General features: G+C 44.0%; 8 protein-coding genes across 15 annotated transcripts; 2 read left to right on the top strand and 6 right to left on the bottom strand.

Annotated features, from left to right (window-relative positions):
- Window positions 1-1707: 1707 nt before the first annotated feature.
- napab (N-ethylmaleimide-sensitive factor attachment protein, alpha b) lies at window positions 1708-9698 on the bottom strand. The gene is made up of 11 exons (XM_072695560.1): window positions 9521-9698; window positions 7703-7782; window positions 7441-7557; window positions 7232-7278; window positions 6268-6345; window positions 6015-6070; window positions 5165-5249; window positions 3814-3918; window positions 3644-3712; window positions 3438-3488; window positions 1708-3215 (listed from the first exon to the last, which is right to left on the bottom strand). The coding sequence occupies exons 1-11, from the start codon at window positions 9616-9618 to the stop codon at window positions 3114-3116; spliced, it is 888 nt and encodes a 295-aa protein (XP_072551661.1). The 5' UTR covers window positions 9619-9698; the 3' UTR covers window positions 1708-3113.
- Window positions 9699-14654: 4956 nt separating this feature from the next.
- ehd2b (EH-domain containing 2b) lies at window positions 14655-29433 on the bottom strand. Of its 2 annotated transcripts, none has more exons than XM_072694655.1 (7): window positions 29116-29433; window positions 25544-26011; window positions 24898-25074; window positions 22202-22317; window positions 18843-19255; window positions 17740-17904; window positions 14655-16278 (listed from the first exon to the last, which is right to left on the bottom strand). In XM_072694655.1, the coding sequence occupies exons 2-7, from the start codon at window positions 25762-25764 to the stop codon at window positions 15721-15723; spliced, it is 1650 nt and encodes a 549-aa protein (XP_072550756.1). In that variant the 5' UTR covers window positions 25765-26011; window positions 29116-29433; the 3' UTR covers window positions 14655-15720. The 2 variants fall into 2 exon arrangements, with proteins under 2 accessions (XP_072550756.1, XP_072550757.1); XM_072694656.1 differs by having other exon boundaries at window positions 22220-22317.
- A 1839-nt stretch (window positions 29434-31272) lies between these two features.
- Window positions 31273-48383, bottom strand: bicra (BRD4 interacting chromatin remodeling complex associated protein). Of its 3 annotated transcripts, XM_072694983.1 has the most exons (15): window positions 48346-48383; window positions 45907-45952; window positions 45736-45781; window positions 45138-45203; window positions 42809-44869; window positions 42311-42496; window positions 38834-39475; window positions 36794-37121; window positions 36611-36708; window positions 36357-36485; window positions 35679-35728; window positions 35397-35545; window positions 35162-35256; window positions 34965-35067; window positions 31273-34615 (listed from the first exon to the last, which is right to left on the bottom strand). In XM_072694983.1, exons 2-15 carry the CDS (start codon window positions 45945-45947, stop codon window positions 32913-32915), a joined length of 5697 nt encoding a protein of 1898 aa, XP_072551084.1. In that variant the 5' UTR covers window positions 45948-45952; window positions 48346-48383; the 3' UTR covers window positions 31273-32912. The 3 variants fall into 3 exon arrangements, with proteins under 3 accessions (XP_072551084.1, XP_072551086.1, XP_072551085.1); XM_072694985.1 differs by lacking the exon at window positions 42311-42496; XM_072694984.1 differs by lacking the exon at window positions 45138-45203.
- A 7229-nt stretch (window positions 48384-55612) lies between these two features.
- Window positions 55613-59319, top strand: psmd8 (proteasome 26S subunit, non-ATPase 8). The gene is made up of 7 exons (XM_072694943.1): window positions 55613-55756; window positions 56605-56677; window positions 56760-56862; window positions 57023-57188; window positions 57295-57395; window positions 58143-58254; window positions 58464-59319. Exons 1-7 carry the CDS (start codon window positions 55646-55648, stop codon window positions 58599-58601), a joined length of 804 nt encoding a protein of 267 aa, XP_072551044.1. The 5' UTR covers window positions 55613-55645; the 3' UTR covers window positions 58602-59319.
- A 22-nt stretch (window positions 59320-59341) lies between these two features.
- spred3 (sprouty related EVH1 domain containing 3) lies at window positions 59342-82192 on the top strand. 5 transcript variants are annotated; one of them, XM_072694941.1, is made up of 6 exons: window positions 59342-59419; window positions 78317-78482; window positions 78688-78856; window positions 79071-79132; window positions 80918-81082; window positions 81204-82192. In XM_072694941.1, the coding sequence occupies exons 2-6, from the start codon at window positions 78339-78341 to the stop codon at window positions 82185-82187; spliced, it is 1524 nt and encodes a 507-aa protein (XP_072551042.1). In that variant the 5' UTR covers window positions 59342-59419; window positions 78317-78338; the 3' UTR covers window positions 82188-82192. The 5 variants fall into 5 exon arrangements, with proteins under 5 accessions (XP_072551042.1, XP_072551040.1, XP_072551041.1 ...); XM_072694939.1 differs by lacking the exon at window positions 59342-59419 and adding an exon at window positions 70773-71202; XM_072694940.1 differs by lacking the exon at window positions 59342-59419 and adding an exon at window positions 71326-71621.
- A 5059-nt stretch (window positions 82193-87251) lies between these two features.
- dhx34 (DEAH (Asp-Glu-Ala-His) box polypeptide 34) lies at window positions 87252-100494 on the bottom strand. The gene is made up of 16 exons (XM_072695694.1): window positions 99461-100494; window positions 98005-98316; window positions 96756-97010; window positions 95241-95343; window positions 94780-94997; window positions 93751-93925; window positions 93341-93534; window positions 92338-92439; window positions 91953-92219; window positions 91575-91748; window positions 89897-90002; window positions 89641-89747; window positions 89240-89521; window positions 88128-88301; window positions 87741-87882; window positions 87252-87613 (listed from the first exon to the last, which is right to left on the bottom strand). Exons 1-16 carry the CDS (start codon window positions 100169-100171, stop codon window positions 87486-87488), a joined length of 3450 nt encoding a protein of 1149 aa, XP_072551795.1. The 5' UTR covers window positions 100172-100494; the 3' UTR covers window positions 87252-87485.
- Window positions 100495-101450: 956 nt separating this feature from the next.
- On the bottom strand, window positions 101451-106067 carry LOC140574778 (phospholipase A1 member A-like). Its single transcript, XM_072694743.1, has 9 exons — window positions 105687-106067; window positions 104060-104168; window positions 103735-103836; window positions 102974-103081; window positions 102300-102467; window positions 102112-102204; window positions 101908-102019; window positions 101643-101825; window positions 101451-101529 (listed from the first exon to the last, which is right to left on the bottom strand). The coding sequence occupies exons 1-9, from the start codon at window positions 106065-106067 to the stop codon at window positions 101451-101453; spliced, it is 1335 nt and encodes a 444-aa protein (XP_072550844.1).
- A 2063-nt stretch (window positions 106068-108130) lies between these two features.
- Window positions 108131-129669, bottom strand: st14a (ST14 transmembrane serine protease matriptase a). The gene is made up of 19 exons (XM_072695651.1): window positions 129308-129669; window positions 122366-122525; window positions 121656-121786; window positions 121483-121553; window positions 120744-120910; window positions 120558-120587; window positions 120185-120419; window positions 118336-118478; window positions 117847-117950; window positions 117636-117739; window positions 116972-117105; window positions 116758-116862; window positions 115414-115521; window positions 114422-114538; window positions 114143-114259; window positions 113811-113994; window positions 112327-112595; window positions 111417-111553; window positions 108131-109712 (listed from the first exon to the last, which is right to left on the bottom strand). Exons 1-19 carry the CDS (start codon window positions 129350-129352, stop codon window positions 109554-109556), a joined length of 2520 nt encoding a protein of 839 aa, XP_072551752.1. The 5' UTR covers window positions 129353-129669; the 3' UTR covers window positions 108131-109553.
- Window positions 129670-131664: the final 1995 nt, after the last annotated feature.

Here is a 131664-nt window from a genome sequence, read left to right as displayed (position 1 = left end):
TCATCACTCACTGTTCTCTCCACCTCTCTCTCTTCCTCCACCTCTCTCTCCACCTGTCTCTCCCCTTCCTCCTTCTCTCTCCTCTTCAGTTCAGTCTTCTTTCTCTCCATCTCTCTTTTTCTCATCCAGCTCTTTCTCCATCTCCTTCTTTCTCTCCTCCATCTTTCTCTCCATCTCTCTCTTTCTCTCCTCCATCTCCTTCTTCACCTTTTCCCGTCCTTCCTCCTCTCTCTTCCTCTCTCTCTCTCTCTCTCCTGCTCTCCTCCTCTCTCCTCACTTTCTCCAGCTCTTCATCCTCCCTCCAATTCTCCTCCTCTCTCTCCATCTTCTCTCTCTCTTCCCTCATCCGTCTCTCCATGTCTCCTCCTCTCTTCTGAAGATCAGCTCTTCCTCCTCCCTCTCCATTCCTCTCAGACGCTCCTGCAGCTCCTCCTCCATCTCTCTCTCTCTCTCCATCATCTGTCTCTCCATCCTTTCTCTTTCTCCCTCTGTTTTTTCTCTCAGGGTCATCTCTCTCTTCTCTGCCGCCTTCCTCACCATCTCCATCTCTCTCTCCATCTTTCTGAACGTCTCTTCCAGTTTCTCCAGCTTCTTCTGCTCGTCTTCCTCCGTTCTGGAGCTCCGTCACTCTCCTCTGGAGGTCCTTCAGCTTCTTCGTCCAAGCTCCTCCTGGTGTTCTCCAGTGGATCTGGACTCGCCACTTCCATGAAGGAGCGGAAGGAGGCTTTAAGATGGTCGATGAGATGGACCTTCTGACCTTCTGCTCTCTCTCTCTGCTCCTCTTTCCTCTGAAGCTGTCTGTGTCCCACCGTCTGGAGCTCAGTCGCTCTCCTCTGGAGGTCCTCCAGCTTCCTCTTGATGTCATCCAAGTTCCTCCTGGTGTTCTCCAGAGGTGTCATTGTGTCCTGCAGAGTGTCTCTCACACACTTCTGCTGAAACCCCCTTCTAGCGGTCCTCTGAAGAACCTGCTCTCTCAGCTCCTTCCGCTGAAGTTCTCTCTCCAGCTTTTTCAGCCTCTCCAGCTCCTTACTCCTCTCACTGTCTCGCTCCATGACCATCCGCAGCCTCCACCGGACCAGTTCCACCTCCTTCTGCCTCTCCCTCTCCTGCTGCCTCATCCTCCTCTCCTCCTGGATGAGCCTGTTCTTTCTGTTCAGCTCCCTCTCCTTCTCCTTCATCTTCCTCTCTGCCTCCTGTATCTCTCTCTGGAGCTGCTGGAGTCTGTCCTCCTCTCTCCACCTCTGCAGCAAAATTATAATCATCTCTTTTTAAAAACTCTTTACACGAACACGATATTGTGAGCTTTTAGCTTTTAATTTGGCGTAATGAAGTAAATAATTAAAGTTTAATAGTATGATAAGGATCTAGTTCAGGGTTAAAATTCTAGCTCTGTAAGTTTGTCTTGAGACTTGTCTTCCAAATGTGCTCTATAGACCCCTGTGGACCCCTGAGCTCTCGGCCTTTGTTTTCATCCATTACTTTACTTTTCTACTTGAAGTCGTTCTGAAACCAGTACTTTTACACTTTTACTGGAGTAAAAAGCTTCAGTTGATACTTCAGTTTCTATAGAAGTCTTTTAAACCCTAGTATCTCCACTCACTTCTACCTGAGGAATGAGCGTCAATACTTTTGACACCTTTGCTAGAAGGATTGGTTCTGGGACCAGGAGAGTGGGACACTTCTGTGGTGAGAAGGAATGAGAGCAGATTTTGACGTTAGTGTAGTTTATTAGAGTATTTTACATTTGGAAGACTTCCTTTCAGTCAACACAAAAATATCATACTCTCTGTCCAATCATAGTTTAAGCAACTGTAACTCCAGAGAGTTTAAAAATCACACCAGGAGAAGAACCGGGAGAGAAATTCCAACTGTGTCGAACCCATGACAGAAAAACAGAGGGGTGGAAAAGCATTCCCAATAAAATGAGGTGAAAATCCCACAGAACTGCACATCTGCAGCTGAACACATTCATTTCAACAGGAAAACAAACCTTCACACGACCCTGATTCTATTAGAATGATTTCAAACTCACTGAAAAGGAGATCAATTAGATTTAATTGCAGTGGTTAAATTATAAGCTTTTAAAATACTGAAACAGATCAAATGGAAAATCCACTGAAATGAGGCAATCAGGCTCCATTTTTTATGCAAAACCATTACTGTTACCATTTATTTTAGAATACTTTATATAATAACTAGAATAACTTTATTCAAACACAAAACTCTCAAGCAGCCAGTCAGCATCAAATTACTGAAACATCTGAATGAACGTTTTTAAATTTGGTAAAGAAAGCAGGAGAGTGTATGCGACGCTGCCTTCTGGGTCTACGCACTGCTGTTCATTACTACAGGGGTAGACAGTCATAGTCCCTTAATAAACAGACCTAACGACATTCAAAAGATGCAGTCTGTAGGTTTCTGAGTGTATAAACACTGAGGTTAGGTAGATCAAAAAGGTCGATTAAAATATTCACACATCATTTATTTCATTGCTTCTGCAGATTTTTCCAAACTAACAGAAACAAGCATTTTTACATCAATTGTCTAAAAAAATAAAGGAGAAAGAATCTTGCATTGAGGAAACAAAAAGGAAGAAATTACAAATATGCAGCGAAACGTCATTACACAGACTTTATATTGGTATATCTGATAAAAATGGCATCCATAATGTTGAGATTGTAGCAGTATGGAAAAGGGTTTACTAATATAAACAGAAAAGGTGCAGAGTAATAAAAGCGCTCAACACAAAGCATGAAACCACAGCAATTACGCTCCTCAAGCAAGGTGTGCACAGCACTCCACATCATTCAGTTGTAAGGCACTCGTCTCTTGCTCCTGTCTAAACCACAGCTCTTTCATTATGTAGTGTTCTTCGGAGGGGGAATATAGGCCTGTGTCCACGCCTGAGCTGAGTTAAGACGGAGGCAACTTGGGTTGAGAAAAAGCTCGTAGGCACAAAGTCACTCAGCTGCTTGATAAGAGGATAAAAAGGCAAAAGAAGAGCTCATATCAACCATGATGGTCATGAAACTGAGACTGAGTGAGACTGAAGAATGAGAAAGGGGAAGGAAAGCACTGGGGAGAAGGCCAGGAGTTGAAGGAGGAGAAAAGCGTTAACGAAGGTCACTCTCATCATCTTGTATGGTTTTCTTGATGCGAAGCAGCATGGTGGTGAGCCACTGATCCAGCCGTGAAATTGTGTCGTATTCTTTCACCTGGGAGAGAGTTCGTGTTCGAGAGAGACAATTAAATCATTAAGGTTTAGTGAAACGTTTCTTTACTGTTCGCTCTGTAGTACACACATATGCAGGCACTACTTTTCCTTCAACAGTTAGAAAATCTGTCCTCTGCATTTAACCCCTCTGTGCCATCAACTCAAATACACAACCAAAGATCAAATTAAACATTAAATAAAATTAAAAAGAAGTCTTACGTACAGAATCAGTATATGCGTCAACATTCTGTTCCTCATAAGCATCTAAAAGTTTCTGTTAAAAGAACAAAATGGAAAATGTTTACATTAACATTAAATAAAAAGTGTAATAAAGTGAAATAAACAGTAACACAAAGGCATCACTACATCATGCTATGCCCCAGGGCACACAGATTACTGAAGGGTGTAATATGATGCTAGAAAGCTCACCTTGACTAATTTGCATTCACGTGAGTCTGAAAAGGCTGGAAACATTTCCTCATATTTCTGTAGAGCCAGCTATTGTGGGACAAGGACAACAAATGACAAGCCATGAAGTAAGAAGAATGCAAATGGCTGCTGAGCCAATAAGAAAAGGACTTGTGGCTTTAAATGTGTACCTTGGCATTAAGCATATCAATACAGAAATGGCAGAGAGCTGCCTTGAAGAAATAATCCTTAGCACTGTACTTCAGCAGAGTGCTGTCCATTGCATGTGTTCCGACCTACAAAGAGAGAGAAGCACTGTAAGAGCAGAACTAGCTCTGATGTGTAAAAACTGTAAAAGGCTCCAGTTCCCCACATCAGCATAACTGAATTTACACAATGAACAGAAGCAGAGTAAAGAAAACAGGCTCTGGAGCTGTGAACAATACTAATGATGCCTAATAAACATGGAACTGGGTTCTGTGGTGTTCCTTTAACCATGCTCAATTTTAACAGCTCTTTTAAAAATCCATTTTCCACACAGTTGATCTTATTCCCTGGAGTCCAAGTTCTAACCTAGTTAAAAAAAAGTCTTTCACATCATAAACAGTTCTAGTCATGGCCAATGTTACCATTACAAATTCTTTGGTTTTCGAGTGTTTATTATTATTATTATTATTTATTTATTTATTTGCACTGAAACACAAAAAAAGCAGAGATAAAAAGTCTGATCCACTCCAGAAATGGCAGCTTAACATTTGGTAGAACAGACCTTCATACCAATAACTCAATCAATCAGACGGGCAAGGCATCCAGTGCCAGAAGCAGCAAAACAACCCAAAAGCTTCTATTTAGGTCTCATCTGTCCACAGGAAGTTCTCCCAGAAGGATTGTAAATTCCTCAGATTCTTTTTCATGTCTCTGGGTCAACAGTGTGGTCCTTCTGGATCTCCTACCAAAGCCCAGTTCATCCAGAAGAAGAACTCGCACTGTTGTACTTTGTGTCTGCAGGGCAGCTTGATTCTGGAAGCTGACGGAGGTTCTTTTGCCACCATTCCAACAATCCTTGGCTTTAATCTTCCTTCAGTGTCCATACTTTCCCACAGTTGTGGTTCTCACATCCTCGGACAGTTCTCTGCTCTCCTCTCTTTCCTCCATGCTCAGTGCGGTACACAGACACACAGACTGAGGCAGCTTTCCTCCATTAAACTGGTGGAAGGAGGGATTTCTATACTGCAGCACCTGTTACTCTCCACTCATACAGAGTAAAGAAGCACCACACCACTGACCCCCACTTCTCTCCCACAGTTCTGACAAGGAGCCAATCATTTAGTCCAGTCCAGTTCTGGAGTTCTGTGTGGATCAGATCTGATTTGTTGTGTTTTTCCAATGTAAACAAAAAAAAAACAAAAAAAAAAAAGCGTCCGGAACCACAACAATGTTCTTGGAGAAGTGGTTCTTTTTCTGAAAGAAGTTCAAGGAAGCCAATATTCTCACCCATGAATGCACATTGCTCTAATTTATGCAGTATATGACGTCACTCACCTGTTCATATATCTCGATTGCCTTTGGATACTGCTCCAGCTGAGCAGCATATGAGGCAACCTTAAGTAGGCACTTGTTGGCTGAGCTGTAGAAGGAAGAAGTGACAGATGCAGTGGTTAAACCCATTGTAAATCAGCACTCTCTGCACTACAAAAACAGCATAAAAAAGAGGTGCTTCCTACAAGATCACACATCATATTTAAATGACCATCACTTTTATGAACAAATCCCAACAGCATGATCATGGTATGTGACTAAGGGCATTTTCACATCTGCAGTTTGTTAATCCGGTTAAATCGGACCCGGTTCGTTTTCAGCCTCAGTGTGATTCGCTTGGGCAGGTGTGAATACAGTAATCACACACTGATGCAGACCAAAACAACTGAGACCCTTAGAAAGCTGTGATCTCAGTCGGGACCCAAGCGAACTCTGGAGCGGTTCATTAGTGTTGAGAATGTGATCGGACCTTAATCGGACCCAGCCATCAGGTGTATTTCTCAAGTTTGAGCTAATCGGCTCCAGCAGCCAGGTGTTATCCTGGTACACGGTCAAGACAATTGAAGTTACTACAGCTGAACACAGAACTCTGCACTAGTCCAGAGCACAGGACCTTCTTTACTTTCTAGCTCCGCCCCAGACAGTGGTCTGTCTGACCACTAAGAAGAGAACATTATGATTTTTAACAATTTTTTTTTTGGCGTAAAAACAAACCAAATCAAATCAGGAGGGCTCTGAATTTACAAGCTCCTTAACTGATTCAGACCAGAGCGAACCAGCTACAGGTGTGAAGACGTCCTAACAGGGCTCAGCAATGTAGCTTATAGCCATCAGTGAAGAATGACTTGCTAACCTGGTGGACTCTTCCCCTTTGTAGTAATCCGCTGCTTGCTCATAGTGAGCTATGGCCTAGGAAAGATAAGTGCATTAAGGCATGGCTATAACATTTCCCATTAACATACTAAATTAATTTGATCAGATTAATTATCCAATCTTTCAATTCAAGCTTTCATTCCACTCAAAATTTTAATTTTTGTATGTTTTTCAGATCAGAAAGAAAGATGATGACAGAGCAAAACAGAGGTGTCCCTAAAACAATGTCTTACCTTATCAATGTCAACTAGCTCAGTCTCATAGACCTCAGCGATGGTGATGTGATGCTTTGCTGCAATGGTGAAACGACCCTACAGTACAAGACAGACACTCAAAGAAGCTGCGATGGAAGTTTTGGTGACATAAAAGCTTTGGCCACATCGAAGCCACATTAGGCCAAAGTTACAAAATACTGCTGTTCAAGAGCAAAGACACATGTAACGCAACCATCTAGTGCCCCCTAGTGGTGTCTATTACTACATACAAAGAACCAGAAACCAGTCCTTCAGAGGGGGGGTTAAAAACACAGTACAGTTTAAACTGGTTATTCTGTATATTATTGAACTCGTAAGGATAACATGACTAATCAATTAAACCCAAATTCCACTCAACCCTCTCAGTGAATAAGTGTTAAATAGGAAGCATTTTCAAAGACTATTTTTACTCAGAGGAAGAAAGAATAGTGTCAATATGGGAGGCAGGTTTAGCTAACTCAAACACCGAACCATCGGAGCACCTCAAACAGCTTCTATAATTGCTTATTAATCATAATCAATGTAATCAACTGTTCTATTAATCACGATACTGATTTTAGTTCATATCGTCCAGCACTAATGGGAGGCTCACATAACAGACAGTTACACTGGTATAAATAGTATTACAGCAGTGAATGGTGTTTTAAATATTAGAAACTGGACTGTTACACCATTATAACAGAGAGGATCACAACAAATCAAATCAGAGTATTTCTGAATGCTCTATAGGAATAAAACTAGTATCTACAAGTTGCCAGAACTTTGTATTGTGCCAATAGTCCACAATTTAACATTTTAAATAATCCACAGGTTAAAACAGTAAAGACAATATAAAGGCAATTACATACAATCAGAAACACAACTTAGTTCATCACTGCATAATGGAAGGAACTAAGCAATAGGAGCAGAAGTGGCCTGGAATAAAGTCAGGTCAAAGACTCACCATATCTGTGTAAATCTCGATGGCCCTATTCAAGCAGTTTATAGCCTCTGCAGGAAAAACAGAAAGCAGGTGACTTACAGTACAGTACACTCTCTTATTCCTGCACAGAACCATGCTTTAATTTAAAGCACCAGCATTTTAAGAATACGGCTGGTAACGGAATAACCAAATAATATAAACAAGACAATTCTATCAGACTAAACTCAAACCTTGAGGGTCAGCTTTTTTAAAGGCATTTCCAGCATCGATGAAGTTGGTTGCAGCATCATGTTTGCTCTGCATCTGCAGGTGCAGGAGCGCTGCCTGGGAGAAGGCATTTCCGGCAGCTAGAAGACAGAAACTCTGCATGAATTTAATACTACAGGTAAATATTTCAGAATCATCATGGGCAGCTCCTAACTGAGAAACAGTGCATGCCATATTGGTAGGCAGGGTGCAGTGAGTCAAGTCCATACCAACTGTAGCCCTTACCACTCCAATTCTTTGCCATCTTGAACATGTTCGCTGCTCTCGCGTACATTTCACAGGCATCTTCCATCTTTGAAGAACCCCTGAATAAGCCAAGAAAAACATGAGTTTGGTCGTCTCAGCGTTACCCTGGTGGATAAAAAGTAGACTCAAGAATGCTAAACTTGATTAAACTTTATTAAACCACAGAGCACTAAAGCGCACTTCGAGCCACACTAATGCTTTAAACAAGCTACTGCATAAGCATTAATTCCATATTTCACTTCTAAATCACAATTACTGAGTATTACAGCTGCATTGCTATTATACATTAAGTGTATTCAAAATGTACTTAAACAGAAGTTAAATGTATTTACACTCGTTTTTACTTTGTCTCTTACCAAAACAGCACACTTCTACGGACAATTGCTAATGTATAAATATATGTGAATATATTGTCCTTCACTTTTTAGTATGCCACAAATATACTTTTTAAATATAGATTTTGATCATTGACATCTGAAGTGTGCTTAACTACCACAGTTTTTAATACACTAAAATGTAACTAAAAGTACACTTTAAAGTAAAGCTGGGCAATATGGAAAAAATGCATATCACGATATTTAAAGACATTTTTTACAATATACCACATTTATCACAATATTTTGTCATGTAGACAAAATGCACCAACAGCGTAAAATAAAAACCAATGAAATACTGCTCCATACTGAGTACCGTGATTTTGACTTAAAATATGCTTCACTCTATTGAATTAAATTAGGCTGATTAACCTCTTTGTAATGAATCGTGCAGTTAATCAGCGCTCTTTAAGCACTGACTTTATTCCCAACACACTTATAAAAACATAATAATAATAATATAATAACAACATGCATCACAATGCGCTAAAATACTGTCACACTGCCCAGCTCTACTTTATAGTAGTTTATTTATAAGACAAATACCAATGATTTTAGTTTGATCTAAGTTTACTTGTAGTCATTTAATAAAAGTATTATATTAATGTAAATCAACACTAGATCAAACACACTCAATCTAGATCAAACACTAGAATCTTCACTAGAAACATCAGCTGCTACAACTTCACAGCAAGAAAGTACCTATAGGTTAAAATATCAATAGTTAAGTCACTATTTATAATATTTATACACAATAGTTAAGTTGCGAAGTGACTGGAAGTTATTTATATAATAATAATACTACTACTACTACTACTAATACTAATAATAATAATAATACTAATATTAATACAGTGAGTGTAAGCCTGTGGTGAAGTTCCGCCAGCGGGCTGCATACAGCTGATCAGCTGACCGGCCGTGTTTACAGCTTGGCCACTAGTCCCTAACGGTCAGAGGACAAACTCACATAACCCGTGAATTAATGAGCTAATTAGAGCTTTAAATGCGTGTCTATTAAATATTATCATCATTAATAATCCACTGAGCGGCTACAGTGCGGACTCTCTGGCTCTGGTAAGGGTTCGCGGAGCGTGCAGGACCAGCTAGCTGCACTTCTCCAGGGACAGCTTCTCAGCTCTCAGCTAAATAAAAGTGTGAGAGGTGTCCCTGAACTCCAGCCCCTCCAACACCCTACACACCCCGAGATCCCCCCATAAACAAGCCGGACCTGCAGCACCAGCTTCAGTCTGACAGGCTTCCTAAGAGTCCAACGCTGAGCCACCTAGCCCTAGCATTAGCCCTAGCCCTAGCCCTAGCATTAGCACTAGCATTAGCATTAGCACTGGCGCTAGCCGCGGAGCAGTTCCCTAGCCAGCCAGCGTCAGCTCCCGTCCTCCACTGAGCTCGTTTAAGGCCTGCTCACCCAAACAACGAGCCGAAGAAAGACTGCGAGGATTTGACCTTCTTTTCGGCTTCTGCCATGAGAGCCATAGCCTCCTTCTCTTTGCCGGAGGTGTCCATTTCTTCTGCAAAGCTTCGCTGAAGTGGTCAGAAGCCTCCGCCGCTCTCAGCCACATCAACACAGCACTGCCTGCATTAGCAAGATGGCCACCCCGGCATTGCTTTCCAAAATAAAAGTCCCTGAGAAACCCCCCGAGCGGTCAGAACATCCTCCTTTAGCCTTTAAAACAGAAGAGTAGAGAATGGTACAGATACATTTAACATTCAACATATTCAACTTCATTTTAATAGACACATAAGAGCTCTGGACTCTTTTATTTATTTATTTTTTCACAGTGTGTCCACACACTATATGGACAAAAGTATGGGGACACTTGCTTATCCAATGCTTTTTCCAAAATCAAGAATGTTTAAATAGGGTTTAATAATGTATTTGTTGAAGTAACTCTCTGTAAGTCTCTGTGTCCAGGAATATGTCAGTAATAATTCAGGTTTACGTTTATTTTTTCAACCAGGCATCTTTGTTCATTAAAAAAAGAAAATATTTTAGTTTTAGTAATTTCAGTTACTTTTTTTCATGATGAGTCTTAGTGCTTGTTTCTTAATCTTCTATATACTTTCCATGTTGTTGTGTTTTGTTCATATACGTGTTTGTGTTTATGTTGGTGTTAAAATATACAGACTGAATTTGACTAGTATTTTAAAGCTGTAGTCTTGATTTTTAAAAATAGTCCAGAGGGCAGGTTTGACCCGTGAGGACGGGAGGATGCTGTACGGTAATTTGGCAATAGGAACAGCAGCGTGGGGCGTAATGCATTCTGGGATAGTCCACACAAGTCACGTCCCGATGCAGGAACATATCTGGGCGTTCGGGCTGTGCTTGGCTAGATGTGAGTTTCTGAATGGAACAGAACTTGAGCTGCAGCTGATGACGTTTCACAAGAACACAGGAACCCAAGAACAGACAAGAACGCAGACTGAGAATCGGCCCAGGACTAGACCGAAAGCAGCTTCATGCAAGAATTGGAGTTTAGCTCCTGGGCTCCCCCTACAGTCAGCAAGTGTAATTTAAGCCACTCCTAAAGGACACGCTTTACATGTGCATTTCTGGACATGCTAAGAAATAGAAAACCAGCACTGAAGGTAGAGCAGCATGTGGACTGAGGCGGTACAGTAATACTACAGAGAGTAGCAACAGACACGCTATTCTCCCTGTTACAGTCAGTGGAGCATCACAATGGGCAGTGGGCAGTGGTGGCTCAGCGGTTAGAGCGCCGGGATATCGATAACAGGGTTGTGGGTTCGATTCCCGGGCTCGGCAAGCTGCCACTGTTGGGCCCTTGAGCAAGGCCCTTTACCCTCTCTGCTCCCCGGGCGCTGGAGTTGGCTGCCCACCGCTCTGGGTGTGTGTGTGTACTCACTGCCCCTAACACGTGTGTGTGTGTGAGTGTGTTCACTACCAGATGGGTTAAATGCGGAGGACACATTTCGCTGTACAGTGTACACTGTACAGTGACGAATACGTGCACCTTTTATCCTTTATCCAATGAATTTAAAGCTGCTGTTTAAAGGTAAAATGCTACACAGTGTGTATGTGTACAAGAGTTTAGAACTCTGATTACAAACCTATGTCTGCTAAGACTGTCAGACACAAGAACAGTTTTTACCCTCACGCCATCACCATCCTCAACAGCTGATCACCATCATCAGCTACAGGCCGTAGATACTACTGATAAACTCTTATCCTACAGTCACTGCATTACTGCACCATCACTCATTTCATGTGTTCACTGCTGTGTAACACAATATTGAATCTGTATAGAGCTGCATACTGCTGTTCTGTAAATCACACTGTATAGAAATATCCTGGTATAGTCTGTGTATACTGTGTATACTACTGCTCTCTGTGTATTGTGTATTGTCTGTAAATTATATGTAGAGTAGCTGTATATTGTTCATACTAGAGAGACGCTAACAGCTGGAAACTAATTCCTTGTGTGTGTGTGAACATACCTGGCCAATAAACCTGAAACCTGAAAGGATCAAGAACAAAACTCTTATAATAATGTAATGAACTAAAGACTAAATGTAATCTACAGAACGTCACAAAAAGCCACAGTGGGCAGCATGTAGTTTAGAACGAGAAAGTAAAAAGTATCAGCAGAGATCTGCATTTAGAAAACTGTCAGGTTCTCCCTAAACTATCAGATGAAGCCGAGTAATCGCCATGTAAGTGTTATGCCATTGTTTTCTGACCCACCAGGGGGCACCATTCACAGCATGAATCCAGGATCCCTGGGTTAACTTATGTGGGTTGTTGAGTTTCCATGAGGAATTCCCCATGTAGGCGCAGTGACGTATATGGAGACCCCTGTGTGGATGGGTCTGTGAGGGTATCCTAGCGTGGAGGCTGTGGTCATGGCCTGAGGTCCTAGGGCAGGCGCATGGTTTCCTGGCTACTCTGTTGCTAGGACAAACATTACCTCATGTTCAGCCACCTAATGTAACGTTCATCTCCCCTTTAAGAATTCCAAAAATACGTGGGCTGAGCGCACCAGGCAGGATTCCATTTGACTGAGTTTCATGTGAAGTCTTCTCCCAGAGGAACGTCGCATATGTGTGAAATCCTGGTTGGGAAATGTTCAGATTTCAGTGGTTATTTAGAGAAGTGCTTCTCAGCTCCAGTCAGAGGGACCCAGAACCCTGTTCAGCTTCCAGTTCTTCCTGCCCAAACACACCTGAACACGTCAGGGGATGGTGGAAACTGGCCAGAGGATCTCAGTGCCTGAAGCAGAGAACCTCTGAATCACTGTGCTAGCTAACGGTTCTGATGTTCCTGCCAGTGTGTGCATAAAGTAAAGTGCTGATATTGGCTGAGCTGATCAAACCAATGTTAATACAGTCATTTAAACATTAAAACTGATCAATATAACTCTCTGATGTTGTGTTTTGCACTCTTTTTAGGTTGGCCTATGTGTCTGGCTCTTTGTCCAGTGTTTGTACACACACACACACACACACACACACACACACACACACACACACACACAGGAGTGCAGGCCTGGGGATTACAACAGCTTAGGAAAAAATTCCAAATAGGGAGATGTTAACTCCTTTCTCAAAGATATAATGTTTAAGGAGTGTGCTCGGGCCTTAGGAAACTTAGCGGACCTTAGGAAAAGAGATATTAATAACCTCTCAGCCCAGCCCACCACATTCTTCACATGTGAGTCACTCCTGCGACGAGTGAGCGGAGAGGAACGGGTGGTTTGCCTGTTTCTCATTTGTGTTTCTTTCCATGAAAGAGTGCAGGAGAAGGGGAAGGGAAGGCAAACGTTCCCTTCAGGACATCTCACATGCACACACCGAGCATGTGAGGATTTGAGGCTTTTAGGCAGTTTAAGAAAATGGGGGACATCACATAGTCATTATGGAAGCTGTGAGAAGAGTTAACATAGCTTTGAAAAGGACCAGTGTTAGAGAGCTTGCAGAAGTGGGGGGAGCCAGCAGTGGTTGCACTGGAAAATGGAAAATGGTGGTATGGGGTTTTGGCAGGGATGACTGTGACTCACTGTTTATCGGGTCTGTCACTATGAAACCAACTGCACGGCATATGTGAGGAGGGGAATAACCCTTGTGTGCTTTATGTGCAAGCTGTTGTGCCAGGCCTCCTTATATTCTGGTTTGGAAATGCCTAAAGTCCCATTTAAACACAGATCTGATTGTCTGTGTAAATTATAGATCAGGACACTCAGTTAAAAATCACCTATTTTGCAAAGTTATATAAGTAAATATAAGTAACACGATACGTTTTTTCCTTTTTTATTTGGCCAACATATGAACTATAATAGATGAACAGTTTGTGAAAGGTTCGGCTAAAAGCAGAGAGAGTGCAAATATTACATCTGGCCTCGTAGAAGGGGTTAACTGTTAGGGTGAACTAGCAGAGGGGAGGTTTGGTAAAATGATCACAGCACATTTCCGTCAATACGATCTAATGTTTGTGAAACAGATGTCCCGACCCGATCCAGTGACTTGGGATCAAGGGCAAACCAGGCTTTTAATGGATCGTGTATTTGCTTTTACGGTTCTGAGCCACTTCCCATCCTTACGTTAGCTGAAGCAGAGCGCCATCTGGTGTCCTCTAGGCATCATTAATAGACGTGATCCTCAGCTGCTGCAGACGAACCTCTCTCAAGTTTTTGGAAAGCTACCCCAGACAGAGTTCACCTGTGACATTATTTCAGTGAGGAAAACTAAACTGAGCTTTATTTAAACTGATAAGAGAGGTGATGTTACCAGCTAGCAGCCAAAACTACTAAGCTAAAGCTAAAGTTAATGCTAACTCTCCATTCCACCGTTTCCTCACCAAGTTCAACCCATGCTTCAGACGGGCATCATACTCGGCCTACTCACTGGGCGAGGGGTGGAGGAGAGAACAAGGAGCGACTTGTGATTCCTTATCTGACCAACTTCACTTCAGCTAATACAGTAATACAGTATAGCTGTGAGTTCTTCACATGCTTTAAAAGTATACTAATATTAAATATACTAAGATCATGTAAAGATGTACAGGCTTTAAAAATAAAAATAAAAATAACATTATTATATTTATTACTAAATGTGTGTATTCTAGTATTAAAACGTAAAACAAAACACTACAAAACAAATGTAGAGTAATACACATTCTGGAGTGACTGAATTGCTCCTCCCTCCCCCTAATAAATATATAAATAACAGCATACTTTCCCAACCCCAACCACAGAATGACCACACCCCCTAAACCAGCACTGCATTTTCCTTACCTTCTTTAAATGCGAGTATGGAACCCTTTCGCCTTATCGTGTTATTGATAATTGCTTGCAGTAGCTCTTCTATTCTTCTCAGTTTGAAAGACATTTGTTTACTCGATGCGTCCGTACATGGTTTTACATGTATTCATTATCTTGTGTAATTGATGTATTTATGTGCTGCTGTTGTGAAAACGATGCCATTCTGTTCCAGTGTGACGAAGAAATGAAAACAGAGATGACACCACCACTGGGACAGAGCAACAGAAGAGGCTCTGGAGTCTGAAGTCTGTAATTAATAAACACTTGTGATGAAAACGTTTTATTTGGTGTTATACTGAGGGTTAACATTAAAGCTGTGTGTAGTAGTCAGTGAGATCCTCGTCATCAAAATCTTCGACATTGAATCTAAATGTACATACGTGGAACATTCATTCATAGTATGTGATGAGCTCGTTCGATATAAAAAAAAACTGTACGTAGAAATGAACAAAAAGAAAAATCACAAAAGTACAGAGAGATTTTTTTCATTTTAAAGAGCAGGAGGTCATGCATGGAAGGACAAAGATTTCATAAACGGTACAAACTACCTTAAAACAGACACCTAAGAACCACCCTTTCAAATACTTGCCTATATTTCACATTATGCTATTCAGTACTTTTTTATATTTAAACACATTAAAATGATTTCCTCTATGATTTCCTGCAGTTGGCTGGTGTATACATGTGTGCATGTTCCAGCTCTTCATTTGTAAGCTCTTATTTGTTAATCGAATGAGCCTTTGCTCATTTACATTTTATAATGCAAGAGGCACACAGGGGGAAGAAAGCAGGTGGAGATGCATAGCGGCAGTGAGGCGCGAGCTGCAGCTCTGAAGGGGTGGAACAGTGTAGACTCCCTAGACAGATCTTCCCTGTCTCAATGCATATCTGCATGCCTGCATTCAGACACGAAGGCTGGCCTGTCTCTCCTGTCAACTGATCATTTCTCATGCTTGTAGAAACGGTCACAAGCTTTCACTGATCAAGATTCCAGACCAGCACTGTGCCGGCATGACCAACAGAGCAAAGGTGTGTGTGTGTGTGTGTGTGTGTGTGTGTGTGTGTGTGTGTGTGTAAACATCTTGTTAATTGGACAATCTTAAAAACTCAAAGAGTGAACTTGCCCAGAGTAACGGCTGCACCTGCTCAGAGCTGCTCTGGGATCTTGGCTGATTAATGCTGTAGGATTGAGTGTGACAGTGGGAGACAGTAAAAACAGGAGAGTTGAGAAGATCGTCTGTCTCAGTGTGTGTTAGGTCACATTTCCTCTCAGTATATGCATTCTGACAAGAAGGCCATCTAGTAGCCCCTCATGGGCAGCTCGTATTGTCTAGGCATCAGATCCTTTCTGTCTGCGCTTAGAGGGAGGCACCAGGCGAGCGGGTAACTCAGGCGGCAGGCCATGGCCCTCGAGCTTCACCTCAATCAGGTGGCTGGCCAGGGCGAACTCCTCATCATCCAGCATGCCATCCCGGTCCACGTCGGACAGCTTCCAGATCCGGCCCAGCACAGAGTTGGGCAGCCGTGTGCTGACCATCCAGTCTTTGGCCTTGGGTCCACTCAGCTTGCCTTCGCTGGGGGCTAGGTTGTAGAAAATCTCGTCATACTTTGGCTTATCTTTAGTCACGACCCAATCTTCTTCGGTCTCGCCGATCTCGCCATCTTCCTCCACTTTCTCGCCGAAAGGGTCGCCTTCCACAAAGGGCCCGGCACGGGTCCCTAGGAAGGCCCCACCTTGGACTCCGGGTTGAACGCCTGCCTCCAGCTCCTCCTGCCTGAGGAGAGGCATCAGCTTGGCGATGTCGGAGGACAGCAGCTCATCCAGCATAGCCATCATGTTTGGTTTTAGGGGCTTGAACTTGGTGAAGTCATGACCCACGAGCTGCTCCTAAACAACAACAGAAGTTTGAACACTTTTTTAACATTTAAAGGAACATTTCGGCCGGTAGGGCTAAGAGGAGGCTGGGTAGTTTGAGGTCTATCAGGAAATTTCATTTCCTCTAATGTAGTAAGGATCAGAAATAAGAAACACTGGAAAACAAATGAAACCCCATTTCTTCTTTAATATACCATCCCCAAATGTCTGTTTTCAAATGTAGTACCTGCTCTAGCTAGGACCAGTACACACTCCTGATGCAGTTTGTTATTTTCTGCAGTCTAATAATAAAGAAAGCAACCTGACTGCCTTTAAGACTCTAGGCTAGTGGGTGGAGCTACTTAGATGGAGGATGTATAATTATATTGAGATGGCTGTGACAAGGGAAGCAAACCCAAATCTGTACTGTATATTGAATGGCCTAATTTCTGACCTGGCAGCTCTCAAAAATACTGACAAAGTTGTGTTATTTTGCAGTTTTTAGGTTGGTAGACATCAGATCATCAATGTTTGATGCAAAAGCTCTGAAAAAGAGACATCTTCATCATCTGTCCCCTTCAGTGGCGGAGAGGTAGGGTAATAAACGTATTCCTCAATGGTAGACGTTGATTGTTTACATTATGTCTCCTGCGTCCTGATCCTATAAATAGTCACTGTATATTACTTTTATGAATTGTTGTGCTCACGCTATCAGCCATGGGTGTCCGGTTAATTGCACAACCCTGTATCTGCACCCACATTTCTGACAGAACTCATCAGCAAACACAAAAAACCCATTACTCTGACCATCGCTGCCATGACTATATTCAGTTATACTACACCATGATTATTATATTATGAGGTGGTTGGTGTGGCGCAACAGATGAAATCACTAGCTGCCATGAGCTATTACACCATGCGGGAGACCAGGGTTCGATTCCCAGTCTGGGTGACTATGCTGCGCTACACCAATAGGAATCCTTAGGCAAAACTCCTAACACTGCATTGGCCCACCTCTGTAACACGAGTGACCTTGTACGTCGCTCTGGATAAGATGTTGCAAATGTAAATGATTATAAATATGCTGCACACCTGAGCAGTTCAGTAGTTTAGGTGGTTTGGTGACCTTAATCAATAATCTATAATCAGTTCTGATCAGAGAAGGATGGGTCGGGTCCTCCCTGTGAGTCTTGGTTCCTCCCAAAGTTTCTTTCTCCAGCTCTGAGGGAGGTTCTCCTGCATGGTGGTGTTTGGCTGCTCACTGCGGGTCTTAGGTTTTTTTATGTTATTGATTTTTTTGTCTTTTACTAATTACTGATTGTGTAAAACTGCTTTGTGACAACAGTTATATAAAGCTACACAGCTAAATTTGAGTTTAAGAGTTAAGTGTTTAAGTGTGTGTTAGTGTGTTAGCGCTACAGATGGAGGATCAGCACATTTCGGCTTAGTGTCTGTTTGTAAGAGCAGCACTAAAGGCTTTCAGCTTGCACCGACCTGCATCTTGGCGCAGTCAGGGAAATCTCCAGGGGAAATGTGATGTTGCAGCTGGATCTTGGAGAAGATGACGGGCAGCTGGTAGATCAGGTTCTTCTTTTTGTTGTCCTTCCTGAAGACAGATGGCATCTCCTGCTTCAGATAACTGATGATGTGAGCATGGACCTGTGAAGAAAGCAGGCTGTGAAATGTTTGGCTTGGACATGAAAAATCCCATTTATAATCGGGGATATGGAATTTGATTTTAAGCCAGAATATTTTAGCAAGGGTCTTTCCCTATTCCTCATCAGACGTCGCTGTTAACCTGGAAATTTCCACTGTGTGCTTTGGGGCCAGAAAGGCAGATTTGTCTAGGCATCAGTTTCTGCAGTCCGATATGAGCTAACAGTGTGAACGTCACACAGATCTGACAGCATGCCGCACTGCATAATCTAACCCCCTGCAGAGGACAGTATGTACATGATAAACACACGTCTGCATTAGAACTGCAGTAAAAGTCTTGTCCACAGACTTTAAAGAAAAGTAGAGCAACATTAGGTGAGTGTAGCGCTGAGAACCAGTTATGATTTTGAAATATCTAGAACCAGAGTTGCTGAAAAAGTGGATGGTCACAGTTCTGCTCTAGTGTTTCAGCCCAGGCTGCTTTTTAAATGATGTTCACAACAGTGCAGCCAATCAGAATAGCTCACTTACATACACCAGCCTGAAAAGCCCAGTAACTGCCCCTCACAGTAACTATAATAGTGTCGTTAACATGCTTAACATAAAACCTCAAAATGTCAGAAGTAAATCTCAGTTTTTACACCAATCAGCCATAACATTAGCACCACTGATAGGTGAGGTTAAAACACTGGATCTATTGGGCAGCAAGTAAACAGTGATGGTGATGAAGGTGTAGAAGCAGGACAAATGGACAAGCATAAGAATCTGAGAATGCAGAGGTCTTGATAAGTCCATGCCTCCAGTGGTCAGATCTGTTGTGGCGTCACAAGGGGGATCTACTCAATATTAGGCAGGTGGTGTTAATGTTTTGGCTTAGTTTTAAACACTACAGCAATCAAAAATCATGTGTGTCAATCATACTGTGACTCAAAAGAGCTTACCCTCACAAGACGAGCTCTTTTCACCAGGTCATTCAGCTTGCGGAGAGCTGCGTTGCGTGGTAGGTTCTGAATGTCTGCAAAGAGGTCTTCCTCTTCCAGCTCAAACAGCTTTCTGTTATCTGGAACCATGAGGGGCTCGGACCAGAACGATCCGATGTACACCCTCAGAACCTCGGGGGTGCCAAAAACCTTCCCCAGAGACCACATGAGTGCGCCATACACACGCATCAGCTGCTGCGTTCCAACCATGTCGGCCTTGTTGAGCACCACACGCAGTTTGTCCTCATTGCCCCTCAGAGCACCTATGGCCTCCGAAAACTCATCAGAAATCTCCAGCTTGTGAGCATCAAACAGGAGAATGATCCTGTCCACACGTTCAGCAAACCAACGCAGGACGGCCGGGAAGTCGTAGCCTATCAGAAGAGGGTTGCAGGAGGAAAAAGAGAACTGCAGTGAGTGAAGGCTCTGCCAGATTGTGTCCAGATCATTTATAGGTTGGGAGACACCTTACTGTAAACCACACTACACTACGAACTAGTATCTACCGCTGTGTTCAAATGTTTGGGAACCCCTGGCCAAATCACATACAGTATATGTCCAAATGTTTGTGGACACCCCTTGTAATGAATGCATTTGGCTACTTTACGATAGCCATTGCTGACACAGATGTGCAAATGCACACACACAGCTTGTCTAGTCCCTGTAGAGAAGAAGTACTGCCAATAGAATAGGACTATCTGGAGCAGATCAACATCATGACCCTATTGGCTCCATGCTGCCTAATAATGCCAGGCGTGGGCTAGAGGGGTATAAAGCCCCCCAGTATTGAGGAGCTGTGGAGCAGTGGAAGAACTGTGTTCTCTGGAATGATAGTGGAGCTCCATCCGGTACTTATGGGATGAGTTGGGGAGATGATGGGATGATGAGGTGGGGTGGTGATCATCACCCAACATCCTGACCTCACTAATGCTCTTGTTGCTGAATGCAATCAAATCCTTGCAGCAATGCTTCTTTTCTGGACAGTACAGACAGTTACTCCTACAAAAGCAGGATCAACTCTTAATACCCTTGATGTCAGAAAAAACAATGAATGATCAGGTGTCCCAATACTTTTGTCCATATAGTGTATTTAGTTAAAATTTTTTCAACAACATTCTGCATATAGTGCTGCATCCTTATTTTATATTTGATTAACTTTGTATGACTGATTACGTAATAAGTGCTGCTCGTAACATCTGAAAAAGTGCTGAAATGTGCAAAAGTTTGGACATCCTACTAGTTTTAAAGATTCTAACTCATTAATATTGGCTGCTCATATGCTGGCCAGAAAGGCAAAGCAAAAACCCCATATAATAGCAAAGACCAGCAGGAAGGTTTACCTGACAGAGGAGTGATAGTGCACTGTTCTACTGTGCGGCTTTGCTCACACACAGTTATCTACATATCTACAGAGCCCACAGAGGTAAAGCTTATCTGTGACCTCATCACAAAAGTATGCAAAACGACACATAAATACGCCAGAGGCATCTTCAAAACACATGCTGTGGTCTGGTTATGATAAATGGACATATTAGCAGTATTTGAGAAAAAGAACCGCTCTCCAGCTGATCTATTATGCGATGGGGTTGTGTGGCAGCCAGTGGCACAGAACACTCTGCACAGGCTCACAGAACAATTGATTCCTCTAAATTTCAGCAAATTCCAATAATATCCAGCAAATGTGAGACAGAAACTGAACACCACAAAGTCTGTGGCAGATTTGAAACTTGCTCTGCAGAAAGATGCCCAAGAATATCCCAGGATTAGACGCGTTCTGCAGGGAATACAAACACTCTGAGATGCAATAATCATTTACACGCTCTGATCTTAGTAGGATGCTCTTTATTTTGCATACAGCTGTATCATTGCTCACTCCACCTCTGTCCAGCCCTACCTGCTACATTCCTTCGTTCCCTCTCCCTAACTGTCACACTGTGATGCGTCACTCCTCCACCCTGTGTGTCAGATGTAATGCAGCTGTTTTCAGATCAAAATATGTAACACAAAGCAGATCTGAATAGCTGAACAGATGCAGATCTGAATAGCTGGAATTGTTTGAGGTTTTGAAGAATCTGGTTACGGGTTTTACTCTGCAGTACATCTGCTGTGCATTTATTCGTAGCGATTTGAGAAAGGTCATTACTGGAGTCTTTTTTAGATCTGTCTTAAGACCTATCTAGAATATATACAATATACAGGGTAATTACTCTGCTAATTTATTAGGATACACTGTCTAGGATCATGCAGAAAATCAGTGATGTTAGACAATGAGTGAAAGAGTGAGACAAGCGTCCAGAGGCAGTATTTTTCTACTCATGTTGTTTTTCTAAACACAGATTTTATGGAATTCACCTAAACTGAAGAGGTGGTCAAAGACAAAACACTGTACTTGACGAAATGACAAAATTCTGTTAAAGCAAAACTCTGAATAAGCTGAATCATGCTGACACTCCACTGGCTGTATCAGGGAGAACAACGTCTCTAGCGTTGCTACTCCGGGCTCGGAGCTCTGCTAACTGCACTATGGAGCTCTGGTGAAGCGAGCAGGACGGCGCTCTGCAGAGCTGCTGTGTAACGCTGCGTAACCCATAGAGTCATATTAGTGTAAAATCCTGTAGTATTACTCTACTGCCTCAGCCCACATGCTGCTCTACCTTCTGTAGCTCTCAGCTTGTCCAGAAAAGCATGTGGACAGTCTGTCCTGTAGGGGTGGCTTAAAGCAGGATTTACTCGTCTTGACTGTAGGGGGAGCCCAGGAGCAGGAACCCCACTGTTCCACAGTGTTGCTTTAATGACACCTGTGATTACAGGTATGAACAGCTGAGGTAGTTGGTCACCTGATAGTCGCTCACCAAATGAAATTACATTAACTGTGATGACTTAGTGCTTCACTGTTGTCACTTATAATAAGGTCTGCATAATTAAATGCTTGAGGTGTCACTGAAGTCATTCGGGGCGGACTGATGTGAAATGAACTGCGAGAAACATACCCAGACAGAACCGTTCAGATATCTGAATATTGTCTGGCTACACCACACACTGATATTACACAAAAGCACTGTGGAATCCATTAAATTAAATCCATTAAATTATTTGTTATTTTATTATTGTCGACGGTTGTCTTCCTGTTATTGTAGGTGCTGTTCCACTCATACCACCTCATGACAGAAGGCCCAAAACCACACAAAGTGCTGCGGTGGTTTGCTGTGTAGTCGTGCAGGAGAGAGGATTAGCAGGGTGCAGGTGACTGAGGAGAATGGGTGGAATTATTGCGGGATGAGTGTCTTCATCGTCCCCTGATGCCCCACCCCTCTCCTCACCTTTAGTGCTGGCCTCACCTCGGCTCACTCTCTGCTTGGCTCCAGACAGGATGCCAGGAGTGTCGATGATACTGATGCTCTCCAGAACCTGGTTGGGAAGCTGTGCACACTGAAATCTAACAAGAAGAGAATACAGAGAGACCCGTTATTATACAGTGCTGAATCCTACACCCTACTTACTGAACACATATTAGAGACTGGCTGAACACTAGCTTTCCTCTGAGTGGTCCTAAGATGCTTCACCTTTCCTTCCTTAAAGAGAATTTCACTGAATTTCCACATTTCTGCAGATTTCAGTCGCAAATGTATAAACATCATATTGATAAGTGGTTGGAGGTGAAATGCTGAAGTCCAGAGAAACCTGCCAAGTCAGAATCGTTCACAGTGGTAAAACCAGACATCTGAAGAGTTGAAGGCCTCTTAAAGCAACATCGCAGACAGAGCTCATATGCAGTGATCATGGATATCCTCATGTCTGAGATGCTGCTTTGTGATAGTTTTGAGATGAAGCTCTAAAATGTATTATTAAAATCCTTGCAGGGTGTCGTGTAGTACAATGATACTGTGTCTCAGATTTTAATAAATTCAATAAATAGACAAAAGCTCAACACTATGATCCCAGAGTTCGAATCCCAGGTTGTGCTGCATGCCATCAGCAGCCGGAGTCAGAGTGAGCACAACTGGCCTTGCTCTCTCAGGGGTGGGCTCCTACAGCACTCCTAGTGTGAGGCAGGTCAGTACAGGTTAGCTGTTAGACTGGAGCTGGGGAGCCTGGCTTTCCTCTGATTGCACTGCTGTTCGAAAACAAGCTTCACATTTTCATGTGTCTTAGGAGACGTGCTGGTCTTCACCCTCCTGGTGTTGGGGGCATTGATGGTTATATGAAGAGGTCACATGAACAGGGATTGAGATAGACATCTCCACCCCGCCCCTAACACTGCACACCACCACTGCAAAGAAATCTGAGTCATTACATTTCTCTACAATTAACCATTTCACATCAAACCACGACGGGATTACCGGATCTCAGTGACTACATTATGCAGAAATTTGGAGAAATTGCTGGCGTGGCCCTTAACCGTGGACTTTAACTGCAGGAGAAGCAGCAGTTTAAGAAAGCCGCCAGAACAGTTGCACTCTGGAGAACTTTGGAAAGAATCTGAACTACGCAGAAGTTTCCAGCGCTCCTGTATCACAACTGTGTGAGGTGATCTAATGTGCAGACCGTGGGCTGCACCCCTCCCAGCTCTATTGTGTAGAAGTGGTGCTTCCAAAAGCGCAGGGGCTTCCTGAAGGAAAATGACTAGCGCTGCCAGAATTAAACAATATGGCCCTCTAATGATCAGACGCTTAGAACAACACAGCTACTTCCTGCAGTAAATGGGTATAACGAGTCAAACAATTCCCATAGCAGGAAGTCACAGAAGCAACGTTCTCAAAACACACTCAAAAAACACGCCCTCAGAGAACAGGAAAGACCCTGATTCCAGGAGATTACTATCAGTGGGTCGTGCCACCCCAGAAGCATTAGACAACTACACTGCATGAAGTGATGATGGAACCTTAAACATTAGCAGTGAGCTGAAGCTCACAGAAGCTCCTCGTTTTGGAGGTTGCTACAGTTCAGGGTTCTTCAGATAGTCTCTTCAGTGCAGACCTCAGTAGAGACTTCACTCTCCAGCAAATTACTGCTATTAAGTTGGGGCTCAGAACAGGGTAAACAACCTTTTTTTCCATGAGAGCTTTCAGACTTGACTTCATCGTGCCCTCCTCCCTATGGATCAGACACTATGGCTCAGATCCTTCCTAAAGCCATGCATCCAGCTTGTTCTGTTCTGCACAGGCTCTCACCTCATGTGATATCTCTCCCCTTCTCCATTTTTCCACAAACAAGGAGAGTCCCTCCTCCCTCAGAACTTTGGCACGGACACTTGAAATTCCATAGAGTGAAAAATGACGCACTGTTTTTTCTCTCTCTGACTCCTCACCCCACTCGCCTCACACAAACACACTTCAGCCGACACAGGCCGTATCGGGTTCCTCCTGTATTGCACTTACCTCATCCTGGGGGTGTCCCGGTATATCTATCTAATGGTGCTTCTCCTTTAAATCTTACAACCTATTTTTTTAACCACTACTACACTAATCCTCTACTTCCTGACATGGGAATTCTGGCCTAATACAGATATCTTGTATTTAACACATGTAGCACATCTCAAGACACTGTTCATGAAGATCTTCACATGTAAACTCAATCGGTTCAGTACAGGTGTCTTAAATCTTCACGTATTTGCAGAGGCAGATACATAAACATGGGTAAAATTTTAATGATAGGACTACAGGTGCTATCTATGCAGGTGGACACCCCTTCTGGTGAATGCACTGAGCTGTGGAGCAGTGGAACTGTGTTCTCTAGAATGATGGGGATGAGGTGGGGTGGTGATCATCCAACATTCTAGCCTCATTCTCACTATTGTTGCTGAATGCAAGCAAGTGCTCACAGCAATGCTCCTCCAAAATCTAGTATTGTCCTTCCCAGGACAGTAGAGACAGTTTTAATACCCTTGCTTTTGGAAGAAAGAGTGAATGAGCAGGTGTCCCAATACTTTTGTCCATATAATGTACTTCAGCACAGCTAAAAAAAAGACCATGAATTCTATAATAATCCCTAATATTGAACATTATGAATTCTGTACCTGTTGAGGAAGGTGTTTCCGAAGGGGTTGAGCTTGCGGAAGGGCTTGTTGGGGTCCACTATGAGAGCATTTCCTGGGATCAGCCCTTCCACTTCACCATGCATGATCGCAGTAAAGCAATCTGTAGTAGGCTCTGGTCCTATGCGGCTTCCAGGCACATCCTGCTCCAGCAGGTACCTGAGAAAACAGGCAAAGTAAGGGTTAAGGGTCACAACACAGGATATACACACATCAGCCATAACATTAGCACCACATAACAGCTGAAGTACACTGGGTCAGAACATCTCCAAAACATAAGGCAGGTCTTGTGGGGTGTTCCTGGTATGCAATGGTCAGTACCTACAAAAAAAGCTCCAAGGAAGGACAACCTAAGGATCACTGATGCTAACGGAGGCCCCGCCCACCTCACAACTGACAGGACTTAAGGGATCTGTTGCTAGCGTTAGTGTTGGCGCCAGATACCACAGCAGGACACCCTCCTTCCTGTGGAGTCCGTGCCTCGACAAACCAGAGCTGTTAGGGCGGCACAAGGGGGACCTACTGACTATTAGTATTAGTAGGTGGTGCTAATGCTATATTTACAGTCAAAAATCCAACACATTCAGAATAGCTAGCGTTATCTTTCCAGAACAAATACAGGCCTTACTTGATGAAGGTGGTCTTTCCTGTGGAGTACTGACCAACCACTAGCACCATAGGTTTGTTGTCAAAGTCAGCTTCCTCCAGACTTGGGGAGTGGAAGTCCTGGAAGCCGTAGTACTCCTCAATGGGCAGAAGCTTCTTTCGATAGAGTGACTTCAGGCCCTCCGTGACCGTCCTGATCACCTCAGGGGCCTTCTTGACATTTTTCCGCCCCCAGCGAGACATTGTGCCGAGACTCAGGTGGTCTGCTTCTCTCCTGTAATTTATGGGTCTGTTTTGAACCCTGGCTCGATGTGTTTCTGCTTCCTCAGAGAGGGCGATGTAGGCTTGTCTCTTTTTCCTGTATTTACCAAAGTTGCTCACGTAGGTCTGCCTCCCAGCTTTCGTATAAAAGAAGACTGTATGTTGAGCAACTCGGCCTTACAGTCTTTTTTTCTCCCTTCAGGGCAGATCTTCTCAGTCTGTTACTCGTCTGTAGAGAAGAAAAGAGTGGGCTTGTCACAGTGCTGGTGTTTTTATGATGAGGCTGTTTGCACATTTACTAAATGGCTTTAGACGTTGTGTTATTTTGTAGGGTCTCACAGACAGTGTTACCGCTAGTCCTCTCACCGGGCCCTCCTGTTCTACATTACTGCATAAACAGACAGAGCTAGCACAGTCTCTCTCTCCTCAGTGCAGTTACTGAAACATGCTCTGAATAGTGGACATCCATTCATTTCCCAGGACGACCTCCGCACACACTCTGCACACAGCATTATTTAAGAGACAAAAATAGAACGTCTCTAATGTTCAGAGAATGTCAGCTGGGTGTTTACAGGAGGTGCTACATCATACGCTGTCAGGACACTGCTCAGTTACGTTTTTGTCCCCTAAGGTACGAGCAAAGTGATCTGTCTCCAGAGGCTCGTAATGAGCTTTAACAGTAAACTACATCCACCTCTACTCAGAGAAATCTTCTTTAGATTGAAACTTTTTCAAATAGACAAAATAAATGCCAGTCTGTATGGAGACAACGCAAGTAAACAATAACAGCACCAATAATAACAATAATAATTACAGCACCAACAATAACAGCACCAATAATAACAATAATAATAACAACAACTGCAAAAGAATACAGTACAACTATGTTCCCTAACTAAACATGTGGGACAGAATTTGTACAGTACAGTTTTATATGTTTTTTAGTAAAGAAACGTGCAGTGAAGAAATGCTGTGACGATGGTGAATCACCATTGTTGTAGAAATTGTTGTAGTCTGGGAAACTGGAGCCAGTTTTTCACCGGATTGCAGTTTTTTATTATTTTCAAGCTTATTTAAGTTTAAAGTTTAAGGTAGTGTACTGGATCATTTGCCAAATTACAGTACAGTACTGAAAAAGTACAGAACTGTGCTTCTGAACTCGTGCGAAGGCAGGCGTCTCTGTCCTTCAGTACATCTGGGGTTAAATGATGACGCTCCCATAATCATTTCCCCCTGGATATGAACTATCCTCTAGCCCAGTGCTAAAGCAGAGAGCATTGTCTGTGCTTGCCTGGAAAATGTTGCTGTTCAGTTTGGAAACACACACACACACCACACACACACACACACACACGCATACACACACACACTCAAACCTCATACGTAGCTCATTTCCGTATATTGAAAAGAGTGAGATGTGTTTTCCAGTACTGCTCTGCGGTGGAACGTGGAATGGGTAAACAATGGCCAGAGCACTCCAGCTAGACAGTGATCTACTGTACACACTATTCCTCACGCTGGGAGGAGAACTGCACCAGGATCACTCTCCCACTGGGTTAGAACTTTCTTTGTAGAAAGGCTGTAAGCGGGGCTCTGAGTGGCTCAGCAGTCTAATGCCTTGCCACTACAGCTCCGGGGGTCACGAGTTCAAATCCTGAGCCAGGCCGCTTTGCCATCAGCAGCCGGAGTCAGAGAGAGCACAGTTGGCCGTGCTCTCTCCCATCATCACTCTTAAAGCGATGTTGGCCAGCACAGGCATCTGTTAGCTGGTGTGCTGGAGCTGGACACCCGCTGCTGTCCTCCAAACGTGTCGGCTGCCCGGCAGTGCCACCTTGGCGGCAGTTAGAAAAAGGGCGGTGGCTGACGTTACATGTATCGGAGGAGGACTCCTAATGTCGGGAGCACTGCTGGTGTTAGGAGGAGCTACGAACGGCTGGGTTAATGGGCAGAACCAGATTTGGAGAAAAAGGGAATAATTTGGGGGAAATAAGAAAGTCTGTAACCCTTTCTGTATCTCCCTCTCTCTCACTCTCTCTCTCTCTCTCTCTCTCTCTCTCACTGTAGGAGCTAAAAAAAGTGACAGTGTTCCTTTTAAAAACACGACTCTGTCCAGCTTTTCCAGCATGCTGTTTATGTTTGATGTAAGACGAATATCTCACTAAAGCTGAACGAAGAAATGTTGATTAATAAAATATTACAGACAGTTTACAAATTTCCTAAAGCTGCTGAAAGAGAGGAAACACAGCAGGATCTCAGTACTGAACGTATGTTTGGAGTAATTTCAACAAAAGATCACACTTCTGTTATAAACTGTGTCGATAAGAAGAACTGATTTAACCAGACTTAGTATTATATTTTAGGTTTAGACTGAGGTTAGTTCAGGCAGTCTTTACTGAAGGATTCACTGTAAGAATGAAGATCAGTTATCAGCTTAGATTAGTATTACACTCTATTGTGGTGAATTAATGTACGCCACTACTGCCTTCATTTAACATTTTTTGTATATATATATATATATGCATGTATCTTCAAATGGATATCTTGTAGCATTTCAAATTATTTACATAGCATTAACTGGTTCTGCTGATATCTGCAGACACTCTGATAATGCTTCATGTAAATTCTGCTGCTGGTCTCTCTAACAGTCTGACACAGACCTGATAGACTCCTGTACTTTTATATAGGAAGGTTTATTTTCACTGTTTGTTAAGAACAGATTTTCTCTTCAAAACACTTCAAACTTTTTCGTTTAGTGAAGCAGACATTTTAGACAAATGCCTCCACATGAGAAAAGAGGCCTCTGAACGAGGACTTTGCATACGGACGGCTCAGATCAGGCAGATCAGTGGAATCTGCCGTTTTCAAGTAAGACTAACGAGTTGCGCAGGAGCTGGAAAATGCCTTGTGGCATCATTCATCACAGTTGCAACACAGCCAGTCATGGTGGAAGAAATGAGCCCTGTGCACAGTACAGATCCCCAAGCCTGTGTGGAGCCACAGAGTGTGTGTGTGTGTGTGTGTGTGTGTGTGAGACTAGAGGAAAGAGCAACATGGCTTTGCCTATCCACACAGACTACAACGGCCGCCTTGTGATTATGCTCCCTGCTCTCAATGCAGGCAGCTTGTGACCATTTTGTCCTTCTTTGGTCTCCAGCTGTCTCTCGTGACTTTCATCAACTGTTACAGTGTTGCATAAGAAGGACCTCCAGAGTGGAGGAGCTGTAGAGAAAGTGGTGGAGAAGCCAGAAATACTACAGCGCTGCTAGATCTGTAAGGACAGGGTGGACCTTCAGAGAGAAAAGAGCATCAGCAGGGCAGTAATGATGTTCTTACCTGGTGTGAGAGCGGTCACCTCACACACACCCAAACATCAGCAGCTTTTGAGCAGCAAGAATAGAAACCTTCTGCAGGAGCTCAGCTCTGTCCCACTTGTTGATACTTGAAGCTTGACCCCCAGAAGCAATTTGTACATATAAGGCTGCACCGCTGCACTGGAGGAAAAAAAGAGAAAGCCCTCTGCCTTCCTCAGACCAGCTTCTGCACGAGCTCCCGGTGTGTCCCTCAAGCTGCAAACGCTCACAGCACTGCAACTCTCCTCTCACTGCCTTTCCCTCCCTGCCTCCTCTCTCTCTCTCTCTCTCTCTCTAGCTCTCTCTCTCTCTCACTTCAGGGACTGACACACACTTTAGGGCTAGTCCTGCACAGCTGAGTTTTTTTTAAGGTGAGACTTCTGGGCATGCCTGGGTGGTGGGTGGAACAGGGTGGAGACAGATGATGAGTGAAAGGAGCCCAAATGGAGAAAGTCAGTAAGACTCAGTGAGGGGGATCCGTCCAGTTTCTCGCGACTGGGTTAGTAAGACACGTCTCAAACACGGGCTCGAGGACGTGAGGGAGGTCAGTCAGGGTGTGTTTGATGTGTAACACTCTGTTCCAGATGATCCGGCCAGCTCAGAGGCTCAGAGCTGTTCACAGGGGTGGTGAAAGGAGCCGGCCAGCAGAAGAGTCTCCTGCCTGTGTAACGCTCCCCACAGAGGGCTCCGAGTGTGCTGCCTGAGGCCTGAGAAATGAGCACACAGGCTCTGGGCTGTTATCTTCATGGCAGAGTGATACCTGCAGTGCTGCACAGCGAAAAAAACAGTTTGGAATGACCACACCGACCAGCCACTTCATTAAAACCACCTCCTGGTTTCTACACTGACCATACAGGAGCCCTCTGCAGTTTCTGTAACTCCAGACTGTGTCCCTCTGTTCCTCTCTGCTCAGGGAAAAGTCAGAGACTGAAGTTCTGATCTGATGATGCACAGTTTGTGTTGGTCATTCTCTAGTCCTTCATCACTGCCCACAGGACGCTGCCCACAGGACACTGTTGGCAGCTTATTTCTGGTTGGTGGGCTATCTGAGTCCAGCAGTGACGTGGAGGTGTTTAAGCACTCCAGCAGCACTGCTGCGTCAGTAAACACACTCACTACTGAATGACTGTGGGTTTTAAGTTCGGCTAATAGAAGCTGCAGGAGCTGTGCTGGGGTGTTTCACATGTTCGGTTAGCCCTCGCTGTCTGAGCTTCAGGATAAAAACACTGGCTGTTTTTATAAAACGAACCACTGACCAATTCACTGGGCAGCACATCCCTAATACTGAACACTGGTCCTATGTATAATTAATTTCACAGGCCATTTTAATTAGTCAATAAAATACACAGTGAGCACTGGCGACATCACCACTACTGGGAGTGGGCTGGTGCGTTTCTCCACAATTAACCATTTCACACCAAAATCACCCTGCTGGACTGTTGATTTAAAAATTGCACTGATGGCATGGAGTTATGCGGACATGGAAAAATAAGTGATGAATTTTTTCCTTTAACACGGAAACAAGTAAATCAGACTTTGTATGTTCAGTGCTTTCTGCACTCCCGACTAAGGAGTGGCTTCTTTCACCTCTATCCACACCAAAACCCTTCACAACAGTGCTGCCTATTGCACAAACAGGCTCACAGAGCCAGAGCTTAGGGTGTGTTATGCGAGTTTGGCATGGTTTATACAAGCCAGCCATTATCAGTCCAGAGCGGCACATGATGCAGCCATGCTGGGGCAGGGGCAGTATTTCACAGAGAGGAGGACCCAAAATATATCTGGACTTTTGGCTGGAGTGGGCTGCCCAAGTGAGAAAGCCTTACTTTGTGAAATACCCCCCCCTCCGCCCCAGCTAACTGTACATGCACTTTTTCCTTTACTTCTGAGCTGGGCCCAGAGCTGGGCCCAGAGCTGGGCCCAGAGCTGGGCCCAGAGCTGGGCCCACCCCCGTACCCACCCCCCGTACCCACCCTCTTTCACACTGCCTGACCTCAGGCATGTCTTCTTTTAGCTAAAAGTCACCACCTAGTGGTCAGGAAGGGAAGTGCAAGGGACTTCTTATAACGGACACCCAAATGAAAAGGTCCTCAGCCCTCACGGCATGTTTGGAAATGGCAACACACAGGCAAAAAGGTGATTCTTTCATAAAAGAAGCAAGGTTTAATTTACAGTTTTACTAAATGTACAGTTCTTTTTAAAAAGTGTCATTATACACAATAAATACAATACAAAATTAATTTGTAGTACTATACTTCAAATTCTTACAGTTCTATTTTTTCCTTTACATTATTATTGTTCATTTTCCAGGTCATTGCTTAAGCTGTGTTTGCTTTTGAATTGTCCAAAAGGGTTTCGAAGGAGTCTTAAGTGTGTGTACGAAAGAAAATAAATAGGAATAAATTAGGAGGGTGACTTCAGGGCCTCAAATGTCTGAGATCGAGCTTAGAGCTAGCAAACAGCTCACAGACAGAAAATACTGACTGAAACAGGCGTTTCTCAGGTCCTAGGCTCGGAGATCCCACAAAATGGATTTTGCCTCTTTCTGCTCAGGTGTGGAGGGCTTGGGCTCCCCAAGACTAGGACTGAGAACCACGAAAATCATCAATTTCCATAAAATGTGTGATGAGCCCTGAGGCGCGCGCACACAGCAGCGCTCCTAGAGACGCCCCCTCCCACCAAGTTTACGGCCTGAAGTGATCTGATGTCTGACTAAGCTAAATAAGCTCTTTAGGTGCATCTGAGCGTTTCAGCCAGATGTGACGGATGTAAGTAACCCCTCCAGGAAGGTAGATCTTCGAGAACAACGATGGGTAACCCTGGATTTGCCTTCAAACCTTCTTGGAGGTCACACGTTAAAGTTGCTTGGGAAAACTTTCGAGGTAATTCTGAGGTTCTCATAGGAACCTCCCGCCCCCACCCCTAAACAAAACAAAAAAAATCCCTGCACAGGTGTGTTCTGTAAAATGTGCTCCAGATGGTGACACGATTTTAGGTCAACAGCTCTGTTACTTCCTTCAGTTTTGTGAATGTGTGTCAACATCACCGTTCAATAGACCAGAAATGAGAGGTTGCACAAAACTTGCTCCTATGGATGTTTTCCAACGCAAGTCTTGCTAAGGGAAACGTTACACAAACCTTTCGAGGCCAATTCAGTATATAGTCGTAATTCGCTCACTTTGTGCTGAAGAGGGATGATCAATTGTCGCTCTCTAGTGGACAAAAGATATCCAATCCCAAGATCAAAGAATTACACCGCAGGTAAGTCAGTCCATTTGATATGATAAAACACATCACCAAAGATAAACATACACTGAAGACAGAAAGCTAGGGTTATCACGTAAATTCATCAGGGACCATAAATCAGACCAATTATTATTATTATTGTTGTTTTTAAAGTACATAAATCAAATGGACAACTGCTTGACTCATCTTGCCTCACTATGTCATTAATAATGCATTTTTATAAGAAAAGAAAAAGTGAACCCCTGTCAACAATGCGCTGATTAGGAACTGGCCTGAAGCTTCCCACCCGAGAACACAAAAAAACAACAACAAAAAAAAAAAAAAAACACATGTAAAAGTGCACTTCATCCTTTCACAAAGTACACTTACAGGGCCATATGTAAACCAAGAGAATGTTATTCTTCAGTCTCCACCCATAGACAAACAAGGCAAACACAGCTGAACAGAGGAAAGAGACTCTCCATTTCACATCCCCCTTCCTCCAAGACCCCTTCCACCTTACAGTCATTCAGCGTCTATCCACTACAGGGGCTGTTATCTACTGTGCGTCTGTGACACCAGACTTCCATTCTGCCCTCTGCCCCCTACCTGTGGGTGCTGGGACATGGAAGATGAAGATGGAGATGAAGAGGAAGAGACAGAGTGTCTGTATGTGGACGATGATGAAGACGACGATGTGCCCTGGCGGTGGTGGGTTTGGTGCTGGTTCGTTAGGTTCGCGGCATGGACCCTGCCCATGGCTCCCCTGCCCGGCGGGCCCTGCTGCAGGTTCAGTATGCTGTCTATGGCACACTGCAGGTGTTCGTTGAGCGAGTCGTCCGGTGGGGGACTGCCGCTCGAGAAGCTGGCGTTGTCCATGTCTGGGGAGTCCGATTTACACCGCTTAGCAGGAAGTGACGATGAGTCTCTCGTGCAGGACGATTCTCCTGGAGACGGAGGGCCTGGTGCATGCTGGTCCATCTGAAATGTCCCCAGTGTCCGCTCTCTGTTTTTACTCACCAAGCCTTTTATCCTGCCCATGCGAGTCCCGCTGTCCCCCTCATCCTCTTTGTCAGAGAACTGCTGCTGCTGCTGTTGGTGGTGGTGGTGGTGATAAGCATTTTTGATGCCACGAAAGAACTCGTCCTCTACTGCCATCAGGCCTTGTGAGCCAGGGTCGGCGTGGGGGTGAGCGGGCCCGCTGCCACCCTGCCGCTCCAGCTTCACGCTGGCGATCACCGTCCGCTCTGGTTGAGGAGAAGAGGTGAGGGGCCCTGCGGGTGCCGGCTGTGGTATGGGCATTATATCACCGCCACCTGGTACTCCTGGTCGGTGACGAGGGCTGATGTTCTCGCGGTAGGTTTTGCGCAATGGGAGACGGCAGGTGGTCGCCTGAGGCGTCGTTGTGGAGGTAGGGTTCCGTTTGACCCCGCCCACTTCATGGTGCTCCAGAGTGCCGTTCATCTGGGCAGAAGAGGTGGAAGAGGAGGATGACGACCATGAGTGAGATCCAGAGGAAGTAGGGGCAGCGGAGGAGGAAGCTGTGCTGCTGGGGGTAGAGCTTGCATGTGTGGTCACTGCACTGAAAGTGGTGGAGGAAGTGGGGTTACAAGTGGGGGGTGGAGTCCTAATGACCGTTGCCGTTTGTGTTACAGGGGGTCTGGTTTTGGAGGGTGGCTCAGCGGTCTGTGGTTGCGGGGTGTGCTGGGTCTGTGAATGAACAGGGTCTAAGGCAGTGTTGTGAACCACTTTGCTGAACCCTGCCTCCTGCTTTATCTTCAGTTTCAAGCCAATTCGTTGTCGTGCCTCATAGGTCTTCATAGGAGGCTTGCTGGTCCGCTGCGGGAGTGCGTCGTCGTCATCGTCGGCAGAACGCGCGGAGGACGAGGAGCGGCCGAAAGAGCGCTCCGAGCTCTGTGCTGCGGGCTCGGCGTTGGGCCGCACCACTGGCACAGGCGTGGGGGAGCAGCTGGTGGACCAGGATACCAGCGCTCCCCCTCCTCCTTGTTTGATCACTAGCTTGGTAGGAGGGAAAGAAGGGGGAGAGGTGGCAGCTGTGGGAGCGGCAGTAGGGGCAGGTGTGGGGGCAGCAGTGGGAGTAGCAGTGACTGAGGGAGGAGCTGGAGACGGGGTGGCAGGTACAGGGGCCGCCGCTGGAGCGGATGGCCCTGTTCGGACAGAGCTCAGCTCCACTGCCGGAGGCCTCGCAGCACTGTCAGCACTTCTGCTCAGCAAACAGGAGTTTGCCACAAACTCTTCTGCAGAGAAAGATTGACATCGCAGGAATTAAAAGATCATCAGTAATTAAAAACACTCACAGTATTCTTCACTGAGGCTTTGAGGATTGCTCTCTCAGTCTGTGTTGATCGACGCCGGACATTTGCCATGCGAGCTGCTGCATGCCACTATACAAACATAAACCACCATGCCAATTTGGCCATATCCTTCACCAGTTCTTGAAGGCCAAAGCAGTGTATATTTAGCACTCCACTGAGACTCCCTTACATGCACTGATGATCTTAAATGGGTTAAGAAAGTCTGACACCAGCCCGCCTTCCCCTATATACTGAACTCTGAATTCTCATACACTATAAACCGGCTGTGTACCTGGTTTTTCTTTAGCCAGTATCCTGTCCTGGTTCAGCGCAATCTTCTCTTCCTGGATGAACATCCGATCAATCATCACCATCTCAGCAGAAGGGCCCAGCCTCTGTTTAGAGCAACCAACAAAAGAGCACCAGTAACACATCAGCACTAGGACAGTCTATAGTGGAACAGACGAGAAGCCTTGTGTGCGCTCATACCCTTGATTCTTCAAATAGTAGGTGACGGTATTTGTCCAGCATAGCTTGCGTTCGCTTCAGAAGTTGGCATGAGACGTTTTGAAACTCGTCATCCACTGGGCAGAGAGGCAGAGAGCAAGTGTTACACAAACAGTGCTAAATGCAAGGACACGACGCAGAACCAGTCAGCGAGCTCCCCAAGTGAACCGGTTAGCCTGATAATTCATAGACATTTAAACAGGTATAGGGCAGTTACCTCTGCGGTAGTCTTGAGAGGAGGGAGCCATGCCTTGGTACAGGTGATAGGGCAGCAGACGGTGCAAAGTGTCCTCAAAAGAACGGAAAGGTGAGCTGTAGTCTGGGTGCAATACAGAACCCTGAAGCTTCCTCAGCTGTTCCAGCATTCTACAAACACACAGACACACCCATGGCCATTAGCACATAATCCAGACAAGTGTTACTACTGTACTATATTTGTAAGACAAGGGGGGAAAACAAAAAGGCAGACAGCAATCTGCACCTTTAAAACAGTACTTACCGAGCCTCTTTGCTTGGCTCCATACTGAAAGGCCTTTTTAAAGCTGTAGTCTGTGGAAGATCATTCAAATAAAGGTTTTAATAAAAATACATACATTCACTGTCATTGTTGCACAAAAAACATTTGTCCTGTTTTTGTTTTTGGAAATCCAATTCCTATTGTATCAGAATTTCATGATGGAGCAATAGAAATGCTCCAAATTGACGGCATAGAATCAAATTTTATATTATATTTTTACTTTTATAAAAGCTGCCATTTTGACAACACAAGCTTTCAGGGTGACCGCAACAATACACATCTACTACACTGTAAAGACATGGTAAAACTGCAGTGGTGTAGTAGTGTATCCTACTGTATAGTTCTCCATGAGCCTCAAACCAATACGGACTGGTCCTGACCGACACATTTAAGAGACTGTAGGAAATGGCGTGCTCACTAGTACAGATTATAGGGTGTTAAGTGTGATCAAATTAAACAAGCAAGGCCACGAAGCCAGACAGCACCAGACCATCTTCTCAAAATCAAGAGCAACGAGGAAAGGCACACTTCTTTTAACCATATTAGCTCAGGAATTTAAGGGCTCACAGCTGGAGCACCATCATAAAATACTGTTGGATGCTCGAACAAACTGAAAAAGGAAAAGGTGAACGGTTACATCCCTACAGCAACAGAGCTTACCTGAGTTTGAACAGGAGCAGGAGGCTGTGGTGCAGGCATCTGCGAGAGTCCGCTGCTCAGAACCTGAATCTGTAACCCTGGTTTACCTAACGTGAGCCCTCCAACTCCACTTATGACCCCTGTCTTTGCCTGCAGTGGAAAGAATATTAAAGTACAAGAACATAAAACCACAATCATCTTTAAAAATAATGTTATTGAACGACATGTAATCATGCATCAACCAGCAAAAGTGTATGACTTGAAGACTTGAATACCTGAACAGCCTGGGCGAGGTTTGGGGGGGCTATTCCCTGGTTGACCGTAACCCCAGTAGGCCCTGGAGCTCCAGCAAGAACCTGTATGTCATTTGAACCTGCGGAGGAAACAAGAAAGCCGTTAAGGACAAGCAAACAAAAGGGAAGAGAAAATTCTTGCAAGGTGACAAGCCAAGAGCCTACCTGTAGCGGAGGACTTGACGAGCACGGATTTCTGCTGCAGGACAGATGGGACTGATCCACTGACCACAGGACCGGCTGACGACGTCACCACTTGTGCTGTAGGCTGCTCAGGTAGTTTGCTGAACTGACTTGTGCCTTGCGGCTGAGCTTGAGCTTGGGTCTGAGCCTGTGCCTGTGCCTGAGCTTGAGCTTGGGCCTGGGCTTGAGCATGAGCATGGGCTTGAGCTTGGGCCTGGGCTTGAGCATGGGCTTGGGCCTGGGCCTGGGCATGGGCTTGAGCTTGAGCCTGGGCCTGTTGTTTGGCCTGTAGCAGGATGTTCTGCTGAACCTGAATGAAACACAGAAGCACACTGGTCTCAGGCTTTGTATTCTCACATGAGGAAAGCTGACTGAGCAGCAGATATTCTCCTGTTCATACTCCTCTTAGTCAGGAATGACAGGACACAGCAGTGACTTGCTGACGTCAGAATGAGAGACAGCGGTCAGCGGTGTACATTCACATATTATAACAAACAAAGAGCTGCAACTCAAGACCGTTAACCGTTTAAAATAAACTGCTTCAAGAAAGAGCTGGACCTTGAAGAGCCCATTAGTCAGATAGGTCAATGTTCAGTTGAGCAGTGTGACCTTCCTATTACATCAAGTGGTTAATCATGATTATTATAATAATAATAATAATAATTCTTATTATAATAAAGACACCCAAGGACTCACTAACAAAAAGTCACACACAAAGTTGATTACTTATAGTGGTACACACCAACATCGAATCGTATACACGCTAGTCAGCGGACTCGTGCATGGGATCTAATGGGCCAGCAGTCTGACCATCATACTGGGCTTATACTGGTCATAGCCAGTATTAAAGGATTTTCAAACGACTGATGGAAGTGACTTTTTGATTTATAGACAACAACAAGCTCTGCATATAATATGTTGGGTTTCTCACAGTTATTAAACATCCTAACATCAAATCCATTTGCTTCTTCCTGGTCAGAGTAAGTCCAGAGCCTACCCAGAATTATGGAGACACAAAGCAGGAATACCCCCTGAAAAGGACGGTACCTGTTATTAGGTTAAATACAGTCATTTCACAGGTGCACATGCCACCCGGAAATGTCAAGCTGTTCAACTGATGGATTTGCATGGTATTGTGGGAATTGTGGAGTTTGCTATGGTAACTGTAGTCCACATTTTCCTTCCTTTAAGGGTCAAATACAACGACGACAAGAACTAAGAAATGCTATATACTGTGATCATACTGGTTGCAACCCTATACAGCTCAACATAGAACAAACTAACTAGCACATCGCTGTGGCTGTTGAGTAAGGTTACCCTCTAGAATGCAGAGCGCCATTTGCATTATTTTACCTTTCATTTAACATGCTTTAATGTTTGGATTAGTGCTGGGAAATGGGGACAATATTTGATCATACCGGGATAAATTCATTTTATTTTATGCTTTTATGAGTGCATTGTGCATGTTTCATCACAGTACTCAGTATGGGCGAGTATTTAGATGGCAGTTTTTTTTTTTTTAATTATGCTGTTGGTGCATTTGGTCTACGTGACGAAATATTGTGATAAATAAAAATCATTAACAAAAAATGTCTTTAAATATCGTGATGTACATTATTTCCATATCATCCAGCTCTAGTTTGGATACACCTCAGGCAGGACAGTGCTTATCAGCTTGATTTGGGCAGGGACAAACACCCGTAATAATTCTATTACTCTAACCCTATGAGTGAAACGCCTCCTATATGGCCAGTACTTGAGTGGAACTACTGATTGGAGTCCTGAAAGGTTTGACTCCCAGTGCTCACCCTCAAACACGAACCACACAAGAAATCCCCCCAAAAAAACCCACACATCTCCACGATACTACGTTCAACAATGAGCCGCTCACTTTACCGAACCAAAGAACGTGGGGAGCATCTCCGTACGCACTCTGGCCCTTAACTGGCAATTACCTGTGCACCAGATCCTACCTGCAATACGGGAAACTTTAGGTGCAGTAAGTTTTGACAAGAGGCTTACCTGGTGGAGCTTTTCCAACAGCTGCTTCTGTTGTGGCGAGGGCTGGGCGATGGCGGACATGGTTTGTAGCTGGGCATTAATCAGCTGTAAATGATGCTGCTGTTCGGCATTCAGACCCGGCACTGCGACCTGCTGTTTCAACACTGCCCCAGCGGGGGTGCTTACCGTCGGTGTTGCAAACTGAAAGGCGGGAGGTGCCTGCGGAGGCTTCGGGGAGCAAGAGGAGGAAGGTGGCTGCTCCTGTTGGAGAACCACAGGCTGGGGGATTGGCTGGGGCAGAACCTGGGGAAGCTGTACTTGGATCTGCTGAGGCTGTGGCTGAGCAGACTGTGCAGCTAGCTGAGGCGCCTGTGGAGAGCCCCCTATCTGATTGTGTATTATGAAGAGCGGAGGTAGAGAGGAAGGCGTGCATGCGCGAGTGGGTGTCTGGGACTGAGAAGGTGGCTGTGCCTGGGGCTGAGAGGGAGGTCGGGACTGTGGAGGAGGGTGAGGAGACTGGATCTGTTGGCCCAGTGTGAGAGGAGAAGCCTGTGAGGGTTGCGGGCTGTCGGACAAAGTCGGTGTCGCGCTGTTAGAGGGCCCGGACTGAGAGGGGGAGGCGCTTTGGATTTTTAGAGCCTGCTGATGCGCCACGGATGGAACCTGGAGATCAGGAGGCAAGACGTACAACAGGTTACTTGAGAACGTCATCACTGTGCTTTCAGTTCAATTTTTGGATTATTTTTTTTTTATTTACATCAAGGATTGCATGTCATTCTTTTTTTTAGGGGGTAGGGGGGGCTGCAGCAATATACAAAAATAAGCAGCAATAATCGGACAGCAAGCAGAAGTGACAGTCAACATTTTAAAAAGCTTGAAAACCAGCTACAAACCAGGCAAACAGAGAAAGAAAAATGTCTCCATTGCACAGAACATTTAACTGTACAAGAGACATTTTAAATAGGAAGTATGATTAAAAACAACAAGATCTTCACTGGGGAGGGAGGTGGGGGAATGTGGCGGTGGTGGGAGCGGGGGCGGGGTCACATTTTAGATCACAAAGATCGAACCATAAACCAAGAGGGACAAAGTTATCCACTGGAGGCAGCAAAGCAAGGAGAGAGGCTCTAAGCCTCAAACATGATCTTGAGGAAGGGGGGAGGTCGTCTTTTGAGGGGTAGGAAGTAGGGTTTCATTGGAGTAAAATAAAAAAAAAAAAAAGGAAAGCTTAAGCGTGTAAATGAAGATGAGTGAATTAGATGGATTACTATGGGAGGAGATGTGCACCCCACACTGACACCAAGCAGTGAAAGATTCAGCTGGACATTCACTCATTCACACTGACTGAAGTGTGTGTGTGTGTGTGTGTGTGTGTGTGTGTGTGTGTGTGTGTGTGTGTGTGTGTGTGTGTGTGTTTGGGGGGGGGGGGGGGTTCTCAATCTACCCTTATATCCTGTTTCATGCAAATTCTCCATGTTGGCAGATTGAGAACATAATCAAAGCATGCAGACTGGTTAGTATTACACACACACCAACATCCATATGACTGGAGGAGAGCTAACTAGCAGTCTGAATAAAAATAAATAAATAAATAAATCAATATTGAACTGGGTTATTGGGTTTTTGGGGGGTTCTGGTAAACAAACTCATGTATCATTTGTTAATTATGTCTTTAATCCATGTTCACACACAAACTGGGTTATCCTTTGAAAGATCTGCCACAACTTCAATAAATTAAAAAATATGATCATGAATTATAAACTCTTACATGTACACTTTGGACAAAAGTATTGGGACATGTGCTCATTCACAGATTCTTCTGAAATTAAGGGGATTTAAGAGTTGACCCTGCTTCTGTTGGAGTAACTGTCTCTACTGTCCAGAGAAGAAGACTTTCTACTAGATTCTGGAGAATCTTTGCTGTGAGAATTTGATTGCATTCAGCTGTTAATGAGATCAGGATGTTGGATGATCAGCACTCCATCCCATCCCCAGCTCCTCCTAAAAGTAAAGCTTTAAACCCCTCTAGCCCAAAATCATTAGGTAAGCGCAGCAGAAATCCAATATTTATCTGCTGAGCCCAATACAGAAACATCTAGAATACTGAGACTACCTGGAGTAGCACAACTTAATTAATATATTTTAATATAAATTAATATATTTTAAACAAGTGCAGTGCAATATTTATATACCATAAAATTCTGATTTGATATTAGTCCAGCGTCTGATCTTTTTTATGTGTCCTACCAGAACCAACTGCGGTTTGGGCATCGTAGTTCGGTGCTTACAGTCAGATGGAGACAACGTGGTAAGCAGGAAGCTATAGACAAAGTGTCCACAATGTGGATGAAGACTGACGAACGCAGGGTGGAACCAAGTTTCACCCAGAAAACTGAAGCTGTTGACCATTAGCAGTCTGGATCAGTACGGCACTGAGGGAATTACAGTGGATTTATAAGGACAGCTATGGAGAGTAAGAAAACGGATATATCAGAGTGTGTATATTCAGTACTCCACATCTAACAAGGCTACTTTAATTTTAAACTCAGATTTTATGAATATGATGGTATGTTTTCATAGTTTTCCTAAGATATGAATGTAAAATAGAAAATGGCATCATCAATATACTGAATCGTAATATCTGTATCGTGATTCGCATCGTGTCAACAGGTTCTTGCCAATATACAGCCCTCTCTAATTATTCTAATTTATATTTATTTCTAATTATATTATATATCTTATATATCTCTAACTCATTGTTCTGTGTACAAGTGAAACCACTGAAAATAAAGTAAGTACTTTAGTTTCCATTATATTTCAACCCAAAGTTGTGGTGGACTGGACGAGGACAGTGCGTCAGCGTGTGTATGTATTTGCTTTGCCCTCCACTGTACCGAAGTCCAAACCGTGGTGAGAACCTAACTGTGTATACCGCTACACCCCTTTTATCTTCCACAATATAACTGCATCCAAAAAAATCATAATGATTGAGCACATCTTTATAAATCTTTTCCTGAGTGTTTGAGAGAATTTCAAATACCTGTGAAAGCGGCTCATTCACTCCGCAGGTGTTCTAACATAATTTGCAGGTCAAACATGAGTTAATTTGCCAAAATGTAAAATCCTGTGTATCAAAGAATAGGGGAGGCTCCAACAAGCACAAACCAGGTGAAAAAGCACGCTATATACGAAAAGATAAACGCCCCAGCAGCGTCGTCGTCCTCCCACTTAACCCAAGTAACCCAAAGGGCATGAGCACAGATGTGAGGAGAGGCAACGAAACTGAAGATGATGAAAACAATGCCAGCATGCAGGAGGGGGACACAGCGACTGAAAGGGGACTTGATGTTGAGCAGAAAGGCGTGGCAGATAGGAAGGTCAAGTGTGTGCGAGTGTGGGAGGGTAGGGTACAGCTCGGCTAGGAGACAGGGTGTTCCGGTATGTAACGGTGCCAGCAACAAGTGGGTGGGGCTTAGTGTGGAGCACAAGCTCATCTACCTTGTTAACCAATGCTGCCATGTGAGCGGGGCCGAGGGAGGGGCTCGGACTCTGCCCCGGGCGAGTTTCGGCTAACGGGTTGTCATGGCCTGTAGGGGCGGGACCAGAGCTGCCGCCGCTGACGATAACAGACGCAGGTACGCCCACAGAGGCAGGTGGGTCTTTCCCTGCTTGGTGCTGCTGGTCCTGACACGAGCACATTTGTCAGTTCAGGGAAGGAGGGAGGGAGGGAGGGAGGGAGAGGTACAACAGTAATCCAAACTGGAACACGTTCAGCAGGGCTCTACATCGTAAAAAGAATGGTCACACAGACCCAAAGCAGGACAGAGCTTCCTGCACTGGATGCACCATTCTGCATTATCTGACCCCTGGACATGGCCCTGATCAAAGGTCCGTTTGGGGATTTCATGCTCCAAACATTGTTAGTTTCCCAGCTAATGAACAAAGTTTACACGCCGCACAAAAAATGAAAATAAATAAATAGAGAAACACACTGACCTGCTGCAGGAACATCTGCATGGGCTCCTGGCCGAGGATCATGCTGGAGCCTGGCTGCGTGAACAACACCTTTCCTGGACTGTGCTGGGCCTGGTGGCCCAAACCCACAGTGGTCACGGAGGGCGCAGATGTAACCACCACACAAGATGGAGCTGTAGAAGAGGGAGCCGAGGCAGGTGCTGAAACGGATGGAGCCGTCTGTACAGTCAGGATGGAGGTTTGGGGTTGGGTTTGGGGTTGAGCAGCTTGCTCAGTTGAGCTACCCAGCACGGTGATGCTCTCTCCCGGCTGGCACTGTGCCATGGCTGCTGCGCCAGTGCTGCTGTTGGTGGGAATGCCGGTAGTCTGCTGTTGAAGGGTTGGCTGCAAACTGACCGCTGGGCTCAGTCCCTCGATTGACAGGGAATTCTGTATAGGCATGCCCTGTATAACCGTCTGAACGTGTCCTGTGACTGGATGCGCTTGATTCTGAGTCTGGGCTAGGGAGACGGGCATCTGGAACAGCGTGGGATGGCCCATCTGACCAGACTGGAGCTGGATGGGCCCAGAAAGAATGTGGGCAGCACCCGGATGACCCTGTGAGGCCAAAACCTGGCCAAGATTGATGTTCTGATTGGCTGTTAAAATTTGATTGGCAGCAATTATCTGTCCACTTGGTCCCGAACTGGTGATAATGTGACCCCCAGGGTGCTGAGTCAAGATCTGACCGCCAGCCTGAAGCCCTGGGAGAAGAAACTGATGGTTCTGACCTTGTAGGACAGCCTGAGAAGGAATGACAATGCTGCCCTGTTGATTTAGCAGGTGAACACTAAGGGGTTTGCCTGATGCAGGAGCACCCTGTTGCTTAAACAGAGCTTGGGGAAATTGCGCCCCCTGCGTGGTGGCCTGTGTACTCAACACAACATTTGAACCTGGCTTGCCAGTCAGGAAGGCTACGTTCTGAGCAGCAGATACTGGAACTTGCTGCACTCCAATGGTCTTATTGGCCTCGTTCTGCAACGCATGTTGGGCTGGAAGTTGCTGCTGTGGCTGTGGCTGCTGTTTAAAGAGTTTGGGTTGTATGGTGCCACCTTGTGGAGGTTTGGGCTGTATCGGAGTTGGTGTTCGCTGGATGATGACATTCGGCATAATTTGGCTCTGGGTCTGAGGTTGGGTTTGAGGTCCGAGCCCTGCGCTTAGAGCAGCACTACTGAATCCCACTATGCCACTCGGGGTGGCCATTGTGGTACCACTGCTGTTGGCATTTGTGGTGCTGACACAAACAGCCGGGCCATTCAAAGAAGGGGACCCTAGAGTGGCCTTGCCTCCCTGAATCAAAAGCCCCCCTCCAGAGCTCAGCACAGAACCTCCGAGACCAGCCTGGGCTCCAGCACTTGCAGCATCGGGCCCAGGTTGGTGCAGCTGATAGCTACCCATGGTTTTAGTCAGGATCTGCTGCCCAGATGGGTTGATGGTCATTACAGTGGGTTGTCCCACGACTTGAATCTGTCCAATGCCCAAATGTCCTGACTGGCTTCCATTGGGTAAAGCCTGAAGGCTTGAAATGGGTTGAAGGGTCACATTTCCAAGTCCGACTTGCTGCATGAACGGCTGGACACTGATGGCCTTGTTCATAACCTGTTGCTGAATCTGCAGGCCGGGGTGAGCCAGGACGGAGCCCAGCATGTCCGTGGGCGCGGTGGAAGGAGTGGTAGTGGAACCTTGGCCGGGAAAGATCTGTGCAGCTCCTCCAATGCCCACCCCAGGCAAACTACTGGCATCAGGCAATGGTTGGACCACCTGTGTCAGATTGGTTAGCCCAAAAGAGCTAAGATCGAGCTCGGCTTCCGCTTCTTGAAGGCTCTGTTCTGTGATGTTGGCTTCCGCCAGACTCTGCTGCAGAATGTCACATGGTTCGTGATTCGAGTCAACACCATTGCTTCCGCCATCTCCGCCTCCTCCTGGTGAGCCTCCAAGGATGTCATCGTCCTCCAGGAAGTCCAAATCGACGCTGACTCGGGGCAGCCCAGATGGCTCGCTCGTCGATAGCTGAGCCTGTGGCTGGACTTCAGGAACATGTCCCTAGAGGAGACAGAAAAGCCAAGGTTTGCATGTGGACACTGGATCACGCAATTGGGGTGGGATGGTTGGGGGGGCAGGAAACAAATGGTAGGGATGGCTATGAGATGGTAGGCCTACACCGTACCAGAGGCCCAGACAGCTTTATTGATTCACCTCTGATGGTCGCTGGTATGCTTGTATCTGATTTGATGGGCGGGACCGGAGAATGCATGCTACATAAAAGGGATGGAGACGAGAGGGTGGGGGGGTAATGGGGGAAATTACTCACCCCAGCGCTGGAGAAGAACGAGCTGGACGGGTCACTCGAGCCATCCAAAAGGTCGTCAGTGTCCAGCTACAGACAGACATACCCCGGATAGGATAGACAAACCGCCACGCCACAGACAAGGAGACACAAGGGGCAGGGAGTAGATGCAGAAGGGCAAAGGACCAAAGGTGGAAAGGCAAAGGAAGAGCAAAGTGAAGATAGTGTCCAGACCCACCAGAACACAAAAAGCACAGCACAAAGTACATGCGCAAGTGAGCAACGGAACAGTTAAGTAGGTCAAACAGGAGTCAAAAGACAGGAAACATTAGATTAGTACGCCGTTTTTGTGATTTAACAAAAGAGGGAAAATGAGGGGTGAAATTAAGAGGTGCTGTCTTAGTGTACAGAAGAGGCCCATAAGCAGAACAAACGATTTAAGAGACAGAAGCGACCTCCTGGAGAGGGGCTGGGTGAGCGGGAACTTTTAGGCTAGCGGGTCATTCAAGTGTCCGTGTTGACGATGTGTGCGCGAGATGACCAAGGGCTGCTTTTTCAAAAGGGGTGTTTCTATCTTAAGTCACGACCGTTTATGACACCTGCCAAAACATGTAGTACTCACTTGTGTTTCTGATCCATGAAGAAAGTCATTGAGAGCTTGTGGGTCACTGCAAAATAAAGCAGAATCATTCAGATGGGTCAGATCAATGAATACCACTGAATTTATATCCAACAGTCCATAATTGACCAATTTTCTAGTTTTTGCAGGCTGTGAGAAGAACCAGAAACTTACCAAATTACATCTAGCAAGCACCTGCCATCTTCATCATCCATGTCAACTGAAAAGCCACAGAAATGATTAGCAAACATTTTTTAACAGTTTGAGCAATTTCAAACACCACGTTACTCTTTATAAACATTATAAGCCACATGAATATGATTAATAACGCAACCACTGTTAGAGTGGAACCCTGTGCTATTTTGCTCTTACCATAAAGCAACAGATAAAAAGTTATAATAATACCCAGGTTTACCAGGTCAGCCCAAAGGCATTCAGCATTGCAAGCCTTGAAATAAAACTAAAAAAATGTTTTAAATCAATTATTAAAAATCAATCATACAGTCCCTCTACGTGTAGGTTGCCTCTTTTGCACTGTATTGTGCCACGGTTGCAACAGGATTCCTACAGAAAACAGGAGCCGGAAACGGGGTTCTCTTCAGAAGTGCGGCTCTGGAGCTAAAGCTGGAAGGACTGCATGAATATTTGAGCCGATTTACATTTTTAACTTTAGCTAAATTTAACAAAGTGAACGAAGGAGAAAACATTTAATTCCTCTTAAAAACCATTACATTTTTAATAACACATTATTTTACTGGGTTAACGAATGTTAATAGTATTAGATATGTCCAACAAAGTCTCGCACGCCTTACGAGTCGAGGCTGCCTTAAAAAAAAAAAAAACACACACACAGCTGACACTGAGCTAAATACCTACGGTGAGGATTTAAGACCAGGCTAAATAAATAAATAAATAAATAAATCTATGCAAAATCGTCCGAGTCCTCCGTAATAAGAAGCCGTCTTCAACAACTCCTTAGACCAAAACACCCTACAAAGCAGACCAGAGACTAGCTCTGCACAGCTGATGTAATTAGGATATCTACTGAATACTGAGGATTTCTCAGCAATCATAACAAAACTCTTAAACTCTTAATGCTGTGCAAATTATACACACACACACACACACACACACACACACACACACACACACACACACTTCTTCGTAAGTATTTTTTGGGCAACAAAAGACATTCCTATATGTTTAGGGCTGGTATCCAGATATAGGACTATAACTAACAAAAGTTCAGCCGGTCTCACACACACACACACACACACACACACACACACATATATGGAAGCCCGTTCCCACCACTTCACTTTCTCCTGAAAGTTTCACAAAATAATGGCACAGCAGTCAGATCTCATAATAACGAGATAGCATCTCAACATAGTGAGATAATGATAATAATAATGAAAAACAAACAATTCTCTAAACAATAACAATAATAATAATAATGATAATAATAATAATAATAATAATGGCTTAGTTGTAGGGTGAGTGTCAGGAACGAGCTCCGGACAGGCCCTGCTCTCCCTGTAGGAGCTCCATTATCTGAGCCGCGGTTCGGAGGGGAGGGCAGGTCGGAGCCGGGCTGGAGGGAACGCGCGGTTTCCCACCATCTCTCCAAACCTCACCCCTCACCCCTCACCTGCACTTCAGCTCCAGCACAGGAGCCCGGAGGAGCCCGGAGGAGCCCGGGGTGAACTTACTGAGGCTTCAACACCGAGCGGAACACTTTAATTAGGAAGTTCCGACTCCCGGGTCACTGTGCAGTCTCCCGGCTCCTCCACCCCGTCCCATCCTCCAGTGTGTACAAAAGTGAACCCCTTAAAAACACACACACCAGTACCAGTACCAGCAGTACCACCAGCACCAGCAGCTGAGGGCAGGACAAGGCCAGCTCAGGGACAGTCCTCCACGCACCTAACAGCATCCCACCGGAGAGCACCGGGACCTGAGCGGAGGACACGGCGGCTCTGGACCTCCGGGACACGGCGGCTCCACTTTAGCTTCGCGCTAGCACAACTTCATCGCTCCGGGCCCGGTTCGGCGCCGCGCAGCCGCTTCCAGCCGGGAAGCCGAGGTCCGGAGGACTGCGCGGGTTCGGCTAAACGCGTCGAGCGCGTATTTCGCTCCGTGTGCGCGAGCCCCCCGACCCCCGCTCTGCAGCAGCTCCGGTTAGCAGTAGCCAGCTAGCCGACTAGCAGCAGCTCCGCGTTAACAGGTTCAGACGCAGCGCAAATAAACCTGACAAGAACCGCATCTCGCCCCCGAGCGCGAGCGCGAGCGCTGCACGGCCGGTCCGCGAGGACAGCACGGAACACGGAGGGCAAAGCCCGAGGGTTAGGCGAGCCCGCGCGAGCTGCTGCGTAGCCTGGTATCTTTATCCTAGCGGAGCTGCGACCTGAGTTAGTGTTGGGATAGTCTGGAGCAGGGGGGTATGCTTGGGAATTCGCTGTAAAATCCACACGTTCGCCGCCTCATGCAAGACCTCGGCCGTGCGGGGGTGGTAGGGCTGCGCTTCGGGGTCGGGCTGCAGCATGCAGAGGGTGCAGCTTTGCAGTAGTTATTGAGATTTATAGAGAAAATCCTACATTGTAACAAACTCACCCGAGACGGTAGAGGTGCAGGCAGCGCGGGGTCTCCGGAACGGCCCTGCACGGGCTCCCAGGCAGGACCCAAGCACAGAGCGCACAAGCAGGAAACGGAGGGCCGCGGCGTTCGCCTGCTTCATAAACCGATCACCTGTAAACCAGCAGCAGCAGCAGCAGCAGCAGCCTGCCCAGCTCCCCCAACACTGCCGCCTCTAACAGCCTCACTCTCCTACTGTGGTCTAAATAATGCGTGCCTTCTTCTTTTTTATTATTATTTTTACTTTATTTATTTGTGACTTTACTCGAATCCTTTAATGTGGAACTTTTATGGAGAAACCTCGTAAAACCGTGCTGTATTTATCATGACGAAACACCTCTTTTATTTTTTTGCATTTCCTTGCGATTTTGTTACGTTAGTTGTAATAACCTTTATCATTTTTATCATTTTTTTCTATTTAGTTTTTATTTTTTATTTCTTTTTTCCCGTAACATTTGTGTGGATTTAAATAATACTACGTTTTAAACATATTATTATTATTATTATTATTATTATTATTATTATTATTGTTGTTATTATTATTATTATACAAACAAACAGCCTTTCCTAACATTTTTCCACTCTTATGCTGAAAGGGTGCTTATTATGTATGTAAACATTTTTAACATGTTTAATTATAAATCCACAGCTCTAATATCTCAATCTAATTTCAAGCTTTTGTGTTTTGAGAGATATAAAACAAAAAGTCGATAACATGTCAGTGCCTTTGAACAATAAAGGTAATAAAACCCAGAACATATTGAATGTTATTGTTGGTAAATGAGTCCTGGTGGTCAGTGCTGTGTGTGAGGGTGCAGGGTTCTGGGGGGTCAGTGCTGTGTGTGAGGGTGCAGGGTTCTTGGTTCTGGGTGGTCAGTGCTGTGTGTGAGGGTGCAGGGTTCTGGGGGGTCAGTGCTGTGTGTGAGGGTGCAGGGTTCTTGGTTCTGGGTGGTCAGTGCTGTGTGTGAGGGTGCAGGGTTCTTGGTTCTGGGGGGTCAGTGCTGTGTGTGAGGGTGCAGGGTTCTTGGTTCTGGGTGGTCAGTGCTGTGTGTGAGGGTGCAGGGTTCTTGGTTCTGGGTGGTCAGTGCTGTGTGTGAGGGTGCAGGGTTCTTGGTTCTGGGGGGTCAGTGCTGTGTGTGAGGGTGCAGGGTTCTTGGTTCTGGGTGGTCAGTGCTGTGTGTGAGGGTGCAGGGTTCTTGGTTCTGGGTGGTCAGTGCTGTGTGTGAGGGTGCAGGGTTCTTGGTTCTGGGGGGTCAGTGCTGTGTGTGAGGGTGCAGGGTTCTTGGTTCTGGGGGGTCAGTGCTGTGTGTGAGGGTGCAGGGTTCTTGGTTCTGGGTGGTCAGTGCTGTGTGTGAGGGTGCAGGGTTCTTGGTTCTGGGGGGTCAGTGCTGTGTGTGAGGGTGCAGGGTTCTTGGTTCTGGGGGGTCAGTGCTGTGTGTGAGGGTGCAGGGTTCTTGGTTCTGGGTGGTCAGTGCTGTGTGTGAGGGTGCAGGGTTCTTGGTTCTGGGGGGTCAGTGCTGTGTGTGAGGGTGCAGGGTTCTTGGTTCTGGGTGGTCAGTGCTGTGTGTGAGGGTGCAGGGTTCTTGGTTCTGGGTGGTCAGTGCTGTGTGTGAGGGTGCAGGGTTCTTGGTTCTGGGTGGTCAGTGCTGTGTGTGAGGGTGCAGGGTTCTTGGTTCTGGGTGGTCAGTGCTGTGTGTGAGGGTGCAGGGTTCTTGGTTCTGGGGGGTCAGTGCTGTGTGTGAGGGTGCAGGGTTCAGGCGCGCGCGGGTGACTGACTCAGAATAACCGACAGGCGTTTGCGCTCACTGCTCCGGTCTGGGTCCGGATCCCTTTATGCCACAGATGTGTATTTTGGATGAAACACTGCGGACTGTGATTGGGTCTCTTTTTGAACCTCACGGGCTGAGAGGTGGATCAGACCGAGCGGTTTATGGCTTGATTGGCTTCTTTTAGTCTCCATTTTAACAAACAAGAGCGAGCCCGGCCTGACGGGGCGCGAGGGACGGGGGTTTAAAGGGGGCGTGTCTTGTCCTTTTGTTTATGCCCTGTGATAGGTCGAGTTTGAAGTTGTGTACAGTTTGGGTGTGGCTTCGAAGAGTTTATTTTGGCACAAGGCTTCAAAAAATGCAACACATCAGTGATGGAGCTTTCTAGTGATTCGGATCAGTCGACTCACCGATAAGAGTCGACTCTTTCAGCTCCCGAGCGGTGGCTGATTCAGTAGAACTGCTGGTTTCAGTTCTGAATAAAACCTTCTTCTCCTTCCTAATGAACTAAATAAGACACGATTTCATTCGTTTATTTAAATAATCACAGAATTAGAAAGACACTACAGTGAGAGGAAAGCAGCAAAGGCAAAAGAGCCATGGTTCTGTGTAGCTAGAACAGTGACAGGGGCTAAGAGGGTTCTTGCTGGGATTACAGTCAGACTGCTGAGGTACGATGGGGGGCATGTGAAGACTTCACCCAGAGGTCACCCAGACTCCACACATCTGCACATGTGATTTCCATCCTCCAGCACTCCTGACCCAGCGTGTTCCTCGAGTTAACGAGTTAAATCGGGAGTGCCAGGTGAACACAGGGCCTGAGGATGACCTTCTCTGGATTAACCCTCAGAGACTCACTGTTACACAAGCCTGGTCCTGGAGTACTCCCTGCACACTCACTCAGCTCAGGGAGGGGTTGTTAGTGGGTTTGAGCTGGATTTCCCAAAAGCTTCTGATTTGTAAATGACCAAGTGAGCATCACACTGTCTGTACCAGGTAATCCTATGCTGCCTTCGAGTTCTGCTCAGAAACGGAGCTTAATGTACTAAACAAAGACCAAACACCTGTCACTGATTACTGCTCATAATTACTCTCCACTGCTCTGTACCTCGGAGCAGTAACGCGTGAGAGAGGTGTGGTGTTCGTAGGCGGTGCACGTACAATGTACCCAGAGGGTGAGCAGTGGGTGAGCAGAGGGTGAGCAGTGGGTGAGCAGAGGGTGAGCAGAGGGTGAGCAGTGGGTGAGCAGAGGGTGAGCAGTGGGTGAACAGAGGGTGAGCAGAGGGTGAGCAGTGGGTGAGCAGAGGGTGAGCAGTGGGTGAGCAGTGGGTGAGCAGAGGGTGAGCAGAGGGTGAGCAGTGGGTGAGCAGAGGGTGAGCAGTGGGTGAGCAGAGGGTGAGCAGTGGGTGAACAGTGGGTGAACAGTGGGTGAACAGAGGGTGAGCAGAGGGTGAGCAGTGGATGAACAGTGGGTGAACAGTGGGTGAACAGAGGGTGAGCAGAGGGTGAGCAGTGGGTGAGCAGTGGGTGAGCAGAGGGTGAGCAGAGGGTGAGCAGTGGGTGAGCAGAGGGTGAGCAGTGGGTGAACAGTGGGTGAACAGTGGGTGAACAGAGGGTGAGCAGAGGGTGAGCAGTGGGTGAGCAGTGGGTGAGCAGAGGGTGAGCAGTGGTTACTTCTAATAAGAAACACCAGCAGCATGTAGTCTCCTTATCAGGTTTAAGTGTGGATGAAGGTAAAGCCATTTAAAAGATTTTAGACTGTAGTGTTGCCAAAATACAAAAGGTCTACCATACAGGCACGCCCCCAAATCAGAGAGTCTGGGTTTCCCTCTAGGTAGTAAATACAGCTTTGTGGTGGTGTTCATGAGGCACGTTCTTCTCATAAATGCAGTATTTCTTCATGACTTGAAGGAAATGGGGGACCAAGCCTGCCAAAAAAAAAACAAAAACAAAACAAATGAATAATTAATAAAAGTAAAAATAAAAATACAAAAACTCTAATTATTTTATCTATGTTTTGTCATATTAATTTATTTATGGTTTTATGACCTATATTAATTAATTGTTATTTTTATATTTTTTTCTTTGTTTCTGCTTTTAATATTCTTCTTTTTTTTTTGGCAGACTTGGTTTTCCATAGGACCAGGACTGGGAAACGCTGATTTAAACACTCTATTTATGCCAACTTTGGACTAAATGTCTAAAGACTAAAACTACATCTCCCAACAGTCCACACTCTCAGCTGCATCTACATATCTGCATGGTTACGTCATCAGGCAACCCCAGGTGAGATAGGAAAGGAAGGTTCCTTTAGCCGTTCAGAAACAGCCTTGAGTTTAACAGCGCTCCCAAGTTGAACACCCAGCTGGTCTTCTAGTGACACCTTCATTCTGTGCTCTGTCTACCAAATAAATGCACTTTAGGACAAATGTTTTGGGATAACAAGTATTGGGACACCTGCTCATTCATATGTATTCTGAAATCAGGGATATTAAAAAGAGTTGATCTTGTTTTTGTTTGAGTAACTGTCTCTACTGTGCAGAGAAGGTCTTCTACTAGATCCCCAACTCATCCCAAAAGTACTGGATGGAGCTCCTCCACCATCATTCCAGAGAACACAGTTCCTCCACTGCTCCACAGCTCCTCAATGCTGGGGGGCTTTATACCCCTCTAGCCCACGCCTGGCAGGTGCTGATCTGCTCCAGAGAGTCCTATTCTATTGGCAGTACTTCTTCTCTACTGCTGTGTGAGTGCAACCTGTTCCTGAATCTTTTTGAAAGCTTTTGTAAAAAAGGCCACCGTAAGTGTTCAGTGTTTCCAGGTTTTAGCCGTGTTCATACTGTGGCTCCATTTACTGTATTAATTCTATGGCTGGCTGAATGAACCCTGAGCTGGGTGGAGAGTTCCTGAATATATGTCATCAGTCTTCAGGCCTAGAAATCATCATGTGTACAGAAATGAACTTCCCTCTGAAACCCTGGAGTCCCTGAGTCTGACCATTTACTGGTCCAGGAGCCATGTTTGGAAATAGAGACTAAGCAGCACCTGTATTTGGGTAGAACTTTGAAGGCTGTTGAGTCTTGCAGAACCAGAATGATCACTGATCTTCAGGTGGACACAACACGCTAGTTTTACTTGTATTGCTTTCAGTATTTCTGTCATATTTATTAATACAGATGTGTTATTGTTGCTGTGTGGAGAACCTTGCACCACCACTGTCACCTTACAGCACCAGGTAATGATCCGGCTCTGTTCGATCTGAATCAGATGTTTCAGGACAGTTTTTTTTTCATAATGAATAAACTTAGTCCAGAATTACTTACATTTCAATTCAATTCAATTCAATTCAGCGTTATTGTGATTATACTGATACAGGGTTTTACAGTACAAACAAACACTGCCGAACAGATAGGAAATAAGAAATAAGATAAGATAATCTTTTATTAGTCCAGTGGGGAAATTCAGTGTCACAGCAGCAAAGGAGTAGCAAGACACTCAGTTACAAAAAATAGATGAATTAGCAAAATATATACACTATATAATACAATTACCATATAATAAAAGTCTTAAACTCTGCAGAACAATATTATTTACAGATTATTTAGATATTATTGCACACTGACCCTTAAAAGTACATTGGAATGTTACACTGAAGGAGCTCTATTTCCTATACGTGGGTAGAGCTTAAGGTGTGTGTGTGTGTGTGTGTGTGTGTGGGGGGTATATATAATAATATATAATTCTATAATAGTGCAGGACAATAGACAGAACACGAGACAGAGCGCAGAGACAAACATATATAAATACGTTCAGGTGTGTGAATGAAGGCTGGGTGATTTAGGCCCGGACTCAGTTCCTACTGTAGAGCAGGTCAGGAGTGTGAGCTGAGGCAGATCGGTCAGCAGCTCCTACATTAACAGATGAGCACAGTGCAGGGATTAGGAGCAGCTCCAGTTCAGTCCAGACCTCTTATCTCCTGTAAAAGTTGTTTGTCAGTTGATTTTGGAGACCAGAAATAATCATCAAGTATCAAAAGAACAGAACATGTATCTATTGATCCATGTATTCATTCATTTATCTAATCAAACACTGGTTCATGATCAGAACATGCTGATCAGTCCACCGCTGAGGGCTGACAGCTGTTTACAGAGAGCTGAGGGTTGTGTGGCGTGACCGTCATTAACACAGGAGGGATGACCCTAAGCTGAGGTCAGCTCCACCACAGATGCGAGAGGTGAGGAGACCGGTCACTGGGTGAGCTAGGAATGAATGGGCGCTAAAGCTCAACATGGCGTCTGTTTACGGGTAAAGCCCCGCCCTTCAACAAAAAGGGCCAATCAGCTTGCAGGTAGCGCCGCGAGCGGAGGAGGCTCTACACTATTGCGGCGCGGGGGGGGGAAGCCCGCCCTGAGTTTGGAGATCTGCGCAAGCGCAGTAGCCAGAACACGCGAAAGCCCCAGCTCGTATTGAGCAGTGCTGCTTTACTCATCAGCCTGTCAGGGGCTTCATCTGAGCTTCAAGCGGTAACCTGACCCTCAGTTTCCAGTGGTTTGATGGCCCCGAGTGAACAGACCTTCCTTTAGGGACGAGCTCTGGTTCTTTATCAACACATATATATATATATATATATATATATATATATATATATATATATATATATCCCCTTACTCTCAGTTAATTGGGTTAATATTTTGGATAAATAAAAGTGCAGCAACTACTTTATCATGAAATCTATATAAGATAAGATAAGATAGTCCTTTGTTAGTCCCGCAGTGGGGAAATTCAGTGTCACAGCAGAAAAGGATAGCAGGACACTCAGTTACAAAAATTTAGATAAATCATTTACACTATAAACACAATATAAATAAGAATTAAAAAATCAATAAACAATATTATTTACAGCAAAAGACTCTTAAACAGCAAAAGACTCATGTATATAGCTATGTATCCCCATTCTGAAATAGTATAGATATTTGTTTGTGTTATTATTATTATGTTATGTCTATTATTATTATTATATATATTATAATATATATTATATTATATATACATTATGTTATATTATATATTGAACATTTCTGACTCAAACAGAACATTTCGATATTAATAATGATGTAATATTACTTTGTCATCCAGGAATATTTCATATTCATAAGTCAAGCTCATTTAAATTTTCTGTTTTGATAAAAGTCCCTTTCTCCTTCTGTAGATACCATATCAAAACTTATGAACAGTAACGTACTAAATTCATTCATTATATTTAAAAAAAAAAAAAAACAAAGAAGCCACCACTCTCAGTTAAGAGAGAGAGAGGGTCTAAGTCGTTATTTGAGGCGGTTTTCGGGCTGTTCTCGTTATCATGAGATGCTTAGAGAGGACTTTTATTCCCGGCTGTTTGTGAACGAGCGGCGCCGTCTGTCGGTGTCGATGACTTGTATCCATAGCAACAGCATTTCACGACAGCTACAGGCCGTATTCGCGTCCACCGGTGTCGTACGTTTTGCAGAATCACCATGGCGTCTGTGCTGAAGGAGACCGCGGGGCTGTACGAGACTCTGAAAGCCGAGTGGAATAAGAAGAACCCCAGCCTCAACAAGTGCGGAGAGATCCTCAGCAAACTCAAGGTGCTGCGTATAGGGTTGTGTCCAACGGCCGCCGGGAGTCTGCCTGAGGACTGGAGGAGCGGAGTGAGCGGGCTAGCGTTAGCGGGCTAGCGTTAGCGTTAGCGGGTTAGCGGGCTAGCTAGCTCCCCCACTACAGCCGACTGTCAGGCAGCCCCGCTGTTTATCAGCCGCCAGCACAGCTTATATTAAGAGACTTACTCAGATGCAATAATGGTGCTACTGTGTGTGTTTTACTACCATGCTGAGGAAGAGGAGGAGGAGGAGGAGGAGGAGGAGGTCTTAGCAGTTGGGCTAGCAGTTGGGCTAGCTGTTGGGCTAGCTGTTGGGCTAGCAGTTGGGCTAGCTGTTGGGCTAGCAGTTGGGCTAGCTGGGTGATTTGCTGATCTTCAGATCACTCAGATCTTTCCGTCCTGCTGGATTCTGTGTGAAATGTGACTCAGAACCGAGTCGTCCGATAAACCCATCGATCAGTACACTGTGTTTCTCTGCGGTTATTAATACACCATCTGCCCCATGTGCAGCTCTCTGAAGCTCAGCTGAGCTCGGAAACTCATTCCTGCCCCTTAAACTAAAGTCCCGCACCTAATTAGTCCTTTCATCATCAGGAGAATCACTTCCTCATTATTTCTTGATAGTTTGACATGCTGAGACTTTATTCTGAGGTGCTGTGTTATTGTCTTTGTTGTCATTATTTTGACATAATTTTTCAATATTTGGAGATGCTCATTATTTTGCAATAGTTGTATTTTTCTGGTGATACTAAGTCATTATTTTTAGATGATTCATCAGAGGTTTCCTTGTTATTTTGATTTGCAAAATCTTAAGATATCGTAATCGTTGATTTTCAGATTTCTCTCTTGGAACTCAATTTCTTACCAACCACTGGGACCAAACTCACCAAACAGCAGCTTATCTTAGCCCGTGAGTATGCTTGTAAACATTGTGAGTTGATATTCAGAATGATTACAGATGCATTTGTACATCTGACTGTTTTGTTTTGCAGGAGATGTGCTGGAGATTGGGGCCTTGTGGAGCATCCTGAAGAAAGACATCCCCTCCTTTGAACGATACATGGCTCAGCTGAAGTGTTACTACTTTGATTACAAGTAATACTGTCATGTCAAATCCCTTACCATTAAAATCTGCATTTGTAAATTAGTGGAACTAATTTAGAGTTTCTTGTTGGTTCATAACTCTTCTTCTCGTCTTTTTTGTTTGTTTGTTTGTTTGTTTGTTTGTTTTTTAAAACAATATAACCTTAAACAGGGATGAGTTACCAGAGTCGGCCTACATGCATCAGCTACTGGGTCTAAACCTGCTGTTCCTGCTGTCCCAGAACAGAGTGTCTGAGTTTCACACAGAACTGGAGAGACTCAGCGCTAAAGACATCCAGACCAACGTCTACATTAGACACCCGGTTTCATTAGAGCAGGTGAGGGGGACGTGTCAGTACATAGATTATTGTGGTCAGGTTCTGCGATTGCTCAAATAAACTCTATGGTCTGTGATTGATTGTATCTGTGTTTTTTTTACTCCAGTATCTGATGGAAGGAAGTTACAACAAGGTCTTTCTTGCAAAAGGAAATATCCCTGCTGAGAGCTACACTTTCTTCATAGACATTCTTCTTGATACAATCCGGTAAGATTTTTATTTTAATTTTTTGCGGTACTACAAACATTCTCATGTCAAGTTGGGTATTTGTAGGCTTAATCTAAACAAAATATATATAATAATATACAAAAGTTTACGACTTTGGTTTTTGAGCTCCAGTCCTGGGACTGCACTGTCCTACAGTTTGTGCTATCTCCTGCACCAGCACACCTGATCCAGATTATCATGTAGATATCTGCAAGCTAGGTCTGGTGTGTTGGGGATAGAAGAGTACCTGAAACTGGAAGTGGCTTCCCAGGACTGGAGTTAAAACCCACTGATCCTTTAACACACAGCATTACATTTAGGCTACTTTGGCTTTGGCTCTCCAGTGCACAAACTAAAGATGCAGATTTATTTTTATTTTATTTACACCAGACATGGCTTCATCAACTTTGTTTGGGAAAGGGGGACACAGTGTGTGTGTGGGTGGGTTTTTTTTGTTGTTTTTTTCCCCTTCCTTTCCCCACAGCTCCCAACAAACCTGAAATAATACTAATGGAATAATAATTATAGTAATAATTGATCAGATGTTTTCTAGCAAAAAAGCACCAAAAATATGCAGAGAACATAGTTCCAATATCTTTAATAGGAACAGTGCTGCAGAAGCAGGGGGATTGCATACACTTTAATATAATTGGCAAATTGTGTGGTTAATCAAATTGTACATGTATTTATAAAATGTCAGTAGATGTTTCTATATTCATCATAGGTCTTTAACTTTTCCTTTTTTAGTGATGAGATTGCAGGATGCATAGAGAAGGCATACGAGCAGATCCAGTTCAACGAGGCCACCAGGGTGCTTTTCTTCTCCTCACCGAAAAAGATGACAGAATATGCCAAGAAAGTAAGCACACAGGATATTTCCTCATGAATCTGCCCTCATACTGTGGATGGATTACGGGGTTCATCAGATTGACCAATTTACTAGTGTTTAACTTAAGTAATGTTTAAGTAAATGACAGTAAAGTGGCTCAAGGTGTTTTATTTGTAAACGCTGCTTGTGTAAGTGTAACAGGGGGACTTCACAGTGACCCTTGTGTTGTCTCCCTGTAGAGAGGCTGGACGCAGAGCCCTGATGGTTACTACTCCTTCAGCTCCCAGCAACAGCGGACAGAGGAAGTGACCATCCCCTCCACAGAGCTGGCCAAGCAAGTCATTGAATATGCAAGACAGCTTGAGATGATTGTGTAGTCCAGCGACCGATGAGCCCCATTCCCCACCCCTCAACACACACACATTCTTTTTATGTACACACAATAATCCATTTGGGCTGCTGCCACATATACACACACCCCTCCCCGAGTGAAATTTAGACGGTGGTGCTCACACACAGACGAGGCTTTCTTTTCCACAGTGTATGGTTGTCAAAACTGTTGTCATTTATTATACACTCGTGCCTGCATGACCTGTGGAGGGACGTTTTGGTTGGCCTGTGAGTGTGAGGCTGAGCTGAATGATGTACAATGCAACATTTTCAATAAAGGCAGAGATTTATCAGCGAGAATCGAGTACAGTAACGACACGTCTGGGTTGACGGCTCATTGTCTACATGCTGGCGTCTGTTTTGGTTTGAGGACTTTTGTTTCACTATATTGATCAGTGAAAGTAAATCTGAAGGGAGCATGGTTCTGATTAATGTTTGCAAGTTTGGATTTTGTCAGAAGCCAAAAACTCATTGACCTGTTTGTTGGAGTGTTTGCAGAATTACTGCACTTTCAGATGCCCCTGCCTCGTATCCTAGCAACTAAAAAGAGGGTTGCTGTGAAAGTTGCGGGTGTTTTTTAATTGGTCATTTTTTGCACCCATTAATGAACTGAACTCCAGTTAATAAAAATGCAGCTGTTTAGTTCTGCAAGTGTCACAAACATTTGTGATAATTCCTAAGAATAAATGTTCTTTTTTGACCCTACACAGGTTTGTTTGTTTGTTTTTTCCTCTGAAATCCAGGAATCGCTGTGCCATCACAAGGAACAAGCTCAGCTCATTTCATGCAGGGAGTTTATTTAGAGGTAAATATTATATCTGGGTTTATTCTTCCCAGAATGAAGTAACTTTCAAAGGCAAAGATCTCTTGCTTCATTCTCTTGCTTCATTCTCTTGCTTCATTCGACAAGCGAGGGAGGCTGCCAGTGCTGCTGTTGTTACCCAGGGTGGTTCACACAGGTGGTTCTGTTTCACATGGAGCCTGAGCAAGAAAAGGACAGTAAGCTCTGTGATCACAGCAGAGCTCAGTGGTGGAAAGGAAAGGAGCTGGCTGTGTTTTGGATCTTCTCTGTACACACATTCTCAATTCGTAGTTTTTAGTTCTGTAGAACTAGTTCAGAATCTGACTCCTGATTGATGTAAATTGACTTATTGTAGTAAAATGGTACAGAAATGTTCAATTAATGATTTTGCTTTTAGTCATTAGTTTGGCATGTAACAGTTCAGTAGAACAGACGCCCCTTCCCTTTCCAAAAACAACAGTGTCCGCAAAGTATCCTGTTTCTGTCACTGGATAAATACTTGAGTAATGGATCTTCAGCTCTCCATTATTGCACTTATAGAATATTTTTCATTTCACTTCACAAATGCGATCATTAGTCATTGCTAATGTACTACCATGTTCAGATTACAGCAGGGCTGGCCAGGGTATGACTTAGAGGACATTTACTTTGGCCTACCACTCAAGCATTAAGTATATATATTTTTCTTTTTATTTTAAACTTAAAGGCAAACGTATTGGGACACACCTGCTCATTCATGGTTTTGTCAGAAATCAAGGGTATTATAAGAGCTGATCCTGCTTCTGTTGGAGTAACTGTCTCTACTGTCTAGAGAAGAAGACTTTCTACTAGATTGTGGAGGAGCATTGTTGTGAGAATTTGATTGCATTCAAACATAAGTGAGGACAGGAAATTGGATGACTACCACCATACCTCATCATCCCCAACTCCACACCTCATCCCAAAAGTACTGGATGGAGCTCCACCACCATCATTCCAGAGAACACAGCTCTTCCACTGCTCCACAGCTCACAGCTTTATACCCCTCTAGCTCACCCCTGGCATTAGGCAGCATGGAGCCATTAGGGTCATGATAATATATTCCAGAAAGTGCTATTCTATTGGCAGTACTTCTCTACAGAGGTTAGACAAGCTGTGTCTAGGACTGTGCAGGACTGCTGAGAAATTGAACCCCAGTCTGCAATGGGCTGGTGATGGTGGTGGTGTTATCCACTATATGAACATTTTACTTTGTTCTCCCAAAACAAGAACTTTGGACACCCCTACATCACAGCAAATCACGGTATGAATGGAGCTCACCAGCGTCTGATGTTCCTGGGAAGTAAAGCGCTGCCTCTGTGAGGGCACCGGGCCTTGCGGGTACACGCCAGATCAGTGGTGAAGGGATGCCAGTGATGGCCAGGACGTGATGAATGCCCAGGAGATGGAGGAGGAGCAGGAGGTGGTGTGTCTTTCTCGGTTCTGACCTGTATTACCTCTGCTTCTGCAGTCATGCTCTTTGTAGTCTCGGCAGCATGATTTCTCTTGGCCTTCGTCTGGGAGCTCAGAGCAGTAAGGATGCTGGTTGTATCTTCAGCTTTGTCTGGCACATCTTCAGATGGTGTTACTCTATTAACGATGTCAGATGCAGTCGAGGAACAGGTAGAAATCAGCACACCCTCAGTTGTACAGTCTTCAGAGACTTTGCTGTCAGGTGTTGTTGAAGGTTTTGCAGATGGGGGTGATTGAACTGCAGAAAACTTGTGAGCTTCGTTTAATTCGGGCTCAAGCGAGTGTTTTAGCTCTGGAAATGATCCTAAATTTGATTTGTGAAGTTGCTGCACATCATTCATCCTCCTGCTTAACTCATCAGTAAGCTGGTCTGGACATTTTGGTGTCTGCTTCTCTGCATCTTTGCTGGTCTCTGTCTGAGTGTTCTTGCACGCTTCCTCCTCGCTCTCCACATGATCAGCAGAGGGTGTAACGTCACCTTCCATCTTTGCTTCTGCTTTGGATTTACTCTTCTGTCTTTTGAGTTTCAGACTCGTCCTTGATGTGAATGAACTGCCAGGAGATGAGCATGAGGAACATGCCAGAGTGCTTCTGCTGGTGGTGCTGATGCTGTTAAATGCCTGACTGGTTGAAACATGCTTGGGGGAAGCGGGCTGTTTAGCAGTGCTGCCTGTACTGCTTGTGGAGTGAACAGGGATGTGACCCTTTGGTAAGAGCTGAGGTCCCTTATGGGATTCCAGCTCTGACGTTGGTAGAACCAGTGAATTTGCAGCGGTGGTTTTGTGCCTTGCAGCTACTGCTGATGTTTCTGGAGTTTTGTAGACAGGTGCCGGTGTGGAGAGACCATTGCCATTTTGAGGTTGTGTTTGATCTTTAACCTTCTTCCTAGCTTTAGCCGGGGTCGGTTTAGTGTCGCTTTTGTTCAGTACTATCTTTATTGGCGTGGTGCTGGGTTTTAGAGTTGGGGCACCTGACTGAACATGCTCTGACTCAGTAGACTCCTTATTATCAGCTTTGCTCATCTTGGCTTTCTGAGCAGTTTGCTTTGCCTTTCCCTCATGGCATGCAGGGCTAACATTCGGAGGGGTGCCCCTGATGGTCTTCTCACAGGGAGGACCATTCAGGACTCTCTGCATCTCTGACTGCATTTGTGTGTCAGACAGAGCTTCTTGTTTCTTGACACATTCAATTCTGTGAAGAAACCCATCAGAGGGATTACATACATGTACATCACACACACACACCCTTTAAAAATGTCTTGAAGTTTTGGAAGGGTTAATAATATATTAAGGGTTATAATATATTGGTTGGAAATTAAGAGTCAGTTGTGATCAGTTCAATTGTTGGTGTTTTTTTACCTGCCAGTGAGCTGCCACACCATGTGGGATACCAGGGTTCGATTCCTGGTCTGGGTGACTATGCTGTGCTACACCAATAAGAGTCCTTGGGCAAGACTCCTAACACTACATTGACCCACCTCTATAATACGAGTAACCTTGTAAGTCAGCTAAATGCCATAAATTTTAATGTATTTTGGTTTAAAATTGAAAGCCAGTTGTGATCACTTCAAATATCTTTTCTTTCACAGCTTTTTCATTCATATTTGGGAAACACACAACTTCACCAATGACGTCAGCAAATGATCACTTATAATAACTTTAATAACTTAAGAAATTAAGATAAAGAAAAGGGTAGCGATGGCATGAGACACAGTATGATAACCATTGCGGAAATGATCACAATTCACAGTATTGCATTATTCTTCCTCTTGTTGTTGTTGTTCTCCTCTGTATTTTTATTATTGACTGATACTTAATAATTAAAAAGCAAATGTACATGGTATGATAACCATCAATTTTTATACCATGCTATACCTAAAACCGGTACACCACTGCAAACGTATTTCACTCTGCTGCCAAAACTACAGACCTCTGAATTCACACAGAAAACCACCCACCTGGAGTCAGTTTGAGTAGGGCTGTTGAGGGGCAACTGGTGCGCATTCACAGAATCTCGAGTTGCTGTTCCTTTCAACGGGGTCTTGGTCTCTTTTGGGGTGTGCTCTGTGTTTTCCAACAGCTGAACTGTCCCAGACAGGGCAGGCTTCTGATATGCTTCCTTTGGTGCAGCTGAGGTTTTCTTGCACAAAGACAAAAGGGGAGGTGTAGGTGGTCTGTACACAGACTGTGGGCTTGCATTAGGAGGACTCTTCAGAAGTGAAGTTGTAAACGAAGAGGAAGCAACAGATGCTGAGGTTTGGTGTGAAGATCTTGGCTTGTTATTGCTTCCAGTATGCTCACAGACTTCTTCTGAGGGAACACTGAACAGTTGCGGGTGGCAGGTCTTTAAGATATTAGAAATTGATGCTGCAGCACAGAGAGGCTGTGGGAGCACACTGTTTTTGACAGGACTGCACACTGATGACTTGGCTGGTTGTAAGGGGCCAAATGTAGACTGGTCCACAACAGGTGAAAACTCAGGGATGCCCGTGGATTTAAAAAGGAGAGAAGATCTTAACCTTACGGTTTTACTCTCAGTGTCTGTCTTTGTCTCTGCCATCTCCTGTCTCCCCTGCTCTCCATTCTCCCTCCCTGGTAAACTTTTCCTCTGCTGCTTGTGCTCAGACTGAGAACTGCCCATCCTACCGCTGCAACTCTGCCCTAAATATAAACAAAACACAAACCGCTGTTAGCAATCAACCCAGCAGAAATGTCATATTCTGAATGGATCACTGTAAATTCCCTTATGACTCAAGTTATAGAACTAAATTTGGAACCACATATCTCTGTATATACACCAGTGACGTGCAGTAGATATTTAAATAATATAAACTACATGATAAATGGTATTTAAGTTAGGTAGTTTCAGTATTAGAGACCAGAGGCGGAGCCAGACTCGCCTACTTATTTGGTAGACCCGCCCCCTTTTCCCAGACTGAGCCGCAGTGTCTCAGACCGTCTTCACTGAGCTTCCAGTGCAGAAGCAGATTAGCAGATTTCCCCCTGGACTCCCAGTCTGTCCGGTAAGTGGACGCTCCAACAGTAGAAGTGCAGCTCATGTACGTTCCTCTACAGCTCAGCTCCTCCATGTACTGAACAGAGAGGATAAATATTGGACCCATTTACAGAACCGTCTAGCTAACTATGTGACCTGAGTAGCAGCCCTCACCGTTAACATATGGAATCTACTTTCAGAATATAAAGTGTGTCAGAGCTGCACAGGAAACAACAATTAAGTTGTTGTACATCTAGTATTATTTAATACTGCTGTGAGATGCTGTAACTTGTTAAATGCATGCGTTCTGTGCCTTACTGTCATAAACTCCATTGTTTTGCTAGTCAGAATGAGATTGGATGCTGAGATTGAAGCACTGACAGGGAGGTAAGGGAGTTGAGCTAGTATAAGCTTGTACACCGAACTACTCACTATATTATTATACATGTATACTTAACAAACAAATGATTCATTAAAAATATGTATTGCACAACACAATATCATAAAAACAGGTCAGCGTAGTTTATCTGTTGACCGGTTGCAAATGCAAATGTCAGATTTATGGTATGTATGGTTAGTCAGATTACTGGTGAGGGATATACAGAAATATGGGCTGGCAGATGGTTTGATTTCATGCTCTCTTGGAAGAGTATTTTTATTATTTTAAGTTTAAAACTAAAGTAGTTTACAAACACATAGCATTGCTGCTGTATTTTGTTGATTTTGATACACTTACAGTAGTTTTAACCTAAATCTAACTAAATCTAATATGAACTGGTGTTGCTGAGGCCAGACCTGGTTTTAAAGGTCTCACGGTGGGTAGACGCTCCAGAGGGTCCTATTCTATTGGCAGTACTTATCTACAGGGACTAGACAAGCTGTGTGTGTGTGTGTGTGTGTGTGTGTGTGCATCAGTGTCAGCAGCAATGGGTGCAGCTGAAAGTAGCTGAATGCGTTCATTAGAAGGGGTGTCCATAAATATTTGGACACATAGCTGGCGAGCTAGCTAGTGTTCTGATTTGTAACGTATTTTTTTATTTCAGACCATTATTATAAAGCTAAAACAACAATAATGAAGTGAAAAATATTTATTTTTAATTATTTTGATGTTTAAAAAACTTATAATACACATAGCTAACCTCGCAAGCTCAGTTTAGCATAGCTAATGGCTAATGCTAAGGCTAATGCTAGCTACTTAGCTAACTGGCGGTAATTGTAAGCGGGTAGCAGCACTCACCTCACCTCGCAGAAGAACTCACTTATATATATAAATAAATATTTAACTCGACATTTTTACATTTTACTAGACGCAGGGTGTTTTTCGCTGATGGTGGGATGAGCTCGTTGTTTATTAGCCGCGGAAATTCGAATAAAAACACCTCCTGTCAGCAGAGTTACCGGTTATAATGACTACACTGCTGCCAGCTTACCCCATTATAACCCAGTACCTATATATCTCATTATAACCCAGTACCTATATACCCCATTATAACCCAGTACCTATATATCTCATTATAACCCAGTAGCTATATACCCCATTATAACCCAGTACCTATATATCTCATTATAACCCAGTAGCTATATATCCCATTATAACCCAGTAGCTATATATCTCATTATAACCCAGTACCTATATATCTCATTATAACCCAGTACCTATATACCCCATTATAACCCAGTACCTATATATCTCATTATAACCCAGTAGCTATATATCTCATTATAACCCAGTACCTATATACCCCATTATAACCCAGTACCTATATATCTCATTATAACCCAGTAGCTATATATCTCATTATAACCCAGTAGCTATATACCCCATTATAACCCAGTACCTATATATCTCATTATAACCCAGTACCTGTATATCTCATTATAACCCAGTACCTATATATCTCATTATAACCCAGTACCTATATATCTCATTATAACCCAGTAGCTATATATCTCATTATAACCCAGTACCTATATATCTCATTATAACCCAGTACCTATATACCCCATTATAACCCAGTACCTATATATCTCATTATAACCCAGTAGCTATATATCTCATTATAACCCAGTAGCTATATACCCCATTATAACCCAGTACCTATATACCCCATTATAACCCAGTACCTATATATCTCATTATAACCCAGTACCTATATACCCCATTATAACCCAGTACCTATATACCCCATTATAACCCAGTACCTATATACCCCATTATAACCCAGTACCTATATACCCCATTATAACCCAGTACCTATATACCCCATTATAACCCAGTAGCTATATATCTCATTATAACCCAGTAGCTATATACCCCATTATAACCCAGTACCTATATACCCCATTATAACCCAGTACCTATATACCCCATTATAACCCAGTACCTATATACCCCATTATAACCCAGTAGCTATATATCTCATTATAACCCAGTAGCTATATACCCCATTATAACCCAGTACCTATATACCCCATTATAACCCAGTACCTATATATCTCATTATAACCCAGTAGCTATATATCTCATTATAACCCAGTACCTATATACCCCATTATAACCCAGTACCTATATACCCCATTATAACCCAGTACCTATATACCCCATTATAACCCAGTACCTATATATCTCATTATAACCCATTAGCTATATACCTCATTATAACCCAGTACCTATATATCTCATTATAACCCAGTACCTATATATCTCATTATAACCCATTAGCTATATACCCCATTATAACCCAGTACCTATATATCTCATTATAACCCAGTAGCTATATATCTCATTATAACCCAGTAGCTATATATCCTATTATAACCCAGTAGCTATATATCTCATTATAACCCAGTAGCTATATATCTCATTATAACCCAGTAGCTATATATCTCATTATAACCCAGTAGCTATATATCTCATTATAACCCAGTAGCTATATACCCCATTATAACCCAGTACCTATATACCCCATTATAACCCAGTACCTATATATCTCATTATAACCCATTAGCTATATACCTCATTATAACCCAGTACCTATATATCTCATTATAACCCAGTAGCTATATATCTCATTATAACCCAGTACCTATATACCCCATTATAACCCAGTACCTATATACCCCATTATAACCCAGTACCTATATACCCCATTATAACCCAGTAGCTATATATCTCATTATAACCCAGTAGCTATATATCTCATTATAACCCAGTAGCTATATACCCCATTATAACCCAGTACCTATATACCCCATTATAACCCAGTACCTATATACCCCATTATAACCCAGTACCTATATATCTCATTATAACCCAGTAGCTATATATCTCATTATAACCCAGTAGCTATATATCCCATTAGCTATATACCTCATTATAACCCAGTAGCTATATATCTCATTATAACCCAGTAGCTATATATCTCATTATAACCCAGTACCTATATATCTCATTATAACCCAGTAGCTATATATCTCATTATAACCCAGTAGCTATATATCTCATTATAACCCAGTAGCTATATATCTCATTATAACCCAGTAGCTATATATCTCATTATAACCCAGTAGCTATATATCCCATTAGCTATATACCTCATTATAACCCAGTAGCTATATATTTCATTATAACCCAGTAGCTATATATCTCATTATAACCCAGTACCTATATATCTCATTATAACCCAGTAGCTATATATCTCATTATAACCCAGTAGCTATATATCTCATTATAACCCAGTAGCTATATATCTCATTATAACCCAGTAGCTATATATCTCATTATAACCCAGTACCTATATATCTCATTATAACCCAGTAGCTATATATCCCATTATAACCTAGTAGCTATATATCTCATTATAACCCAGTAGCTATATATCTCATTATAACCCAGTAGCTATATATCTCATTATAACCCAGTACCTATATATCTCATTATAACCCAGTAGCTATATATCTCATTATAACCCAGTACCTATATATCTCATTATAACCCATTAGCTATATATCTCATTATAACCCAGTACCTATATATCTCATTATAACCCAGTAGCTATATATCCCATTATAACCCAGTACCTATATATCTCATTATAACCCAGTAGCTATATATCTCATTATAACCCAGTAGCTATATATCTCATTATAACCCAGTACCTATATATCTCATTATAACCCAGTAGCTATATATCTCATTATAACCCAGTAGCTATATATCTCATTATAACCCAGTAGCTATATATCCCATTATAACCCAGTAGCTATATATCTCATTATAACCCAGTACCTATATACCCCATTATAACCCAGTAGCTATATATCTCATTATAACCCAGTAGCTATATATCTCATTATAACCCAGTACCTATATATCTCATTATAACCCAGTAGCTATATATCCTATTATAACCCAGTAGCTATATATCTCATTATAACCCAGTAGCTATATATCTCATTATAACCCAGTAGCTATATATCTCATTATAACCCAGTAGCTATATATCTCATTATAACCCAGTAGCTATATATCTCATTATAACCCAGTAGCTATATATCTCATTATAACCCAGTAGCTATATATCTCATTATAACCCAGTAGCTATATACCCCATTATAACCCAGTAGCTATATATCTCATTATAACCCAGTAGCTATATATCTCATTATAACCCAGTAGCTATATACCCCATTATAACCCAGTACCTATATATCTCATTATAACCCAGTACCTGTATATCTCATTATAACCCAGTACCTATATATCTCATTATAACCCAGTAGCTATATATCTCATTATAACCCAGTAGCTATATATCTCATTATAACCCAGTAGCTATATATCTCATTATAACCCAGTAGCTATATATCTCATTATAACCCAGTAGCTATATATCTCATTATAACCCAGTACCTATATATCTCATTATAACCCAGTAGCTATATATCTCATTATAACCCAGTAGCTATATATCTCATTATAACCCAGTAGCTATATACCCCATTATAACCCAGTACCTATATATCTCATTATAACCCAGTACCTGTATATCTCATTATAACCCAGTACCTATATATCTCATTATAACCCAGTACCTATATATCTCATTATAACCCAGTAGCTATATATCTCATTATAACCCAGTACCTATATATCTCATTATAACCCAGTACCTATATACCCCATTATAACCCAGTACCTATATATCTCATTATAACCCATTAGCTATATATCTCATTATAACCCAGTACCTATATATCTCATTATAACCCAGTACCTGTATATCTCATTATAACCCAGTACCTATATATCTCATTATAACCCAGTAGCTATATATCTCATTATAACCCAGTACCTATATATCTCATTATAACCCAGTACCTGTATATCTCATTATAACCCAGTACCTATATATCTCATTATAACCCAGTACCTGTATATCTCATTATAACCCAGTACCTATATATCTCATTATAACCCAGTACCTATATATCTCATTATAACCCAGTAGCTATATATCTCATTATAACCCAGTAGCTATATATCTCATTATAACCCAGTAGCTATATATCCCATTATAACCCAGTAGCTATATATCTCATTATAACCCAGTAGCTATATATCTCATTATAACCCAGTAGCTATATATCTCATTATAACCTGTGTGTTAAGGTGTTTATGAACTACACCTCGATCAGCCTTAACATTACACCTGACAGGTGAGGTGAAACACACTGATTACCCTCCACATGTAGATCATCTGCAGTGGCTGGGTGGGTTTATTAACCAGTCAGTTTTGATGGCGATGAAAAAATAAACTGTGATGTGCTCGACGACTGGGTCAGAACATCTCCAAAACAGTAGCTAGCTAGTCAGGTCTGGTGGGGTGTTCCCGGTACGCAGTGGTCAGTACCTAGCTACCAAAAGAACTGCAATACAGGCCAGTGTGATGCTCCTGGAGGTCCCAGCTCAGGACGTGGCCACGGGATCTGTTGCTAATGCCATGCCTCGACGGGTCAGCTCTGTTGTGGAGGCAGGTGGTATTAATGTTATGGCTGACTGGTGTATATTACTGAAAAGGCTTTTTTGTTTTGACTCGTAACCATTTCTGGTGATAAATAAATACATATGCTTGGACAGTTTTAGAGGCTTCTGTAAAGGTTCTGATCCAGTAGTGTTAGATATATTACACAGGCCTGTGGTCGCGGCTGATGGAATACAATATCAAATGTCAAATATTCTCTCTTTTAAAATAATAAAGTGGTGAAAACTCGTGTCCAGGCTAATCACCAGGTGTGTTGTTCAGTGTGGGGGCCGCTGTGCTGTGCGGCGGCTGTTTATCAATGGCAGGCTGTTCGCTGTGACTCGCAGTGAACATGAATGGGGAGCGGAGATGAATGGAGGAGGCAGCAAACCGGCAACCCGCCACTGGAGCTGTCCGGGGTGCTGAACGGCCCCTCCGCGCGGCTCTATAGGCGCTCTATAGGCGGCGGGCCTTCTCTGCCTGTACTCACACTGGAATGGTTCGCATCTTTACCTAGAACCTGTGTGCGTGTGTGTGTGTGTGTGTGTGTGTGTGTGTGTGTGTCCAGCGTTTCCTCACGAACGGTGAAAGCCCTGCCCACTGCCAGCGTTCCTCGCGGCTGGAGCGGAGACGCGCCCGGTCTCTAATCCGCCCGGTTGGATGATGGGATTATCAGAAGCGCGAGGCGAGGCGAGCCCGAGCGCGCGGGGCTGAAGGGAGCGCGGCAGGTGGAGTAAGGAAGTGGGGAAGAAAAGCGAGGAGGAAGTGATTGAGAGAGAGAGAGAGGGAGGAGGGAGGAGGTGGGGGGCGGGGTGGGGGGCTGTGAGGGAGGGAGGGAGGGAGGGAGGATGCTGCTGCCGCTGCTGCCAGCGGAAAATGGCCGCTGCAACCTCGAGCCCATCCTGATGATACAGCGACTCGCCAGAAAGCTGGACGGGAAGAAAGACAAGACAATGAGAGCAGCGAGCGGAGCGCGCGACTCACACAGACAGTGAGAGTGGGAGAGAGAGAGAGTGTGTGTGTGTGTGTGAGTGTGTGTGTGCGGGGGTGCGCGCGCGCGCGCGCATGTGTGTGTATACGTATGTGTGTGTTTGAGTGAGTGAGCGAGCGCGCGCGCGCGCGTGCGTGTGCGTGCGTGCGTGCGTGCGTGCGTGTGTGTGTGTGTGTGTGTGTGTGTGTGTGTGTGTTCTGGCGAGAAGGGAAATATAAAAAAAGAAGCCTGGAGACCGGGGGGCAGCCAGCTCCGAGCGGCCAGCAGCACCGAGCCATGGAGGGCGAGTAAGTCCTTACGTTTGCTTCATATGTGTGTGTGTGTGTGTGTGTGTGAGTGTGTGTGAGTGAGTGTGTGAGAGTGTGTGAGTGTGTGTGAGTGTGTGTGAGTGAGTGTGTGTGTTTGGGTGGTCAGGCTGTGGAAGGGGGTCGTGCGCTGCCTCTAATGGACGGACTGACTGTAGGACTGCAGGCGAGCACCGAAGGCTCCTACAACTGATCCACTAGCTGCTGTAGAAAAGCACCATTACGAGCTGTTAGCTATCAACAGTGTGCAGCCCGCTCCGCCCGCTCCACCCGCTCCACCCGCTCCGCCTGCCCGCCTGCCCGAGAAGGACACGGAGCGGAACCACCATCAGACTGATCCGACACCAGCGCAGCTCGCGCGCGGATCTTCATCAATGCCGTATCAAAGACGAAGAGGCTGTGTCAGTGTGTGTGTGTGTGTGTGTGTGTGTGTGTGTGTGTGTGTAGGTGTATATGTGCGTTTAAAGGCTGCGTTCCGAATACGCAGAGAGAAACGGAGCCGTCTCGAGCGAATATGTCAGGGAATGTGAATGGGGGGGGGGGGGGGGGGGGGGGGTCAAATTGAACCAAAATACGCTGTTATTTATTTTTTGTTGTTGTTTTTTAATCGCTCACCGTCGCCGTTACCGACCCGTTTGCTGCGCGAGGCTAATGCAAAAATGCGTAGGAGAGGCGCGCGAGATTTTTTGGGGGGTTGTTTTTTTTTTTGTTTTTTTTATCAACGCGTCTCGAGTTTCATTATGATTTTTAAAGCCTAACTTTATGAATGAAATGTGATTTTTTTTCCTCCCTCACCCTCTCTTCCTCACCCCCTCCTCTTCTTCCTTTTCTCATGGCGCTCCCCTCCCTCCCTCGCTCCCTCCCTCGCTCCCTCCCTCCCTCCCTCGCTCCCTCCCTCGCTCCCTCGCTCCCTCCCTCGCTCCCTCGCTCCCTCCTTGCACCCACTCATCTCTTTTCTCTTCCTCACACGGTCTCGCTACTTTCTCTCTCTCCCTATATATATATATATGTATATATAGGTGTGTGTGTGTGTGTGTGTGTGTGTGTGTGTGTGTGGCCTCGCGGACACAGAGCACCCGTGTGTTTGAGTCGGACACTTTCTTATTGAATTTCATTCATAAAACAAGCGGCGAGTGCGGATGTGAGCGCGCGCTGTGATGAGAGGCGGGCGGGGAGAGAGAGTGAGGTGGAGGTAGAGTGAGAGAGAGTGAGAGAGAGTGAGAGAGAGTGAGAGAGAGAGGGTGAGGACGCTAGCTATGTATGTATGTATCACAGTCCGCTAGCACAGGAGGACGCGGAGAAGGAGGAGGTGCAGTCCGGCTCCTCCATCGTTGGAGCTCCGTGGCTCGGATAGACACCTCGCTGGGATATCTGGGAGAGGAGCGCTCTCAGCAGCTTACACCCCTTCTCCCCTATGTACACCACCATCACCACCACCATTACAACCCTGAGAAATGGTCAATTCAGGTCCGGAATGTGGAAATCCACTCCGGGATTTCGCTCCAACTGCCAGGACAGCTCTGCTGCAGCTACTCTAACCCTGGCAGTTGGAGCGAAATCCCGGAGTGGATTTCCACATTCCGGACTACGGCTAAGCTAACCTGCAGTTGTAGCAAAATCTGGGGCGGATTTTTACTGGATTTCCCATCTCCACCACCCTCCTGCCGTCCCCACGACCCCCCAACACCCCCTTTCCCTCTTGCCCTTCACTTAATCTCCCCGTAAAAACGCCACGGCAGCTGGACACCAGTTAGTCCGCGAGATTACGTTTACCTCGGCCACGTGACCGTCCATTAAAGCCCCGCGCCGCTTCCTGTCATTGATATAATCGTGCCTCAGCACCGGGGAAGCTGATGGCGGAACCGACACGAGCGCTCGGACGATCGGTCAGCAGCAGACACGCGCCTGCTCACCTTCACTGGAGCAGAGGGGAACGGTGTGCAGGGCGGACAGTGTTCACAGCGTTATTATAGTATAGGGATATTGGAAATCAATCAATATCAGTATCGATTCCTGATTGCTTTTAAAATGATGATTGGCTTTAAACTGGTGATTAGATTTGAGGCTTATTTGGTTATGGATGTGTTTATTGTTTAGGTGGTGCTGGACTGCTGCACAAGCAGAGTGATGAAATACACTATATGTCCAAATGTTTGTGGACACCCCTTCTGATAAATCGCTGACATAGATACAAACATGGATGAAGCTATTGGCTCCATGCTGCCTAATAATGCCAGGCGTGGGCTAGAGGGGTATGAAGCCCCCCAGCATTGAGAAGCTGTGGAGCAGTGGAGGAGCTGTGTTCTCTGGAATGATGGTGGTGGAGCTCCATCCAGTACTTTTGGGATGAATTGGGGATGATGAGTTGGGGTGGTGATCATCATCCAACCTGACCTTACTAACACTCCAGAATCTAGTAGAAAGTCTTCTTCTCTGGACAGTAGAGACAGTTACTCCAACAGAAGCAGGATCAGCTCTTTAATACCCTTGATTTCAGAACCAACAGTGAATGAGCAGGTGTCCCAATACTTTTGTCCATTTCACTTATTTGGAGATAAATGGTGAAGATACATAAATCTAGTTTAGTTGAAGGTTCAGGGCGGTTTCATCAAAATAACCCCCATACACACAGACACACACCTGCTGTTAGTCCACCATTTGTCCAAAAGTTTGTAGACACCTCCTCCTGAAATCAAACTATATTACTAGTATTAATAGGGAGGTTGACCTTTAGTATGAGTCTCTGGATGATGCTTTACACTAACTACACTGCTAAAATGGGTTCCTCTTCTGTAAAGGCAGTGGTTCTATGTGGAACCATGACAGTTCAGTGGTTCTTTGCCTGGTTAAATGTTTCTTCATATACAAGTAAAACGTGTGTAGACGTTGTGTTATATAGAACCTTTAAAATGGTTCTATATTGCACTGAAAAGGGTTCTCTTTTCCTAGGAGTGTACTTCAACACCAAAAACCAGTCAGGTGTTATTTATACCAGTAAAACCAGTCGATGACGGAACGCGGTATCAATCCAAATTCTGCCAGATCGAAGGTTTTTAGTTTTTATGCAGCTGATCATCCAGACTCGCCTCCATCTACAGGTTTATTATCAGTAGTGCTGAAGACCATTGAGCTACAGTCATGGCCAAAGTATTGGCACCCCTGCACTTCTTTCAGAAGATGCACTTCCCAGATTGTTGCAGAACCGCTTTGATATTCGCACTTATTTATTATTATTTATTTTCTTTGCTTTGGAACAACACAAATAAACAGAAAACGATCAGATCTGATCATCCCACACCGAACTCCAGAAATTGACTGGACAAAATGATTGACACCCTCAACTTATTTAATAACAATAACATTTGGAAGCACATCTTTTAGAAATAATAGCTGAAATCAGTCCCTTCCTGTATCCGTGAATGAGGTTCTTACACCTCTTTGCTGGAATTCCGGACCACTCTTTGTTTACCACCTGCTCCAGGTCTCTCAGACTCACACCTGCTCACTTCATGGGACTGGTATCTGGATGATACCCAGATGAGATTTTAGCCCCATGTGTTTACACTGGGTAGTCAAGTGCGTCTCTGGTTAGTCAGACTGAAATCCTGTTGCTGTGTGGGATGGAATATGCCAATCTGCTCATTACACAGCAATTAATACCAGTGTTTGGGTTGTACTGGGAGGAGTTTTGATTGTACTGGGAGGAGCTTGTTGTACAGGGAGGAATTCTGGTAGTACTGGGAGGGGTTTTGGGTTTTACTGGGAGGGGTTTTGGGTTGTGGAATGTGTCTTGGAGAGGTGAGTGTGTTTCCGCTGCTGTACCGTGGCTGAGATGAGTCTCAGACCTCCTCCTGGACTGGTCTGAGTGATGGGATTAGTATCTGGTTGAGTTTACCCCTGCTGTTTTATGTGGTTTGGCCTAATCCAGATAAAATCCTGATACTCAAGACTCAAGAAGAGACCAGGTGTAAACGGGGTCTCACATTTGAAGGATGCCTTCTCCCAAATGCTGCTTTAGGATCTCTTCGTGATGTTCTATAGGATTTAGATCTTGGCTCATTGTTGGTCACTTGAGACCGATTCTGTGTGCTTTTTGGAGTATGCATTGGGTCATATCCTGCTGGAAGACCTTCAAACACTGGGCCCTATATTATGTTCCTTCTCCATGTTTGACCATAGTGACCGTGTTCTTTTCTTTGAAGGCCTCACTTCACTTTCTGTAAATGGTACAATGATGTACAATGATCTATTTAGGTCTCAGCTGTCCGCTGGACATTCTCCCAGATGACATTCTCCTCACACTGACTGCAGGGCAGCTTGATTCTGGAAGCTGACGGAGGTTCTTTTGCCACCATTCCAACAATCCTTGGCTTTAATCTTCCATCAGTTCCTCTCCTCCGTCCACGTCCAAAGAGGTTAGCTTTGGTCTGTAAACGTCTTATTGACGTCGCTCACAGTGGACACAGGAACATTAAGACCTCTGGAGATGGACTTGTAGCTTCGAGAGGGTCCATACTTTCCCACAGTTGTGGATCTCAGACAGTTCTCGGACAGTTCTCTGCTCTCCTCTCTTTCCTCCATGCTCAGTGCGGTACACAGACACACAGACTGAGGCAGCTTTCCTCCATTAAACTGGTGGAAGGAGGGATTTCTATACTGCAGCACCTGTTACTCTCCACTCATACAGAGTAAAGAAGCACCACACCACTGACCCCCACTTCTCTCCCACAGTTCTGACAAGGAGCCAATCATTTAGTCCAGTCCAGTTCTGGAGTTCTGTGTGGATCAGATCTGATTTTGAATTAGAATTCTGAATTTATTCCATTTTCTACCCAATATGGAAGACCATTACTCAATCCCTGTTCATGTGAACCCGCACTATCACTAGCAATGCCCCAAACACTGGGAGGGTTAAGACAGCTAGGTAGCCAGCACGCTCAGCTCCAGCTCCGATACTACAGGTGACAGTGAGTGAGCAGTTGTGCTCCCTCTGACTCTGGAAGCTAATGGCAAGCAGAATGATCTTAGATTTAAACCAGCGATCCTCGGATCAAGTCCACTGGACCTTAGTCCACTGAACCACTCACTGGGCCTGATTTGATACAGTCAGTGTCTGACCGAAAGACTCTGGTGGATCTGGAGCAGGAGGGGAACGTAGTTATTATTGTGGATGGATATCTGTGAATGTGCAAAATTTTAACTGTAGTTGTTTGTTTGAAGGGAAAGGAGATGGAAGGCCACTAACTACATACTTAGTGACCAGTTTTTTTAAATGCTGTAGCCAGGGATAATAAGAAATGTCCACCATGCTTCTCCATAAAGCTAATCCATGTGTATGCAGTCCCAGTTCCTACATTTAATAAATGTTAGTATGAGATGCACCAATATGGGAATTGTGGGATGATTTAGGTATTGATAATACAAATCAATCCCAATTCCAAATACACAAACGTTTAGCAAATGTAGAAATTGTGACTGTACAGAACATTATACACTACATAGACAAAAGTATTGGGACACCTGCTCATTCACTGTTTCTTCTGAAATTAAGGGTAATAATGAGCTGATCCTGTTTTTGTTGGAGTAACTGTCTCTACTGTCCAGAGAAAAAGACATTCTTCTAGATTCTGGAGGAGCATTGCTGTGAGGATTTGATTGCATTCAATGTAAAGCGTGATAGTGAGGTCAGGATGTTGGATGATGATCACCACCCCACCTAATCATCCCCCTAATCATTCCCACCTCACCCCAAGAGCTCCTCCACCATCATTCCAGAGAACACAGCTCTTCCACTGCTCCACAGCTCAATGCTGGGGGGCTTTATACCCCTCTAGCCCACGCCAGATTTGAGTCACTTCACCCTGGTAATGTGAACGGAGCTTTAGGTTTAGGATGCAGTGTCTCCAGGTATTTTGCACCGGTTTGCACATTTTTGTAAAGACCCATGAGAGTGAGAGAACCCCTCTAAAACACAACACTACAACACATCTGAGCTTATGTCTGTTTTAAATAATACATAACACACTTCGCTTAAAATTGCAATATGAATGGATGCAATAATTGTAATCACAAGAACTGCAATTTAAATTAGCCAATAGACTTTCTTTTTTTGACAAGAAAAAAAAACAAAAAGTACAAATGAGCATCCTGAACTTCCAGCTGATGACCAGTCAGAAGCCCCTAATCATGCATATGCTGAGTGTGACAAGGAGACATAACTATTACTTAATCTCTGCATGTAGAAGTAGGTATATACATAAATTTGATAGATATGTGATCCATTAATACAGGATTGGAATTTACATAATTAAATAAGCCATTACAGAAAAATCACAATTAGATTATTTCCCCACTTTCTGATGGATTACACTTCAGTTCTAAAGGAAGGTGCATTTAACAGTGTACATGTGAGTGAATGTGTGTTTAGAGGTGGGTGCATAAAGGTGTGTGTGTGTTGTGGCTTGTCTTCCTGATACACTGAGTCAATTTGTATTTTTTCTGACATCTGATAAGTTTGGAATGGACGAAAAAGGAACCTGTAGTGGCACCATTAAATAATCCACAAAATGTCCAGATATTTATGGACACCTCTTCTAATTAATGCATTGCAAAGTTGCACCTATTGCTACCATACTTCCAATAGAATAGGACTCTCTGGAGCAGATTAATATCATGACCCTATTGGCTCCATGCTGCCTAATGCCAGGCGTAGGCTAGAGGGGTATAAAGCCCCCCAGCATTGAGGAGCTGTGTAGCAGTGGAAGAACTGTGTTCTCTGGAATGATGGAGGTGGAGCTCCATCCAGTACTTTTGGGATGAGGTGGGGATGATGATGTGGAGTGGTGATCATCCTCCAACATCCTGACCTCACTAACTCACTAATACTGCTGTTGCTGAATAACAATGCTCCTCCAAAATCTAGTAGAAAGTTTTTTCCCTGGACAGTAGAGACAGGTGTCCCAATACTTTTGTCAACACAGGGTATGTGTCATACCATAACACACTTTAGAATGAAGCTTATGCAGAAGGCCAAGTGTGTGTTTGTGTTTTTCATGATCAATCAGACTGTGCGCTCACACCATGTATCTCCCCACAGTGTGCGTGTCCGAGCAGTGGTGATGACACGTGACGACTCTAGCGGCGGCTGGGTGCCCCTTGGAGGGGGTGGCCTCAGTCACGTTATCATCTGCAAGGGGCGGAGCTCCGAAGGCCGAGGACGGAGGGAGTACGTCATACGAGGAGAGCGACTGCGCGATCGAGCAGTGAGTGTGTGCGTGTGTGTTCATGCCTGTCTCTGACCGTCCCGCCATTTCCTCGAAACCCTGCTAAGGGCGCTGACCTGTGCCCTCTCTGAGCCGGCAGCTTTGGAGGATCTGTGGTGCCATGCTTCCGGCCCCCCTTACAACCCCCTTGACCCCCACCCCACCCAATTCATGGACCCAGACTTACCCATGTCTCTCTATGCAGCCCGTGCTCGAATGCACCGTTCAGAAGGGTTTGGTCTACAACAAGGTGAACCCCATCTTCCATCACTGGCGTGTGGAGGAGAGAAAGTTTGGCCTGACCTTCCAGAGTCCAGCTGATGCCATCTCGTTTGAGAAGGGCCTCCAAAGTGTCCTTGACAAGCTGGACAGAGGTACTGCAGGAGCCTGGAGCCATAAGATAGGATACAATTAAGGACTCATACTCTGGTTGTGTCTTAGAATTGAACTGAGGTAGTTCATCATATGGGTGTTTTACATGCATACAGTTCTTATACAGGACTGAAGATGTGTATTTTATTTAGACACAGTTTTTCACAAGAGAAAATCAGATTTTCTTCTTATTTCTCCATCAATTCTGTCTTGAAGGATCTGACTCGCCTTCTTCCTCCACGCCAGAAGAGGGAGACACTGAAGATGATGGTCAAGCAGTGAGTCTTTTTCATCACCTCATCATTTCTTTCACAAATATATCATCTAACCCAGGCGTCCATTCCAGGGCAAACACCAAGATCTGACTCGCTCCCTCTGCTTTTCTCCATTTATCATCTTCATGATTCAGAAATAGACGACCTGCTTTTAATTCTGTGATTGTCTAATGATTTCTGTCCATCATTACCAGAACTGTAGCTTAACATTACTCTGAATTTAAAGATTTTTGGATAATGTTAATATCAAAATATTTAGAATTAGAATTGTATTCATTCTATTTATTACAACAATTATAAGTAAATAAATATAAATGGACAAAAGTACTGGGACACATTGACCTACAGGAGCTTTTCTACCATCCCATTCTAAACCCATAGTCATTAATAAGGAGCTGGTCCTCCTCTGCAGCTCTACCAGCAGCAGCAGTTGGAGGCTTTTCTGCACTTTGCTCTGAGCTCAGCACTCGGCCCTGACCCCGCTCTGTAACTTTACGTGGTCTGACAGACACTCGGTGGCTGAGCTGCTCTCTGTGAGCTGTTCCTCCTAAACTCTTCCACTGTTCAATAATAACACCACTCACAGCTGATGGAGGAAGATCTAGGAGGGAGGAAATTTCACCAGCTGACTTAACAGATGTAGTGACTTAGGTTAGGAGGTTAGGAGGCTTTCAACTGTTTTTCCTGGCAGATTTGCTCCAGGTGTCTTTGTTATCACTGATGCAGGTCGTACTGTAGCCTCCTGCACTGTGAGCTATGCATTCATTCCCACAGAGTTGGTCAGTTGTATTCAGAGCTGTTGATATTGATGACCAGTGAACCTTTACTCCAGTCTCAGCCACTAAACTCTGTAGCTTATCTCACAAGTCCCCTTCTCCTCTCTGATGCTGAGTTTTGAGGGATGGCCCTGTCTAGGCAGTGTCTAGGCAGTGTCTGGGTGTGGCAGCTTTCCCTTTCTCACAGCTGATCCAACAGGGCACACTGGGAAATCCAAACATCTGTCTGTCATCCGCCAGCAGCCACTTCATGTGTTAGTCATTTCTTTATGTGGTCGGACATTTACACTCTCTTCCAACATGGCAGTGTTGGGCTTTCAGTGATTTATTTGAACTGTATGTACAACATATGTACAACATACATCGATCAGCCATAACAGTAGTACCACCTGCCTGCGACTGAGTAGGTCACCCTTGTGCTGCCACACCAGACCAGAGGTATGGACTTCACAAGACCTCTGAAGGTGTCCTGTGGTATAAAAAGACTAACGTTAGCAGCAGATCCTTAGTCTTACAGTCCTCATGATCAGGGAGCTTGGGGGATCAAGCCATGACCTTGACACCGGTTCAGCATTTTACATATTTAAAAAAAAATCACAAGACCTGCTTGTTGATGTTTTGGAGATGTTCTGACCCAGTCATTGTCTAGAATATCACAGTTTGGTTCTTGTCAAAATTCAGATTCTTACGCTTGTCCATGTTTTCTGCTTCATCACCTTCATCACCTTCAAGACCTGACTGTTCACTCACTGCCCAATAGATCCACCCCCTGACAGACAGGAGACACTGTAGATGAAGATCAGCAGTGTTCTTCACTTCGCCTGTCAGTGGTGCTAATGTTATGGCTGATCGGTGTATAGGTGTAGTACAGCTACAGTATTTAGACTAAGTCTTAGTCTATCAGCACTGCGCTAATATTAGCATTTCTGTGGTTAGTCTGTTATGTGAGGGTACCTTGTTAGCATGAGCACTAGCCGGTTCTGCATGTTTGATGACTTGCAGTCTGTCACAGTCTCACACAGGCAGTGAGTCGTCCTCCAACAGCAGGAAGGAGATGTTGCCCAAGCCCATCACCATAGTGACCAGCGAATCCTCCTCCACCTGCTTTGTGCGCTCTGCAGCAGAAGAGTTTGGGTACGGGGCGGGGCATGCTGTCACTACTCAGACCCCTGCCCAGGTAATGCCCCCCTCACCTGTCCTGATCAGGTTTAATGGTAGCTGCAGCTATTAAAGACTTGACCTGTGTGGACCTTTGTCCTTTGTCATGATATGTTCTTCTGTCATCTGCTTTTGTCCAGGTCCACACGCGGCCTGCCCAGCACCAGCTCTCTCAAGTGACGGCTGTGTTGAATCCTCCGGCCCCTCCTCCCCCTCCACCTGCTCCCCCCACCCCTCCACTGGCACCCCCAGCCTCCTCTCCCCTGTCACCTCTGTCCCCTACCATATCCTTGCTGGAGGAAGGCGACCTGCACAGTCTTGATCCTTGCAAGGACTTGTGGGGCTCCCGGGGTTATGAGGACTACCGGCGGGCCGGAGCAACGCGGACCAAGGTGGGGGGGCTGACAGGGGGTGTGGTGGTGGGAGGTGGGCCTGACAAGTCGGAGCTATGCGTGGTGCGCTTCGAGAAGGAGCTGGCGGGCGTGGGAATCACAGGCTGCGAGGTCACCGTCATGCTGGACACCAAAGGTTCTCAGCACCACTCTTCTCCTACCTGCATGCCTAACGCCGTGCCGGGCTCATCCTCTGCCGGCGGTTCGCCCCAGGAGACGGGCAAGGGCTCACCTTCGCCGTGCTGCATCCATACCTCGCTCGCCACGCCCCGCTCTCGGACTCGCAAGAGAGGGGGTGGCGGGGCTGCCGGCGGGGGTGGAGACGCCATCTCGCCCGACGACGACAGCCCGTGTCCGCAGGGCTCGTCCTCTTGCTCGTCCCGCTGCGTTTACTGCCGCTCGGTCTTCAGCGCCTCTGAGAACGGGCGCGGACGCTGCCGGGACGCTCCGGACCCCGCCCTGCACTGCCTGCGCCAGTGGACATGCGTGTGGTGCGCCGAGAGCCTGCTCTACCACTGCATGTCGGACTCGGAGGGTGAGTTCTGGGAGCCATGCTCGTGCGAGGACTCGCTGGGCCACCGGCCGCACCCGCTCTGCTGCGCCCGCTGGATGGCGCTGCTGGCGCTGTCGCTCTTTGTGCCCTGCATGTGCTGCTACCTGCCCCTGCGCGCGTGCCTGCGCTGCGGGGAGAGATGCGGCTGCTGTGGCGGAAAGCACAAGGCCGTGCGGTGAGACCTGGCTGGGGGGGAAGGGAGGGAGGGAAGGAAGGCTGGGCTTGGGCAGGGGTGGTAGTGTGGGAGGCCAGGGAGGGGTCTGGAGGGGGGGTGGTGAGGTACTTGTGATGGGGCGGGAGAGGGAAGGGAGCACAGGTATATTGTTGTCAGCTGTAGGGCCAGATCTCATACTGAAAAAATCCCCCCCGACCCCCCAAGATCCTCTGCTGCATTCCGCTCGTACTCTTCTTTACCTGGACCCTTAATGGTGCCGCCGGCTGTTGGTGAGCTGGCAGCAAGGCACTGTGCTCTTCAGAGAGACAGGTGCAGGAGGACTGCTCCCACTCTCGGCCTCTCCGAGCTCCGATTGGCTGGGGCGAGGGCTCGGAGGCGGTCGAACACTGACATCTAAAGTGTTTCAATTGTTAGTTTTTTTTAATTAGGGACAAAAAATATGAAGAAAAAATTCAAATGATGTTTATAAGTACGATTACCATAATTTTTATTAGTATATCTTATTTTACTTGAAATATTGAGAGGTTTTTTGATAATGTTTTGAGTTATTAATTCAATGAACACACCCCCGTTTTACCTCTGATTTACTGAGTTTTACCTCAATGTTCCGGATAGAGAGGGAGAGAGACTGAGGTTAGAGAGAGAGAGAGATGGGATACATGAGTAAAGAGGCATTTTAAAGACAGTGCTGTGATCTGGATTTGTCTTTGGAGTAGTTTTGTAAAAAAACAAAAAAAACAAACAAAAAAAAAAAGTGGAGTAAGAGCACATTGTTCCGGAGGAATTTTTTTATGTGAACATTTCACTTTTTGGAGACGGAGGGTGAAGATACACAAATCTAGTTAGGACGAACGCTTCGGGGCAGTTTCATCACACACACAGACACACACTCATCGTTTCACTGGACCCAATTTAACTGTCAACAGTCAAGTCCACTACGTGTCCAAAAGTTTGTAGATACCTGCTCGTCCACCGTTTCTTCTGAAATCAAGACTAGCAATAGAGACGTTCCCCTTTTTTAGCTGCGGGTCCAGCCTCTACTCTTCTGGGAGGCTTTTCCCGAGATGTTGGAACATTGCTGTAAGAATGTAACTGCATTCAGCCATGAGAGCGCTATTAAGGCCATGTTCCGATGTTGGATGATTAGTTCTGGATTAACTCAGAAGCCCCGCTCCAGCCCATCCATCCCAAACGTCCTGAATGCAGCTCCATCACTCCAGAGGATGCAGTTCCACTGCTCCACAGCCCACCACTAGGGGGCTTTGTTGTCCTCTAGCCAAGCTTGGCTTTGGACATGGTGTCCTTAGACTTGTATGTACGGCTGCTTCAGAGCGTCCAGTTCTGCTGAAAGGCTGGCTGCACATTTCTAAGCAGGGTTTGTTTACTTTTGGACAAGTAATGTGCGAACCCCCCTAAAACATAACAGACAGGAAAAAGTCCTGACTGGGAAACTGCTTAGGGAGTACAGTCATCACTGATGATGTTCAGACTCCACAGAAAACACAGCGCAGTCAACCATGTGCAGAACACTATATAGTGAAATGAAATCAGGCAAAGAGGAGCAGAGAGGTCACTGGAGAAGGTGGAAGTTGAACACGTCCCTGTGTAGGAAATGGATCTCTGATCAATCCGGTTTGTTTAGTATCAAATCTGTTTGAACGTATACATATAGAAATAATCACTGGTATTGATCATACAGGATTATACTAGGGATGCACCAGAATTGTGGGTCGATGCTGTTATCTGATCTTCTTCATGAACATTCCTGTTGATGCTGATATTGATACGTATACATTTATCCATTTAAATGAAGGAACTGAGACTGTATCTACCGGGGTTAGCATTAAAATGAACACTCTGACACATTCTGCTGCAGAATTCAATAACTGAGTCGTCAAATATCAGTTTATCGATATCAAGTTTTTAAGAGGAATTACTTAACTTTCAATACCGATATGAATCCAATATTATTGTGCTGAATTCCATATGAGCTGTTCGCCCCATATAGTGGCGTCCTGTAAGATCTGCCCAGTTTCCCTCACTGTTATCCGCCAGAATCTCAGGCTGCACCCTGTTACTGCTCTGGGTTTATAGGCAGAAGGTTGTCAGATCTCAGCCTTTTTTGAGTTCAGTGAAAAGACTGCAGTTTTACAATGCTAAAGAAATTCAGATAAATCTGATCAAACGCTGCCTGGGCTCTCAGATTAGACCTCAGATCTTATACTGTATGTTTCAGATGACATGGCTTTAAAATACTATTGTCTCACTCCAACCCCACCAACCCCCCCAACCCCCCGCCCTCCCTCAACTCGTTTATACCTCTGCTGCTCGTGATTAGAATCAGACAAAGGCTCGCTAAACAGGACCGTGCCTTTACACTAACAGTATCAGCGTGACGCAAGCACACCTGTGCCAGGCAGGTTTTCTGGGTGGGACGCTGGTGATGATTCTAAAACAGACCCCCCCCCAAACACAACACCCCCCACCCCTGTCCACACTCTCATCCCGCGTCAGTGACAGAACGTCTGTTTGAGGAGGGACTTCTGATCCCAGGCTTGTTCAGAAGGGAAAGATTCATAGATTATGGGAAAAGCAGAGGAAGACAGAAATGGGAGGTGAGCCCACATACTGACCCCTTTTTCCTGGCCAAATGTGAGACCATCACTAGCCTCGCCGGAAGCTGGTCCTCGAGACACTCCGAATTCCTAGATGAGTTCACCCTGGAAGGCCCCATCCGTACATCTTAATAAATGTGCCTTTTGATTTGATTAATCAATAACGTATAATTTTCAAGTAACGTACCTATTTACTTATTTTTTGGGTCATTTGTTTCAGCCAATGTGCATATTTTAATATGTATGTATCTATTAGTTTGAAAAGTAATTAATGAGAAAAAAACATTACCTGTTTATTTATTTAATGAGATATTTATTCTGATTCATTATTTATTTTTGGAGACGGGTTTTTAATTTCTGTGCTGTCTTACTTCTCTGACTTTGTGCCAATGTGCTGCTTTGAAGTGTTACATATCGTGGGTTTGTATCATTAATTAAACCCTCATTCTATATTTTAATGAAACCTTTGCCCTCTGGATCGTACTTTCATCCTCTGCCCTCTGTTGTGCAGTGCTGTTACCCGCCCGGGTCCCTGTAGTGATATACTGTCCTCCTTATGCCTGTTGAGATGCTTCTGAACCCGGCCACATGCAAAGACACCAAATCAAAATAGCTTACAGATCCACAACAGCCAATCAGACGCTGGAAAGACCAGTGATATGAAAGGTGTCCGGTTATGACCCCCCCCCCCCCCCCAAAAAAAAAAAAAAACACTTCATTACAGTAATATGTAATCAGAAGAAACACCTGCAAATTCATGACGTAGCCCACCTTCAGCTTTTTATGACTCATTGGCTCTCGTGTTCTTCCTTAGCTCCCCCTGCTGGATGAGAATTCACTCCCACTTTCAGACTAGCAAATAAAACAAGTCAGAAAAGTGAAGTCTAAAGCCACGTTAAAAATCTTCCATAATTTTATTTTAAACCTAAAAAAACTGATTTGTTTAAAATGTTAAAAACATAAAACATTCATAATGATTTTGCTCTAAAAATGACTTTATAAAAGAAGTCTAGAAGCACGGACAGCACTGACCCGCTGACCTGCTCTTCAACATAAACAGACACAATTCAGAGCAATAGACCAGGAGAGGTCATGTATTAATTATTTTACTATGGATAAGAATACACCTTCAGAAAACAGAAATTATGTTTAGATTTTATCATATTGTATTTAGAGGAAAATACAGCATAATTAAATATACCAACATTTAAGAAGTCAATTTTATTAAATAAGTTATTAATCTGCCAGGTTTTTTATTAGTTAACAGTAGGATATGGAGGACAAGCAGCATAAAGATTATTTACAGTTTCATTTTAATTGAACCTGCAAATAAACAACAACTCTTCAGATTAAAATAATAAGGTCGGACATTCTTATTAAATAGCAAAAATGTAGGGAGAATGAACACACCTGAAACCCCTCCCTAATCTAACACCCTATGAACCCCCTACCTTGTTCACGTCTTCAAAAAGTCCTCACAATCCTCCACCACCCCTCTCCTCCCGGTCATCTGACAGGGCAGAGGTGGCTCAGCAGTTAGAGCTCCGGGATATTGATGACAGGGTTGTGGGTTCAATCCCCGGGCTCAGCAGCAAGCTGCCACTGTTGGGCCCTTGAGCAAGACCCTTCACTGTGTGTGTGTGTGTGTGTGTGTGTGTGTGTGTGTGTGTGTGTGTGTGTGTGTGTGTTCACTACCATAGATGGGTCAAATGTGGAGGACAACCTATCCAACCTTCACCTTTATCTCTCATTCCTTGCTTCCTACCACAAATCTGCCTGAACCTAGTGAGTCTTATCTCATCCATGAAACTGGATATGATCCACTCACCAGATGATTTGCACAAAGCTTTAGCACTTCACCAATCAGCCATAACATTAGTACGGGTAAAGTGAAAAGCAGGAGAAACAGACAAGTACAAATCTGAGACACTCCAATGACTGGGTCAGAACATCAGGCAGGTCTTGTGGGGTGTTCCCAGTATGCAGTGGTCAGCACCTACCAAAAGTGCTCCAAGGAAGGACAACTTGTGAACCGATGACAGGGTCATGGGTTAAGGCTCATTGATCCATGCTCATGGAGCTGCTGCTGCTAACAGTTCAGAGGTCCTGTGGAGTTCATGCCTCAAATGGTGAGAACTGTTGTGGTGGCACAAAGGGGTCCTACTCAGTATTTGGCAGGTGGTATTAATGTTATGGCTGATCAGTGTATATAATATTAAAGAATTGGGAATAACTGAAAATGCTCATATTCAGAATCAATATGTATCGATGTCAATATTTTTAACAATTTATAATTTTCTAAAACACTTTACTTGTTTATGATGTAAATGATTTTCAGAGGAATCTTTCATTTTTACAGAAATGCAGAGTAAAAAGATATAAATATTCTCTCAGTAAATCATGAGGACGTTTTGTATGTAAATGTTTTTTTATTCAAATGGAAAAAAGGGTCGCAGTGGGTCTGGAGCCTACCCAGAATCATACCAGTCTACCCCAGGGTTCCACACCACAAACACGCACTTTAGCATAACCAGTTCACCCACCATGTGTGTTTTTTGGGAGGTGGGAGGAAACCAGAGTACCTGAGTGAAACCCACACAGACAGAGAGTCTCCAAACACACCAGACTCCTCATGAACAGAGCCTGGAGCAAGGCTAGAACCCACTCTCCAAGCCCACTGGGAGAGCTCATGAGAGATGCTGGCGCTTGTGTTTGAGTATCTCAGTGGAGGTGAGGGTCAGGTCTTTGTCACAGATATCACAGTGGTAGAGCCTGGTCAGGCTGGATGAGGACGCAGCCTTAACCGTGTCAGGGTCTGTAGAGGCAGAGAAGACCACATGAGAAAAAGGCTCCGTCAGAGCGGTGCGCTTCTGTGGTTCAGAGGAAAGAATAGAAGTATTGCAGCGCCTGTTTCCTCTCATTCATGCATTTTGATGGCTTACCCTCCTCTGGCAGCTGTTCCTCTGCAGACCTGCAGGTGGCCTCATGCTGCATGCGCTCCAGTGGTGTCAGGGGCATGTGCAGGTCACAGTGAGGGCAGCTCCAGAACGTGCGTAAACATTCACTATACAGGTCTTTGGAGTCCTGTGTAACACACACACACACACACACACACATTAAAAAATGCCAAACTAGAATAGAATTCAATGTAAAAAGATTTTTGAGCATTTCAATTGGTCTACTTATCAGGAATTACCACATCTACCACAGTATAAACAACAACTGAACCCCCCCAGCAAAAATACAAGATTTCAGGACAAATCAAGTGGACCAAATATTCTAAAAGTTCTGAATCAACAGATTAAAGCTACTGAGGAGATCTCACTCACACAGAGGCAGTTGTATGTGAAGTAGCTGGTGACGCGCAGACCTCCTTTAACTGGATCTGGTTCAGCGTTCATCCCAGGAAACAGCTGGGGGAGGGAAAGCTCTGTGTTCAGCTGGGGTCCGATGTACAGGTTCTGTGACTGGAGCCCGGTCAGCCGCCTCAGACTGTAAGTCACCTGACCAGAGAAGTCTGCGTCAGTCCCTCTTTCAGTTTACAACATCAGAACAGGTGCAGTAACTGCAGGGATGCAGTAGAAACGTGAACACGATTTTGCTGCCAGGCGTTATGTTTACACTGTCCTCTACGCTGCAGAAACACCCGGGGAGTGTCTCACGCTTTAACTCAGGTTACCTAAAACACACATTTACGGCAACCACACAACATCTAACTAACTAAAACTAAACTAAAACTTTGTCTTGATTGTTTTTTCATGAATTAAACCTGTGACCTGGGGATGACATTGATAAAGGGGTGGGACACACCTGTTTAGTCTATATAGCAGTGTCGATTGGCACCCTTTCAGCGTGCTGAGGAAGGTCTAGCGCCATTGTCGCCGTTGGCTGCTCACTGGGGGTCTTAGATTTTTACTTGGAAAGCTGCTTTGTGACATTAGTTGTAAAAAGCTATACAAATAAATTAGATTTGATTAAAATACTTTGGATATTATAATAATGGTATAATAGTGTAACGGTCCAGTTTCTTTTCTTTTTTGGTTTTGTAAACTACTGTATACAATTAGAATAGAAAATCTAAACATTAGATTTTAAGGGGGGGGGGGTATTATTGATTACATGAATTTCTCACCCTGTAAAATCAGTCCAAAGGTTCATTTAGGCTTCTAAAAACTACCGCTCTGTCCTTCTTCTTTGCTCATTACGGTGTGTCATTGTTGTTTTCTCATGTCCATTAGTCTACAGCTGTAAACACACTTTTCAGCAGGATGTTGACTTTCTCAACCTAATATATTGTCTTTGGTTTATTCCAAAATGCTCCGTATGATTTTTTTTTTTTTACTACAAACGCTTACAAATACTTGGATAAAGCAATACAGATGGACAATATTACCATTATTATTATTATTAAGACATAATTCAAAAACATATGATTTAGTACCTCAGTGTAAACCAGAAAGCGTACAAGTCCCTCTGCAAGTTTCTCCAGCTCACGCCGGGCTGGTTTTGGTCCAGAGAGCCCCAGGCCTGCAGTGGAACCCGGACCTGCATGGCCCAATTGGGCCTGGAGCAGTCTTTCCCACTCAGCCCTCAGCGTCAGGGCAGAAGACAGAGCTCTCAGAGCTGCCTCCCCATCACTCACACTCAGCTCCAGCCAGCCATCCACAACCAGCCGTGTGCAGTCTGCGTTGCTGTCCACAGTGTTTGCCACTAGCAGCAAGGCCTGGAGAGGTGAGGACATGAAGAACTGCTTAAATATCAGAGCTGAAGGTGCCAGAAATAAACTAGGAGCTTGAGTGCTGGAAAGATTGTGCTACTGTGACTGACAGTCACTGAGCTAACCTGCAGGGCTGGGACACGAACACAGTTTGACACATAGGGCTTGTTGGTTTCCAGCAACGTCACAAAAGCCAGCAGCTGATGCCTATTACTCTCCCCCTTATCAGCACCTGGAGATTGGACACACAGAGCCAGTGAGAGGCCAGCGTATTTACAAAGAGAGAGAGAGAATGGGAGAGAGCGGAGGAGAGGTGAACTACGCTGATGCAGACCTTTTGGAGCTCATCTGAATGTAGAGTAAGAGAAGAGGAGTGCGTACCAAACTCACTGGTCTCGTACTCAGGGACATGCAGCACTTCTGGGTCATTGGCAAACACACTGGTAGGGTGAATCACCACTCCTTGCTTGTTACGAGTGTGAAATACCTAAAACAATCGAAATATATCACATCATTTCATAAGACAAAAAGGTGTGAAAAGACAGAAATATAAGAAAAATAAATACATACAGAAATAAATACAGAAATAAATGACAAATGAGAAGCGTCTCCCATTCGCTATTTAAAATCACGGTGATGCCAAGAGCTTGACTGTAGAAAAGAACTACTACTATTTTACAGCTGTAGGAACAAGTGAACCCCTCAGAATCACCTGGATTACCTGCAGTTTGTAAATCACAATTATAAACAAACACAATCTACCTAAACCAATTACACACACACAGCTGTACTGTTCATGTGTTTCATTGAGCACAAACATCCACAGTGCAGGCTAGAAAAAGTAAGTGAACCTGTGTTATTATTATTATTATTATTATTATTAATAATAATAATAATAATAATAATGTCACACTTGTATATTACCTTTTAGAATCCCCCACACACAATGAAGTACTCAGAGAAAGGATCAAAAGATAAAATGTTCCAAAGGGTGAGCAAGACTATAAGACCTGCCACCCATAGAGGAAAGCCTGAACCTAGGAACAGCCAGGAGACCAGAGTCAGAGCACTTTGACTTGCGTGAAAGAGCATAAGCAGCAAAAGGGGCAGATAGATATTTGGGTGCGAAGCCATGCAAGGCCTTAAAGGTCAACAGCAGAATTTTAAAACAGATGCGTTGTATGATTGGTAGCCAGTGCAGATACTTGACTTGTCCAACTGACAAGCTCTTAGAGGTACGAGTTTTACAGGTGCTTTGCCCTCTGCTTAGCCAGAGACACTGGGCGATGAGCTGAGGGACAGTAGTAAATGAGCTAAAGCTGAAAAAGAAAACTTTCGAAATGGCCAAGTCAGACTCCTGTCCCTAACCCTGCTGAGATGAGGTCTGTGCATGCAAGGCACCCCTAAGATACTGATTAACTTTACACATTTGCAGCAGAATTGGTCCAAAATCGCTCCTCAACAATGTGTAAATCTTATTTGCAGCCAAAGGAAATGATGGAGGTGATTGCTGTTAAAGGGAAGTTCAAGGGTTCACTTACTTTTTCTAGCCTGCACTATGGATGTTTATTCAGTGTGCTCAGTAAAAGACATTAACAGTACAGTACTGGTTGTTTATTAGTTAGAGTAGTTAGTTAGAGCATGTTTATCTAATTGTGATTAAGATAATGATTAGAGCACATTTTATCTGTAATCAACGCAGAAATTCAGGTAATATCAAAGGATTCACTTACTTTTTCTTGCAAGTGGAAATATTCTAATGCATGCTTTCTTTTCTATTCTAAAATGAAAATGTGTGCCGTCTAGATCTCATCAGCTTTACACCTGACAGGTGCTCTTAATATACCGATCGCTTTATACTAACCTTATACTAAACCTAAACTCCTTTTTCAAAATTTATTTCAATATATATTTAACATCTACTGGTGATGCAACACTGTTTAATAGTAGGTCACTGTACACCAGCAAGATCTGTTAACACAACTGTGATTAAACTCATCAGGGTTGTAGATTTCTAGTTCACACCGGATCTGTGTGTGCAGATGTGTAACTCCGATACCTGCTCTGAGTCTTTCCGAGTAGCATTATGTTCATCAGGCTGTGCCAGCTGTGGGTACAGGCCCCGGCACAGCACCAGTCTGAGCAGAGACTGCTGCCGAGATGACAGATCCGCACTGACGTATGCAGCTTCCTGAAGCTTGGTCACATTATGGCGCAGTTTAAACTTCACTTCCTGTACCAATTAAAGGACCATGTAACCAATTAATAAGCAGAATGTGAGCATAGAGTACAGTAAGTACATTTCAGCTCCAGAAAGTACAAATCTGCCCCAGGATTTTGTTCCGGCTGCCTGGGCAGATTTTTATTTTTGTTGTATGAATCATATTTGTCATCTCTGCTTCTATGAGTTTGTGCTGCTTTTCCAGGTATGAATCACCTGTATGTCCACGTCCTGTCCTGCAGAGTTTCTGTCTTTCTTCCCGGATCCAGTTCCCTCACCGTCAGAGCCAGAGCAGGAGTCTCCTTCCAGGCCTTCATCCAGACGGAGCACCTTCCTGCGGCCGCCTTCCTGCAGCTCGTGCTCCCTCTTCAGTTGATACAGTCTCTGCCGCTCGGTCAGCCTCTCCCTGCGCTCGGTCCGGCCCTGTGCTGATGGCGCAGAGTGCTCCTCTGCCTCTAGCAGACCATGGCTCCTCAATAATTCCTACACACACAGAGTGCACTTAACATTTACTCAGATTAAATAAACAACAGACTCAGACACTTCTCTCCACATTCACTCGCACACGGTTCATTTTTGTACACACTCTTCAGCTGTTCACCTTAAACTGTCGTCTCAGATTAACCATCTCGTACAGCCTCTGCTCCTCTAGTCCTCTTCTTTTACACCACTTCCTGGAGCCACCTCCCCTCTCCCCTTTCACCTACAGAGGATAAACGCATAATAGACATGATATTAATAAGCCTGAATCAGTTATAACTGTTCTAATCCCTCAATTTTGTTTTTTTACGCAATAGCCTACATAAATACATCTGACTTAAAGCAACATTCTGTATTAGCTTTTTGATTTATTTATTTGTTTATTTTAGCAGTGCTCCAGACACTAGGAGAGTAAGGATTTAACACACGTCTCCTTTGATACATGTGAAGCCAGCCACCACCTCTTTTCAAACTCAATGACAGGCAGCTGGCATGCTCTTAGGAAAGCGCCGGGTCCCCAGCTCCACCATCGTTTTAAGAGAGATGAGGGGAGAGAGAGCCCCATCTACCCACCCAGAGAGAGCACGGACTATGGTGTTCTCTGGACACTGATCTCCATGACTAGAAAAGGGAGAGTGGTGTCTCCGTCATTCCCACTCTGGGCCGGAGCGCTGCTGCTACTGCACTATGGAGGTTTGGTGGTGGAGCTGCAGGAGGAGAACCTCTCTCCAGAACTGCTGTGTAACGCTGCAGAACCCATAGAGTCATATTAGTGTAGAATCCTGTAGTATTACTCTACCACCTCAGCCCACATGCTGCTGCACCTTCAGATCAAGCTTCTGCAGCTCTCACATTGTACAGAAATGCATGTGTACAGCTGTCCAAACAGGGGCTCAAAGCACTTGCATTTATGGCAGTGGAAGTGAATTACACTCCACAACTGTAGGGGGAGCACAGGAGCAAAAAAATCTCCCATAATGCTGCTTTAAGTACATACTTACAAAGTGTGGAATCTCTGCTCTCATACGATCAGAAAGCAGTGGATAGAAGTTTAAGGTATCAGACTAGAATGGATCAAGGATGTATGAAAGGATGTAGGATGGTGCTGTTTGTAGCTGGCTGACCTGCACCCATGCATTGAAGGTGTTGAGCAGGGTGAAGGGGTCTCCTAGGTCACTGTTCAGGGGCTGGCGTGCAGTGGAGCAGTCAGGGTTGTGTTGAGCGCTGCGCAGAAACGGTGACTGAACGCTAAGTGCTGCTGCTACTGTCAACACCGGCTCCACCAGGTTGAATAGTGAGCCCAGGACTAGCATCTTACCTAAACATAAACACAAATCAATAAATCAATAAATAAATAAATAACAACTTTCTTACTTACTAATTGCAATCTTCCAATTACAGTAATTAACTCTTTATTTGAAACAGTTTAACATACACTCTCAGACCAGAAACATATAAGGGCTTCACCAGCTTCACAACCAGTAAACTATTTACTGTACCAGCCCCCTAAAAAGCCCTAATTCCCACTTCATACCAATAACCACGTCCACAGGCAGCTGGGCCAACAGCCTTCCAATGGGAGTGAGCTCTCCACGGGCATCTAGCGCCCCCTGTTCCTTCAGATAGGTCACAGCTGTCTGAATGCTGGAGGCTGGAGGGGGGTCAATGAAAGTAAAAGAGAGAGGATCCCCCAGACCCATACTCTTCATCTGCAAAATAACACATAAAGACAGCACTTAAAACATCCTTCTACTATAAACTATAAAGCAAAAACCATCAAACTGGCCTGACTGCGTCCTCTCCTCCAGATTCAATCCAGTCTCTGAATTCACTGCAGTCATATTTACCTTATTAAAGCATCGTACCAGTCAAATAAAAGGATCAGCTACTCAGCTTAATATTTATGTAAACACAGAGAACTGTGTAAAAGTCAGAGACACTCTTTTTTATTTATTTATTTGATCTTTTATTTAATTCCTTTTAAAACAGTAATTTCTTAATTTTTTTTTCAGATTTTTACCCATTTTCTCCCCAATTTGGATCCCCAATTGCCCAACTTAGACATATTCTCTCCCATCACATGCAGTGCTCCTGAACTGGGAGGGTGAAGACTGACACACGCCTCCTCCAACAGCCAGCACCTCTTTTTGACGTGGGGAGAAAGCACCATCTACTCACCCGGAGAGAAAAAGTCCAATTGTGCTCTCTCTGGGCCCCGGCTACCAATGGCTAGCAGCATGACTGGGACAGCACCTTATTCCACTGGACCACCCGGGACCCTATTTCAGGCCATATTTCTATTCTAGGTTATTTATAAGAGTCACGTAAAGGCAAATAAGTAAAAACACATAAATAAAAAGGAGGGAGAGAATTAAGCTCCACTCTCACAACAGATCAGGAAAAAAATCTTTTCTTTTCTAAAACTGCAGGTGTGGAAAAATCTGATAAAGCACCATATCTGTTTTGAGATCAAAGGGACTCCCTACCCAGTTTTGGTACAGTATTAGTGATCAGTCACACAGCCTTAGTGTGAGCTATAGAAGAAGAGTGAGAAAGGTCACACCTGGAGCACTAGTGAGTCTAGAGCCACCCTGTGGATCTCAGGGACAGGGTATGGGGCAAAGGCCTCATAGTCTGACTCAGCATACAGCCGGTAGCAGACTCCTGGCCCGGTTCGTCCTGCACGCCCCTTCCTCTGCTCAGAGCTGGCACGGCTAATCCAGAACTCCTGAAGTCTCTGCATCTTTGCCTTCGGGTCAAAGCTCATCTCCTTCACTTTACCTAACGATTGCAGAATGGTGAGATCAGATTGAAGAGTAACATTTCAGACAGCAGACTATTTTAACTGAAATATTAAACGTATTAGCTTTATTTGTCTTTTGTACAAACATAAGTTTTGACCCAATTCTAAAACAGGACCCAGTGGAAGACAGCTGATAGGGACTTGTCTCAAACTGAGCATAAACAATAATCATTTACTTTAAATCATTCTAGATGTAATCCTCTCTCTCAACAGTTACTGACCTGAGTCCACTACAAAGCGCACCCCATCAATGGTCACCGAAGTCTCAGCTATGTTGGTTGAAATGATGCATTTCCTCACCCCCGGTGGTGCTATGTCAAACACCTAAAAGTCAAAGGTCATTAAAATGTTTATTACTTTAAATTTAACATTTACAAAAAATACAAGGTTCTATCACCATTTAATTCACTTTCATGCAAAACTAATATTTTCCAATTCAAATACATTCTACATTCACTGATCAGCCATAACATTAGCACCATTGACAATTGAGGTTAAGAACACTGCTGATCTTCATCTACAGTGGCTCCTGCCAAGGGGGCAATCTACATATTAGTCAGTGAGTGAACAGACAGGTCTTGAAGATGATGAAACAGGAAAAATGGACAAGCGTAAGACACTTTGACAAGAACCAAACTGTGATGTTCTAGATAATGACTGGGTCAGAACATCTCCAGAACATCAGGCAGGTCTTTTGGATTCTTTCTGGTGTGCAGTGTTTCGAGAAAGGACAACTGTAAACCGCTGGCAGGATCATGGGCACCTAAGGAACATTGATGCTCATGGAGGCTTCGTCCACCTCACAACTTACAGGACAGGATATGATTATTATTTGGTGCCAGAGACCACAGCAGGACACCTTCAGAGGTCTTGTGGAGTCTATGCCTCGAACGGTCAGATCCATTCTGGCAGCACAAGGGGGACCTACTCCTGTATTATGCACTAATTCTGGGCACAAAAGCCGGCAGAAACCTTCTTTAAACTGTTTTTAATCCCATGTGATTTCAGAAGAAACAGTGAATAAGTAGGTGTCCCAATACTTCTGTCTATATAGTATATTTCACACTCAGCTCATTCAAGTGCAGTTTAAGCCTCTATGGGATCCAAAGATTTGTAAGTGTCTGAACACAAAGAACTGAGTTAGGCAGGAGTTTTACTCTCTCTCAGACTATACCTGTCTCATAAATGTACATATCAGAGAATTTCTACAGATCCCTCCTGTCTTTGCATATTCTGTATTTTGTGTGGATTTTGTATTTATTTAATATAATCTTTATATGACTTTATTTTAATATGTTTAGTATGTATATAGTTTTGTTCTCCTGTAGAGTTTTTGAGGTTGATACCTGAGCCTCACCACAAGCATTTCAATGCATACATGTCCTGACATGTTGTGCAAATGACAAATAAACCTGAAACCTGAAACGTGAAACCTTTGTTAAACTGGATGTGTGAAAGGGAACGGCACCTAATAAGGACAGTGTACTCTGGAATAGTAATCATCTCTTTAAAATTCATGAGAATTGTAACATATTCAGTCAAAAAATAAGAATAAAAAACTTCATTTTACAGTTTCTTTTTATCTTTTTTAAACAAATACTGTTCGCAAGTGTGATCATTCTTTATACAGCTATCTGCAAGTTCTTGTGTTCAGATCCAAGATTATCTCTAGCCCTGTCCATCAGTGTTTACTTTAATGTGATGTCTGGATGTGTTTGACTGCAGCAGTGTTCTACCTTATCTTGCTGGGCCAGCGACAGTGTGCTGTGCAGCGGCAATACGATCCAGCGGTTTGTGTGTGTAGCGTATGCCTGACAGGCTTCCATGACTGTAGAAATCTCAGCTACCCCACTGAGGAACAGCAGCAGGTCACCTCGCTCTTCTGCTGGATAGCGCTGGTCAATGCCCTGAAGCACCCGCAAGTATGGCCGTGGGTCCAGCTTCTCTGATTTTGACACCTGCTCCTCTGGTGGGATGGGCTGATAGATCACCTATATAAACACACCCAGGTAAAAGGCATGACTCCAACATCTCGCATTACTAATTAGCACCTATCCATAACATATAGCAACCCACGGACACTGCAGGCACGTTTATATATGACCTATACACACACACACACATATATATATATATATATATATATGGGTCATTCAAGAATTGGGAGTACATTTCACATATCCCAGATAAATCTTGTTATTTGTACAAAAATGTTTACTATTAATAATGTTGTGTATATTAGTAATGATGACAAAAAATATGCAAGAATAGACTTCTAGCCCAAACATTACCCAGTCTTGCCTCATGATTTATACATTTAACTTTAATTTTACATGAAAATAATTATCTTTAATGGTCATTTTTTGTGTTTATTATCAATTAATTTATTTATATAAAAGTTTTAAATCTGTTTTCTGTATTATATGTAATTTCAGTAATTAGAACTATATATTTGTCCCAGTGTTCAGGTCAACTCTCAGCACTCAGTGATGTCACTTCCTCTAGTGGGAAATATGGAAGGCAGTGATATATGGACATGTAATCTCATTATTTTGTATAAAATGTTGAGGATAAATCATTAGTATATTAATTATTGATCAGATCTGTTACTGTGAAGTTGCAATCAGAGTCTGCACAGTAGAGACCAGAGGCGGAGCCAGACTGACCTACTCATCTGGTAGGCCCACCCCCTTCTCACTGACCAAACCTCAGTGTCTCAGACCGTCTTCATTGAGCTTCCAGTGCAGAAGCAGAGCGGATTTCCCCCTGGACTCCCAGTTTGTCCGGTAAGTGGACGCTCCAACAGTAAAACAGTAGCTGTGTTGACTGTTTTGCACAGTCATTCAAAGTCTTCAAAGTAACTTAACTGACACAACCCCATCTCAGCGCAGTCAGCTCTACACCATGTTATCAGTGTTCTCTCTGTAGCAGCCCAGGTCTAACTCTCAAAGGTTCTTCTCACTTCACACACTCATGACGCCTCACCTGAATGGGAAAGAGTCTGCCTGGAACTTGCAGCACAGGGGCATCACCAAAGTAGCCGGAGAACAGCTTGATGTTGATGGTGGCAGACATGAGAACCAGGCGTATGTCTGGCCGCAGGGCTATCAGAGAGCGCAACACACCCAGCAGGAAGTCACAGTGCAGGTGTCTCTCATGAACCTCGTCCACTATCAGCACCTGGTACTGGGACAGAGTGGCCTCCTGCTGGATCTGCCTGAGAAGCAGACCCTCCGTCAGGAACAGCAGCTTGGTTGAGGCGGTGCGACTGGTCTCAAAGCGGATCTGGTATCCAACCTGCAGGAAAGACACGCAAGACAAAAGGGTCATAGAGACTAAGCAGTGCAAGGGCTCATGATCCCTACATGTTGAATGTCTGTAATATGACTGTGTAGAAGTAGAACAACAAATATTAACTAGATTATTGAGAAAAGATCAGTGAACAAATATGGTGCCATGAGGTATACTGCTCACATTCTACACATGATGTGAAACTGATGACTACTGCAAATCAGAAGCATTGCAACCACCATGAATTCTGACCCTATTAAATGAGAAACCCTAGGGTTTAATTCATTATTTAAATTAAATTTAATTAATTTAATTATTTAAAAAATATTTTTCTGTTAATGTGCTTTTTGTATTTACAGGAGAATAAACTGTTAACAGTAGTTTCTTAAGTTACATTTTAGGAAAATATCATGAAACCCAGTTTTACACTAAATGGACAAAAGTATTGGGACACCTGCTCAGTTTCTCCTGCTTTTGTTGGAGTAACTGTCTCTGGAATAAGGCTTTCTACTAGATTTCAGGAGGAGCATTGCTGTGAGGATTTGATTGCATTTAGCAACAAGATCATTAGTGAGGTCAGGATGTTGGATGATGATCATCACCCCACCTCATCATCCCCAACTCCTCAACTCATCCCAAAGGTACTGGATGGAGCTCCACCACCATCATTCCAGAGAACCCCTCAATGCTGGGGGTCTTTACATTTACATTAACGTATTTAGCTGATGCTCTTATTCAGAGCGACTTACAGGGTTACTCGTATTGCAGAGGTGGGTCAGTGTAGTGTTAGGAGTCTTGCCCAAGGACTGGTGTATTGGTGTAGCACAGCACAGTCACCCAGACCAAAAGGTCTCAAAAGTGTGGAAGCTCACTGGCAGGTAGTAGTGTTACCTGTTGCACCACACAAACCACGCTTTATCCCCCTCTAGCTCACGCCTGGTATTATTAGGCAGCATGGTGCCGATAGGGTCATGATGATGATCTGCTCCAGATAGTCCTATTCTATTGGCAGTACTTCTTCTCTACAGAGACTAGAGAATACAAGCTGTGTGTGTGCATTTGCACATCTGTGTCAGTTGTAGCTGAATACATTTATTAGAAGGAGTGTCCACAAACTTTTGGACATACAGTGTATCAACACATTTCGTACCTTGGATCCGTACTGATTGAGACTCTCGAAGCTGACCCTCTTGGCGAGGGAGATGCAGGCGATTCTGCGGGGCTGGGTGCAGGCTACCTGGCTGAAGCCGGACGACAGCAGGTACTGGGGCACCTGGGTGGACTTCCCACAGCCCGTGTCGCCCGCGACCACCACCACCGGGTGTCTCCTCACCAGCTCCACGACCCGGGCGCGGTACTGGAAGATGGGCAGGTTCTTCTGCTCCCGCCGCAGTTTGAGCAGTTTGCTGAAGCTCTGTTTCTGAGCGAAGTCCAGGAAGTGGAGCAGAGCCAGGCGACAGTCTGCGAGCTCCTGCCGCCCCGGGCCGGAGGTCTCTCTGCTGGAGCGCTTGTGGGCTGAGCCCCGGTACCCCTCCTCCACGTCCCTGCTGCACACCGATACGCTGATCCTGTACCGGGCGTCGTATTCCTGAGGAAGCCCCAGATCCGGGGCGCCGCTCCTGCTCCTTCTCCGGGCTTCGCTGTCGTGCGCCTCCGCCTGGCCCCTACTGCCGTGTGACCCGGAGAGCTCTCTTTTGGCCCTGAACCGCTGAAAGCGCTCGAAGAAAGTCCAGAACTCCTTGTGTTCGGGGCTGCTGGCCTGGATGTAGTCCTGCTGGCGGAAAAAGACCTCATCCAGCTGCGCTCGGCACCGCGGGCTGTTCCAGTCCCAGTCCCGGGGATCAGCTCGCCTCTCAGACATCCTAACCCACGGTCAACCTGTCAGGCTATTAGGTCCATTTTCTTTAACGTTAATAATAATAATAATAATAATAATAATAATAATAAATAGCTAAATGATGGTGGCCGGCTGGACTCTTCCCCAGAGCAACAGCAGCTGCAGCCTCACTCACTCACAGACTAGCTTAGCTTTAGGCTAACAGAGCTATTTACAGCACTTACTTTACTTCCAAAAAGAAAAAGCACTGATTAAAGCAGCGATTATATAAACAGTATTTCCAGATATTCAGTTACTTCATAGAAAAATAGATTTTGTGGGTAAAAACAAACAAAACAAGCAACCATATTTTGGTCCGTCCTCATATTGGGAACGGATAGTACAGAGCACCGATAAACAGTTCCTACCTCTCCGTTAAAACCAGCAGGACCCTGAACTGGACAGGCAGTATCACTTACCACGTTAGTATTCCCCTAGATGGACAATCACCCAGTTATTCATTTGGAAAACACACAGGTGTAGCCTATGCATTATGTCTAAATACCACAGACACAGAAATACAAATATATTTTCCTATAGCCTTTATTATGTTTTATTATATATATCATTTATTTATTTATTTTATTAAACATATAGAGTTTCTGACATGAAACATTTGATAATTTTTTTCTAAAGGTCTGGCTACAAGATACTTTACCTAAGCCACAAATTAATTATTAATTATTATTATTAATGAATAAATATACTAAAATGAGTTTCAAATCAATAAATATTAATGAATAGATTCAGTATATGAATTTGTGGCTTTAATACATTATCTTGTTGCCTTAGTGCATTGATCTGGGCGTACTATTTTGTGGTCACACCTTATTACAAATAGTCAGCATGTTTTTTTTTATACGGCTGTAATGTTAATAATCTGATCCAATACTCAAATAATCTCCTGTGCATTGACCATTTAGGACTGGTTTAGAGGAATCCAACACTGCTCCTGGATATCTAACATCCAACTAGTTCTGGTTTTAATGCCCTGCACCCTTAGGTTCGGGATTTGGTGTGAAATGGTTCACTGTAGAGAAACTTACTGACGCCTATTCCTTTACAGTGGCAGTTACAGAAACCAGGGGATAGGAACCACAGTGTGTACGCCTTCATCGCCCTGCATACCTCAGTGATTTCTTAAAAAAGGGCCATTTCAATATTGTTTTGTTTACATATTAATTGTTTATTTCTGCATAGATTAATGAAAACACTGGTTGAATTCCCTGGTTAAAATCAATCAGCTTATTTGTTCTCGGTCTTGCTACACCAAAATCCTCTCTAGGACAGCTTTAACTCTTCGGTTTTCTACTGCTGCAATGTTCCACGCTCGGTAAGCAATCCTGTGGAGAGAGTGATATCACATTGCAGTCAGTAGACCTGGCCTGTAGTCGTTTAACATAAAACATGCACATTATGAACATAATAACTAATAATCCCTCCACCCGTCGCCTACCTTCTGTATAAGGGCAAGTAGGACAGCAGAAGTTGATCAATGGAAATCGTCCTTTTTCTCCACTCGAGGTAAAGCAGACGCTGAGTGTTGAACTTCAGTGTAATGGTATGAAACTCTCCAGCACTGTCTGCTGATATCATAAACTGATAAACTTTATTGGCAACAAACTCCTTCATCTCACGCCTGAGGACAGAATGGATGAATTCACCTTGAGCTTTTAATCAAAAGGGTTTTTTTATGACTGATGGAAGTTTTTTTTTCTCACCCCGAGACCAACATGGTTGATGTTTTGTTGGCATTCCCTTCCAGCTGGATGTAGAGCTTGGCCTCCACTGAGAGAATCCCTCCAAGCTTCAGAGTCAGCAAGAGAGGAGTGACTGAAGTGTGCAACATCAGAGCAGGAGTTAGAGTCTGTTCAGCTTCTTTACACTAAATTCTATTCCATTAAACACTCCTACTGTTCCCTAACCGCAGTACGGGGGAGTGGACGTAACGGTCAAGAACACGGTCGTGGGTTGGAATGGAAGTGGGCGTCTCGTAGGCAGCCAGGCGATGTTATACCCTAAAGAGTAAAGAAGAGGGGGGGGGGGGGGGGGCTAGTGGAAACACCTGACTGAATAAATGAGTGTGATGTCAGACAATTCTGAGGCCACTCACCCATTTCTGGGCAGGTGGTAAGACCGGGCTGATAGCAGAGTGTACAGTGTGTGTGCCGGAAGTCTCCCACTGAGTGGCAGGGGAAGGCGAAATGACGACAGGGTGCCCGGATGGAGCTGGTAAAAATCTGGTGGGCCCGATAATGACTGCACAGCAGGTATTTTTCTCCTGCCCCAGAAAAGTGAAGCACATGTCAGTGTGATATAAAAGTGATCTAAAATGAAGTTCTACAGTCTATCAGCCGGGCAGTCGAACTGAATTGTACATACTTTAAATTTACAAATTCAGAGTTCAAGTTCAAAGTTGTATTTGTTTCATAGAGAGTTCATAGAGAGAACTAGCAGTGAAATGCTTTAATAACTGTCCGCTCACATCAAACAACAATAGGTAGAATTGTCAAATATAATAACCTAAAATAAGTCAAATATAAATATATATACAGATATAATCAAACATTTATATAAGAATAAATAAAAACAGCAATATATAGACCAACCTTACACAGAATACAGAAAATACAAAACTCCACAGAATTCGTCACTAACAAATCCATTCAAATGCTTCTGAGCGTTTTGTTTAGACTGGCAGTGTGTTTAAGGAGTAGTTTGATAGATGATTTAGCTGTTCTGGAAGTATGAATTCTGTGAGGAAATATAACTCTCAGCTGTACTCACTTTTTATGAGTCCTCTGGGACACCCAGGTAACTGGAATCCAAGGCCAATATAGAAATCCACATGGCCAAGAGGACGGGAGACACCAAGTGCAGGTACAGGCTCAGTTGCTGGAAGGTAAGTACTTCTGGTACTGTATTTAAGTATTATTTGGGATGATTTGTAATGATTGTTTTACTTACATTAATATGACAAAAAACATTCTTGCATATACTGTATATATATATATATATATATATATGTTTAGAATTTTCCTATATATAAAAATATATATGCATACATATAGAATATATTCTAAATGCTCTTATAAAGCTATAAATCCCCAAACTTCTTTTCCAGTGTGAATCCATTAAGTTTGCATTTAAATGGATCATTTTTAACCAGGCAATCAAACTTATATCAGTGTAAAATGACTAAGTGTAAACTGCCCCACTGAAAGTGACCACACTAGTGTGTGTGTGTGTGTGTGTGTGTGTGTGTGTGTGTGTGTGTGTGTGTGTGTGTGTGTGTGTGTGAGGACTAGTGGCACGATCAAACCTCAAACTCATCTGTTCAAACAATTACTTAATACATATACTTTAGTGTGTTCACATTTCCCCTTCACTCCATACTATCAGTACTCCAACTCCTCCTGAAGTTCCTCTGCACTCGGTCCACCTCTGCATGTTAGTGATGGCTGTTACTGTTACTCTACCAATGAAAACCCTCTATCTGTAAATGTGATTTCGATATAATAAGCTGAACAGTTGTAGAAATCTCTCACGGTTGAAGTTGGTGTGGATAACGTCGACATACTGCCCATCAGCGTGATCCAGCTTTACAGAACAGTTTGCTTCTGAGAACACCGGTGCAAAAGGGTCGAGGCCTGAAAAGAGCAGACATGGTGGAGTCACTGCACTCACAGAGACGCAAATTCACGAGCCAGAAGAAAACGGCTCTGGATGAGCTTCATCCTTCAGCTGAGCTTCTGCTCGGAGCTGCTGTTGCCCCTCTCTCTACCACTGACCCTGTGTGGACGTAACTTTCAGCCTCGTTAAAAAAAGCCAGAACTGAATTCAGTTCAACTGATAAGACCTCTGATGATGTACCTGTTATTCTGCCCACGCTGCCGTTCAGACAGGAGCCAGCTACGCCCGCAATGTGTGCTCCAACTCCAAATCCAATCAGATGAAACATGTCTGGGGCTGAACCCATAACCTTGAAGACATGCACATGTACATTTATTCAGCTTCCAGCTTCATACAGAAACGAAACAAAACCTTGATTATCCAGATCTTTAAAGACAAGAATGACATTAAAGGTCATATTGTTACATCATGACAAAACCATCTCTGAAATCAGTCACAGAAATGTCATTAATTCAAGGGGTTTAATAAGAAATACTGCATTATTGTACAAGCTCAAAAGTATTTGGACAAACTAACATTATTATAAATATAAGGCATATTTTTAAGATAAGATTAGATAATCCTTTATTAGTCCCACAGTGGGGAAACTCTCAAATGTTTTTAATGTTCGGATTCAGATCATTTGCAGTCAGTCTGGTTGAGGTCAGGTGACTGACTCTGTCATTCATATGTTGGGTCATTATCCATCTGTAGCTCCATCCAGCAGTTTTGCATTTGATTATGAACTTTGACCACATGCCTACCTCCTTGAGAGTGTTCCTGGCTTGACTAGATGTCATGACTAAACTAAACTACACAAAAACAACCCCTATGCTGATCAGCTAGAGTTTCTGCTCTCTGATAGGGTAGTTTGAACTTTTTAAGTCTAATGATAGCCTCCTCCCCTTACATTGTCACGCTTGTGAATGGTATATTAAGAGTTTCAATAATCAGCTACCAAATGCAAATTAAACACCTAATGAACTCCAGACCTTTTATCTTATCAATTTATCACAAAATAATGAGGGATCGGGCCACGCCTGGCCATGGAACCGCTTAGCAGTCAATTGTCTGATTACTTTTGAGCCTGTGGGAATGAAGAGACGTGTAAGACGTGTAAGAGAGTGAGAGAGTGTAAAAACTGCTGTAATTCCTGTAATTACTAATCAGTTAATGATATATTCTAGTTAAAGCTGCTCCAGAATGAAACACATTAAAAAACTTCAGCACACTGATGTGACAAACCTCAAAATCCACCATAACCAAAACAGGCCAATTCCAAAACCCCAAGACTGTTACAGTACAGACTTCGCTCATCTTATTTACACCCCCAGAATTTACATACACCCAGGCCACCAGCAAAAGCCTTGCCAGCCCTAGTCGAAGCTGGTGAGGATCAGGAGACCATGGTGTTCTTTATACTCCAGAACCTCCAGAACCTTTAAAACCTATGAATTAAAGCTGAAAGTCGACACCTTAATCACATCTGCCACCCTGACGGCTTCGTTATGCATTCATTTAGGTGGTGTACAGAGGCAAAATGACGAAAATTAGGACTGGACCCAACTGTAAATCCAGCAGTTTAGCTCAGCCACTTCACTGCATTTGGATAAGGCACAGCACACTAACAGGAAGCCTGGTTAAATCTATAAGATAAATAAATAGATTATGTGAAAGTTAATTCCCAGCATTTTATATTGGTCCATTTGTCATATTATGATGATGTAAAAAGGGGTGGGGTTTGTTATGACAGTGACAATATGCAGATGTACAGAACATCAACACAGTTCTAGTCTTTGAGAATGTGGAAGTGCTTACAGTCACCCACCAGAAGCCGCTGGATGGTCTGCGCCAGCTTTCTCCCGATCTGCTCAGCTGCTGCCGTCAGGGCCGTGCCAGGTACAGTCAGCCAGTCCACAGCAAGAACATTCTTCTGGCCTACAGCGAGCAGCTCCTGGGCCATGGTCCTGACCCAGCTGGGCTGAACTGTAGCTGGTCTCTTCCCTGGCACAATCACAACGGTGGGACTGTCTGGGTCCCATACATGCCGTGGAAGACTACTGTGAACGCTGACCAGAGTGCCACAGTGGCTCTGTGGTGTGAACCTCAGCAGCCGCACAGAGGTAGCAGCTGGATTAAGACGGAGGAAATCCAGGCACTTGTCCTCACCTGCGGAGAAGAACTCAGCGTTCACAACACTGCTGACCATTTTGGTGAAGTGGACGGAGAATCACTCTGACATTACAGGCGATGATGGTGCTGCTGCTTACAGTTTATGATGCAGTAGAATAGCTACTAGCGTATTTACACATTAGCTCATTGGGTCCAATTTGCCCTGAGTGTCGGATAGGGTACTGGGGTAGTAGGGTACTGGGGTGAACAGGAGAGTGCGGGAACGCTGAGGTTTATTATAAGCAATAGAATAAGTCATTAATCCCATTTGAAGAGAACAGAAGTAGTGAATATCTTAATGTTAGCATAGCACCTACTTAACAACACCTTAGCAACCACCTAAAATACCAATGCAATTGCATACCTAGCAATCTCCAGGAATACTATAACAATAACATAGCAACCACTGTAAATCCCATAGCAAATGTATAGCAACCACTAGGAATACTAGAGCAACCACCTGAAACACCATATCAACTGCATAGCAACCACCTGAATACCATAGCAACAACCTAGCAACCACCTGAAATACCAATGCAACTGCATACCTAGCAACCTCCAGGAATACTATAACAACAACCTAGCAACCACTGGAAATCCCATAACAACTGCATAGCAACCACCAGGAATACTACAGCAACAACCTAGCAACCACTAGGACTAATCTAGGGACCACCTGGGATACCATAGCAACCACTTGGTATCACAACACTCACCATGCAGTAACAGCCGAGCTACTGCCTGGAAATGGAAACCACTTAGGATCACCAATTTGCTTTTTGTAAGAGGGGACGGTGAGGAGGTTAGGATGTTGTAGCTGGGAGGCCTTAAGTAGGCCTACGTTGTAGGGCTGTGTCAATGTGTGTGTGTGTGTGTGTGTGTGTGTGAGGGTAGGAGGGAGTAGTACCTTTAAACCCCTGCAGCTCCATAATTACATACATATTTACTCATTTACCAAAACTAATAAACATCTTAAAAAGCCTTAAATCATCTCCTTTCAGTTCAACTCCTGAATCTCACAATTAATACAGTAATTAATAATCCCCCATAATCCCCCATCCCATCCAAAAGTACTACAGTTCCTCCACTGCTCCACAGCTCAATGCTGGGGGGCTTTATACCCCTCTAGCCCACGCCTGGCATTATTAGGCAGCATGGAGCCAATAGGGTCACGATGTTGATCTGCTCCAGAGAGTCCTATTCTATTGGCAGTACTTCTTCTCTACAGGGACTAGACAAGCGGTGTGTGCATTTGCACATCTGTGTCAAATATAGTGTATAAAGCTGAATGCATTTATTAGAAGGGGTGTTCACAATCTTTGGACATATAGTGCAGTATAGTGTAGATTGTGGAAAAGCTCTGTTGCATTTTACACCAAAAACCAAACATCTGCAGTTAATTAGCTCTTCCTAAAGCTCACGGTCCTTTCAGGCACTACATCACATCAGCCGAATGTGCCCATAATCATCTCCCCCTCCCTGCTCCACAGCTCTCAGCACTGCTTAATCTGCTTGTAATGAGGTTGAGAGTAAACATGCCTCTTCATGAGAGTTACAGACCATAATCTCCTCCTGCTGCATTTACAGATGAGCTGAAGAAAGCCGTGTTTTACCTGAGGCCAGGCTGGAGTGTAGGGTAAAGCACAGGAGAAACAACATCCACAAGGTTAAACTGAGGCCACTCTGAGACCTGCAGTCCTTCACACACTTCCACTGCCTCCACATCACTGCACACACACACACCGTGCAGATATCCCAGACAGGTAGTGGCAGATATCGGTCCCATTCACACAGATAAGCTGGAGGAGGAGCTGCAGCTGCTCAACTTTATGCAAATTCAGTCTCCACTCACAGTCAGGACCGACTCCAGCAAATTCAGACTTCTGGTTTTTGGAATCCAGCCGGCTTTGTTCTACTTCGTTTCTGAACTTTGTTCATTAATGTTTTATTTTAATGTTTAATGTTTTATTCTTCCACCCCCCCCACCCCCGCCCCCCCAATATCACGAGACACCAGTAATTAAACCAGTACAGAGAGAACAGATCAGAGACTGAAAGTTTAAATGAACTATTTATTGGACAGATGTTTTACAGATGTTTTATTCATTGAAATTCATAAAAGCAAAGATTATGAGGCACAAATAAGTTTTCACAATTAAAACCTTCTAAATATCTCAAATTCACAAGTTAAATGCAATCCCTGAAACGCTGAGCTCAGAAACAGCAGAGGTCATCACCATTTAAAAGGCAAATTTCCTGATCGACATAAAAGACAACGTTCTCTTCAAGTGCTTTGCATAGACTCACTGTATGGTTGAGAAACTGCTTCTACTTCACGGTACATCATCACACTCCCTCCCTTTAAAGCAGAACTTCATTGTTTCCCAAAACACAATTCAGACACCAAGACTAAACCATGTGATTCAGAGCGGATTGATGTGAAATGGTCACTAAAGCAGATTTCTTTACAGTGAAAGTGAATCAGGGGTTGTAATGTCCATCATTGAACCTGTACCTATTCTCTTATATGCAATGCTGATAATTAATAAATTATGAATAATGATAATAATAATAATAATAATAATAATCTGTAAGGCACAGGTGACCATCACCATTGCTGTGAATGGTAAGTTTGAATGAGAAGGTACATCACATCAAAGCACTCTGATTACCTTTATATCATAAGCTTTTAATTATGCAGGAATTCCCCTTTCCAACTATGAGCTAAAAGCAAGAGCATATAATAGGTGTTTATAGTTTGTGTATAGTACACAAAAAAGTAAGAGAAAGACAGACAGACAGGCCAGAAAATAGACACGCTAAAATAACGTCTGAGCTCACTGGAGAATGTTAGGTCAGCATGGACCATCTTCTTCGTAATGAACAGTTAAATGATACAAAAGAACATCATCCAATTTCACATTATAGGGTGTACTGTATGGGGTGATGTAGATGGGTAAGAGGATGGGGAGTAAATTTCTGCCCCAAACCGTATCATTTTGAAGAATAAAAAAAACAAAACTAACAAAACTACCAGAGCACCGCGGCACAGTGGAAATGACAAAAGCAATATGGAGGGCTGCAATCTACAAGCACACAGTTAAAATAAAGCCTTACTGAGAAGAGAGTTTAAAAGAAGAAATATACTTATTTACAGAAAGCAAAAGCCCAGGACTTCCCTTCACAAAATATACACATATAAAACAGACTACTATAAAAGGAGCATCAGAAGGGAGCATCCCATCTGATGATGGAGTGTGTTCTATGAGCTTTTGGGGAAAACTGATAAAAACAGAGATCAGAAGCACAAATCCTGTGTGAAGAATACAGGCTCATCACTGGGTCAAACATATCTTTGACCTAATCTGGATACACAGCTTAAATACATCTCTAAAGCTTCCACACAAGTCCAGTGTCCCTTTGTCCACTCAGGCGAATCATTACTCGGTCAGCACGAGGTTTGTTTCACTGACGGTTTTTAACGAGTCCTTATAATTCCAATCCATCCATCTGTTTCCCCGCAGTTATACTCCCGTTACCTCTTTGATCCAGGCACGGAATTTAGGAATGGTGGAGTAAATGCCAGGCTTGTTTCTGCGGGCACAGCCGTCGCCCCAGCTCACCACTCCAGCCAGAAACATCCGTGTACCGCTACTGCTAGAGAGTGGACCACCGGAGTCACCCTGGAAAATAATTAAATAAATAACACGTTAAACTAAGCACACACAAGCAGCAAATATAGAAATATGACAGATTTAGGTTAAATTCTGCTGATTTCCCAAAGGCTACATTCACACAGAGAAATACAAACTAATAAAAGTGATGTATGTGAGACAGGCGTGTTATCGGAGTGGCTGTGTGAACGGCAAGAACACACTGACTCATCTTTCAGTTCTGATTTGGGGGACTTTCATATGCGGTACTGAAATCCAAAACCAAGATCCGATCCACAGCAATGAGACTCAGTCTGAACAGCCAGAATCAGTCCAAGTCATAATCAGTCCATCATAAAAGCTTAAAAACTCAGAGGAGAAGGAAAATGGATGACGGACAGCAGTGAGGGAGGTGTTCAGTGGTGGGATGGTGAGGTGAGAAATATTTGGGGCGATGTCTCAGTTCATGCTAAATTAGAAGGCAGATATCTCACAACCGTTCTCTGTTTGAAGAAATGTCAGAATGTGGCCACAGGGGGGCGCTGCTGCAGCATCAAGGGAAAATAAAAAGATTAAAAGCGAAGTTTAACGAAACAGAGGACATAAGCCTCAGGCATGGCTGAAAAGCGTGCCCTTTTCACAGCGAGCTGGGGTGTATTGTCAGTGATGAGCTCAGCGGTCAGTCACTGGAACTCGACAGCTTCTGTGATGTTGGAGAGGACGAAGCTGAAACGTCACGTGAAGCTCTGCTGTTTCGAGCTTCGGTTTAGGAGACTGAACTGCTCAGATGAACGTTGGACAGAGGTCAGAGGAGGTCAGAGGAGTTCTGTAGTGAAATATACTGACTGTTTTCTTTACAGTGGTGGTGATGGAACACAGGGGGCTTTAGAGGCATTAGAAAAGGTGAAAAAGGTAAAGGTGCACGTATTGGTCACTGTACAGCGAAATGTGTCCTCTGTATTTAACCCATCTGTGGTAGGACACACACACAGACACACACACAGACACAGACACACAGAGCGGTGGGCAGCCTACTCCAGTGCCCGGGGAGCAGAGAGGGCCCAACAGTGGCAGCTTGCCGAGCCCGGGAATCGAACCCACAACCTTGTTATCGATAACCCGGCGCTCTAACCGCTGAGCACCAGACAGACTGTTCAGATGTCTGATTACCATCAACACCACTGTGTTTTCAGACAATCTGTTTCTCTGGAATGTAGCATTTCACATCAGACCACTCTGAAAGACCTTGTTTACATCTCCATACTTTACTTATTTATGTCTTAAGAAATTAGCAGAATCTGATTGATCACTTCCACATGAATAAAACCCTCTATATAGACAAGAGAGCTGATCCTGCTTCTGTTGGAGTAACTGTCTCTACTGTCCAGAGAAGAAGACTTTCTACTGGATTTTGGAGAATCATTGCTGTGAGGATTTGATTGCATTTAGCGACAAGAGCGTTAGTGAGGTCAGGATGTTGGATGATGAGTGTCATCCAACCCCAACTCCCAAACTCATCCCAAAAGTACTGGATGGAGCTCCTCCACCATCATTCCAGAGAACACAGTTCTTCCACTGCTCCATAGCTCAATGCTAGCCCACGCCTGGCTGAATACATTTATGTGAAGGGGTGTCCACAAACATTTGGACATACCGTATACATCAGCATAATTATGTTAAAGCTGTTTATAGTTGGCTATACTGTTTGATACAGACAGAAAAAATAACACACACCTGACAGGCATCCACCCCTCCAGACAGAACTCCAGCACACGTCATGCGTGAAGTGATCTGCCCGTTCATCAGAGAGTTACACACTGTGCTGTTGATGATTCGCACCTGTGCTTTCTGCAGCACCGTCGCACCACTGCCTGAAACACACACACACACACACACACACACACACACACACACACACACACACACACACACACACACACACACACACACACACACACACACACAATCAGCAGATACTCACAGCCTCTTTATAGGCACCAAAATATAACACCACAACACCATAAGTTTGGCATTTCTGATAAATATAATATTTCCATTGTTTTATTTGAATCCACATTAGCTGCTATCACAATGGCAGATATTTTTCCTGGGGTCTGACAAACAAACAAAAATAAACAATTTTAAAACTAAAGCAAAACACCCATACATACACGCACCTACATACACATTAGAATATAGATTAGTCGCATAAAGAAAAATACTAATAGTAGTAGGTTTTAATAATCCCCTTCACCCGGCAGTAGGGATTCATCTACTACATGCACACAATGCAGTTGGTAGTTTTGCATTTATAAGTCATTTGTTTGCTGAATATCTTGTAGAATATCTTCCTCTCTCTGTTATTTATTCTAGTTGATCATAAAGGCCTGCTGGATGCTTTAGTTTATACGTATTCTTTAGTAGTCCCACAAGGACAGCTCTCCACCTGTTTTTTCCAACCTTCAGCCACTTTAGTTCGCTGTGTATGTTATTTGTACTCGTTCTGTAAAACACAGTCCAAATGTTCTCGCAGGCTTATTCTGCATTCTTGCTGCATTTGACATGTTGCTCATTATCCCTCATTTCCCAAACTGATACCATTTAGATCATAAACAATAAAACTACACTAAACACTCCAACTCACCTCCCTCTCTTGTGGCGCCCCAGCCAGTAATCCAGACCGTTTTGCCCACAGGAAAGTCGTAGGCAGCAGAAGGTAGGCAGATTGGCCGTATGGAGTCCCTGAAGGTGACCGGCTGGTCCAGCTCCATTAGGGCTATATCGTTGTCGTAGGTGTATGCATTGTAATTGGGGTGAGCGACGACTTTCTTCAGGGAGCGCTTCTCTGCTTTCTCTAACATCTTCTGGGTATGAAGGCCCAGGTACACATCCCATGAACCCGGCTGAGAGAGCCTGTAATGCACGAGCACACACACACACACACACACACACACACACACACACACACACACACACACACACACACACACACATTAAACAAAGACAGTTAAAGCTCTTCCACAGACATCCTGGTGCAGTAAGGATTCTTCTGAATTCTTTCATGTGAGACTGATTAAACCCAGTGGAAGAGAAATCAGTGGACGCTTTAGTACTTTTGGAACAGCCTGGGCAAATGCACCACCCAATACTACGAGGAGTCCTCCAGCAAGACTCCTAACGCTACATTCACCTACTAGGATTAAACTGACTGCAGATGCAGTCGATCAGCCAAGAAACACTATATGTCCAAATGTTTGTGGACACCCCTGCTAATGAATGCATTAAGCTACTTTGAGGTGGACTCACTGCTGGCAGAGATGTGCAAATGCGCACACACACACAGCTTGTCTAGTCCCTGTAGAGATTGTACTGCCAATACAACAGGACTGCTAGGAGCAGATAAACTCTGTTTTCTGGAATGATGGTGGAGCTCCATCCAATACTTTTGGGAGGAGATTGGGATAAGGTGGGGTGGTGGTGGTGGTGGTGGTGGTGATCACCTCACTAACTCTTATGTCACCGAATGCAGTCAAATCCTCATAGCAATGCTCCAACAAAAGCAGGATAAACTCATTTTAATGCACCTGATTTCAGAAGCCACAGTGTCCCTATACTTTTGTCCATATAGTATATGTCTGTTAACTCAAGTTTGCTTCTTCAGTTTAGAACGGGAGGTACAAGGCTAAGACACCTCTCTCACCTTCGGACACGTTCAAAAACGCCTCAATGTGCTTAACACACATCCAGATGTTTGCGTTTACACAATAAACAGATGTCATTAAGTCAATAAATTAATCAGTCTGTAAAGCTGAATGGCTCAGCAGCTATTTTAAGTTAACTGTTCCAGTTTTAGTATAAATGGTATTTATTTAAGTTATGGTTAAGTTAAATGATATTTACTTTAGGTAAGATTGGGGACAGTCCAAGTCCAGGTGTTCATTAGCCAAACATTTAACGTACCAAACCCAACATTTCTCATTCTAAACTCCAAAAGCAAACATGTTTTGGCTTAATGTGATTTTTCACCAAACCATTCCTTTAAGAAACCCAAGACAAGGAAAAGGATTCAGAGGTGCAACAGTACTCAAACACCAGACAGGTGTGAAGCGTGAGGGCAGCGGAATTTACCTCGTCGCGCCTTCGTCTTGTACGCAGTGAGCAGCGGTGACCAGCCAGCGATCACTGATGATTGATGCTCCACACACATGAATAGAGTTCTTGATGTGAAGGCTGACCTGCCAAGGCCACTCGCCCTCTGTAGCGTCCTGACCACCCACAATACGCGAGGTCTTATAGGGCTGCTTCCCACAGTCTAGAGAAGAGCAAGAAGAGGTTTGAGTACTAACAGTTACACTTATATTAATTAAACACTTGGGAAAATCATTTTATTTGGCCAAACTGTCAATTTAAGCATACTACAGGAATCTCAGCTTCCGGGTGTTTTGTATGCAACACTTCACCTCCACAGTCTTCATCAGATCCATCCTTACAGTCGTTCTCTCCGTCACACTCCGGATTCTGTTTAGAGATGCACTGGCCGTTCTTGCACACATAATTACTCTGAGGACATGGTGCTGCTGAAATAACCATTAAAACAACCACAGTGAGTCATGTTCAATTATTTGTAGTTAAACATAATTTACAAAACAGTATTTAAATAAATAAATAAATAAAACTTTTTAGGGCAGCCAAATGAACACCATGCTCACAGACATTTAGCCATGAAGAACTCTCCTTACCTTTACCACAGTCAGTTTCATCAGAATTATCGCTGCAGTCGTTCCGCCCATCACACTTCTGCTTCTCGGAGATACACTTGCCATCGCCGCACACAAACTCCCCTGGCTTACAAGCGGCTGAGGGAACAAGAGCAATAGCAACAGAGAGGCTGTTTAATACACATGGCATGAAAATGTAGAATGTTGGATGGATGGAGTCCCCCCGCCCCCTTTTATTTTCACCCAAATTTCCTCAATTTAGTCTTAGAGGCCTTTTAAAAACTGGTCAGTGGTCACAAGTAAGGGGACAAGAGCCAATATATGAATACAACCAGGTGATAAAAAATAACCAGATGAATTACTGAATTAATCCACATGACTAAAATACACTACTTAAACACCTGCTCATTTCTTCTGAAATCAAGGGTATTAAAAAGAGTTGATCCTGCTTCTGTTGGTGTAACTGTCTCTACTGTCCAGAGAAGAAGACTTTCTACTAGATTTCTAAACGTTGCTGTGAGAATTTGATTGCATTCAGCAACAAGAACATGTTAGTAAGGTCATGGCATTGGTTTAGTGGCATTATGGGGACAATAAGATCATGTGGATCTGCTCCAGAGAGTCCTATTCTATTGGCAATACTTCTCTACAGGGGCTAGACAAGCTGTATGTGTGCATTTGCAGATCTGTGTCAGCAATGGGGGCAACTTAAAGTAGCTGAATGCATTCATTAGAAGGGGTGTCCACACATTTTTATACTTATAGTACATTTTGGAAAATTACTTCAACAAATAAGAATGTGATGAAACTGCCCCTGTGGCTAACTCGTCACTGGACTGCTCCATGAATATGGAAGAGAATTCTACCTGACAATCTGCTACTTCAGCCAACATGGGCGGAGTAGATGGCTGTTGCCCACATGTTGAAACCTACTAGATTAGATGACTACCTGTGCTACCTGGGATCATGGATGGCTGGATTTTGACAGGAAAGAAAAATACTGAAAATCTCACCACAATTCATTTCATCTGTTCTGTCTCCACAATCATCCACGCCATCGCACTTCCAGAACATTGGCTTACACAAGCCATTCCTACAGCTGATCATGGAAGAACTACACTCTGAAAGACCACAAAAACACACACTCACATTAAACATTCTGTAATTTTTCAAATTCAATAGATTATATTTGTTTTTTTTTCTTTGAGAGAAAGCACTAAACTGTCAGACAGGACTGAGAGGGAGCTGGTGACTGTTGGGAATACATCATATTTACTGTAATCATGAAACACAAGACAGTCTATTGTGGATATTATGAATGTCCAGATCCGACCCGGTGGACTGGGGTCGATTCAGGCATGGAGTATCTGCTATTTTAATCCCAATCCAGAGTCTTTATTTTAACCACGGAGATCAGAACGCAACCCGGTGTCCTCAGTGTGCCATTAACAGACATTATCTCCAGCCGGCTGCAGCAGCAGTGCGGACGTTCTCAGAAGGTAAATAGAGGAGTTGAGGTTCTGCAGTGTGGAGCTATTTTACAGTGGAACCTGAAAACAGACCATAATATCTGACCCTTTATAAAACTCTCACTGAAACGCTCCGTTTTACCAGCGGGAGAACCGCAGAACCGCTCACTCGCCTTCCTCTGTTCTTAAACCAGCACTGAAGAACCCGTTCAGAACCGAGTGGAGGCTAACGCTAATGCTAACACACACGCTATAGAGACCCCAATCTCTCACACACACACACACACACACACACACACACACACACACACACACACACACACACACACACACACACAATAAACCAGTTACTACACACCAGTAGACCAACAACCACAGATACCAGTCCAGAGTGTGTACCACCACACACCCACACAGGAAGTGATTAGACTGCAGTTTGTAAAGGAGCTGGGAGCTGATTGGTCAGGGAGGAGAGTCAGACTGGATAATAAGATATTAAACACTATAAAACATCATTTTAAGAAAAGTCTCGACTAAACTAAATCAGTCAGTCCAGAATGTCTGATTATAGAAGCTCATCTGATCTAAACTGTGGGACTGGATTATTTATACAAACACAAAGATCAGATCAGATTGGACTCTGTTGACCCTGGATCAGGGCACAATAACCTGATCGGTACATCCTCAGTGAACACCGGCAGTGCTTACAGAACTCTGATCTGCACATTTCATCACAGAAAGTAGAATAGTCCCGTTCCTCTGACTGAAGAGCACTACCAGGTGTGGGAGAGTATTGGAGTAGTAGTTTTTAAGAATCTGACTCTTCTGTAAAATATTGCAATAGATATTGCGAGACAGGCCCCAGGCCAGAGCCTGGGTAATACTCACTGCAGTTCTTCTCATCACTGCTGTCCCCACAGTCGTTCCACCCATCACACTGCAGGGAGGTGCTTATGCAGCGCTTATTGTTGCACAGGAACTTATCTGGGCACGCTGAGGAGAGACAAAAGTTACCGTTAGCATGGCTGTTCACCCTGCGCTCAGCTCCGTGCTCTCCGCTACGGTTTTAAGAGTGCAGTATAGACTCTCTGTAAGCACTTACGGTTACTGGGCTCAAAGGCTGAGAAGGTGGCATTAAAGCCTCGATCTACACGAGACGCGTCAGAGTAGAACACTACAGTCATTCTGTTGGTGTTGCTCGTCACCACTTTGTTAGAAGAAAAGTTGCCACAAAACCTGTGGAGAAACACAGAGGCACACATTCCACAGCTGTTCTCATGCATTTGGCACCTGGGTCTGGGGTTTGATTGGATTTGATAGCTTGTGAACCATGTGCACCTTGCGTAAATGTATTAAACCAAAAGATCTTTGGTGCAGACCAATTCAACATTGCACACTGATCCACATACAGAACACATTTAAATCAACGCTCCACACCAAATGAAGAAATCTGACATTACGGTCAATAATGCACCGGTTTGAGTTTAACCATTAAGATCAAACCCAAAGCTATATCAATGTGGGACGGTTCTGCTGTGAGAACTCCCTCGTTTGGTGCAAACCATCGTAAAAACACATTCTGACCAGCAGCAAACCTGGCTGTAAGTGATTATGGAGTGTGTGTGTCTGTGTGTGTGTGTGTGTTTTTTTACTCCTGTGCAAATGAACTTAAGAAACGTTTTATTGGTCTGCAGAGATCAAGGTGGGCGAGTCACCTCCTAAACCTCCTAAGTGAAAGAGAAACAGGACAGTACTTGATGACTCACTTCTCCCCATTGACTTCAACATAGTCCATCAGACAGAGGTTCGGCTGACCCACAGACATCATGAATTTGGTGAAGATCAGCTTCACATTCATATTTGAGGGCACCTTCAAAAAGACAGAAACAGTCCCACAGTAATGTTTTAACCCTTTGTGTTTAATCTGACAGTCTTACATATTCATATTTATTAGTGTCCATGGAGATGCTCTCTAACCTCAATAGTCCATTCACACGTGGTAAGAGGTGGGTAATATTTTGGGTAGTTTGGTGATGTAAAGGTACCAGAATTTCCTGTCAAGGTTCCACCACATGATGTACCTGCAGAGAGAGAGAGAGAGAGAGAGAGAGAGAGAGAGAGAGAGAGAGAGAGAGAGAAGGGGGGGGTCGTGGTGAGATTCAACAGGTTACTAAACTTATGACTGCATTAACTGGAACGATGACGCTCGCTGTGGTTCTGAGGAGCAGTGCAGTTCAACAGGACAGATTTTAGATTATTTAACTTCTGGACATGTGTAACCAAGACAGGTGATGCAGAGACAGCCTTATTTCCAAATTCTGTTAGTGGATAATTTACTTAAACTCTCACAAATACCCACAGGTTTTTGCACTGAAGTGCAGATAAAAATCTTGAAATGAAATAGTTGTATTAAACCCAAATCAAAATAAAGATAAAGCATGTTCAATGCAAAGTCCTCGTTCGTACCTCTGCTGCCTTTCACCACCTGAGCAACTGAAGCTCTGAATCCAGGATAATTCCCTTCCTCATTGGTCACCAGTGTAACCAGCAGGACATTCCCAGAGGAGATGAAGCCGAGAGGGTTGTTGGGGGAGTAGTATCCACACTTCCTGTCAGACAAAAAGACAAGAATACATCAACAGCCTTACTGACAATCTGTTCAGCAGGAGATCACTGTTTCTTCTGAAATCAACGGTATTAAAGAGCTGATCCTGCTTCTGTTGGAGTAACTGTCTCTACTGTCCAGAGAAGAAGACTTTCTACTAGGTGTTGGAGGAGCATTGCGGTGAGGATTTGAGCATTAAGCAACAAGAGTGTTAGTGAGGTCAGGATGTTAGATGATGATCACCACCCCACCTCATCCCAAAAGTACTGGATGGAGCTCCTCCACCATCATTCCAGAGAACACAGTTCTTCCACTGCTCCAAACGTAACTCGGTCCTACAGATTTCTTCTGTACAACATCCGGAGAATTCGACCCTTCCTCTCTAGAGAGGCCACCCAGGTGCTTGTTCAGTCTCTCGTCACTTCCAGACTTGACTACTGCAACTCTCTTCTGGCAGGTCTCCCTCTGCGAACCATCAGGCCTCTGCAACTCATCCAGAATGCAGCGGCACGGGTCGTCTTCAATGTCCCAAAATTTAGCCATGTCACTCCACTGCTGCGTTCTCTCCACTGGCTTCCTGTAGCTGCCCGCATCAGATTCAGAACCCTGACGCTGGCCTACAAAGTCAAGAACGGACCAGCCCCTCCGTATCTAATGGCAATGGTCAAAAGCCGATCCGCACCAAGAGCCCTTCGAGCTTCAAGTACGGCTCGGCTCGACCCACCATCCCTCAAAATCCGCGGAAGACAAGCGTCCAGGCTTTTTTCTGTCCTGGCACCAAAGTGGTGGAACGAGCTGCCCCTGGGTGTCCGAACGGCCGAGTCACTCGCGGTCGTCAAACGCAGACTGAAGACCCACCTCTTCAGAGAGTACTTGGACGAATAGTTCTATGGTCGCCTTATTGTATTGTGTTTAGTAATGTCTAAGCTTAGAGGTATCTTTTGTATTATTAGTCTATTCTAACTAGCTAAGGTTTTCTTGGGTAAATAGCAAAGCACTTTGTAAGTCGCTCTGGATAAGAGCGTCTGCTAAATGCCGTAAATGTAAATGTAAATGCTCCTCAGCTCCTCAATGCTGGGGGGCTTTATACCCCCCTATAAAAGACCCCACGCCTGGCATTAGGCAGCATGGAGCCAATAGGTTCATGATGTTGATCTGCTCCAGAGAGTCCTATTCTATTGGCAGAACTTCTACAGGGACTAGACAAGCTGTGTGTGAGCATTTGCACATCTGTGTCAGCAATGGCTGCAACCTAAAGTAGCTGAATGCATTTATTAGAAGGGGTGTCCACAAACATTTGGGCATATAGTACTTGCACAGGTCCTGCATTTGTCCTGCATTAATAATAGTACTCAGCAGATGGCGCTACATACAAGAAATGACTAGTGAGATACTTAGTGCCCAAACATTTGCATGGTGCTCCTTTCTACGCTAAAACTGTACCAACAAAAATAATACATGTACCTTGCCTAAAATATTAAAACGAATGTTTTATCTTTCTACTCACAGTGATAGAACTTTTGATGAATTCTGCCTGCCACTGCAGGTCTTAAAAACCTAGTTATTACTCAAAATGGTTATGCCTGAAATAACTGTTTTGAGATTTGAGGGTTTTGGTCTGTAACACTCATTCATGATGGAAATTAAACAATTTATTTTCAGAAATGTAGAAAAAATTACAAATAAAGAAATCCAGCACTGCCCACTTACTCAGCCATTACTCTGCTCTCAATGGCAGCCAGCGAGTCGTACACCTTCACAAAGTCATTCTTGCATTCTCCCTCCAGGTTGAAGGTTTCGAAATCCAGCTGGATGACACTGTTAGGATCGGCCCGAAACTGCCACTGCACCAGTGAGTTGGATGGGTACGGGTAGTCGGGAAACCCTGGTGACTTAACGGTTATGGGATGGCCAGGCCTGATCCGTTCACTGACCCTCTGAATCGCTTTAGAAACAGACAGATTGTCATCACTCTACAGCCCATCAGTCACCCCTTCATCATACAGCACACCCCCAAACGCCCCCAGACACGCCCTTGCATCAAGATTAGATAAAATGTTGAAGCACCAAAGCAAAAACTTACTACGCTTCATGAGCATCCGTGAATCCACAGCTGTGAACGTAAAAAAAAACACACACACACACACACACACACACACACACACACACACACACACACACACACACACACACACACACACACTCATGAGGTCTGTTTATCAAGCTCAGATTAATTAAATCTAAGTGACTGAAAATTCGCAGGTTGTACCTGAAGCTACTACGCTGTCATAAAACAGGGATCCTGTTGGGTCTGAGAAGCTGCGCTGTGCTTTGTTTATAGGGTCATTCATGGAGCTCATGGCGTTGTCTACTGCAGCTTCCTGAGACTTTGGAACATGAAACTCTGATAGGTAGTACGCTACCACACTGCCCTGACTGGAGACAGAGAGACGAGGAGGGACAGAATTAATATTTTTGAATAATATTTAACAAACAAACCAAAACATTCTTTTTTCAAGCAGTTCTGATTTATAATAACCAAAACCCCAAAAACTATTTTGCAGGGTTTGAATATTTACTGGCATTCAGGCATAATGTTAGGCATGTTCATTACTGTGGCCCAAATACATACAATGGAAAGCCAGGGACTGTGCAAATGATCTGAACACACAGCACTGAGCAGGTCACTCCCACACTGGAGTCCTTAAGAACACTGTTACTCTTAGTGGTTGTTTGTTCTCAGATTGTGAACAACTGGCCAGAAATCTGATTTTGATACATTTATTTATTCATTTCTGGTTCACCTGAATGCCTGGTTGAATTTACAGAAGTTGAGGAACTTTTGGGGATTAAAAACAGGAATATTTTGATCATTTGGGTCAGCTCTATATTCAAGAATACGGGCCAACAAGGACAATCAAATGACAGTCAGACCTGTGCACCTGAACACCTCGCTTTCACTAGTTATACTGAACAGCATGAATTGACTATTACAGTAACGGCCGTACCTGAACGCTTGCACAGTAGAGTCCACATAAAATTTAGCCAGCGCGGGGGTCTTGGTGTAGATGTCTCTCAACTGAAAATGTTAAAACATTGTGGCTTTACATTCTTTTTAAATTCATCATTAAACAAAAATGATGGTCATTAAATAAATCAACAAGCAAACGGAGTGTCTCACCTGAGCTGCTACCTGTTTAGCCAGGGCTTTAAACTCTGTGCTGTTGGAATCTTCATAAGTGTCCAGAAACGGCTGGTTGGTGATGCGCATAGATCCACTGTACATCTTCATGATCTTCTCATCCTTACGGTCTGCAAGCCCACACAGGACAGCCGAGCACATCCAATTACATCCATGAAACCCCAGATCTCTTACACTGCACATGCTGTGCACCACACACTGAACAGAACCTACAGTACTACAGGAGCCGAGGGGCACGCTCTCCTCTCAGCCTGCTGAGGACTGCTTAGTTTAACAGCTTTAAGACCCTGAGGTGTTCTTAGGACTTCTCAAAAGCACTGCAGTAGTTTACCATCTAAGTGATCAATGTGAACACAACTATAAACCAAATTAGTCTACACGGTCATCAAACTGGGGGGTTGGTTGTGACTTGCTGCTATTCTTTTTTGTAAATTTTTTGTAATATAAACAATATATTTTCCATTGTTCAGATATTTCAATTATTTATATTTTATTATACAATCAACAAATGTTTTACATCTAAATAAAAAAATTACAAACAAAAATACATTTATGTGTGAGTGGAAGTGTGGTATAATAAACCTACATCAATAAATTATTTAAGTGTATGGATGTAATTAATAAGAGAGATAAAAAAAATAAAAAATAAATAAAGACATAAAAAAGATAAAGTCAAGACGTTTGCTCACAGTGGAAATGCCAGACCAGGAGTCCCGTCATCAAAGCCACAACACATGCAAAAACCACTACACCAATGATGGCGGCGATCTTTCCTGGACCCTTCTTCTTCTCCAGTTTAGTGGAGTCTGTTGCTGGAAGGAATGTGACTGCCTGGTCCCAGTCCCTGTCCTGAGGACGTGAGAGAGAATCAACACATTTACAAAAAGCAGAGTTTTACAGAGTTTTACTGCCTGAATTTTTTAGCTTATTTTACAGCACATGGTGAACTTCTGGTGATCCATTGGTGTCCATACAGAAACAATAGCAACAATCACAAAAAGTGTGTCAAAAAGACTTGTTTAATAAACACGTTTATTAAAATAAAATGTAAACCTTTAATTAATTAAGAGCATTAATTAATTAAATAAAAAAAAAGATAATTAATTAATTAATTAAGATTTACTTGTGCTGTGATCTGAGATTTGTAACTGTCCAAATGTGTCTAAATAAAAATATGCGTTTTCTCTTTGAACTGTAAAATAAAAAAAAATAATACTGAAGCATTAATGAAGGATTTCCACTTCACCAGCCACCAAAAACACAAATAATGAAATAAATAAAAACAAAGACATAGTAGACATTTTAATTTAGATCATTAATCTAAAGCTTATTAAATGAAAGATTAATCAAAATTCTGAACTCAGATCACTGCGCTCAATTCCTCCAAACCAGATTCAACTACAGTGACCCCGGTCTCCAGAACCATTAAAGACGCCATGAAAGGGTTAATAATAATAATACTACACACTTCTGGTTTCTAAAAGCACATCATGATGCAAACACAAGGAAGAAACCCAGCAGTGACGTCCCTTTATCTACAGCTGCTCATCAGAAACCAGGAACTCACCAGGAACCGAGAGGAAGAAACCCAGAGCACTACAGAGACTACCCGACAACAACAACTGAGAAATTCACCTGAAATCATGTCTAAAAACTAGAGAACTAGAGGAAGCCTCACAATCAGGATTGTACATATAATATACATATGTTTTTATGAAAAAGTGTTTATGTAAATAAGACAAAAAAAAAAACAAAAAAACACTTGCCATGTTCAACAGAAGGGTGCATTACATTATGTTTTATCCCCCTCATCCCCAAAATGTGCTTAATTAGGAAAATAATTAGGTGTTTAAAAATCAGGGTTTAAAACAGGGTGGATGCAAAATGTACATTTAAATTTCCTTTTTCCCCCTCATTGAAAAATACAATCATAGAATAGAATGACGGTCATTGTACAAAATATTCAACAACATTTAACAGTGCAGAAACACCTAAACATAATTGGGAAAGTTGAAGAAATCACATGTTAAATGCCGTTTTTGGAAATAGTGTTTGTACTGGCTTAACTATTTATTATTGAACAAAAGATCAAAAAAATCAAATACTGTTAGTAAACACTTTAAGAAAAGAAATGCCCTCATTTATATGCATACATACATACATTTATGTGTACTGCATTTGTTTTTCTTCTTTCCAATGCTGTATTTTGAGATTATTGGAAAGCTGTGGTTTACTGTTGTTCAGTTAGTTTTGTATCGTTAGGCCTGTTAAAATCAATGATTACCCAAAACCAAAAACTCTTGAGTATATCTACCAGTATAAATGAGTTTTTAATGTCTTAAATTCCTCTCTTTCCGTTAAACTACGACATTGTAAACACTGCAGTCACCTTAATGTTATCTATGATGCACCTTGACTCTATACTGAATGAGTTTCCGCGGGCTCTTGTAACTCGGAGCCCTGTGAAACTATGATGAGTCAGATTACGCCCCGGGTGCATCATGTGATCTGACACTTCGCCGTCACGTCACAGTCCTGACCTAGTTTCTGTTTATCAAAAATGTTTCCAGTAGCGTCTCAGCAAAGCTACATGAAGTGCCTCTCGTTGTGCTTCAACAGGACAGACCAAGCTCTCAAACGGCTCCTTCCAGTTTCACTCCCCAAATACCGGCTCCTAACAGAGCAGAGAACTCTACAACTAGACTGTTAAAAATAATAAATAATAACAATTAATAAATAAAATCACAGACATTATAACAATAATTTACTATACAATCATTTGTTTACTGTTTCTTGGACATTATGCACAATTTAGCAGATATTACCAATTATATAAAGTTTCACCTTCTGATACCAATCGTACCACCAGCACACACACACTACTAACACACACTCCACCAACACGTCCGTCAGGGTCACTGCAGTACTGAGAAGGACCCACCACCCAAATACTACCTGCTCTGTCCTATGCTCGGTGTGCTCAGTGGAGCTGACAGAATGGACAATGAGCGTAGAAACGAAGAAGGTGGCGTATAATTAATCAATCAATCAATCAATCATAAATCAAATAAAATGTGTATATGTATATAAATACACACTTTTATTTATATAAATACATACAGCCAGATCATGTTATTTTTTATTATGTTTTTTTAAGTCTGTTCTACCTTTTGTAAAGTGTGTGTACTGTCCCTTTTTGTAGATACTGTATAATATTTTATATTTAAATCCAATATTGTTTGCAGTTCAGTTCAAATTAACTCAAACAATTAAAAAATCTGTTTCATAAACATTAAATAAATAAAGCAATTCTGCAATTTACCCTAATTCCTTATTATTTTTGTGTGTATTTGACCTTTTTTCAGTACTCTTTATATTTCTCCTGTTATGTGCAGACAGGCACTCCAACACAGAAAACCAGTCGTTGTGATGAGGACAGTGAGACAAGCATATGTTGCTTGATGATGCTGCGTCACTTTTAGCCTGAGCTGTTTTTAGTAATAAACATACCGTCAGGTTTCATTATGGTAAGATGACATAAGCTGTTGTCATTGCAAAATTCAAGCTCAGTCATCTCCCACACCCAGTTCATTCCGTTTCATCAGTCCTTTCCACACAGGAGCTAAATACGTCTCAGACCTGACACTGAAACAGCGGCGTTACTCAGAGTGACTGTACTTTACTGAACTGAACTGAGCCCTGACCCATTACGCTGCTATCACGAGGCTTATCAGAGAGGGAGAATTCCTAGGGTTGTGCCTCTGGCTTTCTGCATGCCAAAACACATAGCTGAGGAATGCGAGCTCACACACTCACTTTTCAGCCCTTTTTGGGAGTCACAGCATCCCTGGGATTTAAACCCACAACCTCCCAACATTAGGGTGGGTGTAGCGCAGGGGGGCAACAACACTCTCCAGCTGAGTAAGCCCAACCACTCAAGGCCAATCAGATCTAATAGGCATGACCCCTCACTCTACCTTCTCCCTGCATAAGAGCCAGCACTAGGAAAGTAGAGGTTTGGCCCAGCTGCTCCACTGGAGACCCCAATATCAGTCATCTCTTAATTATCCATATCGCAGCAATACAGCCCGAACAACTGAACTGTAACAGAAAAAAATCAAAGAGTACAGTTCGAGAATAACATGCTCTAACGAAATACAGCAATTACGGACAATTCAGAAAAGTAAGGGGTAATAAAACAACAAATAAATAAAGAAATAATAGGGGTAGTTTACACAGTTATTTATACATTATTTGATAATAATATTTCTAATAACGACAACATTTTATTTTTCATTTGAACTTATTAGAACTGAATCATGTCAGTCAGTAATGCACAGTTTAGCTTAAACTATTGAATTTATTTATATAAAATATAATATCAGCAAATATCAGACTCAGACTTCACTGGTCAGTGGTGCTAATGTTATGGCTGAACGGTGGTTAGGGTAATGAGAGGTATGAACATGAACACAAACTAAACCAAAAAGCTTCAAAAATGATATGAACTCCAGTTTCATAAATTTGAAACATTATGAACCCTTATGTACCCTATAAATAAATAAATAAATAAATAAGACACTGCCGGGACGTAAAGAAACCTAAACCCGCAGAAACACGCCGGGTCACAGTGCTGATGTCCAGCTGGGTCTTGTTGACTAGTTAAGAGATGTTGAGAAAGAGTGACCTGCTCTGAAGAAAGAGGCAAAGCTCCAACAGCCTAAACAGCCTAAACAGCCTAAACAGCTGCAGCAGCGACTTCTGTGTGCTGATATGGCTGATCAGTGTATATGATGCAGTTTGAATGTAAAGGTTGAAGTTAGAGGTATGGAACATGGTGATGATGGTGTATATATGGTGTAAATGAATGTTTTAGTAACACCACATGAAAGCTTTGATTAACATTTGATATTTAGCCTTCATAAACACTGGCAAAAACATGTCTGGACTGATCTTGCGAAAGAGACACACCTAGACACCTATAATGCACAGGTACACAGGCTAAAACATGCTTGGCTCATACAGAGGAACTACGTCTCCCGGGATAAACTCTAAAGACATCTACAGACATATTTTCCTGTAAAGGTCAGCTGTTGTTACTCTGTCATGGTACAACAGTTCAGACACAATCTACTGAGCGGAACAACCTGAGCTCAGAATTCTACTATATCTATCTCGTAGGCACACAATAGCACTGATTTAATCTGGAGTAGAGGGGGAGCAGCCTCTGACTGCATTTAGTAACAAGAGCGTTAGTGGGGTCAGGATGTTGGACGATCATTCCCATAAGTACTGGATGGAGCTCCACCACCATCACTCCAGAGAACACAGCTCTTCCACTACTCCACAGCTCCTCAATGCTGGGGGGCTTTATACCCCTCTAGGCCACACCTGGCATTATTAGGCAGCATGGAGTCAATAGGGTCATGATGTTGATCTGCTCCAGAGAGTCCTATTCTATTGGCAGTACTTCTACAGGAACTAGACAAGCTGTGTGTGTGCATTTGCACATCTGTGTCAGCAATGGGTGCAACTTAAATTGGCTGAATGCATTCATTAAAAGGGGTGTCCACAAACATTTGGACATATAGTGCTGCTTTTCAGCACTGACAGTTAAAAATGAACAGTAGGCTTCTTAGGTGCTTCAGGAGCAGGTTTGCTGAGCATTCTCACTTTAGGCACATTCTCCAAATCATTAAAACACAGAGCATTCACAGAGTGCAGTCCAGCAGAATGTTGGACGAGAGAGGAGGTTGCTGGATTTCTGTAGGCATGTGTGAGTTAGCTGGTTTCTTTGCTCACGCTGTTCAGTAACGTTCACAGCTCACAGCAACGTGGAGTCAGTTCTCCTGCAGAAACAGACGCAACCGGACCGGGTGCGACCCTGCGTCTCGTTCCGTCTCCATTAAAGCCACTGTACAGGCTGCTCACCTAAACACAAGGGCAGTGAGGGATCTGATCACAGACCCTTTTTGCAGTTTCACCAGTAAGGAGTGAAGGAATACAGAACATGCAGAGAAAAAAATAAATAAAAATAATGATTGATCTCTCTCTCTCTCTCTCTCTCTCTCTCTCTATGTTCTGTATTCCTTCACTCCTTACTGGTGGATTTAACTGAGCTACAGGAGATGTTCAGGGATCCTGACTGATCCTCCTCAGTGAGCTTCTCTCTCTGAGCTGTGTGGAGGTTCTTCTGTCTTCATGGTGTGTTTCTGTAGCCAGGAATTCTGATTAACCAGTGACTGGAGCTTCACACAGGCATCTTTACACTACAGTCAGATGAGACTCCTTCAATGCACTTAGGTGATCTTCATTTCTCTAACTGTAAGCACAAACTGTAGAAAAGTACTGCCAATAGAATAGGACTCTGTATATAATAAATAAATAAATAAATAAATAAAACGACCCTATTGCCTCCATGCTGCCTAATGCCAGGAGTGGGCTAGAGGGGTATAAAGCCCCCCGGCATTGAGCTGTGGAGCAGTGGAAGAGCTGTGTTCTCTGGAATGATGGTGGAGGAGCTCCATCCAGTACTTTTGGGATGAGGTGTGGAGTTGCAGAGGATGTGTGGTGATGATGATGATGAATTTTACATGTGTTGCTCTAAACAGTCAAGATGAACAAACATTTAGGGGGGGTATTTATCCTGATAGGAGCCTACCCCAGACCCCTAAAGCAACATTTACACCACCTGCCTAACACTGAGTAGGTGCTGCTACCTTCATGACATGGACTCCACAAGACCTCTGAAGGCATCCTGTGGTATCTGGCACCAAGACTAACCACCTAAATCCCACATTACCTGCAGGAACTGACTGTTCACTCCCTGCCTAATATAGCCAGCCTCTGACAGACAGGAGCCGCTGTAGATGAGGATCAGCAGTGTTCTTCACTTGGTGCTAATGTTAAGGTTGAAATTAGAGGTATGACCATGAACTAAACCAAAAAGCTTCATAAATGATATGAACAAACAAATATGGAAAATGTAGGAAACACGCCGGGTCACAGTGCTGACGTCCAGCTGGGTCTTGTTGACTAGTTAAGAGATGTTGAGAAAGAGTGACCTGCTCTGAAGAAAGAGGCAAAGCTCCAACAGCCTAAACAGCCTAAACAGCCGCAGCAGCGACTCCCATCTCCTAAACCCCCCAAACCCATTTACTCAGTCCAGCTCAGAGTTCTGCCAGACCACCATTTCTACTGTTCCCGTGCACTTTTCCTCAGAACTCTGTTGTTTTCTGATTTACACAATCGTACCTTTCTGTTATTATGAGCTCGACTCTTCCTAAAGTGTAGATGAATCAGATTAAACCATTAAAGAAATGATGTAATCTCCCCTTAATGACCTTATCTTTACTCTCTGATACCCTGATTCACCCTGGGCCTCTCCAGACAGCCTGCCTACACTTCTGCTGGGAGCACTCTCTCAGATGGTGTGTATTTAGGGTGGTGTAGCTACACACACAGATCCACAACTCGCCCAAAAACACGGCTGTACTGAAGAGGTGAGGCCCGGAGACACCAGTCCCTGAGCTGAGGACAACCCGGACAGCACAGTTTTCTACAGCAGAGCAGAACAGAGCAGAACAGAGCCCAGACTAACATTAACCAGACCAAGCAAAAGTCAGACCTACCGAGGACTTTGGAGTGTAGCGCATTCCTGCATCCATTGGATCCATGGCTCAGGTGGAGAACTGCCTCCGTCCCCCTCTCACCTGTACTTTTAATCTGCTGGCTATTTCCGGATGCAGCAGAAACCTGTCTGCCAGCCTGCAGTTCCGCTGTCGACCGCGAGGGCCTCGAGAACGCCCCAAAACTCCAGCAGTCCGGCGACGCTCCCAGGTTCCCTTCCTAATGTAAAATTACAAATGCAGTAAAGGTGGGGAGACACTACCTGAGGAAACCTCTTTTACAGATGTTCGGAAGGAAATAATCGACGATCTCACAAACACACACCCCCCGTCGCCCGCCTGCACCTGCGAGACCGAAAACACGGAAAAGCGCCGAGTTCGAGTTACAGAGGGCGTGGCCTGCTCGAGCGATACTCACCTGTCACGCTCGTGCAGGATGTTCTTCTTTAGCACCGGTATTCCGACAAACCCCGCCCTCCCTGCGCTGCAATTGGCCAGTGTGCCCAAACACACCGTGTCTGATTTGCTAAACCAGCAGTCAACCCCAGGACAGGCGGGGCGAGGGGTAGAGAGAAATACAGGTATCTCCTTAAAACCTAGTAAACTGGTAAAGTTACACCTGGCTGTATTCATTCAGCGTGTGGGTTTGGCGCAGAGGTCAAATCCCCGCAGTGATCCAGTCGCACTCCTTATCAATAACATTGATCACAGTGAATTAATAGATATGTCGTTGGTATCGACGGAACTGGGGGAAACTCCTGCCGTGATTCACTTCCGGTTGCAACATTACGCTGGTGGTTGGAAGTTGACCACAGGTAAACCGGACACACTGGTTTCTGCTGTCGGTTCCTAGAATTACACAGAACACCTTCACCCAAACCTGAAAGCCATCAGACTCTAACACTGTCTGAAACTGCCCTCCTGTGTTTGTTCACTGAGATAGTAATAAGCTAAACTCATTATGCATGGGGTATTAAGTTATTTAATTATTATCTAAATTATCATACTTATTTTAACAACTTTTTAAAATGAGCCCAATATCATATACTCTACTGTACTATGTACAAACTTAAATATAAGGGATGTCCATCATCCCTGCCATGCCAAAATGACTCATACACTGCATGTCCATGTCTTATGAACACATTCAGCTACGTTACGTTGTATCCATTGCTGACACACATGTGCAAATGCACACACTCAGCTTGTCTAGTCCCTGTAGAGAAGAAGAACTGCCAATAGAATAGGACTCTCTGGAGCAGATCAACATCATGACCCTATTGGCTCCATGCTGCCTAATAATGCCAGGCGTGGTCTAGAGGGGTATAAAGCCCCCCAGCATTGAGGAGCTGTGGAGCAGTGGAAAAACTGTGTTCTCTGGAATGATGGTGGAGGAGCTCCATCCAGTACTTTTGGGAGGTGTTGGGGAGCTGGGGGTGATGTGGGGTGGTTATCATCTTCCTTGAGTAGCAGCTAAAAATCTTGGCTTCATATTTGACTCAGATTTATCATTTGAGCAACATCTAGCTAATATTAGTAGAACAGCCTTTATGCAGCTTAGGAACATCTCCAAACTAAGAAACTCCTAATCACTACAGGACGCAGAAAAGCTAGTACATGCTTTTATTACCTCAAGGCTAGATTACTGTAATGCACTACTGTCAGGTTGTTCCAGCAGGAACCTCAATAAACTTCAGCTGGTTCAGAACACTGCAGCCAGGGTTCTTACTAAAACTAGAACATCTGACCATATCAGTCCAGTTCTATCAGCACTGCACTGCTCCCAGTTAAATCCCGTATTGAATACAAAATTCTTCTATTAACACATAAAGCCCTACATGGCCTCGCTCCTGAGTACCTGCAGGATCTTATTGTATATTACGAACCATCAAGACTACTTATATCTCAGGGGGCTGGCCTCTTACTCGTTCCCAAAATTCAGAAAACCTTTAGTTCAGCTTTTGGTAATTAATGTTTCTTAGATAAAGGTTGCAGGTTCAGGGATTCGCGGACACAGGGAACTGTAGTACACTGAAATGTAGTACATTGTCGTCTCGCTGCTTACATGTGATCACTCAGGTTTGTGGACGGTGGAGCAGATGGACGCTGGTGTTTCAGGGAGCTCCCGTGTCTGTGTTACCTTCTGGCTCTCTCCTTTTAATTAGACTGTTATAGTCAGACCTGCCGGAGTCGTCAGACACACTCTGATACCGCCCAACATTCTCTGATCTCTATAAAATCCACTTTACCTTCTCAGAGTTAATGACCACCCAGCCCGACCTGCTGGAAGATTGCCCGCTGATGTCCCCTCTACCTGCGTCTGCGTCAGACCAGCTGGCACCTATCAGTCTGACCAGCAG

This window comes from Salminus brasiliensis, chromosome 13 (genome assembly GCF_030463535.1).
Source record: "Salminus brasiliensis chromosome 13, fSalBra1.hap2, whole genome shotgun sequence".
NCBI classification, from domain to species: domain Eukaryota; kingdom Metazoa; phylum Chordata; class Actinopteri; order Characiformes; family Bryconidae; genus Salminus; species Salminus brasiliensis.
This window is presented reverse-complemented; position numbering and strand designations above follow the sequence as displayed.

What these genes read in the sequence shown, in the direction of transcription:
- spred3 (XM_072694938.1), top strand. Translation starts at nt 78,204, where the DNA reads ATGTGTCATACCATAACACACTTTAGAATGAAGCTTATGCAGAAGGCC. An exon ending in AGCGACTGCGCGATCGAGCA is followed by an intron (nt 78,483 to 78,687) that starts GTGAGTGTGTGC and finishes CTCTCTATGCAG; the next exon opens with CCCGTGCTCGAATGCACCGT. An exon ending in CTACTCAGACCCCTGCCCAG is followed by an intron (nt 81,083 to 81,203) that starts GTAATGCCCCCC and finishes GCTTTTGTCCAG; the next exon opens with GTCCACACGCGGCCTGCCCA.
- psmd8 (XM_072694943.1), top strand. Translation starts at nt 55,646, where the DNA reads ATGGCGTCTGTGCTGAAGGAGACCGCGGGGCTGTACGAGACTCTGAAA. An exon ending in ATTCTTCTTGATACAATCCG is followed by an intron (nt 57,396 to 58,142) that starts GTAAGATTTTTA and finishes TTCCTTTTTTAG; the next exon opens with TGATGAGATTGCAGGATGCA. An exon ending in TGACAGAATATGCCAAGAAA is followed by an intron (nt 58,255 to 58,463) that starts GTAAGCACACAG and finishes GTCTCCCTGTAG; the next exon opens with AGAGGCTGGACGCAGAGCCC.
- napab (XM_072695560.1), bottom strand. Translation starts at nt 9,618, where the DNA reads ATGGACACCTCCGGCAAAGAGAAGGAGGCTATGGCTCTCATGGCAGAA. An exon ending in TAAAAAAGCTGACCCTCAAG is followed by an intron (nt 7,279 to 7,440) that starts GTTTGAGTTTAG and finishes TTTTTCCTGCAG; the next exon opens with AGGCTATAAACTGCTTGAAT. An exon ending in CAATCGAGATATATGAACAG is followed by an intron (nt 3,919 to 5,164) that starts GTGAGTGACGTC and finishes CTCTCTTTGTAG; the next exon opens with GTCGGAACACATGCAATGGA.
- st14a (XM_072695651.1), bottom strand. Translation starts at nt 129,352, where the DNA reads ATGGATCCAATGGATGCAGGAATGCGCTACACTCCAAAGTCCTCG. An exon ending in GCTACACTCCAAAGTCCTCG is followed by an intron (nt 122,526 to 129,307) that starts GTAGGTCTGACT and finishes TCACGTCCTCAG; the next exon opens with GACAGGGACTGGGACCAGGC. An exon ending in AGCCTTTGAGCCCAGTAACC is followed by an intron (nt 116,863 to 116,971) that starts GTAAGTGCTTAC and finishes GTCTCTCCTCAG; the next exon opens with CGTGCCCAGATAAGTTCCTG.
- LOC140574778 (XM_072694743.1), bottom strand. Translation starts at nt 106,067, where the DNA reads ATGGTCAGCAGTGTTGTGAACGCTGAGTTCTTCTCCGCAGGTGAGGAC. An exon ending in TACCACCTGCCCAGAAATGG is followed by an intron (nt 102,205 to 102,299) that starts GTGAGTGGCCTC and finishes TTTACTCTTTAG; the next exon opens with GGTATAACATCGCCTGGCTG. An exon ending in TACTTGCCCTTATACAGAAG is followed by an intron (nt 101,530 to 101,642) that starts GTAGGCGACGGG and finishes CTCTCTCCACAG; the next exon opens with GATTGCTTACCGAGCGTGGA.
- ehd2b (XM_072694655.1), bottom strand. Translation starts at nt 25,764, where the DNA reads ATGTCTCGCTGGGGGCGGAAAAATGTCAAGAAGGCCCCTGAGGTGATC. An exon ending in GGAAAGACCACCTTCATCAA is followed by an intron (nt 25,075 to 25,543) that starts GTAAGGCCTGTA and finishes CTGTTTTCTCAG; the next exon opens with GTACCTGCTGGAGCAGGATG. An exon ending in GGAAACACCTTCCTCAACAG is followed by an intron (nt 22,318 to 24,897) that starts GTACAGAATTCA and finishes TCTTCTTGTTAG; the next exon opens with ATTTCAGTGTGCACAGCTTC.
- bicra (XM_072694983.1), bottom strand. Translation starts at nt 45,947, where the DNA reads ATGGATGATGAAGATGGCAGGTGCTTGCTAGATGTAATTTG. An exon ending in TGCAGATGTTCCTGCAGCAG is followed by an intron (nt 42,497 to 42,808) that starts GTCAGTGTGTTT and finishes TGCTCGTGTCAG; the next exon opens with GACCAGCAGCACCAAGCAGG. An exon ending in ACTGGCTAAAGAAAAACCAG is followed by an intron (nt 34,616 to 34,964) that starts GTACACAGCCGG and finishes CTTTCTCTGCAG; the next exon opens with AAGAGTTTGTGGCAAACTCC.
- dhx34 (XM_072695694.1), bottom strand. Translation starts at nt 100,171, where the DNA reads ATGTCTGAGAGGCGAGCTGATCCCCGGGACTGGGACTGGAACAGCCCG. An exon ending in TTCGTGTCCCAGCCCTGCAG is followed by an intron (nt 89,522 to 89,640) that starts GTTAGCTCAGTG and finishes TCACCTCTCCAG; the next exon opens with GCCTTGCTGCTAGTGGCAAA. An exon ending in GGAACAGCTGCCAGAGGAGG is followed by an intron (nt 87,614 to 87,740) that starts GTAAGCCATCAA and finishes CTGCCTCTACAG; the next exon opens with ACCCTGACACGGTTAAGGCT.